The 136,156-nt window shown below is 37.3% G+C and overlaps 2 protein-coding genes across 5 annotated transcripts; one reads left to right on the top strand and one right to left on the bottom strand.

Annotated features, from left to right (window-relative positions):
• The first annotated feature begins 15,158 nt into the window (after positions 1-15,158).
• RALGPS2 (Ral GEF with PH domain and SH3 binding motif 2) lies at positions 15,159-134,788 on the top strand. Of its 4 annotated transcripts, none has more exons than XM_080622874.1 (20): positions 15,159-15,378; positions 38,491-38,622; positions 42,526-42,633; positions 52,885-52,935; positions 60,158-60,241; positions 67,156-67,245; positions 70,143-70,235; positions 74,290-74,416; positions 99,970-100,107; positions 100,993-101,083; positions 103,246-103,313; positions 103,973-104,108; positions 104,933-105,084; positions 114,187-114,241; positions 117,813-117,890; positions 119,410-119,515; positions 120,245-120,337; positions 129,130-129,235; positions 130,711-130,802; positions 133,082-134,788. In XM_080622874.1, the coding sequence occupies exons 2-20, from the start codon at positions 38,566-38,568 to the stop codon at positions 133,109-133,111; spliced, it is 1,755 nt and encodes a 584-aa protein (XP_080479000.1). In that variant the 5' UTR covers positions 15,159-15,378; positions 38,491-38,565; the 3' UTR covers positions 133,112-134,788. The 4 variants fall into 4 exon arrangements, with proteins under 4 accessions (XP_080479000.1, XP_080479001.1, XP_080478998.1 ...); XM_080622875.1 differs by lacking the exon at positions 15,159-15,378 and adding an exon at positions 15,559-15,756; XM_080622872.1 differs by lacking the exon at positions 15,159-15,378 and adding an exon at positions 37,861-37,914.
• Positions 80,621-90,273, bottom strand: ANGPTL1 (angiopoietin like 1; the record flags this gene model as incomplete). Its single annotated transcript, XM_080622877.1, has 4 exons — positions 89,439-90,273; positions 84,429-84,622; positions 81,838-82,108; positions 80,621-80,808 (listed from the first exon to the last, which is right to left on the bottom strand). Exons 1-4 carry the CDS (start codon positions 90,262-90,264, stop codon positions 80,621-80,623), a joined length of 1,479 nt encoding a protein of 492 aa, XP_080479003.1. The 5' UTR covers positions 90,265-90,273.
• Positions 134,789-136,156: the final 1,368 nt, after the last annotated feature.

Genomic DNA, 136,156 nt, shown 5'->3' with positions numbered 1-136,156 from the left:
TTGCTGTATTAACACAAAAGTTATACTTACCAATAACAAATTTTACCATGAAAAATCTATTTGTGCACATGGCAATCATCAGAATAATTGTATTAAAGACAGCTTATTGAGAAAATTAGTAAGAATTAATGTACATATTTGGGTAATTCCAAAAGAATTAAAGGAGAAGAAGACTTCTTTTAATGATGATTCTATCAATATTGGCTTCCTAAAAAATTATCTAGCTTTCCATGTCCCACTGAAGTATATATTATGTTAGCTACAATGGAGGATCTTATTTCAGGCAGTCTTCTGCTCTTATGTGCAAGATAAGTCTCCTGATCAGAGATACTTCATGTTCTGATGACTACTAATACCACTCCTGATGCACAAAGTAGCAGAAAACTGAAAATGGTTTAATCTGTTCTTTGGGAGGAGTTCTAATTTTTTATTGAAGAGAAGCTATTAACCTATCTGAAGGTCCTGTACAGAACTTTGCAGGTATTAATTAAATCAGTTTGCCTCTTTTGTCTACTATGTGTGTGGAGCCTGTTGTGCCCTAACAGCAAAACCACTGTGCTTGTGACTGAACTGAACAGCAGAGAGGTGTTGGGCTCTTTGGCTGTGAATGGACTCACTTTCTGTGTGTTAGGACTACTCTACCTCCATAATCATTTATCATTTTTAACTCTTTGTGATGCTTTTTTCCATCAGACTCATTTAACAATAGCTTTTGTTTCCCATTTTTTGTATGCAGTACTAGCCCTAAGTACAGTCTGCATTAACACTTGCATTTTCAAAAGGTTCTGTATTTTTGTCTGTTTCCCATACAGTTGTATAGAAATGCATAGTCCATTAAAAACATACATGCACTAAGACAACTTCAAGTTGTATACATATACAAAATTCACAGGCTTATATTCTTGATTTTTATGTTTGGTGAAAAAGGCAGTTGAGAAAAGACCTCTATTTTACTTAGTACACTTTTAACTAAAGAAATCTCTTCAGTAGTATATTAAAGCCAGTGTTTCAAAGCTCTTGACCTAAGTAAAAAAGCATTAGCTGTTTATTACAGTTACAAATCTCACTGAGATGATTGTATTTTGGGAATAAAAGGCCCTAACACAGCTGTGTTGAAAACAGCACAGTAGGTTTTTCGAAGACCTTCACCTGCAAAATCAGCATTCTTGTGATCTCTGAGATCTGGCTGGTATTTATTGAGTTCAAGTCAAGGTTTTCTTATGTGTTCTCAAAGGTTTTTAATAATATAGGATTCTGATCCTCAGTTTTGCTTTTTTTATTCCACTGTATTACAACAGAGGTTCTGGAGAACAGAATGCTCTGGGAGGGACAAGCCATGACCTGCAAGATGCAATCAATAGCAGCTGACAGTCATTTGAGGCCCCAAATCCCCTATGTGACTTGCTATCACTGATGAGGCTGGAACTTCAGATTTCCTACCCAGGAGCTCTTAAGTCTGAATGTTACCTCATTTAATTACCAAAGCATACTCTCAAGCTGCTGTTGTGCAGGTAAAGCAAAAGGTTTTTATTTATATGCCTGGGCTGTTGGGGTTTTTTTTCTAGTTTAAAGACTATAGTTTTCTTTCACAGGGAATCACTCCCTCATTTTGAAAAATAAATTTTAAAATGCCTACTGATATTTCGAGGAGCCTGATATTCATGCTACATTGATGCCAAGTTCCTACTTAGCATGAAGTTCTGTGTAAATACATTGTGACTTCTGTCGTACAGGAAATCTGGAGTCATTAGGTACCTGAGCTCAGTGGGTTGGATGACACAGAAGGCCAGCTCAGTATTTCCCAAGTGAGGAACCTGATGTAACATGCTGTTGGTGAGTGAGGCAGCATCAAGGCAAGTGTTAAGACAATGAGACGTGACAGCATGTGTAATGGCAGGATATCCCTATGCAGTGTGAGTGAGTTGCTAGGCACTGAGCTGATGGTGCACTATTGCAAACACCTGACAAATGGTGTGGTTCTTAATGTGCTTTCTTAGGATGAAAAAAAAAAGCAAGCTTCACTGTAAATAGGAGCAGAGCTTTTTCAAAAAGTTAGTCTCCCAAATCTCGTTTCATTTGAATGATTTTGGGGTTTTTTTCAAAACTTCCCTTGCACTTCAGTAAGTTCCAGGGCTGATTTTTCTTTTGACCAAACAGAATAGACAAGAGAGCAAAAAATAATAATTAAAAATCCTGTGTCAAATACCTTGGCATTGTAAGTGGGGAGGAAAGGTGGTTGCAAACTGTCTCTCATTTCTAAGACTCTCCAGAAAACTCTTTCTTTGCAAATTCAGGATGCAGATGTTGCAAGTAATGGGGAAGAAAACAGCAATACCTTTTAGTGTATGTCTTTTACACCTTTTAATTGCCAGTCATAATCTGGATATCAGACACTGCTGCTCAGTGAAGCATATGTTCCACATCTATAGTTTCTCCCCTCTTTGCATGAAAGCGTGTGGGAGGGGGGATTAGTGCATAGCTATATGGGAGGGAGCTAAGGGCAGAACAGTTTCTTAGTGAGCCCTGCCGCAGGAGTGGTAGAGACAGCAAAGGCAGCAGGAAATGATGGAGAAGGAGGGAGAGAACTCTAAGCATTTAATGGAAGTGATGCAGAATTCCCCCAAGGACCTGAGGGGCTAAGGACATTAAGGCTGTGACCCTTCCACATGCGTCGCAGATCCAACTGGAGAGGCACTCCAGTTGGGAGTAATTTATCAATGCAAATTCCAGAATGTATTCTTTCCTACTTCATGGGATTTTCTAGTGGATGAGAAGGAGAAGGATGTGCATTACTTAATGGGAAACTGAAATGAAGTTTGTTTGATGTTTCTTCTGTAAATTAGCAGGATGCATCATAACTTTATATTCATAATATATTAAAGCAGACAAACAGCTACTTTTAAAGACATCGTTCCTCCTCCCTGGTTACCAAAAGACTGGAAACTCCTAAAATGAAAGGTAGGGGATGGGTAAGTGGTAGGGGAGGGAGTGGGTTGTGTGGGAGCAAGCCAGGACTTACACTGTCTCTGTTTCCTTTCTCCAAGTCTAAATCCTCTTCTACAATATTTCTGAGGCAGCTGCAGACTTTATGACCTAGCATTCAATCAGTGACCCATCAGTACTGTTCAGTTTAAGAACACTGTCATTGTATCAGCAATCATCTTTCTGCCTAGAGCCTTCACAGTATTGAAAGACCCTGACACCCAAATCAGCCCCTGCTTTTCATCTGTAGAAGGAAATCTCAGTGACAGCATTCTTCAGATTGTCTCAGATCAACAAGAAAGAGATGTCCCACTGAAATCTGTCATTTCCTCTGGGATCTGTGGGAGTCAAGGACAGTTTTCCCCCGGCAGGCAGCTCTTTCAGCCAGCTCCCTAGCTGCATAGGCTTTCTCTGAGACACTACATGGGAACTATGCAAAGAGATAATATGGTCCTCTCCCAATTAATTTTTCCTGGCATATTTCCATGGGCCTGAAGAACAGAAACATATGAAGCAGTAGGAGGAAAGCCAGCTCTATTCCACACAGCTGCTGGTGGTCTCTCCCTCTATATTTTTCCTAATAAAACCAGAAGTATAAAGTTAATAATTTTTTTTCCTAAGGATGTTTCTTGAGCTATTATGCAAATTCTGTTATTGCTTTGCAAATGTTGCTTGCTTTATCACACACTGGCATTTTTACTCCCTTTATTCCCACAGGTCAGTAAACCAGCTAGTAAGTCTAATTGCCCTCATTCTGTTCTGCTGCTTTCGACAGATAAGAGCTGTAAACTGGGTAATACCTTGTCAGTATACTTCAAACCTTCTGCCTTATAAGCATCTCTCCAGCCTGCTGCCTTTTCTTGTGGCTCATGGTGCAGCAATTCGTTTAAAAACCTGTCTCCAGTTACTTAATAGAAAGAAACCAACAGAATAAATCTATTAAATTGAAAAGGAAAAGTCTCAAAAGATGTTTCCTATCTGTATGAATCCAAACCATAACCACTTAACTCAAATGGGATTAGAGGATACAAGGGAGAAAAAGAAGACTTTTTTTTTTAAGATCCTTTCTTTATGTTCTTTTTTTGAAATACACAGCAAAATAAATTTCACATATACACTTGCTTATTCCCTCTGCTTCAAAACAAAATTGTGACAGTTTGGCTTTTTAATAATATATTATAAACAACTGATAATAACACCCCCCCCCCCCAAATAATAGAACCATGGACCATTAGTCTTGAGGATCTTCTCTGCCTCCAACAGCAGCCTATATCAAAGGCAACAGCTAAAGGCATAATGTACCTGAACATTATGCAAAATAGATAAAGGAGAGAAATTTCTCCAGTCAGTGATTAGTTTAGGCTGTGAAACAACACCAACACTAATGCTTGCAGTTGTTCTCCCTGTCAGCATGTTGCTATTATTCATGTACATGTCTAATCCTTCAAAAAGTCTTCTAAGCTATTTGTTCCATTTGCTGAACTATTTGTTCTCTAGCACAGAGTTCCAGAGCCAAAGTAGTACATTCCATTAATATGCATCTAAAGAGAGTTAATGAAAGCTTCTATTATCATTTGACAAGGTGTTTTCACTTTCTCATAGTATGTGACAGGGTGTAAGTTGTGCTTCATTCACTTCCCAGCTTCCTTTAAGCCTCCCTGCTGCGTAAAGACGTAGTTTCCTTACAGTTTGTGTGGTCTGGCCCTTCCCCTCCCAAGAGGCAGGACACAAGTGTAAGTCTGGCCCTGCTGCTGCTCTCAGGCACAGTCAAGCTGGGAAGCTGCCACAGAAGCCCAGGTCGTTCTGGGAGCTCATCTCCCATGCTTTACCTGCAGAGAGCAGAGCGAAGCTGGAGCCAGGGAAACATGGCCATGACTGGGGATTGCTATGGTATGCCAGGCTGGGGGATAAATTCTGCCTGAAGGCCTTGGTGCCCTCTTTTTCCTCAGCAAGCCCACCATGCTGCTACAGGAGATCTATAATATTGCGTGCTGTTGAAAACATTGTACACTTTCTATCTCTGGAGTAGAAACTGTCACTGTCTATAAATTTATGTACCTATGAGTGCACTGGCCTACTAGTTTCAACTGGATGATGATGATGCAGGGGACTGGCGCACCTCCCGTATGAAGACAGGTTGAGAAAGTTGGGGCTGTTCAGCCTGGAGACCTCATGGAGACCTCATAGCAGCCTTCCAGTATCTGAAGGGGGCCTATAAGGATGCTGGGGAGAGACTCTTCATTGGGGACTGTAGTAACAGGACAAGGGGTAACAGGTTCAAACTTAAACAGGGGAAGTTTAGACTGGACATAAGGAAGAATAGCTTTACTGTAAGGGTGGTGAGGCACTGGAATGGATTGCCCAGGGAAGTTGTGAATGCTCCATCTCCAGTGGTGTTCAAGGCCAGGTTGGATGAGGCCTTGGGTGACATGGTTTAGTATGAGGTGTCCCTGCCCATGGCAGCGGGATTGGAACTAGATGATCTTAAGGTCCCTTGCAACCCTAACTATTCTATAATGAAGCTAAGAAATTTGTCTCTTCTCATCTGTTGATCAAGGTGTTTACACTGTTTTTAGTTTCCTTACTCTTCTCATGTGGCTTTTTTAGGTTCTTCTTCCTAATCCCCTTTTATTTTTATATACATTCTTAAGCCAGAAGCCCAAATGCAAAATACCATTTAAGGCAGCAATCTATTGCTGAAAATACTATCGTATTTTCTGTGTTTTCCATATATAGTTCTAGTGTCCTAATCCTTTTTTTTTTTTAATATGCCCATAATTGTTTGATTTTTAAGTCCACCTTCTAAAATCTGCTCCTACCACCAATTCTGCATTTCATCATATTTCTCTTATCTCCATAAAATCCACCTGAGCTGCTCTTGATTTAGACAGAGCTTCCCAAATTCAGTTTGCCTGTACGGTGTGCAGAAGTCGTGATTGTCCTGCTGAGAGCAACTGTAGTAGTTTCCATGCAGATGAAGGCATTTCCCATTCCTTTGCTTTTATTCCCCTATTGTTATACAAACACATACAGCAAAGTAGTATCCCTCTCTTGGCTTTTGTGCTGTTTTCTGGTACCTCTTTTTGTCCTCAGCGTTATGCTTTGACCTTCAGCGACAGTCCCAAAACTCATCTCTTTACCCAAGTATTTCCAGCCCCACTGGCTAAATGGTATCCAGATGCTATCCAGGGTTCACAAATTATCATATGTGTATAACCATTTGGGAATCCCAAGTATAACATGTGTTCTATTCTGATAGACTTCTTCCTGAAAAGGAGATTTGAACTTTATCTTGTAAGTTATCAGGCTGAGAGAATGACAACTGTCACTTATGACAAGCAACATTGTAATGAATAGTGACTCTTAAATGCCAACTGTTAAAAAAAAAAAAAAGATGTGACATGGGTGAAGTCAAACATCAAACTTCCTCTGTGTTTCCTTTCGGCAGAGTATTACATCATGCTCAGCGTTAGTCCTTAAGCTGAGGTTACTCAGTCATCTAAACTCAGTATTTCCATATGAGAACCTTAGACCTGGAAGCAAAATATACCACATTTGTTAGACACAAAGGAGCTTTCTGCTATATAGATTCTGCTATATACATTTCATCTATGCAGGAGACAGAGGCAGCCACGGTGAGACCTTAGAAAGGATCCCTGTAAGAATTAAAGACCATTGGGAAATTCTCTAATTTCTGACTCAAGTTCAGTGTGTACCTCTTCAATTGTGTCTTCTCTAGTGAAAACTAGAAGTATCTGTAGACATATCGAAAACACAAAGTGTAGCAAAACAATACAGCTTATTTACACTTCTCCTTCAGGGGGAGAAAAAGGTAATAAATCTGTCCAATTTTAGTTGCTGTTTGTAATGTGCTGAGAAGCATTCAGATAGCATGTAGGCAAAAGCGACGTCATAAACTGTAGTATAGAATAAAATACTCCATTTCTACATTATGTCAGAATAATCCATGGCAAAGTATTTCCTCACGCAACTCTCAAAGGATAACCTATAACAGATGTGTAATTTTTCACTGTATAATACTCCTCTGAGTCTTGGGTATGTGTTTTTTCCTGGTATTATGTGGTATACAGCAGCAGCTGGTAAGACACTGTAAAGTCAGAAACTTTTAGATTTTAGCAGTGTTGAATGTTTACTTCTAAGGTTTTTACCTTTTTAGAATTTACATATCTACAGACTGCATTAACCACAAATATAAACCTAACAGCCAGAAGCTCTCTGTATAGGGTTCCTTGTCATGGCTCCTCTTTTGAAAAATAAAACTCTGGAAACAGAGATTTAATCCTCTCATGTATTTATGCATCTGGTTTAGATCTGTAAGACTCACATTTCAATCTTTAAATGACAACTTCCCAAGAATATCAGTGGGAAAGGATGATATGCAAATGAAAATTAGCTTATAGATTGTCAGTTTTGGCCACAGAATCAATCAGACAGCAATAAAAGTTTAGGTGAACACTGGCTAAAATGCACCCATTGTATTTTTGGAATTTGCTTGCTGAGCGTACTTTGAAGCCTCTCCAGAGTATACAGGAAAAATCTCTTCAAAATTTCAGTTCAGCAGCCATCTCCAGCTGAGACACATTTATAAACACTAGACCTTTCAGTTCAAGCTCTCCATATCTGATGATTTTTCTCAAGAAACAGGCCTTGCCTCCATGTAGACTGACTTCTTATTTACTTTCAAAATTTAATTATTTGTTGTTTGGTTTTGTCTGTCTTTTTTTTTTCCCCTTCCTTTTTCATGTAAAATAAACTATTCTGATGAAAGCTAAAGTGATTTTTCAGCATGGATATTGTAAGGCTATGGAAATGTCATGGTTATCTTTTCTCTTTAAAATGAAATTTTGAAAAGCCTTCATATTCTCCATAGTATTTATATCAATATGAAAACTCTCATCTTAAGAGAGAATTTGGGTCTAGAAACCCATATTAATTTCATACATGCATTTCTCAGTTCTAGTAGAGAATACTGAAACCTTGTGTAGATATTTTTCTAAATATTGCTTTGCTTTTTGTTTTAATGTAAATGATCTTGAATATTGTTTGCTAAGTCCTAACGTTGTGCATATTCTAGATGTCCTGACTTTTACTGAACTCAATCATCCTGGTAATGCCTGAGATACAGAGGAAACTATGGAGCACCTGAGGCACTACTTGTCTTTCTGTTCACTTGAAAATAAGTAAGTAAAATTATATTATAACTTGGCTTCCTAATTTTCATTTAATCAGGACTGCAGCATAACATCAGAGTACTTATTCCATCTAACTCCAGCTCCCAACAAGCCACTTTACATGCAGTAGTATGATACCAAAGACATTACCAGCAGATAAGACTTACAGAGCAGGACATATAAACTACTGCAGGTGATGGCTTGCTGCTCTGCTTATCCTAAAAGTATTCCCAAGACATTTATATAAATAATTCTGAAAATACTGGCTGTAGACCAATGTATAAACCAACTATTTTAGTAATTTAAGCAATCGTATTTATTAAATCTAAAGCTGAACTGTCTTGACTACCCATGTAGATCAGCAATGGATCGAAAGGCCTTCAATGGAGCTGCACCTATTTATACTAGTAGACATTATACTCTCAGATTTTCAGACAAGGATTATTAGCTATAGATAAAAAAAGACATCATAGATTTGCATCGTTCTGCATTATTTCTGAAAATACTTCACAGTGTTATAAACAGTGCAAAAAATTCTGTTTTCCCTTCTTTGCAAGTAGTAGCAATTAAAATTGCAGGGAAGAGAAGCATAGTAAATCAGCCAAAAGAGCAAAGACTAAAAAGTGTAAGCACCAAATCCAGTCACTTCCTATGAAGCTCAGGAATGATAAAGTGAAATCCATACTTTCTTCTACATAGGAGGAAGAAAAAGTCTAAAAAAAAAGAAAAAAAAATTAGGAAACCATTAGAGAAAGAATGAGGTAATTTTTTAGTATGTTTATGACAGTATTATTATTGCATTGTGCCTCTAGTGCAACAAGTAACAAGATGCTTAGTACATCTCTAATACCTTTTAAGGATTTAAAGGTTCTCAATAAGCGCTAAGAGATGGATTGTGACCAACCATTCTGTGAGTATGGTGGATGATGGGTGCAGAGTAAAGTGCTTCCCTAACTAATGTGACCCACAGGAGGACCAGGCAGGCTATAGCCTTGCCCAGAAGGCAGGACCACAGGATCTGTCAAATTTCTCTTCTTTGGTTCTTCTCAGGAGAAAAGAGAGAGATGGCTATGCCTCTATCCTTCCCCCTTCTCCATATGTGGACATAGAGAGCTAAGTACACAACACATCTCAAAGGCATGTACCTTGCAAGGCGTCCCATGGTGCAACTGAAGAATTGCAGGAAGTTTCCTTCTTTTTAAAGCAGAATGCTTCCTGATTTGGCCATATAATGTTACCTCTTAATAACAATTTGACTGATTAACTAAATGGTATTAACTTAATGTGTTCATGATTTATCACACTCTATAATGAAGCTACGTTGACTCTGTGGGTGCAATGTTTCCTGTTGCATGGTCAAATGTAAAAATTACTGGAAACTGAAGTTGAGCACCTCATTCATAACATTTAGTAGTATCACAGGAACTACAGAGAGCCAAGCAGGTGTGGTTTTAGTTGTTTAACATTTTTTCCAGTTGCCAACTCAAAAAAACAAAAGCTCAAAAATTGAAAAAAGACTTTTTTAATTCTCCAAATAGCTGCTTAATTACTGCTTGATGTTGGAAAAAAAGTGTGTTGGAGCAGATGGCAAGAACATAGGATTTAAGCAGGAGACAGATGTAACCACATTAGGGAGTCTAGAAGATAAATCTCTTGAAGTCTTGTGGTCGACGTAATCATTACTTTGTTTACATAGATGAAATATTACTAGTTTCAATTAACAGTTGCTGTTGTCCATATTTGGGATCTTTCTCCTTCAGAGAGTCATTAAAACCTGTTGAAAACCATCATGTTTGTGCTACTTCCATACTGTGCATAAATCACTTAGGCATCCCAGAATCTTTCATGGAAAATGTGTAGATAGATATTTATACAATATAATAAATGGTGTTGGCTTTCTATTAAGCAGCTTACAAGTACTGTCTCTAGTTATGTACTGTCTCCTGTGATATACAGGGGTACTATGAAAGCAGAAAAAGGACAGTTGTACTCAGCCTCTGTGCTGCCAATCCGTTCTTTGCCTTTAGCTCCCTTTCCAGTACTATCAGCATTGTCCCTGCTGCAAATGGCTCCTCTCAGGGCTCTAATATAAAGCATGTTTCTGACTTTCATACATCTGGAGCATAGAGAGGCAACACAGCAAAGAACAGTGTTCTCTTCCTATGGGAAAATCTGTAGCTTGTGTGAGAGACAGTGAGGAAATAACGTTGTCTGTGTGTGGCTTCCTTGCTGCTGAGACATGTGGATAAACCTTTGTTGACCTTAGTAAAACAATGCTTTGCAGATATAAAAAGGAAGTCCTTTTGACGTGTGTGTGTATACACACACACATTCTTTATTTTTATATGCGTATATATATATATAAGTATTTACATGTATGTTTGGGTGAATTCAGAAACTGCTGCTTGGATACACTCTTCAAAAAGTTGTGATCTTAGAAATATTAAGAAAAACCCAGAACCAGCTCAGACTGCTATTATGCTGTTGTAATTCCAACTTATCCCTTCATTATTGCTGGAACTGAGAAACAAGTAGATGTGCATACCTAAGGAGGTGTTCTAGCATTGATCACGATACCTTTAGGAGCAAGTGTTAGCACATCAGTTGAGCATCTTGAATTTGAGCAGCTGTGAAGCATGCATCCATTCTTCATTACAGCATTCCTGGTAAATTTTTCTTTCTCCAAATGTAAACTCTGAACATTTAGGGTGTCTAGTGTTTAGCTGAACCAGATTTCTCTTGTATGGACATTTTTATCCATTAGAATTTTTTTTTTTATGCTTAGTTTCAAGTTTAACTGAACCAACTAAAAATTCCATTTTGTTACAGCTGAAGCAGGAAGCTCTTTGTTGTTATTAAAGGGTAGAAGATATATGTGTATATCATGTATTAAATGTAAACATCCTCCAAAAGGAAAGAGGAAGATGGTAATAGTTACAGAAATGTTATATTTATCCAGTTCTGACTGCTATTTTACCTAGAACAAACGCAAGGACACCACAGAGTATCATAGATCAAAAAAGTAGGAATATGTAGGTGTACATTGTTACAGACTATCTACCTTTCTAGAAGTCAGAACTGCATAGGTAAACATTCCAAAATCAGGAAATAACAAAATTAAGGTGGCAGGTACTGCAACCATTCTTCAGCACTGTGAAGCAGTCTTAAGATACGATTACACAGTTTCAAAAGAAAATGATATCATTTTATTCTCATAAATTAACAATTAAATTTAGCAATATTCTACATTTCCTTAGCATTTCCTGATGTACTGTGTGAATTAAGTGCAGCCACAGAATAACTTAGTCAAAGAGTAAGAATAGAGCATAGCACTTACAGTTTATAGAAATAAAATATTTTCTACTGTATTTTCATTCCTTAGGGAATTATATGCTTTAGCAGTTATCTGGTTTGGACATCTCCTATCAAATTGATTTTAACTAATGACTTTTTATGATAATAACTGTTTCTAGATCCAGGCCATGTAAGAAGAACTTTATTTAGCAAGCAATTAGTAATTAATGCAGTGCTAACTATATGCCAAAATGTAAGCTATACTCTTTCAAATCATTAGTTACCAAAACAAGATTAAGAAGTATCTTTTCTGCAGTGTACATGAAGCTTGGCTGAAAGGCAACAAAATTAATCAGATTTTATATTAATGTATGGTTTTAATTCCAGAGCTTTGTATGCAGAATTATATATTTACTCATAATCAAATACCACTTGTCTTTTTTTCCTTAAAGTGTTTAGAATAATTTGTTTTGTAATCTATGCAAGCAAAGCTGGTTACATTAAAGTAACTTATATTTTTTTTAATCTAAAATGCTTAAGATATTCTCTATTAATGAAAGTATAAGAAATAGGGACTGTACTCTGCTGACATTTTTACAGCCTTAGATTTTACAATAGCAAGTGCTTTGGACTGTAGTCTCAACATTTCATCATAGCTGCTGTTGCAAACATATTGCACTTCGTGTATGGAAGCACACACATTTTATGTTGCCTAATGGAAAAATGTTTTTGGCCCATGAAATTAGAATTATACATAAATTTTCATTCTCTCAGTTGGAGGATCATGTCAAAGACACAAGCTGTTGCCTTCAAAAGGAAACGTTATGCCCTAGATGGTTTCAAGGGTTTCTATGTACAGTGAAGCTAGTTACCCTCTAGCTTCTTTGTTGATCAGTGAATTATATAAATAATTGTTGCTAATAAAATCTGGGATAAGTATGCCTAAAAATAACTTCTGCAAAACATAGTAAATAATTGTCCAGAAGAATACTTATCTGCAGAGTGGCTGACAAATACCATTTCTAAATTTGTTCTCTCAGGTAAAAGTGCTGATGGCAACAGTGATGTCCTGTGGGCTGTAACATTTTTGGCCATGTTCATCTGGATTGATTTATGTAGCCATGTTTGCTTGGGTTTGTCCCTCTGCACCCATGCCCTCACAGTCTGCCAGTCACAAGCGACAGAGGTTTCCTGTTACTTTTGACAGCAGTTTTCTGCATGATAACCGTTTTGCCACGTATTTTCATCTAGTAATTTCCTCTATTTTTGATGCTTCCTGTGATTTGAATATTTAATGGCACAGCTGCAGTATTCAACTAATAATGAATTTAAAATTGAATACTTAGTATAATGGGTAAAAACTGTTCCTATAAAATAATGAGGAACATCAGCTACGTGTATAGAGGGGCCAACTGAATATTGGAAGGTGGTATCTTGGAAAAGATTTCAGAATAATAGGTGAAGAGCAACTAAACATGGGGCTCTAGTGTAAAAATGGCATTTCAGCACGTAAGTGGAATCGAGCATTTCAGTTTCACAGCCTACCATACATTTTTCCATTCATTCTTTAAAACCCTTCTGGATATGAAATGATGACAGCCAACCATCTCTGGTTTTCTCTGTGTTATACCTTGACATGCTGCGTGCATGACTGAGTTCATATAATGAGATTTCCACTGAACTATTGCCTAGGATGCCTGTGTATTTCTTACACTATAACTTTTGGTTTAGACCCCTCCATAATGTATTAACAGATTTCTTTCCTCCAGTATGTATTATGTTGCATTGACGACTATTTATCAATACTGAATGGGACGCCAAGCCCTTTTCTAGATTATTTTTAAGGGCATTTACAACAAAACCTTAAAAACATCTTACCCTTTTAGGCTTTTCGCAATGATTATGAAGATTATGCATCCTCCTGTTTCATCTCTCTCAGGTTTTGGTCCATGACATCACTTCTTCCTCACAACCCATTATGCAGTTTTTCTGGAGACATTTAATGAAAGAACTGTAAATCATCTTTCAAAATTTGTCATCTAACCCTATATCCACCACTGAGTGCTGAGAAATGTTGAGAAGCTTTTTTTATTACTTTGTCTCCTGCTTTAAGTGAAGGAGAATATCTTCCAAAAAAATTACCTTTGCTTCCCCCTTCAGCAGCATGTTTACTGCCTTTTTTTTTTTCTTTTCATCTTCCTATATTATTTTCTTATTTCTGTGTTAAAAGTTGTTATGGTTCCAAATATGGTGAAACATTCTTTCCCTTCAGTGATTCACCTTCTCCTGTGGAAAACCTTGCAGAAGGATGGCATTGTGCATTTTATTTTCCTTTAATTTGTCCTGTTTCAGAATGATGTTGACACTATGCCAGATTAGCATGGTAAAAAACCCCACAAAACCCAAACAAAAACAAAAAAAACCAACCCCTCCCAAAACAGTGAGAAGAATGCTCTTTCTAGGCGCAAACCTTAATTAAAATTAGGAAATAGGTAATGCATTTCTGCTTTACTGTCAAACTTGTGCCTACAGTTTCTCAAATCCTTCTTGCCTCATTTCCCTGCCAGTTTTAAAAAGGAGTACCATCTTTCCAGCATGCAGTACTCATTTAATCTGAGCCTTTCAAATAGGCTCTGGATCCTGGTACTTGTATGAGCAAGAGTACCTGTACCTGTGTTTTAGCGAGAGGCTACATACTGCATTAAAAATGCATAGCAGGTGGCTTTATGTTGGGCGGCACAATGGGTTATCTACTATATGAACAACTTACTTGCTGACTCTTGTCTCCCAAATATGGGAAGCAAAAATCACAAGTTAAGGACACCATGCATTGTTCACAGATCCTTCTGCATACGTATAAACATAAGCCATTAATTACTGTAATGACCCTGGCAGGGTGTAAGTGGGCTATGTCTCCACCACAGCAGCATGGCCAGCATTGGCGACTTCATTGCAATTCTTGCAAAACTTGATGGTTTTCTGTGGACTTTCACTCCTGGAATGATGCAAACACCTTGAGGGCCTTGCTTTCCTCTAGTAATCACCAAACAATTGTGAGAGCACGGAGAAGTCTAGGAAGTCCTTGCACCGTGTTACTTCTGAACGAATGGATTTCTTAGCAATGTAATGTTGTTTGGATGGGGGTTGTTATTTTATTTGGGCTTGTTTTGTTTGGTTGTTTTTGGTTTGGGTTTGTTTTGAGCCAGTCCCTTCCCCTGCCCCCGCCGTCTTTCCTAACGACGGGAGCGGCGCATCCCGCTGAGCTGTTTGTCCTCCAGTGCCTGCGGTACCCTTGGTTTCACCGGCGGTGGCAGTGCACCGGCCGGCCCGCACCGCTCGGGCTGACTGCGGGCAGGCAGAATCGGCAAAGGGCAGCGAACCGTGGGGAGGGGCGACAGGGTCGCCCAAGCCCCAGAGGCCTCGTGAGGGGACATACCGCGGAACCACCTCCCACTGGGAGGCAGCGCGTAGCGGAGGTAGCGAGGGCCGCTGCTCAAAGAGAGGCTGCCCCGCGCGCCCCCTCATCGCTACGATAACCCGCGCGGGCACGCCCCCCTCCGCAGCGCGCTCAGCGGCCATTGGGAGCCTGGTATCCGTTCGGGGCGGCGCGTGCGCAGTCCGCGCCCGGCGCTGGCTCTCCGCCACAAGGGAGGAGGCGGGCCACCGGGGCTTGACGAGCATGCGCGGGTAGCGCCGGGTGCCCCCTTCTCTCCCCGACCCCCCTTCCCGAGTGTGTGTGTATGTGTGAGTGTGTGAGGGAGCGAGTGCATGCGGGTGTGTGTGGTGGCGTTGCCAGCTCCCGCCCTGCACCGGCGAAGCCCGCGGGCGGATCGCAGCCCGCAGCCCCTCCAGCAGCCGGAGCAGCTTCCCTATCCTCGCCCGCCCCCTCTCATCCTTCCTCCTCTCGCAGGTGAGCAGGGCTGTCGCGGGGAGGAGGAAGAGGAAGGAGAGCCGCGCGGCCGGCACCCGCCTCCGCGGGAGCTGCGGTGGGAGTTATTGTCCGGCTCTTCGGGGGAGGAGAGAAAAGGAGGTTTAGCCCCGGCAAGCACGCCGGGCCCTGAAGGGCTGCCGACCGGGGATTGGAGGCGCACGGTCCCCTCCCAGATCCGGGGAGGGTCCCGGCCCCCACCTGCCACCCAGCCGCCGGCCGGCTACTCGCTGAGCCGCGCGGTGTGCTGCCCACCTGTCGGCCGCCGCCTCACACGGGGGGCGGCGGGGAGCGGGCCGCTGACCCCGCGGACCGGGCCGGCGGCTCTACAGCGCCCTCTCCCCCGGCAGCGTGTTTGGGGTGCGTGTCGCGTGACGGCGTTGCCCGGGCCCCACGGCCGTGCTGCAGGATGGAGCGGTGCGTGGCTGTGGGGCGAGCCCGGAGCGCGCCTCCAGCCATTTATCCTCTCCCTTCGACGTTACCTGCATGAGGGGCCAGAGAGCGGGATGGGGGGAAGCTGCTCCCTTCGCTCTGTAGAGAGGCCTCGGGGTGTGGAGCGGTAGCTGCGCACCGGCGAAGGAGGTGTGGGGCGGGTGTGAAGGGGTAGAGCCGTCTTCTCGCGTGGGTCACCGGGCTGTGCTGCGGTGGAGCGTGAGAGGGTCCCTGAGAGACGCCAGGGCGGAGGAGAGTGGGTGTAGCTGAGAGATAGCGCTATCCAGTCAGCCTTTCCCCGGGGGGCTGGGACACCTTCCTATTAAGTGAGGCCGAGTTAACGTGATAGGAAGTGCAGGGCAGCAAGACCCAGGGCTGAGTCAGAGCACACGGGTGGGGTTGAGAGGGGTACTCACGGTGTCCACACCACATAGTGTTTCTTTTATATAAAATGGGTAAGTTCAGAGCGCCAGGAATGCATTGCCTTGCTGTAGACAGAGATCTGCTTTAGAGGGTGGACAAATAGGTGCTATTTATTTGACATCGGGAGTGCTTGGTGTATTTCTTTCCTGTCAGCAGATGCTGGAAAAGCAATTAGATAAATTTAAACCAGGATAAGTGGTGATGATAGGCAATAGTTTGAAGTCACTTGTCCCCATGTGTTTAATAGTAGTTACTGGCTTGGTGAAATTCTGTGGGTATGTTTATCTATTTGAGAGATCTTTGTACTGACAAAAGGTGTCTTTGCACACAGGTGTTATTCCTGTGCTCCCCTTCTGTTCCTATGCTAAACTATGGGGTTTTGTAATCATAGATAGAGGAGATGGGGGGCTGTTTCTTATCAAATAGGATAAGGCAATCACATATTTTGTAGGCCTACAGTTTTTGAGTTTCTTGACTGGAACATGTCATGGGATGCACAATGATTATTTTATTTTCTTATCACTGCCTGCCTCTGCAGCTGACTTGCTTTTAGTAGTATTGTGGTGATGTTTTGTTTGTAAGTGAAATGGGCTTTCTCTTCGTGTCAAACAGTGGTTTGCAACATTTTTGGTATACAGACTTACTGTGTTTTTAGTGGTTGTGCACATTTTTGTTTAATGAACTTCAACTTACCAGCTTTTTTTTTTTTTTTAATCTTTATTTGGTCTCAGCAGACCATTAGAAATAATATATGGAGCAAAGGTTGAAAACTGCTCACCCTGCTGATACTTTTGTATTACCTTTATGCAAATAGTTTAATTTTTGACCCTCTTAAACAACATCATATGTGGAAAAATGCATTGTTTCTCAGAGACTTCTTTTGACAATGTAGATGTATTTTTTTTCATGTATTATTGTAAGGTTTAGTATCTCTGATAATATTACCAGAGGACTTCCACAGGCACCTCTACATGAGCTGTACTGGCTTGGGCCCTACTTCTGTACATTTGGGTGCCAAAACTGCTTGAGTCAATTGGTGCCATCAAGTACTACAGTGTAATAATACAGAAGTTGATACTTGCTTGTGACCTTTACGAGCAGTGTCTCAAGTTACTTTGAAAAATAATTCAAGTTTCTGGGATAAATAATTAAATTGCATTTATGTTTGGTGGTTTTGCTGTTTGTGGGGTTTTGTTGTTTTGTTTTTTTTTTCCTAAGAGTAATCTTTGAGGCCCTTAGTGACATGGTTTAGTGGTGAACTTGGCAGTCCTGTGTTGGACATGGTTGGACATAATGATCTTGGAGGTCTTTTCCAACTTAGTTGATTCTATGATCTCTTGCAGAAGCAAAACTATTACTGTTTTGTGCCGCCTCTGCGCATCCCTGCTTATGGGTTGACCAGTCTTTCTCAGAAAGTTTGCTAAAGCTAGGTCACTTTAGTTGAAAGAATGCCCTCTGGTGACATCTGTGGAGAAGCACTCCTGCTACTTTGAAATTCAATATTCCTCCCAGCAAGGCTGGAGATGTATTCTGCTCTGAAATGCTAGTGTGCCATGGCGGGGATGAGGAGTTGCTTGCAAATATATGTGGAAGATGTACAGCAGTCACTTGGAGTCTGTTAGCCCCCTTGTGAAATACTCTACCTTATAATTTATTTTACTGGATTTTGATGAGAAATGTTTGATTCCTTAGTCTAATGGAGAAAGAAAAACCACCAGCCCACAACCCAACAACAGAATAAAACCCTCTTCATGAGGCTGAGTGGTTTACTGTCAGGTGTTTTTCTTCCTCTGAAACCTGCCTTTGTACAGATTTTATTGAGAGATCCCTTCCCTTTCACACTTGTATCTTGCTGATGACTGTGAAGATTAAAAATCCCAGTCTTTAGATACATTCTTAATCTTGATGCTGCTCAGCAACAGTGAACAGAATGAAGATACAGAGCTAACTCTAATTTCAGTTACTTGTGTAAACTGTGATTTTTAAAATTGTCTGTATTCATAATAAGCATTTTCAAGACTTCAGGAGGCTAATGAAGTCTTAATATACTAATGGTCTCCTTGACATGTCTTCGAACATTAAAAGATTTGAATTTATAAGGACACACCTCCACCTTATACAGTTTCTTCTTCTGGTTTGTTTTTTTTTTTTTTCCTTCTTCGAGATTAGGGATTAATCTTTTCCTTTATGTTTGCTTGGAGCTGAGTCATGTGGGCTCCTCCTTTCATTCAATAAAGTGAATTGAAAACTTCCTTTAGGGGTGGGAAGTGTAATTTGTTGTATTTTATTAAAGGATGAGGCATCAAAGGCATGGTGTATTTCTGATCTGAGTGTTGTTTATAGCCCTTGTTAGAAAAGATACTTAAAAATGCGTTTTCAGAATAATGAGAAAACATTACTGTTAATACCCTTTACATTTAAATACCTGACACTGCTGCAGTAGAAATAATCTTTTAATATTCATGCATGCATAGTATTTATTGCTTGAACAGAAGCTTTGTGGGCTGCATGTTTTGCCTCTGTATGAACTAATTACCTTGAAAGACTGCTGAAGCAAGAGAGTCTTGATGTTACAGTTGGGTGTTTTTAAGTAGATGCGCTGTATGCTTAGTCTTTAGAATGTGTGGATGTGTGACTGCAACTCTTATTCCTTTACTCTTTACTCCTTAAAGGCCTCATAGGACTCCAGGGAAAATGGCATTGCAAGCCTTCTTGTGGGCAAGCTGGTACGACCCAGTATTCTGCCAAGCAGAAAGGGGACATCTGAAGTAAGAGTTAGAGCAAGGCAGTTGTGAGGTGCCAGAAAGCTTGCAACTCTTGCTGCTACAGTGGCAGTCCAGTCTCTAGGCTAAGCTGGTGACAGCTGCTTTACGCAGTCGCGTGGAGCCACGTGAAGCGGAGAAGGTAGGATGAAAAAGGAGAGGGTGGCCTGGAGTCACAAAAGGGGAGGATGTGTTCAGCAGCATGGCATGTACTGAACATCGGGGCTTTTTGCTGTGCCTTGGAAAAGTTAACATGGTGTAAGTGATGGTCATTGGACCTGCTTGTTGGATGAGGAAGAGGGAGACTTTCCTGTCTGCGTTCCAGTTATAGGAGAGTTGGTTTAGAAAAACTGACTTGTTCATTGAATCTTAGAGCATAGCAAAATAAAGTACTGGGAATTCTGGTGGGGTAGCACGAAGGATTTTAAAATACAATGTTTGTGATGACCATGCAAGGTTAATGTTTGCTCTTTTGGGCTTGCTGTTTTGAGGTGTGCCACTCTCTAGTACATTTTCAGCTGCTCTTCTCAAATCTCCTTAGAGGCTTCCAGACTGTCATATGGCACAAATGGTGTCTTCCCTCAACCACCCAAGGACATGCCTTGACAATGCTCTCGGATTACTTACTATCCCAGCTTTATTGTTGGTGTAATTTTTTACATGGCTGTAACTTAAGTGCAGAGAAATGAGTTTCCATGCTTGTTGTGTGCCTTTCTGTAAGTAAGGATAGGATTCACTTTTCCTTCCTCTGCCTGTGTTGTCTTACGGTCCTGACAAGAACGGCCATTTAGGTAGAACTGTGGGGCAGTAATGCTGGGGGAAAAAAGGAGCTGTGTAACTCGTAGGTCCCAGAAGCTTTGCCTTTATTTCCGTAGGGCCGCACCAGTCAGGCTGTTTTTCTGGCTCTTTGTGGCAGCGTCAAGTGCATCAACAAGTCAAGGTTTCCTGCCCCAGAAGATCTCTGGCTTTGCTGCAGTGCGTTTTTCTGCCTGACACAGAGAAGCTCAGCAGCTGCTTAGTCAGAATATCAATAAACATGCTTGTGAGCCCCTCATATGCATTATATTTGTGATTTAAGAACCTGCTTATTACTCAGTGGTAAAGAGCAGCCTCTTTTTGTTCAGATTAAGCATGTAACAGTTGATCTCATGCCAAATCTGGGGTGTGAGCAATGATTTGTTTCTGCTCGATGGTTAAATGGAAGCCCTCCCCTTTTCCCTAGCTAAGGCAGATTTGCTTGTAGTCCCCCATGGTAGGATTCACCCTCGTGCAAACTCATAAGAATAGTTATTTATTGTGTTACTTTGAGGTATCAGGCTTGTGACTTGTTCTCCATGGCTGTTTCAGAATTTCATTTATATGTATGCGTATGGATTCATTTCATAGGAAATGTAAGCTTTAGATTGCAAGTGAACTGGGAGAGGCATATGCCTGCCCTATTTTCTCTGGTCTAACTGGGGAGACTTTAAGTCTCCCGCATATGTTGAAGGTGTGACCACAAGAGTTATGTAGCTCAGTGCCACATCAGCATGTAGTTGAGATTTGAACATGGATTAGAACAAGCTGGCTGAAGTTCAATCAAGATAAAATATAAATGATGATGTGGATGTAATTATCAGCCTTCGTAACTGGAGGAGTGCATCTGCCATTAGTTAGAAGTGTTAGTGCCCTCTGGTGACTTTGAGTTTATTAGTTATTGTTCTTAGCAGTTATATTGAAGCAGCAAAATCAGGGATGGTTTGGGGTTTTATTTATTTAATTTTTTTTTTAATTTTTGACTGAAAGATTGAGAACTCCTAACCTGATTAGAACTGCCTAGAATTTGAAGTAGTTTCCTCCCCTCCTCTCATTGATTTTAGATTGTTATAGCAGTTCCTAGTGCAAGTAATGAAGTGTAACTTGGGGAGAACCTGAGTCAGTTAAGGAAGAAAGAAGAGCATGCCCAAGAATAACCAGAAATGCCAGAGGAGGAGACTCATTATTAAGCTTGGTATGGGGTCCTCTGCTAAAAAGTGGTCAGCCCAATTTAGTGATTTCTTGAAGCTCATGAATCTTTTCACTTATACTGCTTGTACTGTATGTCTCTTGGCTGACTGAGGGCTGAAGCGCTCAAAATGGAAGAGAAGAAATGTGTAATGGGGGATTGTAGGGAAGAAGTTTGATATGTGAAACTCCAAAGAGATTTGGAGACAAAATGTGATGCAGAAGGCTTTGCTGTCTTTGGCGCCATCTCAGTAGGAGCTGGGCGCTGATACTTCGGGATATATATGTTTCACCTCTTTTTCTCTTACGGAGCTGTGGTATTGACAGCATCAATTATGCCTGAAGTGATCCAGGACTGGCTATCAACTCTTTGGCCATTGTTGTAGTAGTGTGACATTAAAAGCTGTTTAATTTGTGCATCCCTCATTATTCATTAAGGGACAGCTCTGAAACTATGGATTTGGCTCTCCTCATTGAGATTAGTTCAGATCATGCTTTTGAAGTTGATCTTTAAAAAAAATTTGATCTTTTTTAAGTTGAAGATGTATTTCTTAGATAATGGTGGCTAGATAAAACTGGCAGAGGTCCTGAAAAAGTGATCTGAATGCACTTTACAAGTTGAATTGCTTTTATCATGTTATTCAGGTGCCCAGGGTTTGGAATAACTGTCTAAACTACAGTATTATGTTTTCATTTAGATTCAGAATAAGTGGTGTAATCTCACAGAGTGACTGGAGTTGGACCAATAAGTGAATAAACAGGACTAGTAAAAAGCACATTTTCTGCTGTGATACAGCCTTTTCAGATTAATGTGTTGGTAGGCAGAAGCCTTCATTGAAAAGCTGAAAGTCCCAATTTACTAAGCTTTTCTATGTAAGCTTCATGTCTAAATCTGCACCAGAAGAGGCATGGAAGCACAGGTTGACTTGTGACTTTTTAGTTTCATGTAGAACTTGAATTTATAAACTCTTTTAACAGGTTGTGTTTCTAGTCCACTTGTTTTATTGCCAAGTTTTTTGTTTAATCTTCCAATTGTTCTTAAGTTCTGTTACTTGCTTGATAATGTTGGGGTCCTACGCAGTTCTAACTAATTTAAATTGGTTTGTAATTTAGTTAGGTAGTGACCCTGCATGCAGTGTGGCAGCTTATTTGTTGATGGCTCACTTCTCTCACTGCTATGGCAGAAATACTAGTAAACTTAACTGCATGAGAGAACTTACCGAGCTAGGGATTTTTCCCCTCTTGCCTTGTTTTTCAGTTTGATAGTTTCCCCAAACTGTTTATTCTTCAGCCATACAAGATCTGGCTCTGATGTCATGGCAGAGAAAAGGAATGAAAAAAAAAAAGCAATTAAAAAAGCAGAGATGACTGGCAGGTATAAAATCAGAGTTCCCATAAAGCAACTGAAATCAATTAACTGAATTTGTTGTCCCTTTGTGTGATTTTTTTGAGTGCTGATTTCTGGTATTAGAGCCCAAGCTCATCTCTATCCTGAATCTCTAGCTGGGTTTCCAAGTCTGGGAGCTTGTGGGAAAAACTCCTGAGTTTCAGATTTCATGCAGAACTATTTGAGGCATGATAGGATCCTTGTGATGTTTCTGAAAACTTTTGCAGAAAGTTAAACTTAACAGTCACTGCATCTCTTACAGTAGGCTGATTTGGGAATAATGTTTTTGCTACTGGGAACTTGATAATACAGCCTTTTTTATGATCAAGCAAAAAGTAATCCAGAAGCCTGTAAAGTATTTGGGGGATTCCAGAAGCATTTGCAATATGATACAACACTTACTCGTGTGAGGTGTCAGAATGCTGCTGGAATCACCTAGTTCCTTAGGTGTACGTCTTGGTTTTCGAAATGTACATAAATTGTTTGAAGTGCTAAATCAGTAAAACAAAAAAAAAAAAAGCAGCATTTGGGTTACTGTCTCCCCTGTTAATGCATCACTGTTTTGTGCTGTCACTAATTGGTAATTCTAAGATAATCAGGTGTATTGATAAAGCATATGGTTAAGTAGATGACTCATAGTCATTTTATTTCCTCCCCTGCTCTGTCACATAATTAACTTTCTCTGTGTGGTTAAAGGGCATCTGAACTGTGCTGCCATTGCTAGCAAGTCAAGACCGCTTTGCCAATAGCCTTGTCTTTGTGCACAAGCCAGTTTTCCCATGTGCTTTATCGTATTGGTAAGTATACCTGAGTAGTGGCAGCTATCTCATCTATTTTTAGCATAATAGTCACACACTTTTAGACTAACCAGTGTGTTTGGGCTTTAGTTCTCAGGCTTGTCTGTTAAGTGCCTTTAAATAATTTTTATATTCTTATCGATCAAACTTTTATGGAAATATGCCAACATGCATTTTGGAAAGGAGTAATGTATGAGAAGAATAGAATCTATTGATTTCAGTCCTTCCTTGCAGTTGGGATGATCTTCAAACATCTTTTGGAGCTCAGAGCGCAAAATTACTGGAGGCTTAGCAACATTTCTTCTTAGCTGGACTCTAACCTGAGAACCATGGTTCTGAGAAGCATGAAAGTGGTGAAGAGTGAGCAGCCTGAAACTTAAGATGTTTGTTAGGACAGATGAAACCTGGGCCTTGTAGGTCTGCCTTAATATTGGATAAGAGTAAACATTACTTAAGTATAAGGCTTTTATTACTTTTTAATATGCCATACATGGATAGTATCAGGTGTGCAGTTTCTAATGAAGCTGGTTTCTAATGTCCCTCCATAGCAGAAATGGTTTTGCTACTTTCTGTTTGAAAAGTGCTTGACTAGCCACTGTTTGTTTGCTGGTTGAGTACCCTACTGGTTATACATAATTTCTTTTGATCCTCCTTTGTTGTGGTGGTTTTGCTGTTGTTTTTTTATTCCTCCTCCTCCGCCCCCCGATCTGGGCCTATTTTGGATTGATTTTGAACTTATTTTGCCAGTTAAGTCTTTCATAATAGATTTTGGTATTCTTAGTCATGTGCCTTGCTAAAGGTGCTTTTCTCCTTACTAGTGAACAAAAACTTTCTTTCTGATCCAGCCATGGTAATAGATAATTTATAATAGTACTTTGAACAAGTTTGCATTGTGTTACATTGGACAAAGTCTTTATTACAAATGTGCCAAAGGTAGTAGTACCAAATCTTAATCTCATTATGAAACTGTGATTCTTCAGTTATTTTTTTAATACCTTTTAGCTCTGCTAGATCTACACAAAAAAATTATTTTATATGTGGAAGTTGTTCAGCTCTACAGGTAATACCTGTTTAAGTGTTCAAAGTGTCCACCCAGAATACTTCTAAGAGAATTTGGAGAGGAAAAAAATGTTAATAAAACTGTAGTCAGGAGATCAAACAAAAAGGCAAGCTTGATACTATTTTCACGTGAGGTGGCTGCCAGATGTACAATGTTTTATAAAATTGAAGGCATATTAAAGTGATATTAAAGAAGTGGAAAAACTAGTTTTGAGGTACAGTGTTTATTTACCTTTGAAGAACAACAGCTATTCCTAAGCAGATAGTGTGCTTTAGGACCTGCTTGCAGGTAGTGCTTTCTCAGTGTCTGCATGTAATGGCTTGCCCTTGCACTTAATTAACTTGCTGACTTTTTTTTTTTTTTTTTTTTTTTTTTTAATGTGGATAGGGCCTGTGTGATGACAACTCAAACTGTATTTCATGTTGTGACTTGTGTTTGATACTTCTGCAAAGTCAATCTTGGCTCTTACCTGAAACTGTCTAGTTGTGGAAGGTCTTCTTCGCTAGGATCTAGTTCATGTTTCAGGAAAAGTAATTTAACTTTTTTAAAAGAAGTATTCATACAAGTCTCTGTGTAAGCTAGCATTCGGGGACTTTAGTTTGTTAAAGAGGGTTGCCTAAAAATGGTCTTTTAGAGATCAGCAGTCAGACTTGCTTTAGTTTCTTCTCTCTTCGGTAATGAATGCTGCTGTATCACTAGGAAAGGGGAAAGGAGTATCTTCATATTTGTTATTACATGATCCCATATATATTTTTTTTATATACAATGGAAAGTGTTAAAGTATTTAAGGTAACATAATGCTGGGGCATCTAGAAACTTACAGAAAATCTTGTGGTTTTGGTTTTGTCCTGTGAAATTGAGTGCCTTCGCTGCTCAATTTGATTAGCTTATGGGAGAAAACACCCACAGATGTGAAAGCAGAGTTATACAGTTGCATCATGTGCTTGTTGTAAGTCCAAAGTGAACATATGCAAAATGGGTATGAATTCTTAAACAAGTTTACACTTAGAGTAACAGAGGTATATGTGCTAATGATTTGAGGTTAACATAGTTTTGTTGAGGAATAATTCTTAATCTAATTTTTATAACTTAGTTATAAGACATGAAAGAGATTAATTGAAAGGGTATTGCTGAGGCCAAAAAGCCTTTTATAAAGGATAGCTTAGTGAAATCTGTTAGGCAGATAATTCAGGGGTGTGTTGTATTTGTTATGCTAAGTTTGATAGACACAGAAATCTAGTTAGCCTATGTTAAGTGATACTGTTAAAAAGGGAAGCTTGTTTGATAACTAATGCAAGTAGCTAACATGAAAGATGTCTTGCTAAGGTATTCTGCCCACAAAACTTTTGTTAAATCCTCTATTTATTTGTAAACAGAAGTATATTGTAGAAAAGTTCAGGGCTTTGATTATTTCAGCTGTACCTATTAAAAAAAAAAATAAAAAAAAAATAACAAAACCAAAACTATCTCTTTCATGACTTAAAAAAAAATTCCATGGTTTTACATGTTTACCCTTATTCTATGAAGTCATAGTCTTAAGTGGAAAATGGAATTAGGCAGTAACAGAGGTAAAGGATATGGACAGAAGTGAGATTTCTCCAGTGAACAGGAAAAAAAGACTTCCTGTGCTGTCTTGGGATATGCTGGAGTTTGTGTTGCTTTTACGTGTCATATTTCTGTGTGGACTGGTACAGAGTGTCAAGAGTATCTTCTTGATTTTACTTGTTGAAGTGAGGAAGGGGAGATGGGGAGAAGTGATGGGCTTTGGGAATGGAATTTTTTGTTGCAGGTCTCTTTCTCTGGTGTCATCTTTCCCTGTTACATTCCTGGTCATTAATGGAATTGGATATCGTCCCCTTCCCCTCATCCTCCCCTCCCTGGGCCACAGGGCATGTTTCTATTGTCTTATCATCAGACTGGCTCCTTGGTATTTCTTTGCAGCTTTTTCTGTGTTTTTGATTCTCCTAATGTTGGTAGAAGTGGTTTGCTTACAGGAAGAAAACTACAATCTTTTGGTAAAGAAGGCCAACATTCTTTGATGTAACAGTCCTCAAAATTGGAAAACACATTTCGGAAGAGAAAAAGAGGTCTTGCCTAGGTTGGAGATAACATTTACATATTGTGTTCTTTAGGGGGATGGGGCTGGGTTAAGCATGCAATTAGGTCCCAGAGCATATTGATGTTGTATTTGCTCTGTTCCTCAGTGAGGGAGCTGGCTGATGTGTCAGTGTCTGTGGCAGAGCAGCTCCACTGCCTGCTATGTGATAGCTGTGTCAGATTTATGATGCTTAATAGCCACACACAAGTCAGGTGGAAAATCCCACTCTTTGTAGGAAAAACTAGATTCTTAGATTGGAAAGATCTGTGAATCACTGTATGAATATTGCATTTAAATTAGTGGCTGTTTGCTGTGTTTGCTGAGGTTGTTTTTCACTGTCTTGGAGGTAGTAGAAGATAAATTTGTGCAGCTCATTAAAATATTTTAGCTTTTAAGTATTTAAAGTGTTTTGTGTGTTTTGTTGTGGGTTTTGTGGGGTTTTTTTGTTTATTTTTTAAGTGTTGGGTTTTTTTTTTTTTTTTTTATATCTGTTTCTAAGGTACATACCAGTTGCCAAAAACACACTGACCATGTTGTGTCTAGTGACTTCAGTGGTATTTGAGCTGTAAGTAATCTTATTTGTGATGTGACTGACTCTCCTGTATGTTTAAAGAACATTAATGACCAAAATGAACCTCCCCAACCTAGCAAGCTGAATATGAAACCAACTAAAACATTACAGTATTTTCGGAGCGCAGCCAAGGTATTGGTGTTATGAGCCATTCTTTTCACCTCACTTCCTGGTAGTATAGAATGGGAGAACTGATTTAATTTTGACTTAAAGCTCTTCAGGCAGCAATACAGGGCATGACAGGGTCTCAAAGAAGTGTTGTATTTTCATTTAGATATGGTAAAGAATTAGCTTTTGTTGGTTTGTCCAGAATGGCTTATCTCTCTTGCTCAAGAGTAAGCCAGTGCTGTTAATTAGTTTGGGCCAAAAGATTCCCTGGACAGAAGTCCAGCAAGCTTTCCTGCCAGAAGTTGCCAGAAGAGCTTACCTGGTAGGAGTTTTAGGATCTGAGGATCTTTGCTTTTGTTCTAACTGTGATTTCCTCAAGATTTGTACTTGTTTGTTTTAGCACTGTGGTGGTTTTGGTGATCCTAGAAAAGAAAGCAAAGCATTTTCTAATCAGTGTGCTAAGATTAGAGATTGCAGCTCTTTGTACTAACTGAAGTTATAGTTTATTGCTGTAAAACAATGAATTTACATTCAAAATATCTTTCGCCTCCAAATCTCTATTAAAACTACGTTGTGTCGTTCTTCTTTGACCCAAGTTTTCAGCTTGCATGTCATTCATCTGCACTTAAATAAATTTTTAATGCATGCATCCATTGATTTGACAGAAATGGACACAGCTGCATTTCATAAACTGAAGGATATGTTTAAGTAATAATTATCCAGTCATCCACTGAATGTCTCAAATATCCAAGTAGAATTTGGATAGGATATTGCTTGTGAATTTAATATGCTGAGTTCATAGTGCTGGAATAATCTTAAAAATCCTTTATTATTAACCATTACCCTGAATTTGTTTTTCTGTTTTGTAACAAGAATTTGAGGCTTGACTTTACTACCATTAGAGATATATAAATGTTTTGGCATAGTTGGTTCTTGTGCTTTGCCAGCTGTGCTCTTCAAATTAATGCTTGTCTTATGTCTCAGTGTCTTTTTGATGCCTTCTGGAAAACATTGTATTCTACATCAGTTATACAAGTTCTACGAACTCTAGATATTTATTATGTCATTCCTTCCTTAGAGCAGATTCTTTCATTAATCATGTAGATAGATGACTAAGAAATAGCTCCAGCAGGACTCTAATTTATACTGTCCATTTACCTGAAAACACATTTAGTTTTTCTGGTGATTCAACTGTTGATGTTAGTGCACAAGAAGTACAGTGGATATACCAGAATTTCAATCCTGTCTCCTTTGAGTATCTAAAGAGACAAGAGTTCCCTGTAATCTACTCTGTTTTGAAAACAAGAAAGTCTGATACAATCTTAAAAATACACTACCCCATTCATGAAAATATTTACTCCAAATTATTTCTGTTGAAGTGAATATATGCTTGGTCTCTAATTTGAGGCACTTTGGCTAGGTCATAGACATCTGGTTGGGCCAGCTGACAAATTCTCCCTGGATTTATTTGGACATTCTTGAACATGTGAAACAAATTTCCAACATCCATTTGGTTTGTTTAAGGCCTGGATTTGTATGAATTAACTTGAATTTACTTGATTTCTGTATCATGTTTTATTTAGGCAGATGCTTTGCTTGTCAGCAGTTACTGACTGGTCTTGGGTGAAGAAAAATATTTGGTATTAAACTATTGGTATTTGGCTCTTTACCTGCTCTCATTAGTTTCCTGATTTACTGAGGTTCTCCTGAAGGGAGTTAGAAACATGGGAAAGATGTGGATGCTTGGATAGATAAATAACTGGCTTGTGTCTCGCTGGCTTGTGGAAGTCGGATACTCTGAGCTTGACACACTTTCTTAAACAACTGCAGCAGGTAGTGGCACAGCAGAAAATCCAGCTTTCTTCCCCAGATGTCTGTTGTGGTTCTACAGGATACTTGTCATACTGAATACAGGCAATTCATATGCTGTTAGATAATTTTTTTTTTTCTTTCCTGTTGGAACCATTTCTATAGCAACCGTGCAAACTTCCATATCAGTGCATGATATTAAAAAAGGAATAATTGTAGAGAATATTGTTGAAATGTTGTCACCAGACGTCTTAATGATAAAGACTATACTCATCTGTCTGAAAGCTGAATTTTAAAACAGACAAAGTACTGTGTGTCTTCTTCAAGAAAGATCCTCATTGTCTATTAATGGCTTTACAAAAAATACAGTAGAATGTTCTGTCAGCAGTCATTTTCCTGAATGAGAAAGTCAGGCATTCAGTGGGGGAGGAGTTTTGCCTTCTTTTTCCTAAATGTAAATCTGTTTCGTCTTACTGCACAAAAAAAGTGTGCCATTGAGGCAGGTGGATGTAGTGAGTCTTTAATTCTGTGGATTTGGAGGCTGTTATTCAGCCACAGTTGGTACTTCATCATCTCTTGCTTGTTAAAAAGTCATCTTAGGATGGTTTGATCATCTTGGTTTTGATTTGGCTGTTCACAATTTTAGCTCTAGCACTTAATGCCTACAGAAGATTATGCAATGAGTGCATGGGTATGCGGGTTTTCTTTACATCTACGTGTGATGTGTATGTTTATGCAGAATATTCATCATTGTTTTTTCTTTTATGTGCTTTTGGCATGTGAGTTATGATTGTTGGTGGCAGAGTTCCTGTAGCCTCTTGACGGTAACAAAGCTCATGCCATCAGTTGTCATCTCTGTTTCACAACTGGTAATTGTGCAGTTGCACATAAAATTATTTAAATATTTTTCCAAAATCTTTTTCCTGTGAAGTATTCTTCCTGTTCTAAGAGAAGGTATGCCACCCATATGGGTCCACTTGTAGATTTTTATACTGATTTTCTTTGAGTTTGTCTTCTGTTGGAATTAACTAAAAGTTCCATCAGAATTTACTAAATTTACAAGAAGTAAAAAAAATACGACTGAAAATAAAAAAGACAGCTTCTGGAGACTTTTGTTTGTATTACTTTGCTGTGGTATTTTTGCTGATGCACTGTCTATAGTAGTTCTTTCCTGTTTGTTATTTGCGTTACCCAAAAACAAAGCAAAACTGTGGATCTGAGTACCTGTGAAGAGAATATTTGGATGCTGGAGTCTGTGCTAGCAGCATTCAATGCTCCACTGCTGCATGCTCTTAAGCATGACTTCTCAGTTCAGAATGTTGTCCACAGATACATTCTTCCTTTGATAGTTCTGCTGATACCATGCCTGCACATTTAACCTGTAACAAAAATATTCTGCAAACTAAGTATGAGGTAATTGACAAGACATTAACCTGCTCTTGTTTTCTAACAAAACTAGCTGCATGCCCGTGTGGAGGGGGTCTTGGAAAAACCAGTTGTGGAAAGGTTATCATCTTACAGAGCTACCTGATTAGAAGTAGTGCTTCTAGTTTAAATAACCTATTTATGTTTTTTGGTTTTTTACTTCTCATTCATGGAAATAAATATCAGTAGTTCCTAGCTTTCAGAAATGTCTCTAGGTTATGATTTCTCTTGTTTTGTGTGTTTGGGGTGAGGAGGAATCCTTCCTCTGGTTAGCGACTGAGCATGCCTGTACTTATTTGGATATTTGAAGAATGTTTCTCAAACAGTATAAACTGTCAGCAGGCTTGAATTCTGGAGAGGGAGACTGAGGAGGGCAAAACTTTGTTATTGTACTTTCTGTGCTAAAATAATTTGGCTCCCTAATGCTTACCCATTTGGTATATGGAAGGAAAAACAAGCCATGGATCATAACTTGAGATGTTCAATGTGTTCTGACAGCAGTTTTAAAATAATAACCAGAAAAAGAGGAATAAAAAATTCTTACGTGCAATATCCTTTCTAAAGAACTATAAAATGGAACAAAGGCTTGTAGGTGATCTCTGAAGATTTGTAAGCAGTTTGTGAGCAAAAACTTGATCAGCTCTTGTGCAGTTCAGTTGTTTTCTTGGTGAACCTGCATTTTTAACACTCAAGCTCTGCTGAAGAGATCTTTTGTTAGAAAAAGGCAAACCTCTTACAACCCCAGGCTAAACTTAAATAGCATTTACACATGTTCACATTTTTGGCTTACTCCATTTGTTGCCTGCAATGATTCTTTCCTTCTGCTTGATTCATGCCTGTATTATATGAGGGCCAGGATCTGCTACTGCTTGCAGCTGTGTACCAGTGCTGATGCTAAAATTTGTTCCCATGTGCTGCAGCATCTACCACTTAACTCTTGGCTGTGAGTCAGCTGACAGAGTAGAGCTGGCTTTCGAATGGTGGAAGTCAGAATGGTAAGGATCTCCTTCCTATTTGTGTGTGACTAAAAGTCTTCCGTACTGAGCGGAACTTCTTTGTTGTTGCTATAAGTTGATTAGCAAACTTGGCTAATAGTTTGATTTTTTTTTTTTTTAACAGGATTTCATTAATTTTTGTAATAGTATTTGTTTAATTTTTGCTATAGGGTTTGGTAAACAAGTAGCTTGTGCCCTGGAGAAGGATATTCTCCTGGATTTTTGAAGTTTTTTATTCATCTGAGGAGATGGAAGCTACTTGTTATATCGGTTCTTGAGATTAAAAAAGGAGAGCCCTAAATACTGGAGCACGATGTACCAAGAAGAACTTTTAACACGTGAAGACTTAACATTAAGGCTCCATCTCATTTATATCTTATTTCTCTCTCCCTTTAGTCGTGCCTCCATGTCAGGGACACACACCCCCCTGCCACATTCTCCCTCCTCAAAGTTAGAGAATAAGGTGCATAAAAGAAGCCATAGTATGATTTTGTTGTTCGCATTGTAAGCACACACATGATAGTGAAAGTGCTCTGTGGATAGTATCTTAAAGAATAATAATTTCACTTAATTGCGTGTCCAGGTAAGGCATCTTCTAGGGTAAGAGAGGAAGATCTAAGTTAAGGATCATAGCTAAATGAAGCTTGCTTGCTTCCCCCCCCCCCCCCCCAACTTCATTGTCTAACTTAATAAAACTGTTTGGGTTTTTTTGTATTTATTTTTTATTTTTTTCCTGCTTGTTATCCTGCAGATTCTAATTTCAGCTGTCTTGGAGCTTAAACAGCTGATACTGCTTGTGACTGTTGTGCAACAGATGTTTAGAGAAAGAGTGGTTGTGTGACAACTGAGTGGTTGAGTTGGATGGACGTAGAAGTGCTTTGACTTTGCAGCAGGACTAATCAAAGCAATGAAGAAAAGAGTCTTGTGGTTTACTGGATTAGTTATGTTGCTGATACAGATGCCATATGACACTATTTCCTTCAAGGAGTCTAGTATCAGCTTCATATATAGCTTTTGCTTTTAGTTTTTTTGTTTTCTGGAGATTGTTCAAGAATCCAATTGCTATATTTTGATTTGAGCTGAAATTTACATTTTATTCATACTCCGGGTATGTCCTTCCAATACTTAAATATGGTTTCCATTTCTTGCAATGGAGTCTTCAGAGAACCTGGAAGCCCTTCTCTGCATATATGTCCTTCAGAAAATCTGTTTGAAGCCAGGTGTCCAGACCTGCACTGGGTACCACATCAGTGTCTTGAGATGTTTTGGAGGTAGCATTTGGATGTAACTAATGCAAACACCTTGATCTCATGTGGCTACTTCATGCTTACAGCATTGGTGCCAAGTCATTTCCAACTGATGTGCTGAAATTCATAGCAGAAATTTTGCTGAGGTCAACCCAAATGAGCCTTTCATGATTGACTTCAGTTTTTCATTCTTCTGTCCATCAGATGACGTAATTTGTCCTGTAGTACATTGCTTTCTTGTATTTCTAAATGTTTTATTATTCTAATATTTATACTGGTGTTGCATACTTAATAACTACTAGTAATCTCTTTGTATGCTAATATTATGCTCCTCTATCTCAGTTACCGTCATGTCTCTGCGCCATGCATATTGTCTTCTAGTGTCTCTGTCTTCACTAGTAGCAGCTGATGCTTTGACAAGATTCATGTGGCTGACTGGAGATTTTGTAGCATGTGAAATTTTAGGCCTAGGATTTGATTCTCTTCAATGATAAATTTATTGCAGGAGGATGAGGTTATATTGAGTTGCGTAAGTTACTTTCACTTTTGTTTCATCTCTATTGTGGAAGTTTATTTTCTTATCAGTTTTGCTATCTTTATATTACCTCTTAATGTTGTCATGACTACTAAAAACTGAATTAAAGCATGTGTTTAGGTGACTTTCATTTTTCTTTTGTAATGCTGTATACATGCTACCTTTATTCATACAGCTCGACTTAACATTTTTACGTTTTACGTTTAATGAATAACTTAGTTTTTTGTTTTGATGGGTTGAGTGTAAACCTAAAGAATAGAGTTTGGAAGGTACAATTTGGTTTTGACTTGACAAAATCTTCTTTCGTAGTTGAATGAACATTCTTTGCCCAGTCTCCTATTTCTTGCTGACTTTCTGTTTAATTGTAAGCTTTCCTGTGTGGTGTTTTCTGTTTTGGTGTGGGTGGTTTGCATTTTTTTTTTTTTTTTTTTTTTTTAATAAGTTCTGGGGTTTTTTAGATTTTCTCTTTTGTTTTAGCAGTTCTCTGCCTTTTAGGCAATGGGCTTTTTTCCCTCTTTAGATATATTTCTAGCTTTACCTATCTGTACGTAGCTCCTATAGACTTTGAGAGATTCCAGTGGGAAGCAACACAGAACAGTGGCTTCTGTGATGAGGAGGAGGCCGTGCTTTTCTCTTTGGCAGGAGCATTAAAAGTGGTGGTCTGCTCAGACTATCTTGGATTTTTTCCCCCTGCAGTACCTGTAATGGCTCTTGTTATCGTGGTGCAGCCTTGTGCTGATTCCTGAATCTTGCCTGCTGCAGAACAGACAGCACCAGCCTGGCAAATGAGTTACATTTCTTTGGTGTTGGCTAGTATGTGCCTTAGCTAACATTGTTATTATGTACACAAGTCTTCTAGGCATACTGAGGTGCTTGCACGTGTACCAAACTGCAGGGAAGAACTGCGAGTGTGATCAGCCCCTTGACCTGATGGCAGGTGGTATGAATACTGGTACATGGTGCTGGGTGTAGTACCTGTATGCCCCTGGGTCACCTTCAGTGATAATTCAGACAGTGCCACGCAATGCTGGAAAAAACACACTTCCAATTAAGAATCAAAGAGCTTGAATCCAGAATGAGAATTCAGTCAGTGGCTCCAAGATTTCATTGAAGCGTCTTGAGGTCCTGGTATGGAATAGTTAAACCTAGCTAGGCTGTATTATGCATGGGGGAGTGAAGATTCCTTGTTTAGAAAGAAATAGCTTTTTCTGTACTGTTTGTTAAAATACCAGTGAGAGTTTCCAAAAGATCAGGAGCTCAGGTTTGATTGTCTTTAGAACCAATGTTTTGGCTCCTACTGTTCTTTGGACCCCGGAGTCTTTGGTGGCAACTCTGCAAAGGGATCTGTGATCAAAAGAAATGACATTTAGTACTGACATTATCAATAAGAATGAAGAGGATATTGGTCATCATGACTCTTAAGCTATTCATAAAATGGCACTGTGGCTATGTTTCCTCAAAGCTTTTGTACTGTTCTGGACAGGCAGTTTTTAATGTAATTTTAGAGTAATCTTTTAAATGCCACTTGTACAGTATATTTTTGGGATAGTGCTTTACCCAAGCTGAGACAAGAAGAATATCCCTGAATTCTGCTGTAGAAGGGAGTCAGGCTTAGGTGTCCTGTTAGGCACCTATCAGAGTCCAATACACTGTGGCCAGAGTGTAATGTTTAATATTAAATTTATTATTTGAAGATAGTTGATATTACAGAGGATTTCTAATTCAGCAGTGTTACAAAAGGTACTAAATCACAATATAAATGCAGGTTAAACTAAGCAAAATCAATTACAATATAAAGTTCACAATGCCAAAATGTGATCCCCATTACTAGAATATGCTCGCTGTCACAACGTTGGGCAACCCCAGTCACCAGGAAGGAATGCATGTGTTGAAGCTAGCTTAAGCGTTTTGTTCTCTTTGCAATTCCTTTATTAATTACTTGGGTTTTCCACTCAGTTGGGCTGAACTACTTTTTCAGTCCCCTCCATGTGGTCTAGCTAACTCAGGGAGACATTCAGGTTTTTTAATGAACTTGGGGAGAAATGTTTACACCACTAGTTGATTCACTCAACTAATATAGTCAGTTGATCCACTCAACTGACAGCGGTTCATCTAAAACAAAGGCCACCCTCTTGTCCTCTTTGTGCTAAGGTCAGCTTCTTTGCAACAGCTGTGCTCAGTCACACCCTGCATTGTTCTCTGAGCATCAGCAATGTGACCATCTTCATAGAGCTGCCTTCCATTTTGGGGTTTATAGGTCAGTCACTACAATGGAATGACCATCAAGTCATCAAAACCTTGGATGAATTTGCAGGAAAAACTCAGGCTCATTGAAGATAGCCAACCCTGCTTAGTTGTGCTGGTTTGGCTGGGGTAAAGTTCATTTTCTTCATAATAGTATGGGGCAATGTTTTTGGTTTTGTGCTAGAACCAGTATTGATAACACAGCAATGTTTTAGTTACTGTTGAGCAGTGCTTACACAGAGTCAAGGCCTTTTTTGTTTCTCACACAGCCCCAGCAGCGAGTTAGCCGGGGATGCACAAGTTGTTGAGAGGGGACACAGCCAGGATAGCTGACCCCAGCTGATCAAAGGAATATGTCATGTTCAGCATGTAAAGCTGGGAGAGGAAGGGAGGGACATTTGGAGTGACGGGATTTATCTTCCCAAGTAACCTTTTCATGTGATGTAGCCCTGCTGTCCTGGGGATGGCTGAAGACTTGCCTGCTGAAGGGAAGTAGTGGATGAATTCCTTATTTTGCTTTGCTTGCACATGTGGCTTTTGCTTTACATATTAAATTGTCTTTATTTCACCCCATGAGTTTTTTCCCTTTTAGGCTTCTCTTTCTCCCTGTCCCATCCAGGGGGAGTAAGTGAGCAGCTGTGTGGTGCTCAGTTGCTGTCTGAGGTTAAACCACAATGTTAGTCCAGACATTTTAGTTCTTTGGGTATAATGAATCTTTTTCAGTATTTTTAGTTATTTTTTTTACTGTACAGTACTCATGGCATGGAGAGGTAGGAAGATACCACATAGCATGTCTAGGCTTCAGGTTGGCATAAATGCATGTGTAAGTATTTTATGTGTTGTATAAAGCACTTTCAATTCCACTTGAATGCATTTCTGAGCACAAAGGCATTTATTAAATTGAAGAGGAGAAACAGACTGGAAGTTAAAATTACCCCATGTAATTCAGTTTTTGTAATTGGATATACAGGGTATGCAGTGAAAACTGTGACTCGCTGCTGTAGTTCGGCAGCATTCATTTTGTATATCCAGATGTGTTGCTCTGAACAGGTCTGCTGTTGATCACTTTCTGATATTGCTGTTTACTGCTTATTTTAATGTTGAGCAGAATGGTAGTATAGCAAGCAAATTTTTTATTTATTCCAGTGTTAGGGCGTGGGGTTTTTTTTTCAGTATTTGTTTTAAACGATACATTGGCCAAAATCGTTGCTGTGACTTTTCATTGTTATGGGAGTTCTGATATTCTCATGTCTAATGCAGCATTGAGAAGTACATTTTAAATGCTGCAAATTCTGGAACTTTTAAGTTGATAAATGCTGGCTTATAGCAGTTCGGAATTAATTCTGCCTCTTACTGTCTCCATGAAGTGGGAAAAAGTAAAAATGTATTCAGACATACTGTTGTAATGTACCAGTGGGTGCCAAATTAATAGTGCATGGACAGCTTTGTTATGAGACAGCCTGACTGCCAGATGTTCTATTTTGTAATCTCTCTTTCCTTTGCACGTAGGCTTTTCCAAGTGACTTCCTGTCATTTTTAAAATATGTAAAAAAAATTTTAAAAAAATCCCTATTTTATGTGCCTCATAGGAGTCTCTTCTCTGCATGTTGACCAGTTTCAGCCATGCTTGACTAAGGGACAGAGATCACAATCAGTAACTGGGTAGAAAAGGAAAACCTGAATCAGTGTGTGCCACTACTGTATCTCCAGGAACAGTTCTCTGAGATGGAAAGTCTATCACACAGTTGCTAGGCTTACTGATCCCATTTAGCTCTGTATGGCCTGTTAGTATAATACCAGCTAAAATGTAAGTGCAGTTAAGTGTATTTTTAGTGGTGGAAACACAATCTTAATTCTAGCCTGTGGGCTAGGAGTATAATGTTAAAGAGAAATGTAGTATCTTTTGTCCTGTGAATGAGACAGTTACATCATTTAAAAAAAAAAAAAACAACAAAACCAGAAAGTGTAGAATGTGCGATGGCTGTTCTGAACTGCAGAAGTACAGCTCAACATAGTTCAGATGGGGACTCTTATTACCCCAAAATATCTAGAACCTGTAGTGTTTGACTGAACTTTGCAATGTGGCTTGCTTTCATTTGCCCTCCTTTCTGCATTGCATTCCTATGATGACACTTTAAAGTTACTGATTCTTTTGAGGCTATTATTTTTTCAGTATTGCAGTTTCTCACCTTCCAGGCTTGTTTATCTGACGTAAGTGTTTTAGATCACTTGGAGATAGAGCTTTTTGGAATTCATTTCGTTATATAGAGGGCTTAAGTATGAGTTGCTGTAATGCTGATTTGTTATGTGATATTTGTTACCTGTTACTTATTTTCTCCATTTATTTGCGAATGTGTTAATAGTTCTGAGTTAAACTACAGACCTAAAGTGATTTTCATAAATAATGACGTCAGGAGCAGTTGCACTTGTTATAAACATAGACCTGTGAAAACCGATTTATAATCGTTTTCACACTAGAGGGCACTAACATCTCATGAAATGTTAAGCCCAAACCGATTTTTACTCTCTCTGTAACACGTAAGTATTGAGTAGTCTTCGTGGTTTTGTAGTGGATGCAAAGTTTTCTATTTCTTTGTAGCCTTTTCTCTGTAGAAATGAAAAGCAACAGTGTTCTTGCCAGGGTACATTAAAAATTAGTGTGTGGAGTTTTCCTTTGTATAGAGTTTGTTTGTTTGCTTTTACTAAACAATTTGAGTAATTTGTGGGGAAAAGTGTAAATTCCGCTTGTATCTTAAATTGCTTTTAATGAGGGAATTTTAACTTAAAGCTGGTGAATAGACATAGGATTGGAAATTATTGGATAACTTCTTATGAAAGTTATCTAATAGGTTACAGCTGGAGTATACTTTTTAAAGTTGGTAATCAAAGGAAAAGAATCACATGTGAACTGATGTTGCAGGCTAACTTTAAGTTAAAGTTAATGCATACATTTACATATCGAAAGTAGTAGGAAAAAGAACATGAAAGTCTATGCTTCCAGTAACCAATGTTATTGGATGTTATAATGCAACCTGCAGTTATGTCATCTTAAAGCAGGTAATTTCAGAATATATGTTTGAATGTAAAGTTTGGATCTCAAAGTGGTTTATTCATTTTGGAAGTACTTTTTTTTTTTTTTTTTTTCAGATTTTTACATGCTGAATCTTGTTTAAAACACATGAATAAAACAGTTTCTGATTACTTTTTGCTCTTTGTAGGAATGGTTACTCAGTTGCCTTGGAGATGATCCTGATGCTGTAAATGTAGGGCTGAAGATTAATGGTGTGGGCAGGATGGACCTAATGAACGGACAGTCAAGCAGTGTTAATATTGCGGCTACCGCTTCAGAGGTAAGGATTACAAAACTTAGTTATTGGACACCTAAGACCATAAGTACTTTTTTTTTTTTTTTTTTTGAATGCACCAAAATGTAGGTTTTTCTTTAAACAAATCTGGTGCGATAGGCTCTTTGTTTTCTGTGTTGGTTTCATATGCCCCAGTTTAGATGTGAATAACTTAGTTCTGACCTTTATATACCAAAATAAAGCATGAGCTAGCATTTACAGCCTTGCCACAGCCAAAGCTGCCTTTGTTTTATGTTTTCTTCCATCACATCTAGACAAGGAAGCTTTCCTTTTCAAGTTTTAACAATACTAGATGTTCTTGCTGCAATAAGCTGACAAGGCCCCTGGGAAATGTTCCCTTCTTTGGCAGGTACTTGTGTGTATCAGGGCAGTCTGATACAGTAGCACTGGAATAAGGATTTTGCCTTTGTCTGTTGGGCTGCATTCAGACCTTGGTATGATTTCCCGCCTGCCCACTAAAGATTCTGCCCTTTACAAGGCAGAAGCAACGGAAATTGGCCTTCTATGCTGATGCCTTATTTTGAAGTTACACAGTTTTTCCATTTGTCATCTACTTGTTAAGGAAAACAAGGGGATGGGAGAAGTTAGTACCAGAATAGTTTGAATTCTTTTTTGTTAGGATCGTGTAAGAACATGTTGAGAGTTGTGACTGATTCCTAAATTCTTAGGAATGTTTGAGGGTTTGCAAGACCTGGTTGGTTTTGATTTGATCTCCAAAACTCTTGCAGATCTTCCTGTTAAAGATTTTTTTTTTGTTGTTGTTGTTGGTTGGTTGGTTTTGGTGTGGGTTTGTGTGGTGGGGTTTTTTTGTTTTGTTTTGTGGTGATTTTTTTGGTGGTTGTTTTGTAGTGGGTTTTTTGATGGTTTTGTGGTGGGTGTTGTTGTTGTTGTTTGTTTCATGCTTAGTAGTAGTGGGATGGAGGGAACCAAGATCTGCCTTTGATGTATACAGAGTGATCTTTCCAAATGCCTTGTTTGTCTGACTGCTTTAGGGTGATTGAATATAAGCTTTGGTTTGTACTGTTGTACAATACTAAGTTAAGCTTTCTGGGGGAGACAGTTACTTTATTGCTGATGCATATTATTTGCATTGCTTTTTGTCACAGTGTGAAATGTTTTTACCCTAGTGGGTTTCAGTTTTGGTTTTGTTTTTGTAAAAGAAGGATTAAAAGAAACAAACCAAACCAAACCCCAACCTTTTGTTTAAAGGACAAAGTATTCAAGCAGGCTATAGAGTCAGTAATGATTACAGCCACGAAGTCCTGAAAACATTTGCCTCCTTGAATGAGTTCTTGGACCTTACAGGAGATGTTTACTTAATTTATATATTTACACATGTGTTTTGATAGCAGAGCTGCATGTGTACTATGCATTTGCATGTGCATAGGGAATATGGAAAGTACCACAAACAAGGCAAAAGGAAAATTGGAGTGTTGTGTTATCAAAAGAAATGAAATAATCTCCAGCACAATTTCACAATTATTGTCAAGATTTGAACAAGAAAACTGTCATCAGTCTTCAAGGCCGTTGTTTGTTTTTGTGCCGATTCTTGTACTTAACATTGTGTTAAGAATCATTGATCGACTATTTGTTGGCATGCAACTGAAATTTTCTTGGAGGAAAGCTCTTTTTCTCTTCAACAAGATAGCCTTGAGTGTTTACATGATGTGTGATAAAATTGAGTAAAATTATTTTGGCCAAGTAAAATGAATCTGCTTTCTGAAAGTCTATTTCCTCCCCCCCCCCATCTTGACTAACTGGGAGGAGGGAGAACTTATAACTGCAATGTTTCTGTACGCATGTTGGTTACTGAAAATACCTATCTGGTGTGGAGTTTTTTGTGTTTTCAAAGTCAGGTTTTTCAGGGAGATGGTACTATTAGAATAACCTACCTGAAACTGGACATGATTACTAAATATAAGTGCTTTTAACAAACATGCTTAAAAATGGACAGGAGTTTATTTCAGCTGGCTGAAGTCTCAAGGAGTTCAAATGTCCTTGTTTCTGTGAGTGGGAAGCCCAAGTCAAAATATAGGTGGTGTAGCCCTAAAATACTGTCTTGTTAGATTTTCAGGAGAAGACAGTAGAACTACCACAGTAGAACTATTTACCAGCGTCAGTGACCATGTGGTACCTTCCCTTCTGCCTTGGCATCAGCAGACATGGTGTAGGTGTTACTGAATGTGTAGTGTACCAGTGCTGAAATTTGACTTCCGCCAGAAGTTATTTGGTGAAGTGGTCATTCATACACACACGTTGTGAATATGACCCATAGCCATGGTCTGGAAAACTTCCAGTATTAGCATACACAAACTGTCAGAAAGTGCCTTCATTATGTGGGCTGAACTATTAATGTTTTCAGCTTTCTAGGAGGTATGCCTCTGTGATGGTGGCTAGGATAGAGTGCTTAAGGATGCATTAGTGACCACCTTAAGACTAGGCAGGCCTTGATACCTGCTGAGTGGTTTTTGCCACAGCTGAGCTAGAGCTCCCAGCAATGGTGAGGTTAAGTTCTGTGCATTGATACTAGTTTTCTTTCTCTTGAATATCTCCAAACAATGTATTAGCAAAGCTGTTGTGGAGCTGTGTTAGTGTTTACATCAAGGTTGTGCTATTGCTGAAGCATGCAGGTGCCATACAGTACTCCAGGCAAGCATACTGTTTGCTGAGGAAGTGTTAAATTCAATACAGGTATTGACTGTAGTAACTGTGGTCTTTCATGATGGTTTTGTCCACTTGTCATTGTAGTTCTTATTTTGTAGTTGAGAGATTGCTTTATACCAGGTTTCTGAAAGGGAGAAGAAACTAAGAAGCAAGAAACGTACATGCATAGCCTTTCCGAGGAGAGTGTGGGGCAGCAAAGTGATTGCATGTCGTATACTTACTTCTGAAATTGGCATACCTGAGGTTCAGTTGTCACATCGAGATGTATGCTTCACATCTCAATTTCCATGCCCTTCTTTCCTGTAATGACCAAACAGAATCTAGGTTTGTGTCTGTATACTAGAGGAAGTGATTACTTGTATGAAAATAATACATGAAGCATATGAAGTGTGTTAATTTCATACAAAGAGTTTATTTTTTTTGTATAGGATCATAGAATCAAATCAAAGTTGGAAAGGACATTAAGATCATCTGGTTCCAACCACACACTAAACCATGTCACTCAAGACTCCATCCAGCCTGGCCTTGAACACTGCCAGGGATGGGGCGTTTACCACTTCACCACCCTCACAGTAAAGAACTTCTTCTTCCTTATATCTAACCTAAACTTTTTGGACCGTATTTGTGTTCTGCAAGGAAGCAAAATCTTTATATTGTAGATGAAGAGTCATAGAACAATATTCTAGGATGTGGTATTTTTTGTAAATGTTAATTTACTCACATTAAAAAACCCAAACAACTTCAAAGCTGAAATTGTTTATACTAAGTGCCTTCAACAGGAACACACATGTAATTTTTTTAAGTTTTAATGCTTCTAAGAGAATCAGGAAGAGATTCATAATGTTCTTTGATGTTAACTGTTCCTTTTGGATGGGCTTTGTCTTTTTCCTCACCATAGTGGTATTTTTTTCTGTTTGCAATTCAGTGTGACTGTATTATTGCTGCTATTAACTTTCCTGTGAGCGAAACTGGAATTTAAATATGCATTGAAAAATAACTGTTTTGTTTTGAGGAACACCTTTGAAATGCATTGAAGTCTGGTTGAGTGTCTCTGATTTAGCAATCTTGGTCAGCAGAAAGTGTATCCTGTGACTGACTTTTAGTTGATTATTTGCCCAGTAGAAAAATTCTGTGAACAGTGATGTTTAAGCAGAAATTTTGCTTTTGGGTATGTAAAAAAGAAGAGAAGCAAAATCTCATCAGTGGTTTTATTTGTTTCTGCAGAAGAGTAGCAGCTCAGAATCCTTGAGTGACAAAGGATCAGCTGAGCTGAAGAAGAGCTTTGATGCAGTGGTATTTGATGTTCTAAAGGTTACACCAGAAGAATATGCGGTAAGCAATTAAAGTAATTTTTGTTACCTTGTGTGTGAATCTTCTTGGCAGCTTTTCCTCTGATTCTCTGTTTCTGGTTTTTTGCCTGACTTCTGTTGTCCATGGGTTTCAAAACTGGATCCTGCACTATAGTTCTTCATTGTCTATATTCTGTTTAATGTTAAATGATCTTTTTTGGGCTTTGATGTCTGTGTGGGTTTTTATTTGTTTGTTTTGTTGTGAGGGTTTTTTGTGTTGTTTTTTTTTTTTTGTTCCCCCACCCCACCCCCCTCCAATCTTACGTGTAGTGTAGACCAAAGATTCTTAAATCTGTATGGTGCAGCTTAATTCTGAGTATTTCAATTGCAAGAATATACTTGGCCTGTACATGGTTTTTCTGGCAATTTTAAAAATATTTTTTAATTCTGGCAATTCTTATGTCTAGGGAGTGTTTTCTTCTTTTGGGTGCACAGGTGTAGGATAATGAGTTGGTATCCTGCAGGACCAAGAGCAATGAGAATAATGTTTACTGAAACATTGTGTGACTTTTTTGTTTCTAATTTTAATCCTACTTGTAAAGGTTAAGATGACACATGGTCCATCTAAATGACTCAAGTATGTTACTTAGAAAGATTGCTAACAAACTATTGCTCCTACTGCATTTAGAATTCGAGTGAAGAGGTTCCTGATGACTTGTCCTGGGGAGATTATCAATGGTAGTAGTATGTATACACCACTATATATATATACACCACTACAGTATACACCACTACAATGTGGTAGTATGTATCACAAAGTATTCTCATTATATTTGTTCTATTTTTTAATTGTTAATAACTGTTCCAGTTAATTATTAAGGGCTAAATTGATTTTAATGAGTATACTGAATATCTAAAGCATCTGGATTATGAAGTGGTACTTACACATTAGATTCTTCTCAGTATGATTTATTCCTGACTGAGGTTCAAGTCATGTGGTTCAGACCTCTTCCTTGCTCTGGTGTCAGGAACAGCTGGGTAATGAATCACCTACTTTTCAGAAGATGTTTTTGGTGCTGGCTGTCAATTCAATTTATCTTGAGTTCTCTACATAAAGGAAATCTACGTACTTTGGGAATTTGGGGCTAGGGGCATGAATTCAGGTGGAATTATGCATTCAGGCCAGAATAAGTTCTTTTGAATGGCTCTGCTATGTAGCCAGTGGTGGATGCTGTTGAGCAGCAGAGTAGATCACCTAGTCTCTGTGGAGTTCCTGTCACTCACTTGGACAGCAGAAAATACAAATGTTTTGTCTTGTATCCCATTTCATAATTGTTTTGCTCTACTGTCCTCTACTGTCTAATCCTTCATCTCTCGAGCAGGAACCTTTTACTTTCATGGGTGTTCTAAATGTTACCTATTTAGTAAGTCTTGGTTAGCTAAAAATATTTCTTACAATCCAGTGTTCCTACTGTTTTCATATTAGGAAAACTGGGTAGAGTTCCACTCACAAACAGGAATCTTTTAATGCGGCATTTCCCATTACAATTACAAACCTGTGTTTTGTATTTTGTATTTACACTATCTGGTATAATATCGCTGTTTTCTCAGTTCCCCAAAAGAAAACATCTTTACTCTCAGTCTTTTCCCTTTTAAACTATCTAGATCTTCATATCAGGTTTCAGTTACTGTAAATGGATCTGAAATGTCCTATAGATAGAATTCTGGACAATTGAGCAAAATTGCCATTAGTCAGTGTTCAGCCCTTTGGCAAGGTAGTAATTAATTCAACTTCTTTATATGTTTCTGTACACAGCTGCACGTCTTTGATAATGTTTGTTTCCCCAGGCAAGTTTATCTGCTTTTTCAGTAGGGCTTGCTTGCTTTGCCTTTTTCTGATGATTCTTACTGAATGTTGTAGAAATAAGTAAATTAGGCAAAAATTTAGGCACTTGGAGGAAAAGTACCTTTCACCGTTACCCTTGTTTCCATTTTATTGGACTTTTTCTTATTCTTCCTGATTTTAGTCCTGCTGTAACAGAGAAGTGCAAAATCTTCATCTGGATTTCAGTTTTGGTATGAGACTGCCAGAATGATGCAGTATGGCCAAGCTCTTGAGGATACCAGCACTAATGATAATGCAAAACTGTGTTAGTAACATTTATGTTATAATATATGCTACCAATTGCTTTTTCAAAGTATGAGGAAACTTCTAGTTTAATGATGGCTCATCTAAAAACAGATGCAGTGCAGACTACTGACATCTGTGACTTAGTGAGGGCTGAATGAATGAATACTGTTTAAAAAGAATATTTTCATGTAAAGTGGTAAACTGAGGAAATAATATGTGGGCTGTGTAAATATCTTTTACATGGTGAGAAAAGGTAATGTGATAAAGCCAGCAAATGGCAGTAAAAGGAAGGTGTTGCATCAGAGCTAGTTAGTTGTCTAATGGTCAGGAAATCTTGGCTTGAATGAAAAAATTCCAGTGCAAAGATGAGTTACTGATAAAGTCAACATCAACATTGGGAAGTCTTGTCCCATACCTTCTATATATTGCATTTTGATCAAAATGGGTCACACTGCACAGATGGGACAATTACTATTATGCTGGAGAAAGAAGAGCAGAAATCTGAAAGATAATTAAGTTTGAGAGTTTCTGGAAATAAGATTCATACTAGTGGTTTCAGTACCGATATGAGAGGGACAGATGTCTTTTCAGTTCCCACTCTGTTAGAGACATCATTGTTACTTCAAAACATGATCTGTTTAGTCAGTTAGTGGGTAAGAGACAAACTGGACTATAAAAGCTATTGCTTGTAATCATGTATTTTCAAGAAGCTGCTTCCCAAGCCAAAGAGAAGCCCAACGGTAAATACTTTTGATTTTATTTCCATATTCTTCCCTTTGGCATCCCTGAATGCACAGTCGGTGTGCTGTTTCATGTAGTAGTCTTTTGTTCAGTGTTGTGGTAACTTTTTAGCAGAAGTACACCAGCGCTGCAAGGGGTCTAATTTGATCAGTAACAGAAATCACTATTGTCGTGTATTTATAATAGACCAGTTATATTGTTGTAACCAACCCGGTGGTTTAAGTTCTTTGTAAGGTTGAAGGCCACTTTAGAAACAGGTGAGATCTTCAGGCGTAGCTGCTGCTGTTGCAAATTTATAGTGTGCATTATCCCCATGCAGCTTACAAAACCAGTTTCCAGGGGATGTTTCATGACTTTTGGGAAAAAAGAATCCCATTCAGTGAGTATTGAAGTAGGACACGTTTGTTTTCTGCACAGACAGCTTTCTAGCTGTAACTAATAAGGAGACTGTCTCTGTTCTAAATACCTGCTTTTATGCTGATCACTGCTCACTTCTTTATAAAACAGCTAAAAGCCACGAAACAAATTGGTGCCAGGATTACCCACTGGTGTCTGGCCCTGCTGATGGAGTCGTTGTGTGTGTACAAGGTGGACACAGTTGCAGTGAATACTGTCCATTTTCGCTGAAGGGAGAAGTGTGGTTTTGAGTGTACAGGGCACAATTTGTGGGGGAGGGATATGTTAATGGTGCAGTGGCAGTAGAAAGCAGGGCCTGGTGTGAGTGAAAGTATAAAGGAAAACGCTTGGGGACATGAGCTCCAAATTAAGATGCTGGCGAACCTCAGGTTGAAGAAATATTTATTTTTTGCTTTACAGTAAATTCTTATTCCTTAGACTGCTACTGTTTAATTATTTGACTGTTTATTACTTTTTGACTCACTTTACCATTTTATACTTCAACTTAGCCACGGTGGTGTAAATATTTGAGGTAGAGTTAAGGGAAGCGCAGCTGTATAAATCCATTGCTTTTTTTTCCACCTAGTTATCTAAGAAGGATTCTTTATTCTTTACCCTAATTTCTGAAAGTGCTATGAAGTAAGCTCACACTAAGATGTACGTGTATTTCTCCGTTTTTAAGTCCAGTTAAGCTGTGTCAGATGGATGTTGGAAAAAAGAATATTGCTTATTTTGGAAATAATATATAAATAAAGTTTATTTTAAAAATGCTTATGTGAAACAGGGCACAAAGGTGTTCTTATGACAGTTAAGTACCAAGTTATCTATATCTGAAGAAAGAGCCTGAGGGGGTGTTTTGTAAAGGAAGCGGGTCCCAAGAGTTCTGAAACCGCATTGTTTGTGTAACAGAAGTAGAGAAATACATTTTGAGGTGTATGGGCTTCAACAAATTCATTTTTTGCCCCTTCAAACAGAACAAAATAGCTTCAACTGGCCCCAGGTTCCCTTCAAGAGAACTTTGTCTTGTGCGGGACTCTGGCAGATTCAGTGTCTCTTCTGCGAGTTCCTGCGCAGCTACTGGTGTGAGTTGTGCTACGCGATTCCTGGCAGTAATGTTGGTTTTGGCCTTTCCTGAGGCTGGTTGTCAGTGGATTAGGGAGTTTGAGACAAGTTTGTCTACTGTATCTGAGAGCAGTTTGAATAAAGTGAAGTACTGGGTCCTGAGAGCTTTTGATGAAAAGAACTTTTTCTTGTATGTGTTCCTGTTAGCTATATTTTACAGAAGAATACGAAAGAGTAAGTATGTTCCAAATGAGAGGAAGAAGAAGCAACTTTATTATTGCATGTGGAGGAACTATTAATGATAAAAGTTTTGGAGTTGACTTTGAGAAAACAAGTAGAGTTTCAACACAGGAACTTTAATCCCCAGCATTCATTTTGGACAGCAGAATTACTCTCCTACTGATGCAGTGCTTAACAGAGGGTTAGCTATTTTTTTCGGTGAGGAAAAGTATTCTGGCAGCCTGGAGAGACAGTGCTAAGCCAAGTTGGAAGGCTTAAATATAATTCCTTCTAAAAATTCAGATTAAGGAACAATTTATGAAGTGCTACTTGAACCAACATGGCTTCAAGGAAACTCGTATTATGGCAATATTCTTCAGTAACCAAAATGTAGATACTTGATTATTTCTTTTTTTTTTTCTTTTTTTTTTTTTCTTTCCATCTCAGACAGAAACTTAGTTTTTCTTTTCACACTGAAGGTCTCTGTCCAGGAGCTCTGTGGAAAGTGCACTGTCCTTACAGTAGGTACACGGCAGGAAAGCTTGTAGTACAACAAATAACCTGATTGAAAGTTTATGCTTGAGAAGGTCTAGGGACCAGGAAAGTGGGTTTATAGCCCAGGCCAAAAAGGGGTTGTGAATGATTCTTCCCTGGCAGTGTTCATGGCCAGGTCGGATGGGGCTTGGAGCGGCCCAGTCTGGTGGGGGGTGTCCCTGCCCATGGCAGGGGGTTGGAACTGGGTGATCTTGGGGTCCTTTCCAACTCAAACCATTCTGTATAGTAGCATGGAGAGGAGCTCAGTGTGATGGTGTTAACTGCAGCTGTAAGTTCTTAAGTTACAGGTTTTTATGAAAGGAGGGTAATTCATATGTATTCACACAAAAGAGAAGGAGTTGGAGAATATCTTAAAATTTCATTTCATTGAACTTCTCCATTTCCTTCAAAGAAGCAGCATACTGAAATGTATTTCTTGATTACGTGGATGTAAAATCTGTGGCCTGACACATCTTCCTGAGAGAGGTAAATCTCTTTATACGTATCTGAAGCTCTGTGGTAATAGTTTTATTATTTTGAATTGTTAACAAGTTAATTGTTAATTGTTAATAAGTCCGGCATCTCAGCACCTAGGAGAGCTAAAATATTTTTTAACTTGACTGTTGCAGACTGTCTCCAGGCAAAGTCTATTACATGCAAAAGTTCTTAGGGCTGTGCGGGGGAAAAAGAGGGGAGAGAATTATCTTCCAACTGCCATTCCAGTGTGTTATCATTCGCTGTTGTTAAGATGGTTTTCTCTTGTCAGGTTCTTCAAGTGGTTGAGAATTGGGAAATGTATTAGCTGTACATTAAAAACATACCTCTCCTAATCAAATCCTGGAGTTGTTATCTAGGATCTAAGGCAAGCATAAACACAAACTTCCATTCAGTGCTTGCATTGCCTGAGCAGTGAAGAAGTACTTTCATATATAAATGAACTTGATAGACATACCACTTCTGGAAAGGCAAAAAATATCAAGTTCTGTGATCTTTGTGTAATCAGAATGCTTATTTAAACAGTAAGTAAGATGAAGTTCACAGGTTTATATTGCACATGTAATTCTATATTTATTTATTTTTTTAAATCTGTGCAGCTGACAACTCAAAAACCGGAGAGGTTGTGGTTGGCTTGTCTCATGTAACAAATAGACATGAACACTTAGAATTTTTGGTTTGAATATTAAAACATGAAACCACATTTAGAAGAGGGAGCTATCCAGGAATTTGTATTGGCTGGGTTAAGGAGCTGAAGGAGAGAAGTTAGTACATTGTATCTCTTTCATTGCAGAAACCAAACTAGTGCCTTTGTTTATTGGGGTTTAGATTTCCCCTGAGTTGGCCAAGGTAGACCAACTTCAAGATAAGGTTTTTTGTTACTGTTAGAGTTAAGCATATAACATAAATATTATATTTTTGAAATTTTGTCACTTCATGTACTGTTAATTACAATGCCAGCCTTTCAGTTTGCTTTATTTTTGACTTTGTAGTGAGCAAGTGTCTGTAAAAGGGTAAAAATTCAGTTAAGTGTTAGACTTCTAAATATGAATAAGCTAATGTTTAAAAAATTCTGTTTTGTCAAAGGTATTTGTAAGCTCTTTCGTCAGGTATGCTGTCATATCTGCAGACTGCTATGGCTTTCCTGTCCATCAGCTTAGGCATTCAGGTATTAGTTGCTGGGCTCTTTTGAAGTTTGAACAATTTCTGGGAGCTTGACACTTTCAATGGAAACTGCAATTTCTCCAAGAAAGGAACCTCAGTAATGGATGTTTCAAGTGGTAATGTGATACAGTGTTACTGAAGATTTTAGTGGAAGCAGCAAGCTGCGTAAACTAAACAAGAAAAAAACCCCAACAAATCAGTCTAATACCAGTGTGATAGTAGAAGAAAGAAGTTTCTCTGTTAAAACTTACTGAGTTTTTTTAAGTCTCAGACATGCTTTTTTTAATATTGTAATGTAAATAGCAATTCAAAGCTTTTTAGTAATGAACGTTAGTCTTAAGCTTTGGCCTTTTTTTGTTTTCTTTCAATGTTAATATACCCATTTAATATGGTCATTTAAATGTATGTGTTTATTTTAATGTATGAATTTATAGCAATAGTCTTTGTTTCATAATTATTGAGTACTAATACTGTCTCAAGGTAAATTTGTTTAGGAATCACTCATGAAGGAAGTAATTTATATAAGGGAGTTTAGGTTGATTATGAGTATGAATTCCAGAAGGCTGGGAGGAAAGACAACACTTACTTTTAAGCATTCTCTCTTCTATATGAAAAATGAATTGGTTTCCTGGCTTATTGTTTGTTGTACTATTGTTGTAGTCTTGTTCTAGAGAGGAGGATTTGCAGTTAAGTGTTAATAACCATTGAAATGTCTGGGTCCGTTGTAAGCATGTTTTAATATACCCTCTATACAAATTTTAACGAAGTGCCCATTCTGTCGGTTTCATCTTCCCCACCTTGCCCAAACCAATTTTGTAATTAATTTTCTTTATTGAGAAGCATGGCATTACATTCAATTAGCCGCATAATTACCCATAATAATACATTTCTGAGGAAGCTTGAGATACTTGAGCAGACAAATGGGAGACTAGAGAATGAGTTTTAGAACTGGTTTCAGGACTGGGTTCTTCACCTTGAAAATCAGAAGAAAGAGTTAACTCTGGCTGCTCTATGGATAGGATTGGACTAGGTGAGAGAAATGAATCCATGCTTTCCTTCTGTGTCTTTGTCTCTTGATGTTCTCTGCATGTAAGAAAGTATAATTCCTTGGTGCTTGGGCTTGCACAGCCATAGGTGTGCGGTTAGATGATTTACAGAACTGAGATTTGCTCTTTTCTAGTGAGTGGGAAGTTTAGAAATAGCACATGCTCCCAGGTATCAGGCAAGTTTGTCTTACGCAGTGGTACAGACTTTCTGTGCAGTATTTAGGTAAGTGCTGCCCTCATAGGGAAGCCCTTTTCTTAGGTATTCTCAATTTATCATATTAATTTCTAAATATTGCTTAACAGTTTAATATATAAACTTGGGCCTCATTTTCTTTTAGGATGTGTTCAGAGAACACTGAACTGACTATTAGCTTTGAGTCCATTTTAATTCTAGAAATGAGTTAGCCAGATTTGCCCTGCTTTGTTCCCCCTATTGGTCAGATGTCTTTCGTTTGCCCATTTACCTTGCCTATTTCTTTCCTCGAAAGAGCCTTAAACTTCAATATATCAAATAAGAGGGCGTACTGTTAAATTGTCAGGTGAAGCCATATTTGCATACTCAGGTGCAGTGTAACTGTCACTGTCCAATGGTCCTAGTTGTTTCCCAGATAACTTGCTAGGAAAAGGTGGGAAATAGCACAAAAAATTACCAGCATTGTCTGCACACACGTTCAGAGTCCTTCAAAAGCAGAGTCTCATTAACCACTGTTGGAATAGTTTATGTTGTCTGGGTGCTCCTTCACAAATTATCTGCTTCTCTTGCCAGGAATGACTTGTTGCTGTCAGTACTTCTTGTTGCAAGATAACCCAATCCCTTTTGAAAAAAGACTTTGTGTGATGATATCTGTGTTTCTGATTTTGACAGTCTGAAAAAATAATGCTGAAAGAGTCTTTAATTTTAGGAAAACAAACAATTTTTATTCCTTCAAGAGTAAGTCACTTTAGGCATCAAAAGAATAGAATGGTTCCAGGTAGCAAGATTGTTTTCAGTTTCAAAGGCATCTTTTGTTTTTGGCTAAAGTTTATCATACATTTTCACTGTAGTTGCTGTGGGTGCAAGGGAAGAGAGAAGCTATGTTGAAGGCAAAGAGTATTTTGGCCCACTATATTCTGAATTCCCGTTCTTATTAATTGCTGCTGTTTAAAAAAAACTTGGAAGAGGCATGTTTGATGTGCTTGATTTCATTTAAACTTTTAAGATACAGTATAATTTGTGCTGTCAAGACATGGTGCAGTTGATCCATTGATCGTTAAACTACATTTAAAAATGGTAGCTTGGGGATTGTTTTAAAAAAACAGCTTAAAAGCTGACATTTAAGTAGTATATAGACATTAATGAATGATAGGTACAAATCATATGTCTAATACTACATGTGAGTGTTGGTTACAGTACCAAAAATGTTTGTTTATACAGAAGTTTGTACAGGGCTTACTGCAACAAAGATGTGGAGACATGCTTATTTGTGCACCTGTTTTCTTGTCTGTAGCTGAGTATGTGGATTCAGTTAAATAGGTCTGATTCAATCTCAGTATTGCCCAAGACTAGAAAAATCTTAATATGTCATTATTAAAATTATAGAAATTTTTTTAGGTTAGAAAAGACCCCTAAGTTAATTGAGCACCATTAACCTGGTGCTGCCAGTTCCACCACTAAACTGTGTCCGTAAATGCCATGCCTACATGTTTTTTAAAGGCCTCCAGGGATGTCTGCATCACTTCCCTGGGCAGCATGTTCCAGTGCTTGAAAACCCTTTCAGTGAAGAATTTCTTTCCTGATGCCCAGTCTAAACCTCCGCTGGTGCAAACATATTTCTGGGCTACCCACGTACTTTGTGAAAGAGATGGTCTCTTTCTTTCACATTCATAGGTAGACAGCAGTCTTAAGTTGTATGCTTAAAATGAGGATCTGTGACTGTTTCAAAATGTAAAACCTGATTTTTGACTCTGCACGTTCCCCTTTGCCCTTTTCAAAGCTAAACAGACATCCCAGAATGAAAAAGTACTTATTGGTTCTGACTTGCTCAAAGTGAGATGACTAAATTCGATTTTAACTCTTGCTGTGCAACTGAACAATTTCTTAGCTTAGTTATTCAAAATAGGGTTCAAGTACTGATTGAAAAATTGCAGGGATGTTTCAACAGAATTGTGTAACATCTAGAGTGAGGCTCAGTTTGAAGAGAAACTGCCCTTGAGCAACTGAAGTTAGTTCCTTGTATAGCTTCTTAAGTAGTGTTTCTGAGATCAAGCTCTGACTTGCATATGTAACTACAGGATTATTCTCCTGAGAATAATTTGTCATAATTTATTTATTAAACGTAAAGTTTGGCACACTATTTTTTTTTCAGGACAGCTCTGTGGTAGAGCGGAAGCCTCTGAAATTAGCTACAAAATAAAAGTCAAATAATAAAGGAAACAGAACAAACACAGGTTTTGTGCAGCACAACAATGTAATTGAATGTGAAGTTAATTTTTAGCTTATGTTTTATTTTATTTTATTTTATTTCAGGGTCAGATAACTTTAATGGATGTTCCTGTATTTAAAGCAATTCAGCCAGAGGTAAGTAGTTCATTGTTCAGTTGTTTGGTTGGGTTTTTTTTTTTTTTTTTGGTTTTGTTTTTTTTTTTTTTAATTTAGATGTGAAGAAGTTGTGCCAGTGTATAAGTCCTGGAATTGCAAAGTCGAAGTATGTCAATCTTTTTTTTTTTCCCATTTCATATGGCTCTGAAGCAGGTGGTTTTATAACACACAAATATCTGGAACTGTTAGTTTGGGGAATGAAGTGTTGGTATTTAAATACTTCACCTCTAGCACTAGCTGAACATATCTGGTTTTTTATGTTTCTGAACCACAAACATCTTGATCCGACTATTCTGATAATGTTTTAGGTTTCAGCTCCTTATACCTTGTGCCATACCTAATCCTGTCCTCTGTTTTCTCTAACTGGTTTATATATTTTTGGGAAAAAGAAAAAAGGCTGTAATGGCATCTTGTGTTCAAGATTGGTTTGATCTGTGGATGTATATTGGGATAATTTATTGATGATTTTTATTCTCTGTTTTGTTTTTATATAATGCTATATTCCTTTCTGATTGCAACCTAACTTGAACTGATGTTTTCAGAATTTTCACTGTCTGTAATAAGTGATGAATTTGTTTATCCTTATTTCTGTACAATAAGCATTTTCTGGTGGGCATTGTTTTGCACTTTTGAAAGTTATTTTTCACTTTACTATCCACTTTGTCAGTAGTGTGGAAGCCTTTCAGATGATTAGTCACCTTTAGACTATCATGAGCTATTTTATTGGTAGCAGGCTTTGTCGTGTCACTCTTATATTTTGCTTGAAGTAGAGAAACCTGCTGAACCTCCTGGTTCTGATAATTGATTTCATCGTTTGTGTACCCACAATTTTTTTAGAAGGCTTTCTTTTGATCTGTACTTGAAAATGTTGTCATAATTTAGCTGTCATGATTTCAGCAAGCTGTTTCCCAATCCATGTGGATTTATATGGGTTTTTTTTTTGTTCTTTGGTTTGTTTTAAACCTTTCAAAAAGGCCCCTCATTTGATCTCTTATTTACTGTCTTATGTGATTCTTAGAAATATTTTCCTCATGCATTTGTTTGTGTACTATTTTTTTCTAATGTTAAGCATTCCTGCTGTGCAGGATTCTGCCCCCTCCCCAGTGCTGATGTTGAACAAGCTCTGGGTGCTTTTACAGAGTGTCTCATCTCTAGTTACACTGAGCTTCAAAGTACTGAATATCGAAAAATCGAAACACCAATTTAGCTGCTTAGGACTTTACCTAAAAAAATTCCACTGCTTGAGCTTGATGGTAGTTTACTGTTTGCAGTCTGCTTCTGGCTCTGCACAGAATAGTCAGCTGTGTAACAACCACAAGGAATCCAGTTAGATATAGTGGCAGTGATCCAGTATTCCATACCTCATAATTTGTTGCTCTTTTAATGCTACCTCTTGTATCTCAGATAATGTTGTGTGAACAGGCCTACGGAAAGTCTGTGGGAGATGAGAAGATATGACAAGAAAGTACATTTAAATTTGTTGGCTGTTCTAACTCATTGTAAACCATAAAAGGGAAAAGCTGAATGAGTGAAACTTAACAGAAAGAAACTGTGAGAGAGTAGATATCTAGAAAGCAACTCCTTTTGGAAATCCGTACATATTGCATCAGAGGAATTCATGTGATGCCTTCACTGAAAAATATGCATATGTGGAAGGATAGCTGTTTTGACACTTCTCAAGTGTTTGCAAAAAAGGAGTTGAAGGCACTGACAGTGTGCAAGTATTATCAAGTGCTCTTTCACTTCCTTGCAAGTATTATGCAAGTCTGTCAGTGCTCCTTCACAGGCAGAGAGGTCTGTTGTCTTGTATCTTTATGTGCCTCTAAATTGTGTTAATCCCCTATGAAAAAGTGGTATACAGTTAATTCTCAAGTCAGAATAAGATAGACACAAGTAAAACTGTTTTCTCCTGTTTTGCAGAAGGGGGAAACAGGCATGGAACATGTTGTTTGCCTGAAGGTGTCTTGGTGGCAGATTTCTGAGCTTCTTTGAAGTACCTATACCAGACTGTCTGCTATGTTCATATCTTGATTCAGCTTGTAAATCTTCACACATAACTTGACGTGCACTGAAATGTTGAATTTGTTTGCATGTATGGTGGGAGATGATGATCAATATCTTTCCCAAGTTTTAAATCAAAAAATTTAAAATCTGGGTGTCTATTGCAGATTGTAGTAATTCACTGACAAAACTGTTATATAGGCTGTGAGTCTCCATCTGCTTCCCAAACTCTATAGCATGGTGCATGAATGAATATTTTTAGCCTTTAATGTGTTTCCATTTATTTTCCCAAATAAGGGCTCTGAAAGATTTATTCCAAGATGCTTAATTTCTAAGATAACTGCAGTGAATTTTTACCATCTTTAGGGTGTGTGAGCAGTATTCTTTACCTGTCATTGTTTTTCTTGACTGTATCAATTACTGTGTTGCATCATCTTCATTGTGGTAAAATCTTCAAGTATTGTGGGTTTGTGTTTTGTTTTGTTTGGTGTGGGTTTGTTTTTTTTTTGTTTTTTTTTTCTGTTGTTTTCAGAACATCACCTTGGTTATTTTACCAAACCCAAGAGCTGAATAACACTATTTGCATGATACATAGTAATTTTTCTTTTAGCATCAAAGTCAGTGAACATACTCATAGCAGGCACTTACATACTTCTACAGTCTTTTGACTCTCTCTATAGCAAATAAATATAATTCTCTCTGCCTATATTAAAATTTCCTGCAGATACTGTAGGTTCACATGTGTGCTTGAGTTCCTACATATCACCCACTACAACTTCCTGTTTCATGCTCTTAGGAAGAAATGGAAAGAGAGCTTAGTTTAGCCCGTATAACTCCTGCCTCTCTACTCTGCTCTTGTGAGACCTCACTTGGAGTATTGTGTGCAGTTCTGGTGTCCTCAACATAAAAAGGACATGGAACTGTTGGAACAAGTCCAGCGGAGGGCCATGAGGATGATCAGGGGACTGGAGCACCTCCCGTATGGAGACAGGCTGAGAAAGTTGGGGCTGTTCAGCGTGGAGAAGAGAAGGCTGCGTGGAGACCTCAGAGCAGCCTTCCAGTATCTGAAGGGGGCCTACAAAGATGCTGGGGATGGACTGTTCATCAGGGACTGTAGTGACAGGACAAGAGGTAATGGGTTAAAACTTAAACAGGGGAAGTTTAGATTGGATCTAAGGAGGAAGTTCTTTACTGTAAGGGTGGTGAGGCACTGGAATGGGTTGCCCAGGGAAGTTGTAAATGCTCCACCCTTGACAGTGTTCAAGGCCAGGTTGGATGAGGCCTTGGGTGACATGGTTTAGTGTGGGGTGTCCCTGCCCATGGCAGGGGGGTTGGAGCTAGATGATCTTAAGGTCCTTTCCAACCCTAACTATTCTATGATTCTATGATTAAGGTACAGTGAACCACTTTACATTTTGGGTGAGCCAGAAGCATGGACTTGAACTTTTACCATGGCTTAGTATATAGTGACATGATTGACATGATCCTCTGCCTGAGCCCTGAGCAGACTGTATCAATCCAACTGGTATTGGAAACCGCCTTTCTTCATCATTTTGAAATGCCTGCAAGTTATTTCTGAGATTAGAAAGCTGAAGGAATTACTGTTGCTTTGTTAATTAATAATTAGTGGGCTCCAGAATAAGAAATTAAGGTAATAAGAACGCTCCTCTGCTACATAAACCTCTTTCTGAATGAAAGCAGCTGATTTGCATTTTCATTTGTGGAAAACAATAGAAGATGGAGTTCCAAAAGTCAATCGGATAACTCCTGTCTATTCCCTGTAAGTGAAAGTAGTGTGCTGGGTTTTTTTGTTGTTGTAGCGGTTGTGACTTTCTAGAGAGCAGTAGCTACACAAAGGTAGTCATAGAGCTGCTGAGCTGTGCTGCTGATAGCTATGTTAACATTACGTAACTACCAGCTGTCTCCTTGTAGAACACATTAGCTTACTTTTCTTGGAAAATCTGATTACCTGTTGCACATACTTTAATAATATATCCTCCAGAATTATTTACCCACATGTAGTCTGTCACATTGAAGATCTCCACCTTGTTATTGTCTTTGACTTCTTTATCCCCTTTGCTTTACTAAGCTAGGCAGTGAAAAAAGTTTTCTTATTGAATATTCATCTCTACTTGTTCTGAAGTTGTATAATGGTTCCATTGTTAATCCTTGCTTTTTATTTCTCCTCTATTTTTTAAACTTTCACTTTGACCAATATATAAAGACTTTTATGAGAAGTACAGTCTTTCTGCCATGCAGTACAGGTTATAATTTAAGTGTTACTGTAGTATTTTGTTAAGGAAAAGAAAATTCTATAGATTCAAAAGGAATCAAGACCAAAATGAGTTACGAAGAAAGTCCAGCTTTTGTATTCTTGATCTTAAATCTTTCAGTCTTCCAAACAAAATTATACAATTATACAAAACAAAAAATTGGTAGTGGTAATGATGTAGCTCCTGTGCTTGAGTTCACTGGCAGACTGAGGAAATTATCCTTGTGAATACTTCTTGTTTGAAACTTGTAGTGGAAAAAGTGAAATTTAGAAGAAAGATCCAAGAAACGTGCCTGCGTTGGAGTAATGGAATAGGCAGCAGAGTCTTTAGTGAAGAAATTGAATATTTTGATAGAACTATAAGAATGGTTTCTGATTACAGTCAGCCTTGGTGTATTCTGTATTTTTGACTGAACTAGAATTTAAGGGTTTTAAACAGTATGTGATATGGTAAATAATGCATAACAAAGCCTTTACCTTTTTGTGAGACCACATAAAAACACATTTCAACCCAAGATACAGATGCTAATGTACAACTTTCTGTACAATCTTATAGCCAGCCTCAGGCCCAGGAATACAGAAATGGTCACAGGATAATCTGCTAGGAATGTGTTCCAGGAGCTGTTTCTGCTATGCCTTGTTGTTTAGTTTTCAGTCTTACCTACCAAAACATTTACTCTCTGCCAGTCACTGGTTTCTCTTTCCATTCAGACAGGGCAAATCTCAAGAGGATTTTTCTGGAGCAGAATCTTCAGTTGTTTGAGTCTTCTGTCAAAATAGGGAGACCTCTACTTTGAAATAACAATGATAAATATATATACATATACTGTTTGCAGTCTGAGAGTCAGATCTGCATCTATGTCCAACTGATATTAGACCTCTGATTTTTAATACACGACTTCAGTGTTAATACTGTTATGTACTGTCTAAAGATTCTTGGTAAAGTTTTCTACTTAATCAACACTTCTGTTGCTAATCACATCAGTGCCATAAACCTCAGTGCTAGGTCTGCTTCTAATGGCTGGACCATGTAAGCCCTTAAGATACACAGTGCCAGGGCAATGGGTCACTTGTGCTTAAAATAATAATTTGGTTTTTTACTTGGTGATGAGAATTGAAATAGTACACAAGATGTCCTGAATTAATAAGAAATTGCCATGCTTTTCTCTGAAGTTGGGATGGCAACTGTTTTGGTTCTTTGGTTTTTTTGGTTGGTTTTTTTTCCTGCTGTTAAGGAAATGTGATCGTCAGATGCTAGGAAGGATGAATCACCTTGTATTCTCCCAAGTGCAGAAATTTGTTTGTAACTGCTGCACTGGGAGATACTGAGGAACAGAGAATGCAAACAAGAGTCTCTTGAATGGTTGCTTCTCCAATAGTCCACTCTCCTTTGCCACAGGAGCAGTTCAGGGCTGCATAGTTGTGCATAGTCATTAAAATGCAATATAAGGAGTTGGGCATGTGCATTCCTGTGCCAAACATGCTGACATTTTCCAGGACAGGTTTTGGTGACAGAACTTTCTAATGAAATTTGAAGGAAAATACAAAGCCGGATTTTCTGCATGCTTCTTAGTGCTGTGTAAAGGAGCACCTCAGTCTTCTCTAACAAATACCAGCATGCCACAGACTTCAACAAGTGGAAGAATTCAAGGTGTCTCTTAAGTGGCATGAGACTATTTAGTAGTTTTGGGGTGTTAGTTGAAAAGATGTTAAGTTCCTGATTAGAAACAAACAAACAAAAAAACCCAGCAAACAAACAAACCAACAAATCCTTCCCACCTGGCCACCACAACTTCATAGCTTAGAATATCCAGATACCAAATTCTTTTAAAACTATGACTTAAATGTGACAGTTTTTGGTTACCTGTTAAGTCATCTTACCCACATTATATGATAGCTGGACGTACAGTGTGATACTGGTTTCGGTAAGTAGTTTTCAGTGTGGTGATAAAATTAAGGGCACTTCAGAGTGGGAGATGTGGAAAGAAAGCATTAATAAATAAAAATGAAAGGCTGCACTTTGCTATTATGACACTTTAATAATTTAGCTGTCTCTGTAGTGATTATTTTTTCTTGGTAGCACTGGAATAGGTTGCATGCTGTATATATTTGCATTTATTCTGTATGCTTTTGTATGTTAATAGAGCTCATTTTGATACATTTAGTTTTTTATTATTTTAATCAAAATTGCTTTATTTAAACTAAGTGGTAGCAAATAAAAAGAAAGATATAGTTGCCCGAGTGCTGACTTAGATTTACAGACAAGAGGCATTGTAAGTTTGTATGTAACTGTGTGAGGTTTTTTTAAGCAGGTCCTTTTGCTCTGTTTTACTCCACAAAACTATTTGCTTAAGTGCTGAGTATTGTTCAGCTTTAAATTAAATTGGTTTCTTTTGGAAAGAAAAACTGGAAATAGCGTTTCTTTTATTGTAGCTGCAAAAGATTACAATTTTGGTATTTTTTTAATGCAACTTAAAATAATGGGAAATGTTTTATTTTGAGTTAACAAGGTGTATCTTCTCAGTAGACTCTAAATATCTTCAGAAAGCAATTAAAAAGAAAAGAACATGCTGCTCTCCCTAGCTCAGATTCACACTTTTAAAGCAGGATTTTCTATAGGAGCAAAATGGATCCTGAATTACTTCACTGGTTTCTAATAAGCCCTGAATAAAAAAACCCCAAGTCTTAATTCAACAAAAGATTAATTTAAAAAATACAATAATTCAAAATAATTCAGAAATGACAGTTGTGAAATCTCGATTTATAGAAGAAATCAGAAGTGTAACTATATTTTATTTCAATGTATCATGTTCTGTTAAGTAATTTTGAAACTTTTTTAAGATTTGTCTTTCTCTTGTTTTTCTTGATTCTGAACATGTGTTATGCGCTAATTTAAAAATAATAATAATTTTATCCTTGTTCTCCCAGGAGCTGGCAAGTTGTGGCTGGAATAAAAAAGAGAAATACAGTTCTGCACCAAATGCTGTTGCTTTCACCAGAAGATTCAATCACGTGAGTTACTTTTTGTCCAGTGTTATTCCATGTACAAATTTAAGAAGTGTGGGGGATTAAGTGTTCTGGCACATCATTTTTATTGCTGGTCACAGCTGGTTACTTGAACACTCAAAAGTATTTGCTAGAAGGAGTTCCTTCAAGATATACAGAAACAGTACCGAAGAAATTGCTGTGTTTTAAATAGCAGTTATTCATGTAACAAAAGTGTCGTGGTTTCTGTACACCACACTCCCCCCCCATACGCCTCCCCACAACCCAAATAAATACTGGTTGTTCCTTATATAAAGAAATAATCGTAATTACAGGTTTAAAGGCTTCCTAAACAGGATTTCTGGAGTAGTAATTAGATGGAACTTCTTTCTGTGTTATTTGAGTGTCTTTTGCTCAACATTTATTTCTAGAGACTAAAACATTTAAGACACTTATCAGCATTGTTACCTTTTTAAGCTGATTCTGGGAAAACTTAAAAAGTTCCAAAATATTTTGCTGTACAGAACTCGTGATTTAACTCTGGCATATTTTTTCAGGTAGTGTATTTGAGATGTACAGCTTTCTTACTTAAAAATTTCCTGGTGTAAAATCAACTTTTAAAATCGGAATTTTAGCTTTCTCCCCAGTTAAAACTGTAGGACTCTAACTCTGTAGTTAGCCAACCAAGTCTCAAAACTGTGCTTTTTTTTTTTTTAATGTATTGCCATATTTTGTATTTCAGATGAAGTAATGCTATTATTACCCTCACTTCTCCTCTTGTAAATGTTTAATAATGTCTCAAACTTGTAAGTCCTGTTCCAGACCTATCTTCTGTACCCAGTCTCACATCTACAGACAACTTTGTTAATAGTCTGAAACTTAGATCAGTCCTCTGACTTTTTCAGAGTTGTGGTTTTTTGGTTTGGGTTTGTTTTTTTTTTTTTAATCATCTGTTGTGTACTTTCTTGTTTTTCATTATCGCTCACATTCAGGATATGACCAAATCCTAAAATCTTAAACTTGTAATGACTGAAACACTTGTTTGGGTATGAACACTCACCTGATTCTCCTCTTGACTGAAGAGAAAATGTTACACCACAAAGTTATTGTGACCATACCATCTACTGAAATCTAAGGGAATCTAGGAATTTTCTTGAAATTTTCCTTTTGAAGTTGCTCCTTTATTGAACTATATATATGCAGCGTGAGACTGGTGTAAAAACACCAGTGCTTTTTACACTAATTTCATTGATACACCAGTGATTCCAACATTTGCTGTCTTATGTAAGTTATCTTTTCAAAGGAACATTTTGTTTTGCTAAATACTATGAAATGCCTGTGTTGTAAGGGCCATGTTAGGCAGCGTACCTTATCAAGGACCTCACTTCTCATTTGTTACTATATAATAGCGTATATAATACAGAGAACTCACCATGGGAATAAGCAATCAGCTGTCTGCAAACTGACCATCAATGGTTTCATTGCAGAGGACTCATTCATTCCAATAGTAATGTCGTATTTATATTCACCATGGTGTTGGGAGCAGTGAAACCCTGGAATTCCTATGGGGTAGACCGCAGCAGCTGGGAATAAGAAAACATGGTAGAATAAGCAATTTTTATCTTGTCTGGTTTGCCTTTTCAACATTCAGTTTCTCGCCCCCAGTGCTTGCTCAGCCTGTTGGGCACCTGCCCCACTGACTTGGGTGTCTCTAATGCTTAGACCTAAAATAAGTTATCAGGAAAATCATTGCAACTTTTGACTTTATCAGCCATTAATGCATTACATCAAACTTCTTTTAACCTTTGAAATTTTCCTGGGTTTAAATTATGCATTATGCATCATGCATCTGTCTCTTTCCTTTTTCCACCAACTTACTAAAAGAAAACCATGAACAGCTCTCACTTTGTAAATAAAGAGAATATTAAATCACTAACAGCTGCTTCACAGCAAATTGGTTGACTGATAGCATTTTGGAAACAGTAATGATTATGTGCAGTTGATTGCAGTCCACTGAGAATGAAGTAGTGTATTTCCAGCATTAGTTATGTGATAATTATACGTGGTGCCTGTAAAAACAGATCGAGTTCAGGGAAGAGAAACCAATTGAATCATTCCATGCCAGGACTCTTTGTCTTGAAGAACACATTGCTATGTGGTACTCCATAAATCTACACATCTACTACTAGGTATTCTTTTTAAATATATAATTTCTTTACAGTATTGTTTTTAAATTCTGATCTCTGTCTTTTTCAGCAGAAAGCTGAAAGTTAGTTGTATACTTGCATTCTACTGTTGCTGGCAAATCTGTCAGTGCAAAATTAGAATCATAGAATTTGGCAAGTTTGCCTACTTCCTAAGCCATTGTTCTCTACCTTTTGAAAATAAGTGTTTATCATAAATGTCAGATTAACAAAAAGTGTGGGTTTTTTGGTTGGTTTTTTTTTTTTTTTTTTGAGATTGCTTTTAGGAATTGGTATAAAAACATTTCATAGTTTATGTAAAGGTAATTGGCTCTCCTGGTTGTAAGATTAGCTGTATTGAAATTCTCTTTCTTGAGGTTTTTATTTAAATGGGAGTGGAACTGTGTTGCCACAGAGTTAAAAATATTAGAGAAACCTCTCAACTAGATTCAATGCTTTGGAAAAAATTAAAGGAAAAGTCCCCAGTTGAAAATGGCAAATGTTCTGTTTTACAAACTGTGTAACTGTGGTTGATTTGGGTTGTTTTTCTATTTTGGTGGTGGGATTTTTTTGTGGTTTTTTTGTTTGGTTGGTTTGGTTTGGTTTTTTTTGGTGGTTGTTGGGTTTTTTATTTGTTTGGGCTATTTTAACCAAATGCAAACCTCATGTAGGAGAAGCTTGTCTTGAATATTGTAGCGTTGCTGAGTTGCAGTGAAGTGTGATAGTGAAATTTCACTGGGGTTACCAAATTAAAAAATGGAGTGGGAAGAGGTCAGTGTGCTTCCTTTGGAAACAGAACAGACAGGGATTTTAACTTAGCTGTAGTGATGCAAGGTCATTACTGTTTGGTTTACATTACATGCTTTTTATATAGCGTATCAGATTGTTTTTAACAGGTACTTGGAAGAATGATCCAGAAGGTGTAATAAGGAGTATCTTGAATTTGTCTATCTATTAATTAGCACAGAAAGCACAATTAGTTTTGGAACCAGCAACTAACTATGAGCTTAAAAGCACCAGTATAATAAAATTAGTATGTCAGATAAGGCAAACATGGGATAATTTAAAAAGCTTAAGCTCTGATTTAAGAAAAATTATGTTCAAAAGTTAAGCATATTTTTCTAGGTTGACCTTAAGAGGGAAGAGTATAAATACACAGGTCTGTCAGGGGTTAAATGCTGTCTTGATCTGGTATCAAAGGTATTGATGGCCAAAGGCTGTGGGCCGTTTAATTTATAAATATTGTTAGGACAGCGTGAGAAATAATAACATTTAAATGCAGTGATAGAGGACTTGAAGCAAAATAACCACAAAATATGTATGGACAAGTGTATTCTTTATTTAAAGAACTAACCTGGATAAAATAAAAAAGTGGCCTGTTGAAACAAAAGGGCTTATTTACATTGCTAATTTTTCAGTATTTGGAATCAAAATTAGATTATAGTGCTGTCTAAAGGTACAAATGAATAGACAAGACCAGCCAAAAACCAATGTCAATGCCAGTAAAAACTCATCAAAAAAGAGTAGAGGTGGCTGGAGTGGAAATTAGAAAGTGCTTTTAATTCTTTTGTCTCCTGCTTACTCTGTCACTGAAGGGACTGGATAGCTCTAAGCTTCGAAAAAAGTTTTACATTTTGGTCTGGTTTGTCTTTCCTGCAAAGAGCTTGAAAGTATTGAGGCTGGGATTGAGATGTTTACTCAGGAAGCCTGGTTTCCAAGAGTACTTGCGTGGCACGGCACTTATGTCACTGCAGTACTAATAAACTTTCATAGAAGTCAAGGCCAACATAATACATTGGGTTTTTTATCCTTATGAAACTGACTGAGCATTGTTCTGTGTTTTGAGCAAGTCTCCTATTACATTGACAATCTGCTAAGTTGAGACCAAAGAGATCTGTGATTTTAAGGCACAGCAGTACATGTGTTTCTCTACCTGATTCTTTATGATATGGAGTTCTGTGTTAAAAATTTAAATTCCCTTGATCTTCAAAGGGAAAGCATCTCTTTAGAAACTCATTCATCACTCAAGGGGAAAGTTGGTTTTATCAAGCTGTGTAACTACAGCAGAACATCAGACTGAGGCTTAACTTTTTTTTGGCAATATTTGGAAGTACTGTCATACTTAAGTATTTATGTATTCAGTGCTTACGTATACTTGTGTATTTAAAAAGGCAAAAAAAGAGAAAGGAAGAAAACTGAGCTCTGTGGTTAATTCTTTCCTGTCTAATACAGCCTCAGACAAACAGACGAAAGGAAAGCAATTGTTATGCAAGATGTTTCTGGGATTTTCCTGTTTGTTTTGGTTGGGTTTTTTTTGGGGGGGGGGGGGTTGGGGCTTTTTGGGTTGTTTTTTTTGTTTGCTTGTTTGTCTGTTTGTTTTGGTTTTGTTTTGCAATTCTTCCATTTTTTTGGAACAACAGTTCCAAAGAGCTGTTGTGTTTTGACCTGCCAGTTCTTATCAGATCACTGTACCTTCAATGAAAATATAGTAAGTTTGGAGATGTGGGTCTTCTTATGCTCTTCTGTATAAAGAGCTGTCATACTGCACAAATTGAAACAGGATAAACAGGATATTTCATTTTTTTAATTGAAATTTTGGGCAGGAACCTGAATACATACACAGTGTTAGTTTACAAGGAGTAGTTTAGCATCACTCTTGAAAAATCAAAGCAGCATGACAGGTTGGAAGATGCTTATATATGACAGACTAAGTCTTTAATGGTGGATAAAGAACTGACTGGATGGCTGCGTGCAAAGAGTTGTGGTCAATGGCTCAATGTCCAGCTGGAGACCAGTAACGAGTGGTGTCCCTCAGGAATTGGTGTTGGTACAGATCTTGTTCAACATCTTCGTCGATGACATGGACAGTGGGATTGAGTGCGCCCTCAGCAAGTTTGCCGATGACACCAAGCTGTGTGGTTCGGCTGATACGCCGGAGGGAAGGGATGCCATCCAGAGGGACCTTGACACGCTTGTGAGGTGGGCTGATGCCAACCTTATGAAGTTTAACCATGACAAGTGCAAAGTGCTACACCTGGGTTGGAGCAATCCCAGGCACAGCGGCAGGTTGGGCAAAGAAGAGATTCAGAGCAACCCTGCAGAGAAGGACTTGGGGGTGTTGGTTGATGAGAAACTGAACATGAGCCGGCTGCAGTGTGCGCGCGCAGCCCAGAAAGCCAACCATATCCTGGGCTGCATCAAAAGGAGTGTGACCAGCAGGTCGAAGGAGGTGATCCTGCCCCTCTACTCTGCTCTCATGAGACCTCACTTGCAGTATTGTGTGCAGTTCTGGTGTCCTCAACATAAAAAGGACATGGAACTGTTGGAACAAGTCCAGAGGAGGGCCACGAGGATGATCAGGGGACTGGAGCACCTCCCGTATGGAGACAGGCTGAGAAAGTTGGGGCTGTTCAGCGTGGAGAAGAGAAGGCTGCGTGGAGACCTCATAGCAGCCTTCCAGTATCTGAAGGGGGCCTATAAGGATGCTGAAGAGGGACTCTTCATCAGGGACTGTAGTGACAGGACAAGGGGTAACAGCTTAAAACTTAAACAGGGAAAGTTTAGATTGGATCTAAGGAGGAAGTTCTTTACTGTAAGGGTGGTGAGGCACTGGAATGGGTTGCCCAAGAAGTTGTGAATGCTCCATCCCTGGCAGTGTTCAAGGCCAGGTTGGATGAGGCCTTGGGTGGCATGGTTTAGTGTGGGGTGTCCCTGCCCATGGCAGGGGGATTGAAACTAGATGATTTTTAAGGTCCTTTCCAACCCTAACTATTCTATGATTCTGTAGTTTTGAGTCATTCATGTAACCGCACAATGCAGCAAGTATCCTTTGTACCATACTGAATGTACCAGTGATTTTTGTACAGCAGCAAAGTTAGTCCTATAAAACTTAAAAACTGGTATGGTGGCATGCTATTTGATAGCAGGTAATTGGCTTAGCCAGCAGTAAGAGTACAAACTATAAATTCTAAGTTATATCAGAAGCTATCTACCTTATGTTTCAATTTTGTTCAGGTGATACTGGCTTGATTAGGGGTTTTTTAGAGGTGTTCAGAATTTGAAAGTGTTTAGGGAACTGTACTTGAAGGTATTCAGCTCATCTGAGAGTTGGATAGTGCAGCTTTGAAGTTGTGAAAAGGAAAGCCAAAGGATGTAACTCCATTTTAGTGGTTTGGGGTTTTGGGGGGTTTGTGGTTTTTTTGGTTTTTTGTTTTTTGTTTTTTTTAAATATGCTGATGACAAGGGTTTTCCTCATTAAAAAAAATAGATCCAAATGTTTTTTGTATGCAAGTGACTGATGTGACAGATTTTACAAAGACAAGTTCCAGCCACTCATGCGCTTAGGGAGAAAGGCGGGCACTATCTAACAAAATACTGGAGTGAGTGGCTACCAGTTGTGAAATGGGGAAGGTGAAGAGAGTAACAAGATTCAATACATTTAGAATTCAGTGTTTTCTAAATGTAAGTTGGATTTATGAATTTAAGCAAGTGCTCCACCATGTAATGCTAGAAGGTACCTTGGGTAAGAATGAGTAGAGTGACATAGCAAAACACTCTGAAGAAAGTTTTTTATTAATATCTGGGTTATATTGCTTGGGATTTTATGGTATAATGATTTGCATCTTCTAGTATGAATTCAGCACTATAGGTAGAAGTTGAGTGCTGAGGTACTTTTAATATTTTTATTTCCTGAGTAATACATTAAAAGAATAATGTCAAAGCTCTGTATTTTAAAAAGGCAAATTTTTTTCTTTTTAGGTAAGCTTCTGGGTTGTTAGAGAGATTCTACATGCACAGACTTTAAAAATAAGAGCTGAGGTTTTGAGCCACTATATTAAAACTGCAAAGGTAAGAATTTGTGTTGAGGGGTGGCTGTGGGATTCACCGTGATAGTTCTTGTACTTAAGGTGGTCAGTTCAAAAATACACATGGGTAAATATTTATCGGATACCTGATTTAGCTGTGGTTGTATCTACTGACATGAATAGCTGTTTGGTTTCTGCATTTAACAAAGTTTTCAGAAATAGCGACAGACCCAAGTCCTGAAATAGAAGCCTTTGTTTACAACAAAAACCCACCAAATAGCTTAACTGTTGAAAAGTGAAGATGTCTTGTTTCAAATATTGCTTATTAGGTAATTTGCTGGATGTGTTTTCTAATGTTGATTGAACCAAAAAGCTGTGTAAATCTTTTCAAACTGTAAAACCAGTTCAAACATCACTAGTCAGAACAGAAATAGTTTGTTTGCTTTTACTATTGGAAGTAAATGATCTTTTATGTCTCATTCAAATTGTCATAAGTAGTATCAGCTTAATAAATTCTCTTTCAAAAATATACCTGATATACCTGATCTCTGAAAACATTTTAGAGCTTTCATTCTGTGATATCTTACTGAAAGCCTTTAGGACTGACATTCATAAGAAAAGGGTCAGCAAATCTTGGCTTATGTATAGATGAACCAAAGTCCTGGCCCTTCAAACAGATTTAAACTTCATTGTAGTGTGAAGAGAGGGATGTTTCTCAAGTTTTTGCTGTCAAATGGTGGCTGACTTACTACAGCTAACTTTCGTGACCACCTCAGGTTACCTGCAAAAAAAAAAAGTAAAATTTTTGTAATTACCTTTATTTATTTTGTAAATGCATTCTTTGTCTTTGTATGCACAGTTTTAATAGCGTAGTATTTTACTTCTGTGGGATTTGACTATAAAATTTGGGCAAAGCAGGCTAATTCTGTAGGATTCCACGGGCTTTGCTAATCATGCTGTGGTCATAAACTGTTAAGGATCTCTCAAATATCTTTTGATATCTGGTAAGTTAATGTATTTCCATCTAATGTATTTTTAAAAATCAGTTCTTGTTTTTTGTTTGAAATACAAACATACAAAATTTTGCTTAATGATCCGTGTCCTTCCTTAGAAGGGGGGAGGTTCACTTGTATTGTTATAGTTCAGAACCAGTTTTGGAAGCCAGGTGGGGTCAGGTTAGTTACTGCTTGGATGGATCTTGCCAGTGCTGCGTGTTGTAGGCTCTGCTAAGGGCATAGCACCCTGAATATGCCTTATCAGTGGACTGCAGACAGCAATGTCTGCTGAAATGCTGTTAGTTTTGATACAGTTATGTGCTCTAATAATTAGTTGGTTGAGCTTTGCTTGCCTACAAGTTCTAAAAATGACAATTACAAAAAGCAAGAAACTGTATATGGGTGGGGTTTTATATCTGTTAATTTATTTACTGTATGTTACCTTGGCTTTGCTTACATACGGCTGCTAACATGAAGTTACTTCAGTTAGTGCCATTTGAAGGATTTTCTGTTTACACCAAAGCTATTATCAAAGCAGGTTGGTGCCAGAGGTCACACTAATTAGCTTTTCTTCAGAGCAATAAATTCCTTCCACAGTACTGACAGCTATCTGTAGTGTAGCTAGCAGTTCTTTAATGGTATCTCACACTGTATTGCTTTATGCATTAACTAATTAGCTTTAATAGTTGCATTCCTCTGAAGTTCTCAATATCCTGATTAGTTATGACTTCTGTTTCAATGCTGATAGTCAGCATGTAGTGTAGCCTTTTTGTCCTGTTATCTCATGAAAGGTGTTCTAATCAATGAAAATTGTGCAAGCTGGGTTTCAAGGAGGTAAAAAAAAGACTTCCATTTCTTGAATAGCCAGGGTTCCTTATATTATTGTATCGTTTCTAGCTGGAATCCTAACCTACATTGGTGAATTTTCCAAACAGGCTAAAGAGGATTTGCTGTATTGTGATTGAGTATCCATTTCTCTTTGTATCCATTTCTCTTTATCAAAGTCTTATTTGGGGTAATACCTCAGTTTGTGTGTGTGCTTCACCAAAAATGCCTGAATGTAGTCCATATCTCTGGGTGCTTGTAGCTATTTGAATAATTGATATTGCAGAAAATTTTGAGAAACAGTATTTTCTTTCAGACCATTTTTAAGCTTTCCTGATGGTAGTACCAGTAGGTAATTGGCCAAGGCAGATTGATGGGTTTGGAGACGAGGGAAAGAAAAAGAGGGGAGTGAAATTCCAAATATATCAGAAAATGCACTTATGTTCTTTGTTTATAGACATTTTTTAAGAAAATTCTTTTACAGTGATGTTTTCTGTGTTCAATTTTGGTTTCATTGTTCCATTCTACTAGTTAGCTGTAGTTGTCATGTCCTAAAAATTGTACTTCAGTGTCGGAAGTACTCAAACTACATGGCTTTTGAAATTTACCTGCTTGATTTTAACCTGCAACAGTATTTTCTTGGCCTCTTTGGTGCGGCATTGGTAGCTACATAAACCTGCAGTATCAAATGCATTTACAGCATTAAGTACTGCCATGATTACATCATTCACAACTGGGTTATCCTTTTTGGCATGTTAACCTTTAAAATACTGTTGAATGCTATGAAAGGAATTCGTTGGGTTTGAAGGTCAGAAAAATTCTGGCACTTCTGACGTATGTCCCAGGATGGATACCTGTATGGAATTTTTCTTTTTTTTTTTTTTTTTTTAAGTGTTCTTAATGGCCCATGAAGCAGCTAATGCAGTCTAATCCAAACCTGTATAGATGCAGTGAGGAAAAATTAGGAGGTGCTGTGAAAGTGGTATGGGTGCATAGCAGTTCACTGTAACTTCATTTTAGAACATGCAAGATTTCCTCATTTTAGGTTATTTATTCTGTATTCATTATTGGAAGCACTTGGAATGTTGCTTATTGTTATTGTATATGGTTTTATCCTCAGAAACTGTATGAGCTGAATAATCTGCATGCTCTTATGGCAGTTGTGTCAGGCCTACAGAGTGCTCCAATCTTCAGGCTGACTAAAACATGGGCGGTAAGTGAGAGGCAGGACAATGGAGGGGTTTTAATTTGGTTTTAGGAAAACACAACGTTATGTGGCTTATTTTCAAGGATGCAATACTTATTACAGGTACTTTTAATATAATAATTTTTCTAGTGCCTCTTACATAATATTTCTAGTGCCTCTTAAGTCTAAGGTTTCCTGTTGCATTTTTTTTCCATTCTGGCACAGAAATATTTTCCTTTGAAAAATAGCTCCCTGCGGATTCTGCTAAATGCAGAGGCTTCTAATTTGGCCAGAAGCTATTTCGTATTTAGTTGCTGGAAAATTATGAATGCCAAAGTGGGTCATACTTTAATCATTTAGGGTTTACACTGTTGGAATTTTTTTTGCTATGGAGAGCAGATGTCCAGAAACTCTTGATTCAGTTTCCATAAAGAGATTTGTAGTTTCTCTGAGTGATAACTAAATCTAGCAATTTTCCTCAGTTTTCAGAAGTGTTTTCATAGTTACTGCAACCGTATTGCGCAGTATATTTGTAGGTCTACTTTTGTATGTTTTTGAAAGATTGTTGTTCTTTGGAAACACTTTTATGTGAGATCTGTTTTTTGAACTGGAATTAATATTATTTTTGTGTAGTTGTATCTTTGATCAGAAGAACATTGGAAATTACTTTTGTTCATAGATACCTCAGATCTGGGAACACTGTGCTTGATTCAGCCACAAATTGTGTAGTCATCCAGCTGTATAAACAGATGAACTGTGACATTTTCAACTGTGATAGAAATAATCAGGTGACTGAGATACTGCTATGCGAAAGATCCATATAAAATGGATCATTAAAAAGAGCTAAAAACTTGCACTAAAGACATGTCACCATATCCTCGCATGTTACAAAAAGTATTTCTTTGTCTGAAAACTGAATGGTAGTGTTGTTCAGTTGATAAATGTTACCAAAATCGAATATAACTTGCTCCTCCTGAGGTTACCAGTCTAGAATTCTGGGCACATTTTGTAAATACGTAATCAAATGAGGTATCATTTCAAAATACCAAAAATGTCTCTAAAGAGATCTAAAAGAATGTAATGCTTCAAAATGATCTTAAGGAGAGCTTCTGTTCTGGTTTTGTCATGTTGATGAATTAATGCCTCAACAATTTTACGCAACTGTGAAACCAAATTGATTTGGGTTTGTTTTGTGAAAAAAGAAATGTCAACTACAAGCATATATTAATATAACCATATTAGCTACTACCATGATTATGCCATTCAGAATTGGGAGCCCCTATTTCTTTTCCTGATTGGTCAATTAGGATTCCTAGTTTGTACTGATGACGATGATATGTACTGTTGGAATATGTATCATTTTTTAAAGTATGGTCCTCTTCCAACCTCTGAAATGCCACATAACTTCTCCTGCATTTCTGCAGGTGTTTAGTTTCTCATACAATACCAAGCAAGTCTCTGGTTTTTTGTCATTTTATATAAGCCTTTGCAAATTTAAGTTGCAGGATAGTTCCTAGCAGCGTGTATTGCAAACCGATTCAGTTGTCTTTCTCTTGGAAATTTAGTTTATAAATTCTTGATGTAATTCTAAGTCTTTGGCTTTCTTATATTAAAAGCAAGAAAAGATATGAAAAGGCAAACCAAGCCATTATTTGACTCATCACCAAGTCATTTGAGTAAGTTATACAATAACCTTCTGAAACCTTCAATATGGAAGGATTTTTTTCTCCATTTCTGAGATAGTTTGTAGCAGCCCACAATCAACTCGAAGTTGGGAAAATAGCTACAAGTATATTCACTTCCTAAAAAAAAAAAATTAAATCGTTTTACATGGCTGGAATCCAGAGTTGAAAGGAACCATGGAACCATTAAATATTTGTGTGGTAATCTAATGTTTCTAAAAAAGATAAGTCTTGTCTTCTGACGATGTGTCTGAAAGTTGTCTCACTCATTGCAAGCACACCCTCTGAACTCTGGAGAATAATAAATGCTTCTGATGCGTGATTTGCCCTGATCAAAACTTGAAAAGAATTACAAATCTTTCCAAGAAACTTCATAGCATATTCTATTTCATTGAATGTAAAGGAAGTCTAAATGACTAGCTAAGACTCGGGCAATGAAAGCGAATATCTGATGTTAGGTGTGTGAATCCCGCCCACTCCACCAGTACCCTGAAACCTCATCACTGTTCCTGCATTTCAAAAGGTTGTCTTCAGTGCTGGCACTCTATAATGAGAAAGCAAAGAACAGTCTGGAAGGCTCCAAATCCTTCCCTGCTACTGTAAGCTATCAGCTTTAGCTTTTATTGTTTCTGCATATGTACATCTCTACTGTTCTTTGCATCCTTTGAGCCCTAGAAACAGAAGAAGAAAAATTACTTAGAAAAAGAAGCAGCTTCAAAACTGAATAATAGCTGGGTCATTACTTGCCCTGACAGAAACCCTTTAAATATTGTCAGCTTCCCTGTACTTTTCTATATTAATGCAGAAAGTGGAGGCATGATGTGAATTGCTTCATGAGCACATGGGAAAGTCATACAGGGTCAACTTGTTTAGAGATTATTCAAAGACCCTGAAATGATGTATCAGACTTGAACAAGATTGTGCAAATCATCATGTTTTAAGGAAAATAAAATTAATTTCTGTCAAGCCTGAATTTAGGCCATTACTGTATCTGTTAGTCTTGTCTAACCTTCCAGTCTGAAAAATACAAAAGTGTTCCAGACACCAAATGGCGGTAGAATGTTTTAGAGTATTATTAAATGGAAGCTAATCTAGGCTGATGAAACTGGAACCATCTTTGAGGAGATAAACTTCAAAAGATAAATGTTGTGTTCCAGTGGCTGGAAAGAATTCATGCCTGTCTACTGTTTCCTTGTACTGGAATTGGCAGATGTCTGCAGTTTTAATGAACAGGGGATGCTGTTCATCTGAATATTGGAACCAAAGCGAAGGATGTAAATTATGCTGCAATGTCAGAGATCAGCATGTCTTGGGAAACAGTTCACTTTTTTTAGAAGTGACTTTCTTCTGAAAGCCAGCGTTTAGTTTTTTAGCTATCCTCATGAAGATGAGGTAGGAAATGTAAGAAAGAAGAATTCACTAGTGAATTTGCAGAAGGAACACTTCTAGCATGTTCACATATGTTCTTTAACTGAAGGAGAAAAGGGAATATGTGTGAAGAATTTGGTGATCAGACCCTTGTAAGTTTTGCACTATTGGATATCATATACGGGAAAAATCGTGACTGGGACTAGAACACTGAGACTTCCGCCAAAATATTCAGCAGGAACATCTTACACCCTTCTTTATATTTTGACTATGAATTGAAATGAAGCCTTTCAGGTGATTTTGCAGCAGTAGTTCTGATAGATGTTTTAAAAATAATTTTTCACAATTTCTTTTTCCAGACATTCAAGTACATGGATCTGTACATCTGCATGCATTGTTTTTAAAATTTTTGTTAAAAGATATTTATCATATATTAATGCTATTGTTTTGTTCTTTGGAAAATTATTTGTTGAGAGAGCTCTCAAAACAGGAGTAAGAACAAATTTTGGAATTTGGGGGTTTGCTTGGGTTTGTTTTGTTTGGTTTTTTTTTTCTTTTGAAGCAGGGTTAGTATAAATATCTTAGTCTTTCTGACAAAGAAATGTTAACTTATGTCGTGGTTTACCCCAGCCGAGGGATGCCATGAGGAGCAGAAAAGGCATTAACTCTAAGTTAATAGTCTTTTGAGAACTTGTATTATTTCAGAAGGATCCTCCAGGACACCAAAGTTTTACCTGTCTAGGTTTGCTTTTTTTTTGTTTTTGTTTTTTTTTTCAAAAAGATAGTTTAAATTTAACAACCAAGTAGCAACTTTTCTTTGTAAACTCTCCAAGTACTCATCATTAAGGAATAAATGCTGTAATTTTAAAGCAGTTGTTATGGGTTTGATTTTTAAATACAACAGTGGGGGAGTAGAGATGGGAATCCATGCTTATAAGGGTAGAAGAGAAATCATAATGATCAAACTTAAGCTCATCTGGTTTTGCTTTTTGTGTGTGTTTTGGTTTTGTTTTGGTTTTTTTTTCCCCTAGTTATTGAGTCGGAAGGATAAAGCCACCTTTGAAAAGTTGGAGTATGTTATGAGTAAAGAAGATAATTACAAACGGCTTAGAGACTATATCAGCAGCTTGAAGATGACTCCTTGTATTCCCTATTTAGGTAAGTTGTAGTGTTGCTAGTGGGAAACACTAATGACAAAATGACAAACATACTTCTCCAGTAATTACATGAACTAAACACCATCTTTTAAGCATTCATGAAACTATTTGAACACTTCAGTAAAGAATCTATAACCACTAGTTGATTATGGATGCTCTGTGTTTGACAAGAGCTAACTTCACTAGCTTCAGAAAGAAAACACCTTTTAAACCTCACAAACACTTCAGGTTTTACATACAGTATCAGTTTTCTGGAAAATTATTTTCCCATATGCTTTATAGATACATGAACAGACTTCTGGAGAAGTACTTAAATTGTTATGCCTGCTGGCACTCTTAGTGATAAATACTTGACTGTTATAGTAATGATGGCTTTTAATTTATGAGAAGGTGCTAAATCGCCAACCTCTGAGATAAATATATGTAGATCTTGGTCTGGAACATGATAAAATTGCTGCATTTAATTATGCTGAGGTGACAAGAGAAACTGACTTGTTATGGCTCACTCAGCTTTATAGAATAATTATGAGTAAATGATATTTCTCTGTATCTGAAAGCTAGATAAGTGTGTTTAATATGTGTTGTGTTTGTTGCCAAGATAATCTAGTTTTACTTAATATCTCCGCTTTGTTTGGTTGAAGTGGTCAGTGTGCCTTTTTTTTTTTTTTTTAAATGTAGCTTTTCTTTGGTATCATAAGATGTTGATAAAATTAAGGAAATGTTTACCCAATTTTTTCCTTTTTGAGGAAAAAAAATAGTTGATATTTTTTCAGATGTAAGTTGCTCTTACACCTAAATTCAGGATGACCTTTTTGTGGTCACTAAGGCTTAGTAAGCTGTAATCAACTGGTTCCTGAAGTTTGATACTTCCTTTATTCAGCTTCCTCAAGCTTAATAACTTGATAGTCATCTTTATGCTGTGAGTTTTGTGTCCATCGCAATACTATTTCGGTAGCTTCATTGCTTGATATGAATGACAATACCATCATTGATGTTAGAATCTAGAATGATGCCTCTAAAATGCATATATTCAGGTTTTGTGAAATTGGTTCAATTTTACATGCTTTATACTTAGGAAAAAAAAAAAAAAGATTTCTGTGGAGAACCAATAATAATTTTAGTGACAGGTAGTCCTATAGAATTCCTCATTCTGTCTTCAGTTTTTACTTCCTTGTTACATCCCTCCCAGAAACATCCATCAGTTTCAACATGATCTTAACAGCTATTAATTTCCTGTAATTTCAAATATTCAGATGTTGGTAATTATTTGTGCCTAGAATGGTAGAAACATCACGAGCATATTTTGTCTGAAGGTCAGGTTTGAAAATTGCTTGTGTGGTATACTATCATATGCTACCCTGTTTGTTGACATAGCTATTAAAATCAGACCCGAATTAAAAGGGGCAAAAAAGTCAAGCATGTGATGTGATTAAGTGTGTAATTTTGTAGCTTTCTCATCATGTGTACGCATATAGCATATATGCACTGTATATGGTTCTGGAATGCGGTTTCTAGCTTTCCAGATATTTTTTACCTATGTGCCATGATTTTTGAAATTTGAAGCCAGACTCAAATTGTTTTCTTGCTGATTATAAAAGTTCCAAGCCAATCTGCTGTAAGATTTTTTGAAATCTCATGATACTCTGACCCTTGCCATTATGGTCTTCTGGTACTTTCTGTTGTACAGAGAAATCCTTATGCTTTGGTGTATTTGTCTGTTACTTTAAAAATCCTGCATTACTGTGTGCAAATGTGTATTAAAAAAAAAAAAGTGAAATGTTGGAAAACAATTTTTCAAGTTTTGTTCTCTTACAGATGTTTTCCTCAATATATTAGGAACTTCTTGCCTAGCTTTTGTATTAGAATAGGCTTTGACTTCTGATAGTTTGTTGAAGTGAAATGTGTATTTCTTTTTTAGTTAAAAAGAAAGAAATGCTTTTTGCTGTAACCTGCTGTGGTTAAAGAATGTGTTGTGACCTGGTTTCAAATTATAGCAGTTTTTACTGATGATACGAAGAATATATTCAAGCCTTTTTTAAAACTCCAAGGGAATAGCATACCTACTGGTGCATTCCCACTAAAATTAACATTGTAATGTTTAAATAATTGGAAAAAGAGCAAAATTGCCTTGAAACTACACTTATGATAAATCTGGATCTATCTTGGAGGATTGGCTGTTGAGTCCAGTTATTCTCATTTGATTTCAAGCTTTACTGTCCAGTAAGACCTGAGTAGATCTGCGCGAGTATTATTCCTAAAAGTTCCTTCCAAAGGCATTTTTACTAATGCAGGAGTCATATGGAACAGAAGTAACTTAATTTGCTTGTATTACTATTTTAAGGTTACCAGGTTATAATTTCTGAAAGGCTCTTTTTCTGCTGTTGCTGGTATAAAATCATAGTGCTATTCCTGGTTTAAAAGGTGTAGAAAATATACTGGTTAAAGTCTGCAGTTCAAGATTGTGACTGTGGTGTATGCGAGGCGGGGGGATTAATCATAAGGTCCATTTCCTCTCAGAGCTAAAAAAGGAGTGTGGTGGGGCTTTCTTCACTGTAGATGTAGAGATCCTGAAGTTGTGCTCCTCTAAAATGCTTTTTAGAAGAGTGCGGAGAATCAAGCCTGCCACACGGTTGTATTTGCCATTGCAAATCCCCTCTGGAGAAGTACCGGCATTCGTTGTGAAGAACTGTGTTTGGAAGGTGATAGGGAAAATGAGCATATAAGGGAATTTCAGCTGTGGTTTCAAGGATGAATGCTTTACCATTTAGAGGTTACTAGGTTTACCCTTAATGCAGCCAAATATCAAATGTGGGTGTGGAATTTTTTCACGGCCATCTTAACATTCTAAGATAAAACTTAAATAAGGTGGTGGGGTTTTTGTGTGTAGTCTTTGCAATGGGAATAGAGATGCAGAATTATAAATTGTTTTCTTATTACCACAGCTCACTCACTGTGGTCAAGGTAAAGATGTCCTTCCACATTTAACTAGGGAGAGAAATAAAAATATTTTTAAGTTCGTTGCAGTAGAGGTGTGATGTGCTTTCAGAGTTCTAGAAATGCAAGTGAGAGCAGCGCACTGTCAGCGTGCAAGGGCTAAGAGCTGTGCAACACCAATAAAAATGTTCAGCATTTGGTCCTCATTTACACAGTGTGGGATACGTTGTCAATGTTTCATCACTGGGTCAGCTAAAGTAGCCAAACAAATGCTATTTTTTGCCTTAGAATAAAACCCCATTCTTACAGGGAGTCTAATCATGGAGTTCTGATTATTTGAGATTACACAATGAAACAATTGAGCCACTTCTTGAGAAGTAAGATTTTTATTTAACTAAGCAGTACTACCTTGTGAAATATGTTCTTCTAGCTGTTTTTCAGGAGTTATATCCAGAAACAGAAAAGCTGAAAACAGGTTACTGAAGTATTCATATGATGAATATTCAGCTATTTCAGTGGTAATGGTTACAACAGACTTTGGAAATATATGTGAAAACTGTGTTTCAGATTTAGTAGAGGTTAAACTTTTTCAGGGTTTGTTTGGTTAAATTTGGACTAATAGTACAAGAATGGTGAAAGTTATATCCTTCCCAGACAGACTGCTGTTGAGTGTTCAGTGCAGTAAGCTTGATGCTACAGAATATGCTTCTAAAAAAAGTGTGAGTGAAAACATTTAACTTTTAAAGTCATTTACCCTGCTTAGGAAATGCAACCTGAAAGTTAAGAACTGGTAGAGTTGTAAGCCTTTTAAAGTAGTAAATTATTGCACAGAGGATGAACCAACCTGAAAAAGAGATACTATGCTTTCCCTTCTTGTGATCTTAAATCAGCAACATACAATTAAGTCTTCTCTTTCCATAGCACAGCATGCGTACAGTCTGAGCTTTCTGGATTTATTTTGTAATAATGTTTAGTTAATGTCAATCCTACAGCTTTAAATTGGGGAAGACTCAACTTTTTACATGTCTAATATATAAGATTTAATTTGAAGGCTGAGTGCAAGCTAATTTTACTTTTGGGTTTCTGCAAATTACACCTTTCACTGACTGTGCTGAATAAACAACCACTGGTTTTGTAGCAGGCAAGAGATCCTTGTGGTAAACTAAGATCTCTTCCAAGGAGAGGAAATCTGTTGGTTGAATGAACTAAAGCTGTGAGAAGTGTTCATTAAAGGAATGTTTTGGAGGGCATTTTCAGCTTCTAAATTTACCTGAACTACTTTTCTGCCCAGCTACCATAGGAAAAAAAAGAACAGATTATAGATAGTCTGAATTTTAAGCATTTGCAATTAAAAAGCATTTGTATAGAACACTCAATGAGGTCTGTACGATATTTGTAACAAACAAATATTCCTTATATGAATAGCAATTTCATAATTATCATCTTAAATATTTATGTCATATAAAATTCTTGGTATTTGGGAATGGAATATAGTGGGACTAATTCCCCACCTACCCAACCACTGCTGCAGCCCCAGTTAAATATTGGTGAGAATTGTCGGCTTTGATCTCCGACCAAAGATTTAACTACAACCCTTGCAGCCCTATATTATCAATGAAGCTTTATCTACTCCAGGAAATGTGTTTTGAAAGCAGAATGCTATTTTCTCTCCTCTGAATTACAAATGAGATTTTGCATTGCGATTGATATCAACTAATTTACTATCACAGTAATATTATTCTTTCAGCTTTTAGGATTTCTTATGTTAAATAGGGCCAAGTTCTTTAAAATCCTGAAGGCACATGCGAGGTGCCAAGCAAGTACATTGGTTAAAGTTCAGAATAGCATATTTAGGTTTTGTGTAATATCAAATTAAATGAGGTAAGCTGTATGGCTAAGTACAATTATTAAATTTTATATACTAGAAAGAAAGCTTTAGTTTTGGAGACTGGTACCTGAAGTGAACATTTCGTTTCTGGTTTTGGAAGTATCTTGTTTTGGTGCAGTGTGGTATGACTTTTGTTGGAAAAAGGTTGGAAAGCATTTTCTAATTAATTTCTTAAATTACATATCAATTTCAGTGGAAATTTGATATATAGAAGGTAGAAAATTTAATATAGACAATATCAAAAGTTTTATATACATACAGAGGAAGGGAAATGTGTGTGTCATAAGAGCAGCCCAAGTTTGGGTGTCAGGAAGAATACACTTGGAGCTGATTTCTAACCTTTGTTTTATTATGTCAGCAGAAAGCTGTGTTGGAGGGAAACTGCTAGTGTTCAGTGATTTGGACCTTCTCTAAATTAGTATGTGTGAACACTTGTTCAGACATCAGTCACTCTGAATTGGAGCAGGGGAGGGGTGGTCTCCCAAGTGTCAAGTCATGATTTTAATATCAGGACTTTTAGTTTTGCTATTTAAGTTCAAAGTATCAAGAAATATTTTTGTTTAATTAAGTTCTTTGAATGTTGAGGTTGAAAGTAAAAAAAAAAAAAAAATCCAAGCAATTTGGTTGTCTTAAGCTGATCAGTAATTATATACAATTAATTTTTCTTATGTTAGGAGCAATTTGCATAAGTATTTTACAGAAGGTAGGATATGCAGATCCCTAAGGAATTCTCTACATGACTAAGAAATCTTATGTTTTATATTTAATTCACTGCTTCATATTGAAATGATTATTTGTTGCAAAAATCCCTCTGCTGCCAAAGCTAGAATATTTTCAATTTTTGTGTAGCTTCTTGGAGTAAATCTTAAATCTTAGACCAGTAATATGAAGTCAGATTTTCATTGAAAGTAATACCAACTTTTTTAAATAAATTGTTAAATAACTAATCAATTTTCACATTAAAGCAAGACAATGTCATTTCACATATTTACATTTAAGGGTTGAGTTAACCTGAAAAAAGGATAAGCTTTTTAAATGAAAAAGCTTATATCTTGTCATATATCTGGATTTTTTTAACCAGCTCTAATGACTGTTTGCATAAAGTATGCTGGACTTGAACAAAGATAAATATGCTTTGCAAGCACAAACATCTGCTTTTGTGAATGTGTGTTTGAAAAAAACACCATCTGTCACAGTAGAAAAGCTTTCTAAAATAGGAGAGGGGAACACAACAGGGAAAAAAAAGACAGGAAAACTGTAGACCTGCTTTTTGCAGGAGCAGATTGTGCAAAATAATGATTAAAAAGTAATATTTTATTTTTCTGGAACTCAAGCACTGAGAAGTTTATACATGATCACTTGAGCACTGTGGGATATTCTTCCTCAGTCTATAGGTCTGATCATCATCTGAACTGCTTTCAAGGAGTAGGAACCTCCTCGGTACTCAGCCCAAAACACTCCATCCTGATACTTGCTCCTATAGTGGCCTCCTCTGTACCACACCCCATTAAGGTTGGAGTGGGCACACGCGTTGTACCACCAGCCACCTTTGTGAAAATGAGCACAATTGCCTGTGGGACAAAAAGAGATGGGTGAACTTTAAAGAGGAGAAATGGAGATTAGCAAATGCTTTCACATTCTGGCTTATTCTTAGAGGGAACTTTGAAGTACTTTACACCTGTTGTGGTCATAGCCATTGCTGCTTCTACCTGGACTATAAATTCTGTTGCAACAACAACCATTGCCTGGAGAGAGGATTATTGACATCTTATTTAATGTGTCAGCTGAAAACTAAAGAGATCAACTGTAAACTACCAGCAGTGCTTATCCATGAGCTAACATTCAAGGAACTTGGAATATGTACTGTTTAGAAATACTTCAGTGGAAGCTATGTGAGTTGATAGTCCCAAGCAACATGCAGGGCCACAGTTCCACAAAGAGTTGCTTGTAACTTGTATATTTACTGTTACAGGCTTGTTTAAGAGTTTGCAAGAATTGTCCAGCTTTATGGTTATTGACGGCTGAAAAAAACAAAAAAAAGGCAGCTTGAAGTACTACACTTCCCAACCTTTCTTTTACTGCTAGGGTTTTAAGAGGAAGGCTGGAGTAAGAGAATTGAAATGAACAAAAACCTGTCCTTCAGGGAGAATGAAACAAAGTGGTATGCCCATTTCTCAAGTATTGGTACGTAACTAAGCCAGTGCACAATTGCACCTCCTTTTGTGCTACTCAGAGGCTTTAGTTCGTGGTGATAAAATAATTCCATTATTATGTGGCCACAGCGCTGCTCTCAGAGATCACCTGGACAGATATTCAGACTACAGAGTCACATGCAAGTGATAAGGATGTGTCATTGATCTAAATAGAAAGCTGGCTCAAGCATCCTTGCAATGGGGGTGATAGAAATTGAATTTTTGAATGGCGCAGAGGCTTGCAGGGGCCCTGTCAATGCGATTTCTATCATAATCGATTTGAAGCATCTTTCAATAAAGTTGTTTTATCAGAATTTACATACTTTTTTTTGTACTTCATTTTTTAAAGGTGGTATCACAAATGTAATCTGTTGTATTCTCTTTTTACGTATGTACCAGTTTCCTTACCTGAATACATATCCCTGTCTCTGTCCAGTGTTGTAAATTGCTTTCCGTTGTGCCATATCATGGAATCGCCTGCGTTTCCTTGATATGTGCCTAAGCGTAGCCTGTAGAATTCACTTTCAGGTTCCAGGCGGAAGCTGCTGTATTCTGCATAAACCTTCTTGTTGCTCCAGTCCTCTAATTCAATCAGTAGTCTGTAATTATCCTGATTGGTAAGCATGTAAATATTTTCTAGTCCCAGCCAGTACTCTCCATCAATGTTTCCAAATCCTTTCTGTGCAAAAAAAGATCAGAAGTGGTGTTAGTTTGGTTTTTCTTGTTTGTCAAACACTCATCAGCAGGAGTATTCCAAACCAGGGGAACTAGGGTATTGAAAGCCTTTTAAGCTTCTGAATGTCTGCTCAACCCATGCATTTAAATGCTTTGTTTTGCTGCACTTGGCCATTTATTCAGTTGGACTGCTAGCTGCCTGAGGTGTACTGCCAGAATCAGTAAAGGGTGGCACAACTTTTTTTTCTGTGATGCCCTCTTTTTAAGGTAAAGGGAGAGAGAATAGGGAAGCTGAAACAACAAAAACTCCTTGATAAAGCTAAGAGGATCTGTAAGAATATATGAATAATGAAATTTAAGGGGATATATTTCCAGGCTGGAAAGGGTATTGTGATACCAGCAGTTTCAATGTTCAAGGTAAATGACTTTCTGATGCCTTTTAATACAGCTACTGTTAGGTTTTTTTACTGTAAATTTAATCATGCAATGTGTCTATGATCTTTACTAGATTTGGAAATATAAAGATGTCTTTCTTTTTAAATCATAAGCTACCAGTACGGTAGCTGTGAAGTGATATTTCATATCTGCTGTTTCTTGTCCCTGAGTAAACAAGTGTTGTTAGTGTTTGGTGTTGCAGCTAAAGTAGATACATTATCCACCACAGCAATCTGTTACGCGTCCTAGTCTGTGACGTCTTCCTACTCTTGTTCCCAGGCCATTGATTATGTAGGACCTACAGTTGATTTCCTGCTTTGAATCACTTTCTGAAGAAGTCTCTGTCTAGTAGATATAAACAGTCTAGGCTCCTAATTCAAGCTGCAGTTTCACGAGTGGCTTGAGCTGATCTAGCGGCATGCTGCTGCCAAAAATGGTAGCAGTGCTTTTGGCCTGGCTCATGGCCACATTTGTAATACTTCCCTTGGGTCAACATTGTAGCTGCGCAGCCACACAGAGGTCAGAAAAGAAGCTGAAATGTGGGCATGGGAGACATTTCTGTTGTCAGTGTTGCAGGCCTTAGTTTAAAGCCAGTCACAGAGGCGCACCTTCAGGTACTTGAAATTAGGTGAGTCTTTGGCCACTGGAATTTAATGAGAAATCTCTTGGGGGCAAATGTGCCCAAGCTTGAGCAATTATCACCAGTTACACACTCTTTTACATTTTCTTTGCGTTTTGTTGAAAATATTCATGGTTAATTTATAAGGCACTCTGTAACTGCCTCATAACATTAAAACAAAACAACCCAAAACCAACCCAAACAAAGAACCAACCCAAAACGCAACCACCTACTTTTCTGAGAAGTAGACTGAATAACTGCTGCTAAATGATTAACATTTGAATCATTACATTCCAAGAATGCAAGAAGTGAAAATCCTTATTGTAGTTTTTTGTCAGTTCCTTTGTATATATTATACTGTTTTAAGATTACCAGTTGAGTTAAAGGTGGCTCAGTTCTCTCTTCAGATAAAATGCACATGGCAATTGCAGATCCACTACAAAGCATAGTAAGCACAACATCATAGGGAAAAACTATCTTATATGTATGAAATTAGTAGGTTTCATACCAACCAAACCCAAGTAGGTTTCAGATCCAACCAAATGGACTTCTAGATTTCCTGTCTAGCATGTAATTACTCCAAAGCAGCATGTGTTTGTCATCCTAGGCATTAGGCCTGCTAGAGCATAATATCCCAGTAACAAATAAGAATGTATTCCCCTTCACCAGCCCTACATCTTCAGATTTCTAACCTAATTTTACAGGTAGAAAGTATTTCCATTAATGCATTATTAGGAACTTTTTCAAGTTGAGGACCTGATCGTGCAAATCTATTAATGTGCTTAAATGAGTAATTCCACTGGCTGGGACTGCTTATTCATAAGGGAGATAATTAAGCTTTTAAAGTACTTGCTTTAGGTCTCAGTGTGTTAATAAAAATAATGTGTTTAGTTAGGTCTCTGTAATAAACTACTTCCTGGTCACTGTCTAGAATAACATGTCTCCCCAGTTGTTGTGTTGTGCATTACAAATGCAGACTATTTAAGACAGTAAGTTTATACAGAGTTCAATAGTGCATTGAGTGAAAAGGGTCATTCCCACTGAAACATGTTTGCCTCTGAGGGATGATGATTCTTTTTAGTTACCTTTGTTGATAAAATTGATTTTACTGTCTAACTTAAGCAGCTATCTATTTGCAGTTCCTCGGTGTTTATTGTTCAGTGCAACAGTTTGCAGTGAAGACTTGCGTTTGAAAAGTTTGCATCATCTTGACTGCTATAGATAATGTCAGTGAAACGAAGTATCTGATTTTCTGCATTCCAGAAGTTACCTTGTAACTGTCCCAGTTCCTGAAGAAGTTGACAGATCCGTCTGTCCTCTTCTGAATAACTGCCCATCCTCCAGGGTCCAGGCTGTTCTCGCACCATAGTTGCATTGGCTCATTGCTGTTTTCAGGTTTGATCATATAAATCCCGCTGTTGGAATGCCCAGCTTCCTTGGCTTGTTGGCAATCTTTGAATGGACCTTTTTGAAAGAAATACTGTAAGCATTCGAGCTTGGCTGTGCAGTGGACATTGTTCAAGCATATTTTGTAATGGTAATGGAAAGTCAGTAATTAAAGTGAAACTACCATGGAAAACAGTGTTAAAAGTTACTGTCTTAGATAAATTGTATATATATAAATAAACATGTCAATATTCCATATATATTTAAACAAAGACTTGATTTTGCTACACAGATAATTACTTTGGTTACCAACACCTATTATTTAACTTCATCTATGGTGTTCTATTTTGATCTATACACTGACTTTGATACTTAAGAAGTGCATTATGATTTTCACTATTTTCTCCTTCACCTTTCTTCTTCTTTACCTTTTGTAAAAGGTAAATCTCAATTTACTTCATTGTGCTCTCATCTGAATAAATGTACATGACTATTAGTGTATCCATTTGAAACTAGTGGAAGTTTAAAATAAACCCAAAACATGGACGACACACATGCACCCTCCTAGTACATAAATAGTTTTAAGAGCTGCTGTAAGAAGTATTTACTGCCAAGGTCTACAGATGTGGACTTTAGTGTAAGAGTATTCTTATGCTGTATAAATTTTTTGTCTTTAGGTGCTTACCCAGTTATAGGATCAGCCTGTTAACTGGGGACAGGAATCTTTTAAAAGTTTCGTGTGTCATCCTGGTGTGATATATGTATGTCGATACCAATCAAGCAAATATGCAAGCAATGGAGAAGGACTTTTGAGCAGCTAAAAGGGCTCACATCCTTTTTTTCAGGGCTGTGATTCTACAAAAATGCTATTGCTGTTAACAGTACTGCTTGAAAGCTCTATTTTAGGCCATGTGAGTAGTGGTTTTACAAATACTACTTACAGAAGAGCATCTGGTTATTTTGCAAGAAGCTTGCAGCCTACATATTTCTGAAAATTTTGCTCGGTTTGCCTTCCAATTTTTGGCAGTATTTTCATTTTCTACCTTTTAGAAAAGGATTTATGTTCATGTATCATTACTTCAGTTGATTTAGAGACTGGTTATTTACTAATGAAAAGCAGGGTATGTTCTGATTGCTAGTTAGTGGTCAGTGCCCTAAGTGCTTTGAAAACTCATACTCGGTAAATCTGAACTTGAATTACCTAGAGCTTTCCTCTCATTTTAGGAGGTTTTCTCGAATCTACTTGGAAGTTCAGAGAAAACTCATCAGTCAGAAACAAAGCTAATGTGCAAAGAAGCATAGAAGACAGTTACTGAATTTATTCTTTAATCCAAAGTAGAGGTTGAGTGAAAGTGATCTTCACTGCAGATTGAGATTGAAAATCATGAAAGTTGCCGTTTGGATAAGTGTGTAATTAGCAGAAATCCAGAAAGTACTCCATATTGGGGTGCGAAAGGCTTGTATATCTAATGAAGGTGACTACTAGGAGATTCTGGCTGAGACAGTGCTACCAGGAACGTTGCAGGCATTAAGCCATCCCAAGTACTGCTGCTTACATAAACTGTACTGTTAGTATTTATCAATGTTTTGTCGTTCTTGCAGTGCATGCAGTAGTAGCTTAGGAAAGAAATAGTGTAGCTTTGGTATATGAGGGATTTTTCTCTTGCTCACAATTAAAATTTACATGTAGATTGTGCGCATTGCAAAGCTTGTCCAGTGGATAGAGAATTTCCTTGGCTGAGTTGGTTCTCACTCCCTTTCTTTGAACTATGTAAAGTAAATTTGGATGCTGTATAAATGAACAGGGAGGTGGTTCTAGAAGTACTGTTGTAAGCAATTGCTGCATTGGAAAAAGTGTAAGCAGGAAAGTAGTGATCTTTGTAATGTTCATTGAATAGTAAGAATAGTTCAGTTAGATCTGCTGTATATTATTTCACATGATTTCTACTGAGGAGGAATTGGGGGTTCATTTTAACATGAGACACCGAAATAGATGTTTGGAGTGATTTTAAGTAGCTTTTAAGGCAGAGAGAATTGTGCTAGCCTGGTTATATAATACACTTTGAACACTTCTGAATTTCAGCTGGCATTGAGGTCTCAGGATGCATCTCATGTGCTTTTTGATGCTCAGATTTGAGTATGTGCTTATCACAAGTTAATGTTGGACTAGAGGTAACAGACTTCTGCTCTCAGTGTAAGGAGATCCAAGAAATAAGTGACTTTCGGTGTATAGCTGCGGATCACTTTTGAGAAGTTCTTTTGTTATATGTAATTATTTTTAAGTTCATGGTGTAAGAACTGATCCATTTCTTGTTCAGTGGAAATACTGAGATTTGTGAAGCAATGTAACGTTCTCCACAATGCTGGTCTGAGTGGACACTCTGGCTAATGAAAACATAATTTTTCTGTTTAAAATATTGTTACCTATGCAAGGAATAAGTATCTCATGCATATCTAGTCTTTTCTAACAGTCTGTGTAAACTCTTTAAGTTGCTGAGACAGAAATTGGGGATTCTCTGAGAAGATCTGTTAAATATTACGTTTTTAAAATTGTGGTTTTGACTTATGATTTAGTACAGATGATATTCTATTGTAAATTAGATGTAGTAGAGAAGGAAAGTGATTAAATATTTTAAGTTGGAAGCTTAATAAAATGATGACTGAATCTTCTTTAAGATGCCAAATGTTACCTTGAGCAGATGATATAGAAGCTATGCTTATTTTATTTATTTATATTTCTATTTTAAATAGAATTTTTCTAATTTAAATTATTTATTATTCTTATACAGAAAATTTTTTGGGCAATAATAGAGGAAAATTCCAAAATAAAATGAGGCACATATTCAAAAAAAGAAAAAAACCAACACGTTGTTAACAGAGAGGTATTAGCAACAGGGGGCTGTGTGTAACTTCCGAGTAATTTGTCTACTTAAAGCTACTTTTTGCAATGTAGTGGCAGTAAAATTTGGGGACAATGGCTATTGTTCGAAGGACTAAGAATTGTGAAAATTATAATTCACAGGAACATTATTCTTCTTCAGTTTCTAGAGCCAGCTGTTTATCCTGTCATAACCAAGCCTGACAGATCTATTTCTAAATAGGGCTGTTTGGTTTTCATTGGTCTTATTTGACATCTGTATGCATTATAAATAGTCCCCATCTTTTAACTGGAAAATTATTTTTTCTATGACATAGAAAATTTTGCTTCTGTGCACCATTAAATGTGCTTACCTTAATTTAAAAAAATCAAGGATAATAATGGGGCTTTGTGTTGCATTTTAGAAGTTTTGGTTTTGATGACTGATGCTGTATCAGCTGTAGCAATTCTGAACCCTCATTTCCCCAGAGCATTGCAAGAAACAGTTAAACTTCTAACTTGGGAATCTAGTCTTAAATAAAGGAAGTTGAATAATGTTAAAAGAAATTGCCTAATATTTCTTCATGTTCCTTTACAAAAACTGTTTCAAACTCTGAACTTTTGCAGGTAAAGGAGATAGTGAAAACCGTGGTAGACAATTTGGAGGAAAATAGTGCTATTGCTTCATTTTGTATGTACAGCAGATGTATATTGAGGAAGAAAAAGATGCATTTATACAAAACCTTGAAGCATGGTTTTATGGGAAACAGGAAGTTGCTGGGTTTTTAAAGATTACAGTTTTGCTGTTTGACCAGACATTAACATAATGCCTTTATATTAGCTGTTTCCTTTATGTCGTGATATGCGATTTAAATTCTCGTGACATCTGGCATGTTACTTGGGTTTGTGCCGGAATTTTCTGTAGACCCTGAATAAAAATAGTTGTTCTTTGCATCAGCAGCTAGTTATTTGTAATGCTGTAGAACAGTCCCAAGTAAACGTTTGTAGTAATTTTAAGAACCAAGCTGAACTTCCAGCTGTGACTAAAAGCAATTTGAAAGAAAAAAAAGCCAACCCAAACCCAACACACATACACACACACCCCCCAAACCCTTTTGCTGTTCAAGCTAACAAAAGCCAAAAGAAAGCACTTGAACAGATGTCTGAGAAAAACTTATTTTTTCTGGATCTTTAATTTTTTTAATTGCAATTGTGTCGAAATTTTAATAGAGTAAGAATCATGATAGATTTAAGGGCAGCTCAGAGGTAGTTAATTTTCTTGTCACTAGTTTTGTTTCCTTTCTTAACCTGAAGAATGACACGTAAAGATGGGACACAGCCTCCTGAATGTATTTTCATAATATTTATGGTGTTAGTGGAACTTGCCATCCTCTACTGACATCAAATCAATGTAGTTACTATTTACATTTTCAAAGTTGAGTGCAGTTATCCTTTCAGACTTATCTAAGAGACCTATTGCACAGCTGTGTTGGTAGAATTAGATGTTAATTTCAAACAGCTCAGAATAGGAGGAGTAAAATCCTTCTAGCAAGACTAACTTCTGACGAATGTATATGTGTAAGTATAAAGGACAACTACTTAAAATTACTTCCTTTATTTAAGATGAGTATTCACCATTGCCAGTTACTTTATCATGTAGCTAATAGGCATCTTCAAAGAAACAGACCTAAATACTAGAAAGTGTGAAAGTATATGCTAATATAGAATTGTCAATTCCCATAATTAAAACCCAGTTGAAGACAGAAACACCAATACTTTGTGACTCAGAGGCGTAAATTTTTCAGATTGAATTTGTGAGTATCAGCTGTTTCAACAAATTCATCTTATGCAGCTATATCCTAACGAGTAGACTGTCTGTCAAACTAAAGCTTTCCTTGAGGCAGGGGGAGAAAATCAGAAGCAAAGGCTAGCTGTATCAGGTACTTTTTAAATTCTGTATTCCATTTCTATAGCCAGGACAGTTTGCCTCTGAAACAGAGAGATCTTAGGTTACGTAAATAGTGATAGGTAACTCACCCTCATTTATTAAAGCCAGTGGTGGGACTCTGAAAGGACTCTTTGTAGGAGAAGTAGCTGGATCAGGCGGTGGTCTTACATCTCTGTCTCTAGGGTAACCTGGGTCTCGCTGTATCTCATTGCCTCCCAGAAGAATGGGAGTGTATGGCTGGCTGTTAGGAATGTGCTGTGGCACAACTTGAACAAGAGGTGGAGACCCATGGGTGTCCTGTCGCGAGAAGATTCGCAAGCACTGCTCCTCTAGCAGGGAGATGATCACAGACTGATTATTTACAAGATCAGTCAATGCTGCGTATTTTACTTCAAGCTCCTTGTATTTTGTCGCCATCTTCAACATTTCTGTTGTAACATTAAGGACTTTGTTTTCCAGTTGGGAAAGCTCAAGTGAGTTATCACGTTTTCGAATAATCTCATGCAAGAGTTGCATATACAGTTGGGTGACCCGAGAGTTCATGTTACGACTTTCCTTCCTCAGTAATTTTACTTCATTCACAATGTTTCCATCCACATCCACTACCAATTGCAAAATGTCAATCTCCCGCTTTTGCTTGGACAGCACATCCTTCAAGTTCTCTATGTCCATTTTTGTGACTTCATCTTTTCTGTTACCAGTACCTGGTCCATTAGTATTCACACAAATAGGCCCTGTGATTTTTTGTTCGGGGACCAAGAATGTGTAACCACATTTCTTCCCTTCCTCTCCACTGTCTGCTGAACGAGGGTGCCTCCGCTGAGATGTTTTATTTGGGGTAGATTGTTCTGTACAGCGCCCAATAGACAACAGCAGGAACAGTAGTACACCCAAAGTCCATTTAAATATCTTCATTTTAAAGCAAGTATGATGACTGTCAGAAGAGACTATTGAACAGACAAAACCAAAATGATTAAATAACTAAGGTTCCTGTACTGCTTAAGCTGCCTAAACTGATGAGTTTGCCATGCTTACATGTATGTAGACAGGTCTTTGCAATCTGTTACTTGGAGTTAGAGTCCATTAGATTAGCTTCAAAGAACAGCGCTCTGTTTTTGAGCAGCAAACCCTAAAATTTTGGTACTGGATTTAGCAGAGAAGTTGTTGCAATGGATAAATTTTCAGAAACAATGTTCTGCTTATAGTCAGTATTATGCTTTCATTATAAATTCAACTGCAGTTAAATGCACAAGGTTATAGAACATATAAAGTGTTTTCAGAATATCTTCGTGAAAGGGAAGTAGAAAGACAGTGATAGTATTTTCAAAAATATATAAATATGGGAATTTATATAAATCTTTCTGGTCCTCTTTTAACTTTATATATGCATATAGATATATAATTTGTTAAATACTATCTACATACCTATTCATACATACACACACATATTTTTCAAATTTATACATGGACTTAGTAGACATGAAAATACACACATATGTAGTGCTACTTTTGGACATTAATGTTAGGCAGGAGATTAGTGTAAAATAATTGTCTTTAAATGGTGAAAAATTACGTATTCAAGTAAATTCAAATTTGTATGGAAAGCCTATAACACTGTTTGCTCTGCATGTATCCCTACTTAGTTACCTTCTGAGATGAATACTTAAAATTCTTGTCACACTATTTTTGTATCTGTGAAAGTATTTTTATCCAAATAACACTGAAGTATCAGGTCTGTTACCACTATAAATATGATACCGAAGTGTTTTTAAGAAAATAATGCATTTCTTTTAACTATGTGTAAAAAATTAAAATGCAGTGATAAAGATCCAAGAATGATTTTAGAGACCTGTTTTTTAGCTTTATTTGCTAAATATTTCATATGATGACCAAAGTACCTAAGGAAAAAAAAAAAACCCACCAAAAAAACCACCAAACAAAAACCATCCAACCAGCCAAAAAAGCACAGACTCTCATTTTGCATGTTTTATTTGCTTTGTCCAGCAGATTTTTGCTCTCATCTCAGCCATTGATCTTGCTTTCCTTTCCAGACTACTGTTAGCAGTCCTAGGAGACCTTGTACAGTGGCCTTTGTATAGTTACAAAAAGAAAAAAAGTAAAACCAGAGAAAGTTCATTTTCATGTTGTTCCTGCAAAGTTCAAGTGCATTTGGCAATCCTGAAATAGTCACCCTGAAAGAGAAGCAGAACTATAACACTTCCTTTACGTTCACATTTATAAATGATATGGTGACTTTTGTGTCAAGTCACTTCTCCCACTTACTGGCTTTAATGTTACTGCTTCTAATGATGTCTTCTCAACCTTAAGAGTCTTTATTTTTGGCTTCACTAAAGGCAGTGGTTACAAACTTCAAACCATACTGTGCATGCAGTCAGGAATTATATCTAGTGATCTTGATCAAATGTTGCCTAAAAGATAACTTTTTGGCTGTTGTATCACAAACCCTACTTCTGGGAAGGTAAGAAAACACTTGCTTTTAACACAGACTGAAAATCATTTCTCACCCTATATAAGTAAAGAGGATACATAAAAATGTTGATAGAGTTTGTATTTCTACAGTCACTTCTGTGTGGTTTTGTTTTATTGTTAGCATGTACTAGTAAGTATTTTGGTGTCTACTAGTAATTTTTGAAAAAAAAAATTTTTTTTTAATTGTTCCAGAAATAGAGCTTGGTTAAAAGTTTTGTTACTATTTCTTGGCTGAAAGTGGAACTCTTGGCTTGTTTGGTTTGGGGTTTTTTGGATTTTGGGTTTTTTTGGGGTTTTTTTTTTAAGTAGGAAAAAGTATCACTTTTCTCCAAAACTGTGTATTTTTCTTTTGTAATTTCATATATTTAAAATACTAATCACTTGAACTGTGTTCACAGTAGGAAGTTCATTAGGTTAGATTTCAACATGAATTGTTGTAAATACATGGAAACAGGTCTATGTGATTTCTAACTTGATAAGGATGAGCTGAACTGATTGTTTGAAGTTGATACTTCTTCACCTAAATTATTTTTCAGTATTCTTATATTCAGTGTTTACAAATGCAGGAAAGTGACTTCATGGCATATGGTTAAGTTTGGAGCTTAATACAAGTCCAGTATTTTACTATTTTCACAGTACATAGCAGCTACTTCGTAGTCCAAAAAGGTGAATAACACTCTAGTTTTTGATAGTTTTTAAGGACCCTACACAGTTACTTAAATAATGAATGGCTGGGGTTTTCCCACAGCAGCACATTTTTCCCCTGAAATACATTAAAACTAAATGAAACATTTTGCAGTGCTGCCCACTTTCTGGCCATGTGTTCTGCTGCAATCTGCTTTCTGGATTTTTTAAAATATTTTATGTGTTGATTTTGAACTTTTACACTTATGTATTAAAGTTAGAAGTTCTGTATCTATATATATGCCATAAAATTAATAAGAAGGTTCAACATAGCATAACCAAATGCAACAGCTGCATAAGAACATGCCGTAGAACTTTGAAATAATTTAAATGTTTTAAACTGAGACATTCAGATAAGCAGGGATGGGTTCCTTCTGAGTGTCTACCTGGTAAGGGAACATGTATGCTACCATGGAAATTTTGATGTTAAAAGAATTAAACGTCTTATGATGTTTTTTGGTATGTTTGAGCAGCTTACTGCCTAACTTGTTATACAAGAATAGGTTCTGAGGAAGATATTTACCTGGAGTTTTAATCAGCTTAAAAGGAAATGAAAATACTGTTCAGAAAATTTCCTGATGTTCTGGGCAAGCAGCTTAGAAAAATATAAACTGTTTATCCAAAATATTACAGAATGATAGCCTAATACGTGAGACCAAAAAGTGACAAATATTTGAGTTGGGGAATAGCATAAGGTGTTTTAATCCATTGCATTATGTCACATATGGCCAGGTTTATATGTTTAGGTAGTGTCATAACTGTAACAAGCTAAAGTGATTGAGACTCAAGGATCAGTTTAAACAGAACCACAGTCTCAAACCCTTCCTGCAAATCTAGAGTTGCTTGTAGTGAGTGGGGCTGCTGAAATGCCTGAATGCAGAACTGGGAAAATAAACAAGGGAGATTGTGATTATAGATACTATAGCTTTAAAATAATTATTTAACTCTTTATGAACTGTCATGGGTTTAAAATTAGAATAGACTGTCACTGCACTTGGTTCTGTTGTGTTTCTGTTACCCAGTTTTAGGTCTCAGATTTCTGTAGAAGTTGCATTATGTCTGTTCTGGCATGCTGATCTTTTATTGCTTGTGCAGGAGGAAATGCGCAACTAGTCATAGCTATGCAAACTTCAGCATCTTGTCAGAAGTACGCAGAGCTGTAGATAGGGCTTCAATACCATTTTACATTTAATACCATTCCTTTTCTTCTGGTTTCTTTCTTCTTCCAGAAGAAAACACAAAAAAATAAACCCAAAACAAAACAAACAAAAAAGAGGGAAAAAACCCCCAACCCAACCTTGTTTCCAAAATTAGTCTTTATTACTTCTGAAAGTGTTTAAAGGAACAAAATTCCAATTTAAAATAGCAAAATAAACTAATAACTTCTAGTTTTATCTTTCACCAAAAACTGCTATAACTTGGGCTGTGTTATCTCCAAACATATTGTATCATTTAATTATTTTGGTTGCAGGGATGAGGAAGTGTGGAAGCTATTATATATTTGGAAGTTTTGTATTTTCTACACAGCAAATTTTTTGTTCTTTATTGTACGACTGTGACTCTCGCAATCAGGAAAATGTAGAATTTGGAGACCCACAACACATATTAGAATCTGTTCTTTCAGAGCTGACAAAGATGGAGCAGTATAGGTTGTTGTAACTGAATATAATGGAAGTGCTGCAAGTAAATGTGAATCCCTTTGTATGGAAAGCATATCTTTGTATATATTTATGTATCTTTATTCAGGACATTTACTCAAAGAATATAGTCAAATGATAAATACCAACAGTGCCTTCTATTATAAACCTCTATTTATGAACATGTAAAGCAGGAGGAGAAGCAAACAGGTTTTTTTAAGAAAGTAGACTAATACTGGGAAAGATCCTCTGAACATGATACCAGTTAATCTGAAAGCTCTGTTATTGATATTGGGCATACTTCATTTTCTGTTAAGTGTGTCTAAACAGCTAAAAATCAATAGAATCGTCTATGTTTCCCTATCTCCATACAGAATAAGTGGAGATTTTTGTAGGCTTAGCTTAAAACTGGGTCCTTAATGTTAGAAGTAACACTGATGTGGGGAAAACATTCTTATTGTAGGAGAAACGTTCACGTGGATTTTTGATACACAATGCACTTCAGTAAGTTACTTTTCCCTATATAATCAAGTGTTTTTTCCCAGCAAGTCACTCTACCTTTGCTGAAATAAGGGGGTTACTTCTATTGTATTGACTGGGATCCAGGAATAATATGTTCTTGGTTTTTGTTAGATACATGATATATTGAGTCACAGAATTCTGCTTCTTTGAGATGAACAAGAATCTGATCCCTTCTAGGAAAGGCAATCTAAACATCTTCAGGGGCTTTTGAAGTAGCCATTAAAAATATGTCCCATTTTAAAATTAGGTGTGCTTAGAAATTCCCTGTAGAAAAGATTTGTGAATCTTACCATACTAGATACTCTGAAAACACAGAAAAATACCATAGCATTCCCAGCTTTTTGGGGAAGGCTTTTTATTTGAGCATTCCTTTATATTTGTTTGCAGCCATTGTATATATTTGCACCATTTTAACAGGCAGGTACAGTGCAGTGTTGCATTTTGCATCCAGAAATGTGTTATTTAGGGGCTTCAGAAATCTCTGTAAATCATACTGAGGACATTAACCATCTAGTGATGTTTGTTATAGGAAATTGTTACTTAATTCATTCGTAAATAAATTTTAAGGACCAGACTGTTATGGCATGTTACGAAAAACAAACGAAACCCAGTAAAACAATAATTAAGACCTGATAAAGCAATGTAGTTACTGGCAAAAGTTTAAAAGTTCAGAATTTCCATTCTTTGAAGTAGATTCCTGTAAAACTTGGCATAGAAAATGGCATATTTTTACATCGTACTTTAGGTCATTCTTATGGCAACAGCATAATATTAGTATTCTGTTACTTGTTTTAAGATAAGCATTCCAAAATTCAAACATAGAAGACAGGAAAGGAGAGAGAGTTAAATCTTTGCACACAGACAGTTTATTGCTTTAAAATTGACTCAGCTGTTTTCATTTGTGAAAGATTTGGGAATTGTTCTGAGCAGCATAAATCAAAACCTTGGCTAATCATGAATGGAGACTGGTGTCCAAGGCATACTATGTAGGCTTCAGATTGGATTTTTGTTGTTGTTGTTGTTTAGATTGTTCTTTTTAATATGTAAAGAAGCACAAAAAGATACTAAGAAAAAGTGCTCCAGAACTTGGAAAGGATACGTCTTTCTTGTTTGTCAAGACTGTTGCAGGCTTAGCTACTAAATCTTAATTAAGTCTGCTTTCTGTAACACTTTGCCTCTTCTTTTAGTACCACCCTTTCATTGTCACTTAATGTGTCAGACGTTTCTGAGAGTTTGTTAATACAAATTTGTAACTTTAGTTCTTTTCCATTGTTCTGGATTATTTACCATGTTTTAATTTCCAAGTCAGCATGAATAAAGACAAAAAGTAGGAGATTAAGTATTAGCAGTTCTGGGGGTTTTTTGTCTGCGCTTTTGTCTTCTGTTTGTAAACAATATTTTTATTTTAATCCTTGATGAGCCACTGCATCCTTTCCCTTTTCTCCCTCCATACCCTAAAGAACTGTAACAAAACCCTCTATTTTCCACTTAATATAGTGTTGCCTTTTATGTTGCATTTCATGTTTAAGAAATGAATCTTTATTTAGAAACAAACTGCTGTTCAAGTGAGGTATAATTAACTTCACCATAGTTCCACAAAATGTTAAAGGGAGGGATTAGTGCCTGTGCCTGTTGCAGCAGTGTTTTTTGATTTTCAGCTGCATGATTGTTTCTGCTACAAACTTGATTATATTCTGAATCAACATATGACTGCTTTCTTGATTGGTTGTACAACTCAGACTACTTCTACTGCTCAGAAGTATCATAAGTTAAAATTTAGTGGAAATAATATGCAATGATTGCTACTTACAGATGTGCATTGATTTACTTGAGGCTTTTTACAGTGGTTTTATTGAGGTATCCATTTTCTAGTTCTAGTAATGCTAGGTCTGTGCTCTGGTGTTGGGTGAAATCCAGCTTCCCTGAAATCGATAGGATTTTTTGCTTTACTTTCTGGTAGGATTAGAATTTCACATTAATATGTTCACAATACCCAGATTACATGCTTAGCAAAGAATATGGTAGTATTAATTTTCTGTTACATTAGATATCAAAATCTGTGGAAGGTTTACAGCTAAACAGCTGCAATTTGTTTGTTCTTACAACTGGAGTGATTTAGTCTCTGCTGTTATGCAGAGTCCTTTTTAATTCTTTCCAAGTTTCCAAAGTCTACCAAATGCCACGAAAGTGAGTTTTGTATTTTAGTTGTCAGACTTTTCTCAGGCTCAGAGAGATTTGTTTCTTCACATAGTTGTATGTTGAAGGAGACGTAGGTAGAATTCACAAACAGCTCAAAATTAAACTTGCAAGTAAGAAAAATTTTAAAACTTACCAAGAAAAAAAGGCTTCCAGCTGTTTTGCTTCTGTGGTAGATGGAAAATCCAGAGGCCAAGTTGCTTTTTCTTCCTGTATTACCCGGTGCTGTGGATTGTTAATCTGCAGTTGGAGTTGAAAACTGCTTTTGTCTTCCTCTGTTAAATCCAAGCTGTACTGAGGAATTGAGTTTCTCCATACAGTAACCACGCTAACTAATCATTAAAAAAAAAAAAAAAAAAAAAGAAAAGAAAAAAAAGGAAAAAGTAATGTTCCAGTATGTGTTATTCCAGATGAGAGAAAGAAATTACTTTTGAAACTGCAGTGTTCTACTCTCACATGCAGGAGTGCGCTAACCAGCTACAGCTGACCCAGATTCCATATACATCACTTCTGGACAGTGTTTTTTTTAAACAAGCACACACTCAACTTAGACGTTCAGCCCACGTATGATGTCACCGCCAACACACTAAGAGCAGGAGAAACTCCTCCTTCGGATTTCCTATCCATACCCTCCAGAAGAGGAGGGGGTAGGGAGACTGAGAAGCTAGGAACAAGGAAAGATTGTTTGCCGGTAGAAGGGAGGGTACCATATGGCAACAGACTGTGCAAGAGTTCAGCAGGCAATTACAAATCAAACATTTTTACTACACTGCCTAAAGATGCCTTTCAAGTTATTACAGTACTGGGCTTCATTTAGAAGAAAGATTCTTTCAGGCTGATGAAACTCTATTTGTGTTGCTGGGAATAAAAGGGGCAGCCTGGCTGGATACAACAGGAAAAATGAACCATTTATAGTCTAGAAGAATGTTCAACAGAATGTCGCATTCAATTCTTGATGTTCACTTAATAAGAAACAGTTCCAGTTGTATAGAGACTTCATGCATTTAACATGTGGAAAATGTTAAAACTCTGTGTGATGATTTTGAGTGGGTATCAGAATATTTGATAACATCTGACTGGTGTTAGAAGTAGCAAAAGCCACAGAGATTAGGCTCTGTGAGGAATGCTGAGTTCTGTCAGTAGTCAGCCAGCACTTAAGTGTGTTTTTGTTTGGTTTGACTGATATTTTTGCTTTCTTTACAAAAGAGAATTATCCTAATATGCTTTCAAAATTACTTTGGACTTCACAGAAATGCATCAAATAAATATAGACAACGGCTTTCTACAAAAGAGTTCTTGATGTAGCTAAAAGAACAAAAATCAGGGCTTAATTGAGCAAGTTATTCAGAAAGATAATCCTACAAATACATTGGCTTATAAAATCCTGCATAATATTATAGGTGCCTCCTCACAATGAATTTCCTTAATTACAATTAGTAAGCATGATTTACTTTCTGTGGGAATTTGAGTAGGTTTGGGTTTTTTGAGGTCTGTTTGGACATGAAAATTAGGTTTGGGACAGCTTATGCAGTCTAGGTAGCATAGCAATGGAATGTGACTATCTGATGTGTCTGATTATTCTCTCTGTTTTTTAAATAAACTGATTCTAGCAGAACAGAAAAATGAGAAATGTAGTTCTGTATCAGATCATGTGTAATACCTTTTTATTCACTTTTTTTTGTATGTCACCTTTCAACCACAAGTATTTTAATTTGTTTCTCTGTGTGTGCACACGCGTGTGTATGTGTTGATTTTGGAGCGATGCCCAGAGTTTGCCAGCTCACATTTGAGAACTGTACTGGTTAGGTGCTATACAAACACAACTGCAGTTCTTGTGAGGTTGTATTAATAGTCTTCCACCTGTAAAGCTAAACTTCTTGTTATGACTTTGGTTATACAAGGCTGAGAGGTGAAGCAGAATATAATTTTAGAAATTCCCTGTTATTGAAATTAGTTTCTTAAAATTCTTGAAGTTTGCTTTGTTGTTGTTGGGGGTTTTTTATTATTTTTTTAATATCTTGTGGAAGATGCAGGGGATGAAGAGCAATTCCTTTTAATAGCAGAGTTGGTCAGGATATGTTTCGTTTAGCTGAGACAAAAATGATTGGTCTTTCACTGAATTTCAAGAAATTGAGTTGCATTTGGATTTGAAATAAACAATTTAACTACAGCATTAGTATGTAAGGAGGAGGAGTTTCCTTTCAACATGATCAAAGGATTGAAGGAGTAGTATGGTTACAATGGTGGTAGGGAAGAAAGCAGATAGAAGACTTGAAGAGGCTTATCTATAAGGCGGTTGGATCTTTAGAGCTGCAGGATTTGTACTGCATCTCGATGAGCACTTTTTGCCTAGTTAATTTTTCACATGTTGCTGCAAGTTGAGTTTAAGTTTCTATTCAGCTTGAAGGATTATTGATAATACGAATTTTCCTGCTGTTATTGATTGAATTGGAGGAATGAAATAGTAGAGTTCCTAAAATCTTTAGCAATTTTGATGATGTATTTTAGCATTGTGTGTTTAGTATGCTTCATATTTTTCAAAGTAATAATTAATTGGTTATATAGCAGAAGATCTGCTTCATGAATAGCTGATTATGGCCTTGCAATTACTGTTAAATTTAGAAATAATGACACTTAGAGACAAAGTCAGCTAGCACATGCCGAGTATGATGCAGGAAGAAAGGATCCTCTCTGCCTCCCACTGTGATTAGTCATGCAGAGAATGAAAGCTTGCATACAGAAACCTAGCTGTACTTTACACCCTCAGTATCTGCAAATACAGCTGAGACAAGTCTGAAAAAACTAAGGACTAAGTGATTGAGGAGAATGCAAATTCAATCCCAAACATGGGTGGCAAGGTGATGCACTTTCCTGTATGTCCAAGCATTATTACTGTTTCAGGTCTGAAGGCTCTCAGAGATCTTATCAAAATGATTTTTCAGGTAAATAACGAACACTGTTCTGAAGCAATGCTGTTGTCAAACTGCATGAGCATTCGTCAGTGAAAGCAACAGTTCTTCAAAATATTGTCTGTGAGGCTTTTTTCTGCTAAATGTGAGACACTAAAGCTTTTCATTTTAATCTTATTCAGGTATTTACCTATCAGACTTGACATATATTGACTCTGCCTACCCATCAACAGGGAGCATTCTGGAAAGCGAACAAAGAACAAATTTAATGAACAACATTCTTCGAATTATTTCAGACTTACAGCAGTCGTGTGAATATGGTAAGTTAGTATGTAAATATTGCAGTATTAAAGAGAACAAATTCAAAAGCTTTAATACTTGTTTTCTGTAATGCAGTGTAAGTAAGGCCAAACCCATTTGAATGCCATCAATGCTCTCCCTCACTCTCTCAGCCCAAAAGTCTTAAATTTGTTCTGGTATTACTGGTTATGACAGAGCATCAGTGTGAGGGGACGGAATAAAATTACCCTTATGTTACATCACACACATATTTTCTGATGAAAATGTCGAATATGTTGTTCTTAACAGTAGTTTTACAAGTACGTCATTAACTTGTATCCCTGTGTTTCATGATTTTATGACTCTGAATTCTAGAAATAGTAGGATTGCTTTTGGAGTAGTACTTTTACTGGAGATAATAAAATATGTTCAGCTTGTCTTTTGGACATTTATAGTTTTGTTCATAGATCAGATAATGTATTTTTCCTTCAAAGGTGATCCCCTCACAATCGTTTTTTAGTAAGCCTGTATTTGTGGTGGTGGAATGTGAATTAGCACAGGACTGTGGATTCACTAAAAGCTCAATATAATGATTATGCGGACCGTGAAAGAGTCCTCAGATACAACCCTTCAGGTTCCAGGTTTGGGCCTTTAGTTTGGCCAAAGGCATGCTCTCACTTTTCCCTTACATATGCTGTCTTAAGTAGAGCAGCTCAGGGGAGATACATACCTGGCTTTATGGATGCCAGCTCTATGCATGAGGATTGATGTGAAAGACAAAAATTGCAACATCAGTGGGGACTGTAGTTTGTATCTCCATCTCACATAAAAAGACAAGAGATTTGATTCTGTTTAAATAATTTCTGGAAAATAACTGTGCTTACCAATGAATGGGACAGTGATAATGAATGTCATATGTTCTCCAGATATTCCTCTGTTGCCTCATGTCCAAAAATATTTGAACTCAGTTCAGTACATAGAAGAACTACAAAAGTTTGTAGAAGATGACAATTACAAGTAAGTATGAAATGCTGTAACTGGCTGTAGCTCATCATAAAGTAACTTTTATAACACAAAGGCTGTCATTTTTAAGATTGCACTTGTAGCAGGGGATTATGTGTCTCAGATGCACCAGTTGCAAGTAGAGAGGTTACAGCAGGATCTGTGCTCAGGGCAGTTTTTCAGCATGCTGGATGGCATATCTCCTTCCTTTCCTATGCCTGACTGCATCAAGCCCTGGCTTTCAGGTCTGTTTGCTCTGTTGATTTGATCTGCAGATCTCTTTCAGTGTTCGCTAATGAAGACTGCATACTTCCAGCTCACATGTAACACTTTTCAGTCAGTAAGATGGATCCCATGATTGGAGATAGCTTGGGTCATTTCTCATCATAATAAAGTCATCTGTGTGTTGCAGTCCCAAGTTGTTAGTGAGGGTGACTTAAGGCTTTCACTTTCATACGTATTTCACTTTCATTTTTTGTTTTTTCTCCTTGATTGGGTTATACAATGTTAGTAAAATGTAAGCACTTGATTTTTGAGAGGGGAATTACCGTCCTTCTGTGTCCCCACCCCATTCCTTCCAGCATACCACCCAAAAAAGAGGTTTCTACTTCCTTAATTAGAAGATTATTACTGCATTAAGTGATTTGGCATCCAGCAAAACTGGGAGATGTAAATCTCTGGCAAGAGACAGGAACAAGCCCTGAGGATAAGAAAAAACCTAAAGCAAATCTGTTGCATATGAAGAAAGTTCTTATTCATTGGCTGATCTGCTTGAGGAGGTTCCCCACCCATTCCCATCCTGCCTGCCTGGGAAGTTTGTCACCTCACTTGTGTTGAATTGGTTGCTTGTGTAGCTACATTCAAATGGTGGGAGGGCTGTGCACACTAGAGGAACAGATATGCTTTACCATTTAATAGCCCTACCTTGAATTTACAAAAAGCCGGCAAATGGGGACCTTTTAGTTTCTGTCAAAGAACAGTTAACGAGGGCTCAGACACTTAGCTTCCCTTCTAAGATTTGTAAATTTTTCTCTGCATGTACATATGCAAGCATCCAGCTTTGCCTTTTTGCTAAAATGTTCTGTACCCTGATTTTTGGGAGGGAGAGGAGCTGTCAGATTTCAAACTTTTTCTCCCCAGAATTAAGTAGATGGTTTTCCCAACTCACTGATTTCAAAGATTCTAGTTGTGTGAATTGTGTGGACAAGATGTGCTTGATCTTCTGGGAGTTCTCTGCTCCTGGACTCTGTCCTCTTTGTGGTGCTGTTGGAAATGGTATTAAAAGTGCCTGTTTAAGAAAAAGCTTAAATTATGGATGCAGTCAAGTTAATGGATTTTTCAAAATGCAGGAGAAGGATTTTGGCTTTTAGACTGGTAAAGACAAAAGGCTTGGCCCAGCACTCTAGAGTGCTTACTGCACTTTGATTTTTTTCTATTAGCTAAATAAATACTGCAGTCAGGTGGGGGGAGCAGTTGTATACTTTGTATTATTCCCAGTTCTTATGCTAGAGTAGTGATATAATCACTAATTTTCACATGTCTGCTAGAGGTTCCAGGGCCGTGTAGGTCCTAGCTTGTGTGTCTGCGTTTTCCTTGGAAGCTGGTGCCAATGCAATGCAATGGCCTCTTCCCCTGCTCCTCCCATAGTGTGACTTTGCCACACCTTTTTAACAGCTCAAATAGAGTTTTGTTCACAGAGGGTGAAGATGGCAACTGATGGCTGTTTGGCCGGTTGTGCCAGCTGTGTCAGGCTCCTTGATGCAGATGACTGGGCTTTGTCAGCTGTGCTGTAGCCAACATTTTGTTCTTGAGTCCAGTCCTCATTCAGCATGATATTACAAGCGTGTCCTAGTCTATATGAACCAAAGTAATAGACACATTTACTACATTATGCCCTTGCATGTCTGTCTGGTTTGGTTTGTTTTGTTGCTTTTTTTTTTTTTTAATCCTTGGCCCTGTTGCAGTTACTGTTTGGTTTTTTCTACCAAAATAAAGAGCATTTGGAAATAGTGTGTGCTGAAGATAGCCATGCAAAGTTTGTATTAACTTTATAATGTTTCTTGCAATTACAGACAGGCAGCTTTCAACTGTAAATTAAAACCCCTAATTTTTCAAAAATTTACTTTTATTTGCTTTTATTTCCTGATAAAGTAATTTTTAATGCTTCTTTAATGCAGACTTTCATTAAAGATAGAACCAGGGACCAGCACCCCACACTCTGCTGCTTCCAGAGAAGATTTAGTAGGTAAATGCTTAATAAACGTGAGAAGACTTGAGGTTGTCGAATGCATTATTTGAGTTGCGAATGTGGGAGATATTTGCCTGAGGCTAATAAAGAAGTGTGACATATAAACACTATATATTTGTAATAAAAAGCCTAAAGGTGATCTGTCAAGAAATTCTTTCAAGGAACTGAGTCAGTTTTTTAGATTCTTTTATATATTGTGCCACTAACTTGTTAGTGTATTTGGAGTGAAGAGCTGTTAAATACTCATTCTTCATTGTATCTAGACAGAAAGGCCTTCATCTAAACTTCTCATGGTGTAATATGCTTCCAAAATGTACATTATTTTTTATCAATACTGAAAGTGGTTGAAGGCAGGAGTTTCAAAACATAGAGTCAGTGGGACCTGTTTAATGTCAACATAGCTAATGCAGCAACCTTTAGGACTTACAAAATACTTGTAACTAGATGGTCTATTTGAAATAAGTGTGTTTATTTTTAATCCTGTGCAAAAAATGTGAGGTACAGGGCTTTTAATTATCAATATGCCAATAAGTTTTATTACAGGCTATCTCTTACCAATTGAGTTTAGGAAGTTTTTCTCTTCCACAATGTTCTGAGAAGTAATCCTGACAGTAATTCTCAAGTTACTTCAGAGTAATGTCTTCTTTTGTTTCCAGGCTCTGAAGTTGGAGCATCTCCACAAAGTAGACGGAAAAATGTTGCAGCTGAAGGAGCTTTGCTACCACCAACACCCCCTTCACCCAGGAACCTGATACCACATGGACATAGGAAATGTCACAGTTTGGGATACAAGTCAGCATTTCATTTAACCTGAAAACCCTAAGTTTTGTGATTTAGCATGTCAATACAAAAGCAGCACTTTTTAAAAGTAGCATGATTTGTACGCAGTACTTCACTTAAAGACCAGTTTGTGGCAAGAGAGCAAGCTCAGAACTATAATGGTAGTATCCCAGCCAAGGAGAATTAGTCAAAATAAGACTGCAGCTGTTATGATGATAAGAATAGCCAATGAGTTAGCCAAAATAGGCTCTTTATGAATGCCAAAACTGTCAGTTGTAACAACTCAATGCCAGTATAATTTCTTTCGAATTCAAACTGACATGATTGCTTTAATAGTATTTTTGAGGTGAGACCTCTCTTGTAGACCTCATATAACTTCGTGCAGCAATGGCTTCAGGGTTTTTTTTCAATATAGGTGTACTTCTAATTGATACCTTGATCATTAAATCACTCATCCTCTTTACAAAATACAAGGTTGTAGCTATTTAGTAATTTATGTCTTAACTATACTGTACTGTGTAAGTTTACCTTTAATGAGCTAGAATGAGCTAAATTTCAATTATGTATGTGTTATACAAGGACAAAAATATCTTAGGATGTTGAAAGTAATTTTTAAAATACTCCTGACTTTCTCTTATCTCCAAGAGTGCTGTGCAATTTTAAGCTTAGCAATCGCTATAGATAATGGAATTTATGCACTTTTATCTATGACTTGAGTGATGATTTAGATTGGTATTTGGAACACACTGTATGCAACCCTTCAGGATCTTAAAACAACAACTTGTGAAATGTATCAAAGATAACGCTGTAACAATTTTATTCCTTTTCATTTCTAGTTTCATACACAAAATGAATACAGCTGAATTTAAAAGCGCAACATTCCCCAACGCAGGGCCAAGGCATCTGCTGGATGACAGTGTCATGGAGCCTCATGTCCCATCTCGAGGGCAGGCAGAAAGCTCCACCCTTTCTAGTGGAATTTCAATAGGTAGGAACTGTAAACATACCTGCATAATACATGGTCTTTTAAAAGGCTTTAGCATAAGTAGTTGGTGATTGTACAAGAGAAGTACTATTCTGGAATACAAATTCTATTTCAGAACAAATTTGAGAAATGTAGCTGAAAGGGCAGCATAATTTATACCACATGAACTGACAAATTATAAAGAAGCAGATTTTTTTTTTTTTTTCTTTTTTTTTTTTTTTTTTTCTTTTTGTATCCTCCTTAATGATACAATTTCTGATACTCCTCCTCTTCCTTGCTGGAGGTGGAGGTAAGTGCAGGGCACCTATTCTCTCTGTGTGTCTGTCTTTCCTCCTTCCCCCTCCCCCAGTCAATGCAAATTAAAAATGTCTCGTGGTAGAATTTCTATTTAAAATGCCGTACCCAGTTGACAGAATTGTAAAATGCTGACAGTCTTCAAGAGCATGATTTCTAAATACTCCTGACTCCTATCAGGAGTAGATAGCAGTGTAACTTTCAGATACTTAAAAATGTCAGAATCTACTTCATTTTGGTAAGTTATTTTCAAATATTTAGAATATTATTATTTTGAGAAATTCTGCTTCTTGAGTTTCTTATGTGATGGCTGTTGCTCTTATTTCCTGTTCTGCACAGATCCTCAAAGTGGACAGAGGGCAGGCAAGTGCTTCTTGGAGCCACCTAATTATGCCAGGGTTGAGAAATGGAGCTATCACAGTCCTTTTTCTCAAAATTAGTTTAATAGGGTCAGAGTGTCTGTTCACATCAGATAGCTTTCACTATTAAATGTGCAGTGCCAGTCTCTGCTTTATATAGGCTTTCTGCTGTGGCAAAGTTTGCCATTTCAAAATCAACTAGCAGATATGGTAGTTCTCACTGGCATACTGACAGCTTGCATTCTCAGAGGTTGCACAGTACAGGAGAACTGAACTTTTATCACCCTTGTGGAGGTGCAGCAATGTCCTTTTCTCAGTGCAGTTTTTTACTGAGGTTTTCTGTCTAAAGATCTAAGCAACTGGTCTCCAGTTGATCTTTTTTTTCCAGGGTAAATAATTTACCTCCATTAGAGCCTAGCACGGAAGGTTTGCAGAGCTCACAAGTGGTTTTTTGTGAGGGGCAATTAAGAACCAGTTGTCATCTAGACATTTTGGAGAATAGAGTGTTTTCCTACTTTGTCTCATCTCTGAAATTTTTCAAGTCTGTTCTCTTGCTCAGCTCAGGCATGACCCTGTCAACTTGATGTAATCACTCTTGGTGGTTGGAAGTCTTACAGAGAGAATTTTATAAATCATCTGTAAAGTGGCTACCTTATGTATTTTATGTAAGATCAGCATTTGTGGTTAGAAATTTCACTTTCATTCTTGTCCACCTCCAGCCTCCCCATACTTAGATACTTCAGTTTTATCACTCTTTTGATAGTTTAGCTTCATAGTTACTTTTGCTGCTTCTTGATTATGAAAATTTCAATGACACAGAAGATTAGCAGAGGTGCTAGAAATACATATGGAGGAAGAGAGTAAATTCTGGAGGCTTGTAGTATCTACTACTGATGAATTCTTGGAAGTGTAAGTTGTCTGGCATTCTGTACTGCTGCTTCAGCAGGATTTAAGGAAGTTGATCGAAGCTGTTAAGTTCCTCCACCATGTTTGAAGTAGTCTGTTTAATCAGTACTAGGAAATAGTACAGTCACTGCATCAGAGAGGAGGTTTACAGTATTCTACAGCACAACCTCAAAAGGCAATCAAGAAAACTTCTTCTGAATGTGTGTACTGAAAAGAGGGTTATTTCTCACCTTGCCTATAAATGTAGATTTAAAGCTGTTGCTCTAGAAACAGGACTACCTTTTCTTATATATGAGCCTACATGGGACTTAAGTTTGGATAAATGGTCCCTTTTCAAAACACAGACAATGTTTCTGATATGCCAGCACCTTGAATGTGACGTTAAAGACAACTGTGATACTACTTTAGATCACTTCTGTGTTTTGAGGGCTCAGGGGTATTCAGACCTTTCCAGTCCTTTCATGTTGGAGGATGTGGTGTAATCTGCTACTGCATCAAATATCAAAAAAGCAGCAGTGTTGCAGCAGTGACTATAGGATGTATGCAGGACTGTATCGTTACAATGCTTTGTCTAAATCATTCGAGCATGTGAGTTAATGCATTTTTTTCCAGGCCTCATGTTTTGAGTTGCCTTTGCTGTTAACAGATTACTGTAGCTCATTTTCAGTTCAGTAAAACAATTTGTAGGCATGTTATGAAGATTCATTAGAGTATTGTTTCTTTTCCGCTGGTGAACACACCAACTTCTTCAGATACGTCAGAACTCTTCCACTTGGATTTCTTCAATTATTCATGTGATAGAAGCTTTCAGTCTGTGATAGAAGCTTTCAGTCTGTGATAGAAGCTTTCAGTCTGTGATAGAAGCTTTCAGTCTGTGATAGAAGCTTTCAGTCTGTGATAGAAGCTTTCAGTCTGTGATAGAAGCTTTCAGTCTGTGATAGAAGCTTTCAGTCTGTGATAGAAGCTTTCAGTCTGTGATAGAAGCTTTCAGTCTGTGATAGAAGCTTTCAGTCTGTGATGGAGATCAGTCAGAGCTTAGGTTTGAGATTCATGGCTGGATGAAGTTTTGTTCTGTGTCTCTAAATTCAAGTGATGATGGACAATTTTGATTTTATTCTGGGAAAGACTGGTGATTCATACTGGGAATGGTGCACAGCATGCAAATTTTTTACACCTGTGTAATTAATCTTTAAGATGTGAAGGATATGCTAAGTGTGTGTTTTTCTTTATGATGATTGATTCCTACAGCAGCAGCAGTGCCGAAAGTGAGCCAGGTATGGGATTTCCTGAAAACAGGCCAATCTGTAACATGGCAGCCATGATCAGAGATCTGTATCAGATTATTTTCTTAATTTCAGGGTCTGGAGCCTGATTGTGTGCATCCAGCACGTGCTGCAAGAACATAGAACTCAAAATAAATATATTGTCCCTGTTATATTAATTTTCTGTGCTTGAGTCAGAACAGTTCTTGTTCCTAGAACAATGAGAAGGTGTTCAACAGATGGTCATTTATTTTGCTAGAGGGAGGACGATGTATACCTGGTTCTGTTGCCATTTTACCTTATAACATAGGTGCTTGTTATCTAAACAAAAGTGAGAAATCTGCCAGCAATGCCAAAGCTATCCTAATTCGAGGGAAGAAACACTTGACCAGTTGTATATACAATATCAGATAGGAAATGTTCTCTAATTCAAGAATGTAATAGGAGGAAATAGTCTCTTCTAAGTTCTAGATTTCCATAATTTAGACAGCTGTACTTGAGCTCTTTATAATCCCATAGAGATTTTGATATCTTCAAAAATATGATTCATCTCATTCTTAGGTGGGTAGCTAAAAAGAGGTTATATGACTTGGATCTTAAATTCCCACTTTATTTTGTCTCAGAAGAGACTTTTGACAAATAACACATGAAAATACATACAGATGAATACTGCTGAAGATATATCTGGTTTTGTGCAGACAATCCAGAATACCTGCTTTTAGTAAATTGGGATGGATGCTTTTACTTTGCAGTGAAAATTCATGGAGAACCCCCCCTACTTGCTATAAGGCTTAAACCTACAAGATAGTTCTGTTTTGTGATCCCTCCATTTTGGTGAGGTCACTATATACACTCTTTCAAAAAAGCAAGCTTGCCCTTCTGAGGTCTTAACATTGCTCTTGGCTGGGTTGAGGGAACCACCTACACCTGCATTCTTCTGGATGTATTAGTCTGCTGTCACCTTCTCGCCTAAAAGTAGGATAAATAAAGATGCTTTTACTAGATCATGGTTCCACTCAGAAATAGTTTTAAACTTTCTTTTATTCACATTTTTCTTCAGAATACGTTTTTCTAATGCCCTCTGTTTCTTCATACATTTTTTTAAGTGTTCTTGTTTAAGTGTACTGTCATGTATATTTGCAGCAATGTTCAGCTCAATTAATTTTCTCAGAAGTTTTGTATTTCCACCATTTCTAACAATTTGGTTTAGCTGCGTTACTGAATTTCTTTTCTGAATGTGAATTTGTTTACAATGACTACTCGTCCAAATAAAGCTGTAGAGGTAAAGGGACAATGTAAAATAGACCCCTCTTTTCATATCTTGCTTCTGTGTGACTTTTCTCTTACAGCACCTAATATATGGGTTGGAAATTAATTTTGTTTAGAAGGTGTTGGGGTTTTTTTAAAGGGTGTTCTAACTTTGAAGTGTTTTCTTACTCAAACTATTTCTTGTCTACCACTTATTTTTCCTAATCTACAATGATATGGATGAAAGCTCTGGAGAAACTAAGGCTCTTGAGCATTTGCTTTCATTTGTGTGTTCCAACCACTTAAGAATAACTTCAGTCTTTATTCTAATGCAATCAAAGAAATTCTACAGAGTCAAAGAAAGGTATTTTAAATTGGTGTGAGTTAATGTAAGAAAGTGCCTTTGTACAAACATTTTCAAACCTAAGCTGGCATAAAATGCATACAAGAATATCAGCATTTTAATGAATTCCTCTATTAAGTCACCATCTTGAAGTACTTGAATTCTACAAGGGATCATATTCCTCTTTAAATAAAGAGAATATAGGTGTAGGTATACACTATTTGCGTTTACTTTCAGGTTTTTGGCAGCCTATTCAGTAAGGAAGAGCTCTACACAGCCAATGTTTGTTTGATTCCTTACCCTGTAGTGTACTGTTAAGGTGTTTAGGACTGATTCATCAACAGTCTGTGTCAGAAGAGCAAAGTTTGGGTAGGGTTTCAGGCAGAAGAAATGTGTTTGAGGGTTTTACGTTCCATTTAAATGAGTATATAGATATCTGCCTCTTGGCCTGAATGCGGATACCCTGCTTTGCTATTGTGTACTACTGCCCTATTAGTGATAGGGTAAATATAAAAGCTGAATAATACTTTAGGTTAAAACTGCACGTGTAAGTGCTTGGATTTGAGAGAAGAAGAGGGATATACAGTTCTAGCACCCTATTGCTTCCCCAATCCTTATTAGTGTTGTTTGGTCCAAAGCATGTGCTCTGAGTGTTTTGCAATTAAAGTAGTTGGAGCAACCCTCTGTTTCTGCCCCATCTTTATCCATTTGGTTATTTGCTCTTGTTTGTTTTTCACAATGAAACTCGTTATCAGTGATGGTATTAAAAGTTTGTGTTGATCCTCTAACATTATCTTGCTTGGGTCGTTTGCAGGTCTTCACACCATTCTTAGTTAACTAGCAAGCCAAAGTTGAGCTATTTAAACTTTACTGTAATAGCTAAATGGTAACTAACTAACAGAATATAATGGGGATTTTTGGTATGGTCATAGACTCAACAAGGCAGAACTTAACTTTTAGGTCATGGAGTCCATCTCTGTGATGTTAGCTTGGCTATATTGTGCTATGGCAATTCATGTTCAGGTCTCTTGGCCAATTTTTTGTGATTACACATTTAAATTTCAAGCTTTACCAGGTCAGTCACCAGCTATAGTTGCTAGTGGTCTGGAAATGCTGTGTAACTGGAGCCAAGAGAGTGTCAGTTGCAGATTTGAGAAGGGGGAAAGAATTTTTAGTCTGAATACTTTTTAAACTCTTTGGGTTGGTTTGTTTATATTAACACCTGTTTAACTTTGGGGACCAACTTCTGGATAAAGGAAGCCTGTGTTAAATGTTCAGCATCCTCAGACTTTCAGCAATGCATGGATACCATGACTAGGGGTATGTAATGGTATAGGCATTCCCTATCACATAACTAGGAACCTAGTAGCATGCTGTTTGTGTGGCTGTAGCATAGATACATTTATATGCATCTACAGTGCAAACAGAAAATTTGTGTCTGTATTCAGCTGCGGTACTAGGGCTCTGTGTAAACAATCCTGAAACTTCTCAGACATCATCATTTTTGTTATTCCTAAGGTAGGAAAAAGCCTTCATGTTAAGTAATAAGCACAACACTGATACAGTTTTTAAAATCCTGAACAAGAAATCTAAAATTTTATTAGCAATAGAGAAAAGTAGCAACATAGTGGTTTGTCACATGGCTTTTTACATAAGGCCAAAATTTGTGTAGAACATTATTTAATAGAAGGGACTTATGCTACATAGGATTTGTTAGAAAGTTTAACTTGAAGACCAACTTGAGGTTGTTGGAAAAACTCAAATATTGAGTACATACTTGAGAAGAATTTAAGAAGGTGATATATTTTTAAAGCACTAAATGAATGAAATATTTCCAGATGAAATGATAGTCAAATAGTGCACTTAATGTTTAAACAGAATTTGGCTAGACATCTAACTTTTACGAAGTTCAAAACAGCTCTTTTCACCTCTGGTTTTGAAGGGAGGGATGTAATGTATATTCTTTTTGGGAAAGGGATTTTTTTTAGTATGAGAACTTTTGTTGTGGAAAAAATTCCTCTTGAGTTTTTTAGAATCTAAAATCTCCTGTTAAAGGTGGTCTATATAGATGTTAGAAGACTAGTCAAACACTAAAATTTAACATTTTCTAGGTTTGTATTACAATTTTTTAAAACCTGTGTAGGCATCAACGTAAGTATTAAATCAATAACTGATGTTTGGCCCACTTTTTTCCAAATTAACATTGTTTTCTAAAGTATAATTGGCAAATTCTGTATATATTAAACTTTTTAAATTAAACTTTTTGTTATGAATCCCCCAAATTAGTTGAACTTTTATAAGTATACTGATATTCTAACAAGGAGATGGTGTCAGCACTTTTGCTCTAGATCGTTTTGCAATTTTAGAAAGGAACACAGGCTTTTAAATCTTCTGATTTAGAGTACTTTGTACAGTGTTGTATCCCTGTTAATATAAAACTAAGTCTATGCAGTGTTAAGGAAATAAAGAAGATTCTAAGTGTCCCTAATAACTTCAGCATTGGCTGGATGACTAGGGAAACAGGAATTATTGCATCATTTTGCAGGACTGACTGCTTCAAGTATCAACAAGGAAAATTTCATTACCTGTAAGGAAAACTTTTTTTACAACCAGGTTGTGAAACTCGGTAACAGGTTACTCAGAGAAACTGTAGACTCTGCCTCCCTGAAGAACATCACTAGATGAGGCCCTCAGCGATATGATCAATATATAGGTTTTTTTGCACCAGAATGTTGGATCAGATGACCTCTCAAGGTCCCTTTGAGCCTGAATTATTACAAAATACAGGAGTAGTTGTGCTGGTTTTCCCTAGGATAGAGTTACTTTTCTTAATAGTAGCTAGTATGGGGTTATGTTTTCGATTTGTGCTGAGAGCAGCGTGGAGAATTCAGGGATGTTTTAGCGTTGCTGAGTAGTGCTTATGTAGAGTCAAGGCCTTTTCTGCTTCTCACACAACCCCACCAGTGAGTTGGCTGGAGGGTGCTCAAGGACTTGGGAGGGAACACAGCTGGGACAGCTGACCCCAACTGACCCAAGGGGTATTCCATACCATATGATGCTATGCTCAGTATAAAACTGGGGGAAGAAAGAGAAAAGTGGGGGATGTTCAGAGTGAGAGTGTTTGTCTTCCCAACTAACCATTGTATGTGATGTAACCTGCTTTCCTGGGGATGGCTGAACACCTGCCTGCTGAAGGGAAGTAGTGAATGAATTCCTTGTTTCACTTGCACACATGGCTTTTGCTTTACCTATTAAACTGTCTTTATCTCTACCCAGGAGTCTTTTCGCTTTTACTCTTGTTTGGGGAAGTAAGCGAGTGGCTATGTGGTGCGTAGTTGCCAACTGGGGTTAAACTATGACAGTAGGCAAGTACAGTACAGAAACAACCAAGACAGTGTAGAAACAAACAGGAGCGCCTCTCCATTTCAGCAGGTGTGGATCAGGCCTTGTTACAAACAGTCAAGGCCATGCTGTACTGGAGTACTACATTTGTTTAGAATAATGCAGTCTGTGCCGTAGTTTGATGCAAGTGCACGAGATAGTAGGATCAGTTACTTCCTGATCATGCCATTCTCTCATTTCTACTCCTTGGTGTTCAGATGGCTCAAGAAACTCATTCATGTCTTTGCAACAGACCAGGGTGCTGGATTCTCTTTCTTAAGAAATCATCATACTTGGAACTTACCTTCCTAATTGTCATTCCACCTCTTAAAAGTATCATAGTATAAAATACTCTTTCAATCAATCTTCCTCAAAACCAGTCAGCTCAGAGGTCTTAACCAAAATACCTGCTTAAAGTTGTGCCTGGATTCTCTCACATGATTCTCTCTTTTTGTTCCCAAATGATCTTAATTGTTTGAAGAGACCGTGTTGCTGGTCAGATGTAAACTGCGCTGAACAGAACTTGTGATTATTTTTATAGTCAGTTTTTACTCACCTGCCTTGTTGCGCTAGAATGGCTGCTGATAAATTTATACAGTCAGTGGAGTAAGAACACTTACAGATAGCTGCCTTGTGTCTGTATTTAAATACTAATTTTCAGGCTGTTAGAATTTATTATACTTGCAAAGTTAGCATGTTATTTATGGGCCTGCCGTGAGTGGCTACATCAGATACTTGGATTTTGTGGGTTTCGTCCACTTTTTTAAAATAAAAAATACTTGCAGAAACACTGAATTACTTTGTGAAGCACAGAAGGAAAAAACACTGTCGTGATCTGATATAGTAAGTGGGAGAGGGCTTTAAAAAATTGTTCAGAGCTTCTAAATCAGGAAAGCCTTCTAATGTATTGAAGAGTCAGCAATGAGTTTGCATTACTATGAATTTGCACTTCCGTCATGACAATATTTGTCTTCCTAAAGAATTATTAAAATATGTGGCCTTTCTTTTTAAATGCTTTTTGTATTAATCAGTCAAATGTGCATTTAGGATGTTCTTTAAATTTTAAAAGTGCCTTTCCCATTTATTAGCACTCCTTTTCTTCAACATCCTAATGTGCACCTGTCCCTTCAAATCACTACCTCAGTTTATGTGAAATTCCTGAAGCAACTCACAGAATATTTTCATTGAACTATTTTAGTGAAGTGTTTTTTATAAATTTGATCTTAAATAAAATGAGTAGAAACAGACATAAGTGAAATAGATGGATCGTAGATGTTGAAATAAACTATCATTCATTCTTATCTTTTTCAAGGTAGTAGTGATGGTTCTGAACTCAGTGAAGAGACCTCCTGGCCTGCGTTTGAAAGGTAAGAAAAACTGCTGAAAGAAATCCTGCATTTCTCTAGTTAGACCTTACTTACAATCTTTCGCTCAGTCCTGAAAATGATGCTTTATTTTAGTGATCTAGAGATTTTCTATATGTAAGAATATTAATAACTGTAGTAACGTCACTGGATCTGGTAAAGCAGTAGACATGTACCTTTTGCTCACTAGTAGTTAATAGGGATTTTGTCTAATTGAGTGCTTACTCATTGCATAAATTCTTCTAAAAAGCTCAACCAGAGTACCATTAACTCCCAAATGATTTTTCTGGTTTTATATATTTGTGTATCTTGTGTATTATTCATATGACCTATTTCATTTTCATTTTCCCCAAGTTTACTTCATCTGTTCTTTGTCCCTCTGTTCTTGTCATTGATGCTGTCACCTGTTTTCTCTCTCTCACCTGCTCTTCACTTCATTGTTACTTGCCCTTGTGTTACATGGGAATACACAAAAATGCCCCTTGCATTAAAACCTTGTCTGGTTTTGTGGTCTAGAATTAACATTTTGCTCCTTATCCAATACCTGCAAATGCTAAGGTGACACTGACTGCTTCAATCCTTTCCCATGTTGAATTTGAGAATGTGGAAAAAGGCTAACAGCTGTAGTTTTATATAGTAACAGTTGGAAATTTCATCTTCCCACAGCTGAGTTAAGATGCACAATACAGTGCATAGTTTCCCTGTATAATTCAATTTCAGGTAATCCATCAGCTTCAGAGTTGCCATGGATGAATTTTTTCTACTGTGCTTTGATGACATATTTTGTAGAAATTTTTTGTCAAAGAACATTCTCTATATGGTTGGGAACTCTTACCACAAAGCTTATATTCTGCTTGAATTCATTGAAGCAGTTGAAGTTCTGTGTTACTTTTTGGGATAAAATCTTTGAAAATCTCTCTGTGCCAGAGGTGCACTCTTTGATATTTCATGACATAAATATAATTACATACATGAAGAATGCCCTTATGATTCCGCTAGGTAAGCAATAAGAACATTCCATATGGGCATAGAAAGAAAATTGGATCAGAAAGAAAATTTCTAACTTCTGTGATGCAACCTGCAGCATTCAGAAGGTTTTCTTGCCTTTTCCTTCCCTGCTGCCTTATGGAATTAATCAAGTTCAATCATTTCTCAAAGCTGAAAAGTTATGTGGAAAAACCTTAGACAAAATGGTGAATTGAAGTACTTTTACCTCAGTAGCGTAAGAAACTTAAAAATCTCAGTAAGCCTTAGGCTTCAGCTCCAGAATTTTTTGAGTGGACTTCTGAGACAAAGCAGAGGTTTTCATCCTTGTCCTAATGAGAACTGGGTGGCCCAGACTCTCTCTAGTTAAAAGGTTTGCTCTATCTCAGACAATTATGTCAGAAGATTCCTCCTCCAAATCCCACTTAATCTTCAGTACTTTCTTCTGAGAGATCTCTTTGAGAACTCAGTTTGAAGTTGTGTGTTTTTCAAGGTGAGTTTTCTTGCCTGCTTCCAGGAAAAGGGTTTGGGTTCCTCACAGACATTCAGAACATCATGTGTGAAATTCCTAGACACAGCAACCTTGTGTCTGTTCCTTGATGAAGCACATTTTGGAATTTAATAGTTAATACACTGACATGCAAATGTTAAAATTCAAGTTAACTCAAGAGGGTGTCTAGTCTTGATTTATACAGTGGATTTCCATTGTTGTAAAAGAGTCTAAGTGAGAGAAAAGCATTCGTTATCTGGAATGAACAGGTACTGGCAAAATTGGAATACATCTAGTGTTACTAATGACTACTTCCTTTGCAGTGTCAGTGGGAATTCAATATTTCCCAGTGATTTAGGAACAGCATCTTTGGGTAGGAGGACTTAAGAGAAAGAAATAAGATACTGCACATGCAAATTCCCCATGTAACAGAAGGAATTGTAACAAATATTCTTGATTTTTCCTGGCCCTCTTGTTGTTTGTAACTGGGAAGCGCAGAAGGGGTGAGAAGCAGGGTCACTGATTCTTTAAGTGCAACAGAAACTTAGTTTGAAACTTGAGAGTTTTCAGCATTGGCGTGTCCCCTTAGGCTAATCAAAGTTACTTAAAGAACTTTTAATTCCAAGTCTTGACAGTTATATCGTGTTAAGGGCAGTATACTAAGTGGCACTTCGGTTTCACTGGTTGTCATCCTGTGTGTCCCTGAATAGATTTCCTTGAAATAGCATGAATGCAAGAGTGATAGCCTTCTTGTTATGCAAACAAACAAACAAACAAAAACCCAAAAAAACCTTAAAGATAAGAAATATATATGTGCACACAAATACAGCTCATACTACCTTTTTTCCTTCAACTGAATTACTGTTTTATTAGTCTACATCTTGAATGTATTCTTAAAAATATTGATCAATTTGAAGGTACAGTTATGTTGAAAAACAAATGATGGCAAATTCTGGGCTAGATTAGAAGATCATAATTCATTAGTATCTTTTAGATAATTCTTCCTGCAACAAAGGCAATAGTTTGAGCTGGTTTAAAAAAAAAAAAAAAAAATTAAAAAAATGACAAAACCAAACAGAAATACCCCTCATTCTTGTTTAATGCTACTGACCTTTACTGTATCCCTTCTTTAAGGCTGTTTGGTCTGCTGTATGCTATTCTGAGTTCAGACTGAAACATGAAAATTCTGCTTGTTTAGGTTTCCCATTCTGAGAAATACTGCCCTATTTCCAACTAATGCAAAGCCTCTCTTACAGGTGACAGATTGTTAGATTTATACTATGTAGGAGATTTTGCCTGCAAAATTGTCTTAGGCTTGTACATAACTGCCTTAACTTGTACTTAACGTGCCTGCTTCTGCAGATTTAGAGCTGATTTTAAGTCTTCCACATAATATAAGCAACTGGAAAAACAGAATAAATAGATCAGGACAAAGTGCTTGTGCTTCTGTTAACTTAAATTAAACTCAGTTGTCAAAGGGATCTGATCCCAAATAATAGGATTCAGTAAAGTGAAGCAGAATTCAAAATGCAGGTCTAGAATACAATTCTTGGCTAGGGATAACAGTGTAGATCAGGATAAGGATGAAAAGGTGAATCTTACAGGTAAAGTTTAAAGCTTATATGAATTGGAGAACTGAAATATTGCTTAGCTTATTTCAGTGTTACTTAATGCAACAGTATTTTAAACAGGCATATTTTGACAGTGCTTTTGATTCCTTTCAGCCCAACATCTTGTGTTTGTGCATACTAATAGAAGTTGAAACCATTATTTTTTTTGTAGCGACATCCAAAGTCAGAATGGTTACTTTACATTGAGTTAATCTCTACAAACTAGATACAGATTTTGCTTTCAAAATTCTCTCTGCCAGTAACAGTTCAATATTACGAGTTCTGACAAAGAGAACATCTGATGAAATAAAAAACCAACATAGTATCTGCCTCTGCATGCATTTTTCTAAATAAAATTATCCTGTTTCTTAAATGGATGAAGTGGCTTTGTGATGTGCACACACAAAAATACTATGCTGTTTTAGCAGTCGTGCTGTTTGTGTGAATGAAAGTATATGTAATACGTACAATTTATAATGGAATCCAACAGGAAGAGGTTGTACCATTCTCTCGGTCCGGGGACAAGAGTGTCACGAAATGGCTATCGAGGCCACATGAAGGCCAGCAGGTACAATCTCCACTGCAGACAGAGGTGTCAAACTTTCCCTCTGGTGTTGGTGATTTGGTTTGGTTTAATAATTAAGTGGGTGTTTTTTGATGTTATGTTTCTAACTTACATGTCAAAATAAAGGTAGGGACCTTCTTCAGACTTGAAACTTTTCTCTTCTGTGACTTAATCTATATCACCATATGGGCTTTTGTTCATTCCAGTCTGCAAATCCAAATTCTGAACCATTGGATCTTTATATCAACGCTTAAAGATGTTTTACCAGAGGTAGCTTTCTAACTGCATGCCACTGCATCGCAGTGTTGGTAGTTCTGACATGGACGACAAAGCTGATTCTTGTGCTAATGGATGGCGTTCAAGATGTTTTCTTTGCTGGCAGTTCTGTATTGAATTTCTTTTCCCCTCTTCCCTGAAATCAGAGATTTGTTATATATTGCATTAATCGCAAGCTGATAAAATAATGTAACTGATTATTCTGGTTAGTTAAAATACAAATTCTGTCTCCAGTTATGTGGCACTGTAGTTGGGAAAGAGATGACCGTTAACTATGAAACATTTTTCATGTTAAGAAGCCAGCATTGTCTCTCACTGAATTAAACTCATGTTCATATATACCAGTGTCCAAAAATGTCTCCATATCATCATCCTCAGTAGGTACTGCAATGAAAATGTTTGCTAAACTTCCAGTTTATTGTGAATGTTCATGAATATTAGGATCAATGAAACAGCAAATCCTGGCTTACTTCAAAATGAGTTTCAGGCAGCTCAATTTCTTGGCTTTTCTAGAAAGCTGCTGCTGCTGGTTTTAGCAGTTTAGTTCTATGCTCCGACTGACATTTCATGTTGTAATTTTTTTTTCTTTTGATTGAAAATGTTTTGTCAGTCAGCTTCATAATTTTAATAAAGCTCAGGTTTATTTTCACAGTGCTGTACCTGGCATTTGTTTTGGCCCATTGCTCTTAGATCCTATGTAGGGTATATGTTCAGTAGATCACCAGATGCATTAAAACACCTTAAAGCTGTGGTTTGGGTTTCTACTCTTTATTACTGCTTCTGCCCACTCTTCTTGCTTTCAGATATTTTAAAGATTGTGCATGTTTGAGCTACTCTTCGATTTCAATGTGCTAATGATGCCAGTGTTCCTAACAAAAAAATACTCAATCTTTCTTGCAAGGGCTGAAGGAGAGGTTTTAACACATATGGCAACTGTATGAATGTACTTTAAATGTTTGCTTTTTAAATTTAATTGTTCTTCTGTTTCAGTTGTCTTCAGTTTTCCTTTTTTTAATTCAGGATTACCTGCTTCACTGATTAATTTTTCTGATCACTTTGCTTGTTAGTGTAAATTCCACAACACCAATTCATTGTAACAGAAAAAGTCTTTTTCCACAATGAAGTCCAATAAGTAGTTGTCATTTCTAAATTAAAATGCAGGTACTTGCATTAGTTTGTGGTAATGATTGGAAAACTACTTAAGGAAGAATGTTTTTTCACGCAAATCTTCACATGTTCCTTTCAGCTCCCTAGAATCTGAAGATTTGGCTGTTCATTTGTATCCAGGAGCAGTTACTATTCAAGGTGTTCTTAGGAGGAAGACTTTATTGAAAGAAGGCAAAAAACCTACAGTAAGATTTTTGATTCATTTTCTCACCTTATTCATTTGCCCAGTTACAAATACAGTAAAATGGCCACTGTGCAACAAATTCCAGTGTCTGAGATCATCTCTGCCTTGCTAATCAAGGTTTAGGCTTCTGTGGTGGATTATTCAGTTTATAAGGCTATAACCATAATCAAGGGAGTAGAATAGAAGTGTAATGCTACATAAAATTTCTTAAAATTACCGGTAACCCTAAAAGAGAGGAGCACGTTTTGTCTTCCTGAATGGTAGGTGGATCCTAGCAATTTATCAATATACAGTAACTCTTAGCATTTCCATTACAAGTGCTTGATTATCAATTATAAATAAAAATATATATTCATGACAATGGGAGGTGCTTTATGACAGTACACAAAGTAAAAAAGTGACAGATGTGCTGTAACTCAGTGATACGTTCAATAAGGGTATAAAGTATAAGAAAAAAGAAAAAAAAAAGAAAAGAAAGTATAGAGTGAGTTGCAGAAATCTTTTCTCAGATTAGTGAGAAAAGCACATGTTCTTTCTGCTTTCTAGATTTTTAATGCATTCAGAGGCCTACACAACTAGAAACAGCAGTTTTGAAAACATGGCTGAGAGTTTGGCTGGGCAGTTAGTGCTGTCATGTTCTTGCAGGATGATGCCTGATATTTTACAGCTCAATATTATGAAATATTTCACTCATCTATTGCACTTTCGGTTTTTATTCTTTTCTCTCTAGGTAGCATCTTGGACAAAATACTGGGTAGCACTGTGTGGAACCCAGCTCTTTTACTACGCTGCAAAATCTCTGAAGGCTACAGAGAGAAAACATGTATGTAAACCAGACATATTCCGGTATCATCTGCCAAAATTAAAATGTTATTTCCTGATGTAAACACTGAAAGTAGTTCAGGACTTGCATGAATTCTAGTCTGCACTATCTTGTCTTCCAATCAGTCACCTCCTATGGATATGCCCTAATGGAAATACCATGTTTGGTTTATATGCTACACCAAGAACATCTGCTTTGCATATGCCATGTGTCTCTTTGAATTTGTTGTTCTATAAGGGAAGGAACTATATCATTGGGTCTGTCTCCTTTTCTAAGATAGAAGTTGTATCTTTTGATTATCTGAGTCTTGCCACAGTTTGTTGCTACTTGAAATCCAAACAAACATTGATGTGGAAAGACTGAGAAGTCACACGTATGACATTAAGCATGTACTGATTTCATATCTGTGGTAAAATTAGACTGTTTTTTTTTTTTTCCTGTGTAATCTATGAACTACAACAGAGTACAGAACACTTCATGTTAAGCAGAAAGCTAGCATATCATATGATGCTGGCTTTCCATGTATTTGCTGCAGCTTTATTTGAAAGAAGCTAAGAAGACTCTGCTTATGTGGGGAAATAGTAAAAAGATTTTCTGTAGATGTTCCAGGGATGTTACAGTGTGTGTAGTTCCTGGTTTTGCTGGTTAATTACAATGAAAGGGGATACCACCAGAGATTCTTTTAAGAAAGTTTGTAAAATCTGAGATACGTGGATTTTTTTCCAAATTCATTCACTACTCGGAACCGCTACTTAGAGTTGCCTTGGCCAGTGTTTCAGATTAATTTATGGCAATGCTCACTGAAAAATGCTTTGCATAAAGCCTGTGTAATTTTATAAACTGAGATATGCTTCTAGAGTCCTTGTAAATGGCCTTTTTCTTTTTCTTTCTCTTTTTTCTTTTTTCTTTATTCTTTTTTTCTTTTTTTCTTTTTTCTTTCTTTTTTCTTTTTTTCTTTTTTTCTTTTTTCTTTTTTCTTTTTTTTCTTTTTTCTTTTTTCTTTTTTCTTTTTTTTCTTTTTTCTTTTTTTTTTTTCTTTTTTTCTTTTTTTTTTCTTTTTTCTTTTTTTTCTTTTTTCTTTTTTTCTTTTTTCTTTTTTCTTTTTTTCTTTTTTTTTTCTTTTTTTTTCCCTACAAAATTCTGGTTTTTATCTTAACATTTTTCTGGTGAGAGGGTAGAGATCTGAAGCCTAAGATTTCTGACTAGTATATTCCTGGATATTTGAATTTTCTGTGTAGAAAGCTTGTGTGTAATGTTGTCTTAATCTACAAAAACCCAGAGTATTTTCCACTTCTATTGAAAGTAGCTTATTAGGAAACAGTATCCTGATACTCAAAGTAGTTTAATGAGCTAATTACTTGTAGAAATATTTACATAGTTTCTTTGCCATCATCCTCTTCAGAAGTCCAGCCCCTACTGGCTCTGATTTCTTAGGTGAGATCGAAACTGATCCTACTCAATTTGCCTTCCAAATTAAGACAATACTAGCCCAGAGCAAAGGCCTGTTAGCCAAGCATCCTGTCTCCTGGGTGTCTTTAGAGAACTGTATGTGTTTGGATGTATTTGCCTCTGGTATCAGTGAAAACTTTATGGAAGGAGTCTGTCTCATTAAAAGTAAAGGTAGTTGGAAAGAGCAGACTTGTAAACTATTATGGGCAGAAATACAAAGTATTAAAGCAAATGAAGAAGAAAAAACCAAGAGGGAACTTGTGCTGGCATTATGTCTCTAACAGTTGGTTGCTTGTTTTTTCTGGAAACGTTGAGAAATGGAAAATAAATTTTTTTGTAATGTTAGACTTCATGGTCCTGTTATGATGTGATGCCTTTAGGCTTTATACCAAAATTGCATTTTGTTTTCTTTTAAGAATAGAATATGTATTTGTAAGTCTCTCTTGTCCACTGCCTGTCAAAGTACTGTATGATGGCAGACTTTATCATAGTTGTACCTATTAAATAATAAGCTTTTTCAGTATTTTGCATAAATATTTTAAAACAATCTAAGTAACATATGGGTTTAAAGAACTTGGAAAAAGTGCATAGCTAGTAATTTTATTGTTTGGAAATTAAGTATATTGAATTTTTGTGTTCCGTTTGCATACATGTTTCCTTCACAATAACATTTTAATCATTTAAATGGTCCTGCCATTCCTTTAGGAAAAGTGAATGAAGTAAAAAAGTAATAAATGTAAGCATTCAAGACTGGTATCTGATCCTCTTGAGTCTCTGACTGCAAAAGCCTTTGTCTTGAAATAGGAGCTTTTGTCGTGAAATGCAGTCATACCCATTTAGAATGCTCTTTCAAAAATTATTTTCTGAACTGATGGAACTATTAATATTCCCCAGGTCACTGATGTGTGGTGATACAACCAAACTACTAGTGAATAGAGACTAGTCCCTAGGAAGCTGTAATCTGTCTCGCATCCTTACGTTCTGTTTGTTTGTCCAAGAATGTGCCAGACCAATAGTGAAGTTTGCAGATGGAGACTAGGAGACATTCAAGTCCATAATGCTGGCAGAGTTAGAAGTTTGCCAGCCTTATGGCTTACAAATACAGAGCTGAGTTTGAGCAATGCATTTCCCAGTAAGGAGATGGAGGAGCAGTATTAAAAAGCAACAATGGCTACAGCAGATGCATTTTTTTCTTTTACAGTTGGCTCTGTGAGACTGTACTGAACTATCCAGTGCAACCTGGGTGCTGTCTGTACACAGCTGAAGAATTGCTTTTAGCTTTTTAGGGCAGCAAACATATTTTGTTCTGTTTGTGTTTTCAAAGTATGTTACAAAGCTCATATCTTCTGTGTGTTTTCCCAAGTTCAGTCATAGTTAAAATAATGTAATACCTCTTAGCTACAGTTTGGATTGTCTTTCATTGAAATAAATAGTTCACAGTGCATACACACATACTTCTGCTCCAAAGATCATTATAACACAGAGCATGATCTTTAGGCTGAAGTTAAAGTGGAAAATAACCTGGTAACTGCTGTGACTGAGGTTGGTGGATTAGGGAGAGAGGCTCTAGTTTAATAGACAGCCTAGTAACAGCTGGTCAGTAACTTTGTTCAGGTAGTCTATCTGTGTCCTAATTTTAGCCTAGATATTGATGACTTATTTTTCCATACATTTCACTACAGGGTTATAGCCCAAAACCTCAGTTTTTGTTCTGCAGTCTGTGAAGATGGCTTGTCAAATGTCATGCTTCAATTCACATTTGGTTGCATTTTCAAAAAAAAGTTCATCAAGAGAGAATAAACTGTAGGTGGTCAACCATCCATAGCTAGCTAGTGCATGGGTATAAGGTCACTGAACAAATTCACTGTTATTCCCAAGAGGTACATTCTGAAAAGAAAAAAATATATGTATTTGAGGCTAGATCTGTTTTGTTTTGTTACTGTCCACGTTAAATGGATAAAAAGGATGATGCTGTCTACTTTGAATCATGTTTGTTTTTCAGATTGATACATTTGAGATTTACAGAGGTAAAATATTCCAAGCATCTTCTGGAGCCATGTAAACATCTGTCTTTTCAGCTTCCTTTCTCAAGGCCTCTGTGACATGGAAAGGAACGCTGGCAACAAAAAAGTCAGTCTGCTATATAAAGTTTCCTGGCTTAGAACTGTCATGGTGAATGTGTCTTGATTACAGGCATGCTTTTGGCCGTTCTGCTGCTGCTATTGCTTAAGGCAGCTGAGACTGAGAACTTGGAATGCACTGACACTAAAAGCTCTTCCAAGCTTATAATAGCCAACCTCTTTGGAAAATTACTTCATAAAAATCTCAGTGTAATCCAGCAAAAAGTGCAAGAAATCCCCTCCCTTGTAGACATGGGCAAGTGAGCTCTTCTCATGCCTATGCTCAAAGACAAAGGAGTGCATCCAGTATAGTGTGTGTTCTAGATGTGAATCTAGTAGTCAAGAGAAAGAGGATGCTGTAGATACCTGAATGTGACAAACTTTCTTGTGCTGTCTACTAAGAAATACTACTGATTATAATGAGCTTTGCATTTTAAGTCTTGATGAGGTTTCAGTTATTACTACAGTACTGTAACATTGTCTGTAATGAGCATGTGAACTTGAGAGCCCAGAGATGTGGTACAGGAGAACCGGGGAGGAGGGTGTCTCGAATGCTTAAGGTTTTCTCTCATATGCTGAAACGATAGCCACAAATCAGCTTCTGTGCACCTTCAGAAAAGGACAGTAGTAAAAAATAGCCAACTTAGAATTAGTCTTACATAAAGCATTCACCCTGGAAAATGTGAATATGCCCATAAAAAAAATCCATCTGTTTATAGTGATTGAGCTGGAAGAATCTCACCAGTTTCTGTGACAGCATAGCATGTATGAGAGATTTTTCCATGTTTGTAAGTACTTGGAAAAGCAACAGAGGTTTTTTGAGGCTTCATGCTTGGGCATGAGCCCTTGTTCATTCCAAGCCTTCAACTGTGTTCAGAATTAGACCCGTTTATTGGCACTCCAGACGACTTGATAGTTGTTGTTCAGGCACTTTCACTGAAATACCCTGATATAGAATGCTGTCATCCTAGGAAGTATGTTCAGCCACCAAGCCTTTTATGAGGAAATAACATTGTGGATGGATGATGGCAGAGCGGTGGATGTGGTCTACCTTGACTTCAGCAAAGCATTTGACACAGTCTCCCACAGCATCCTCATAGCTAAATTGAGGAAGTGTGGCCTGGATGATCAGGTAGTGAGGTGGACTGCGAACTGGCTGAAGGACAGAAGCCAGAGAGTTGTAGTCTATGGGGCGGAGTCTAGTTGGAGGCCTGTATCTAGTGGAGTGCCTCAAGGGTCAGTATTAGGACCAGTATTATTTAATATATTCATCAATGATTTAGATGAGGGAATTGAGTGTACTGTCAGCAAGTTTGCTGATGACACTAAGCTGGGAGGAGTGGCTGACACGCCAGAAGGCTGTGCTGCCATCCAGCGGGACCTGGACAGGCTGGAGAGTTGGGCAGGGAGAAACTTGATGAAATATAACAAGGGAAAGTGTAGAGTCCTGCATCTGGGCAGGAACAACCCCAGGTTCCAATATAGGTTGGGGAACGACCTGTTAGAGAGTAGTGTAGGGGAAAGGGACCTGGGGGTCCTAGTGGATGGCAGGATGACCATGAGCCAACACTGTGCCCTTGTGGCCAAGAAGGCCAATGGCATCCTGGGGTGTATTAGAAGGGGGGTGGTCAGTAGGTCGAGAGAGGTCCTCCTTCCCCTCTACTCTGCCCTGGTGAGACCGCATCTGGAATATTGTGTCCAGTTCTGGGCCCCTCAGTTCAAGAAGGACAGGGACCTGCTGGAGAGAGTCCAGCGCAGGGCGACAAAGATGATTAAGGGAGTGGAGCATCTCCCTTATGAGGAAAGGCTGAGGGAGCTGGGTCTCTATAGTTTGGAGAAGAGGAGACTGCGGGGGGACCTTATTAGTGTATATAAATATATAAAGGGGGAATGTCATGAGGATGGAGCCAGGCTCTTCTCAGTGGCAAACAATGATAGGACAAGGGGTAATGGGTATAAACTGGAACACAAGAGGTTCCACTTAAACTTGAGAAGAAACTTCTTCTCAGTGAGGGTGACAGAACACTGGAACAGGCTGCCCAGGGAGGTTGTGGAGTCTCCTTCTCTGGAGACATTCAAAACCCGCCTGGACTCATTCCTGTGTAACCTTATCTAGGTGTTCCTGCTCTGGCAGGGGGATTGGACTGGATGATCTTTTGAGGTCCCTTCCAATCTCTAACATACTGTGATACTGTGTGATACTGTGATCTCAGCAGGAGAAGAGGAGGGATCTGTAGGTGCCAAAAGGTTGGAGTGAAAACTGTTCACAGATGAATTCAGAGGTTTTGATTCAAAGATGTATAAAAGCCTTTGAGCTCAGGACAACAACAAGAAATCAGTTATGTGGAGCCTAGCAGCAGAGCTGTGTAGTTTTATATGTGTATTATAAGAAGGTCATTCCAGTGGCCTATATAAAAAAAAAAAAAAAAAAGTGAAGAGGAACGAGGAACATTAAATTACAATGAAGCTTTCATTCCCTTCATGTTAACAAAGAAGACTTGCTGTTAGCAAGGCTTGCGTGTCAGTAGAGAATGAACTGCCCTGGGGGACTATGTAAACATGGCATGTAAATTCAGCCTTGCACAGGGATGGAAAACTGACATGTGTTTTAAGTGACGATGGATTGATGCTGGCGGGAAACGCTTTGCTTGTGTGGAGCTTTTTACTTTTTTTGGAGAAGTACCATGATTAGATAATTGTTTTGAATAAAGTGCAAAACCAAGCAAGCTCTAGCAATTTTGATTGCATGGCACTTTTGTATATTGTATACCTACTGTTATGACATATAGCCAACATAGGAAAGTGCAAATGTTTTCATGAAACTCTAGAAAGGACTGCAGTTTAAGAGGTACGTTGTTGATCTGTAGCCTGTTAAAACCACTTGTGAATCAAATTTCAGCCTCTGGGAAAATGATCTATTAATGCTTTGTAGGACTACTTGAAAGTTTGTGTTTTGCAGATCCCTTGTAAGTTTAAGCTGTGCCATCTTTATTTTTCGAGGCAATGTCTTCAGTGGGTCCACAGCAAGTCCTTTAAGAACTCATAAGCTATATCCTTTTTTTTATTATTATTCCCTTTCCCTGTCTTTATTCCTTCTTTCAGATAAAATTCCTTAATGTTTTTCATCATTGACTGGAATTTTCAAAGAAATTTTAGTTTCCATTTGGAAAGATATAATATTGTCTGATAGAGCTTTACAATTTACTTTTCTTAAGAGGTGTTAACAAATCTGTCTACCTTCCAAAGGCAGGAGAGTTACTTTAATATATATAGTTCTATGGGTTTTATGAGGATTAGTCTTTTCCCAGTTTTAGCCTTAGTTACAGCAAAAAAAGGGCATCCATTTTGAAATTTGGCAGGCAGGTCTTTCCTAAGAACAATCATCATCACTCTTATGCTTAAGCTATCTGTACAAGCATCCTTTCAAAATTTCCAAGCTTTTATGTTTCCACTAACATTAGATAAAGGTCAGCTAAACTTGACTGGTAGGAACTTGTGATGAAATGGTTCCTCCTGGTGTAACTATAGCAGCATATAGAGGGCAGTACAGAGATGATGCATTCAGATGTTTATAGCATGCAGAGAGACTGGACTCTTAAATTATTTTGAACTTGCTTAAAATATTTTTTGTTTAAAATGTTGGTCTTAATATTTGTTCATTTAAAGTTCTAACGCAGCCTGTTGCACAAGCCCCAAACTGATAAACTTATCTGGATATTCAAGGTCTCCAGTTAATCTGTGGCATAGATTAGAATAACTGACATTAGACTCACAGTGGAATTTTACTTATAAAGTAATTATATTCCCATATAGAGAATATTCTTACAAACTCTCACATTACTTGTTGTACTCTCAAGCTTATTAGCAGTAATGGGTTTTTTGCTGTACCAGAGTTCTAGATTCGTAATAGTAAAGCAGTATCTCTAAAATGAAACAAAAGACATTTTATATTTAATGATGTAAATCTGCTTGTGGCGTTAATATGGAGAATTAAAGTATTCTAGAAGTATACATTATTTTAATGACTTTAAAGGTCCCTGTGATTGTTTTTAGCTTTATCATTTCTAACAATGTAATTAAAGACAGGTCAAAATTACTGTAGTAAGAGGTTAGAATAGAGATTTCACAAGACAGGAGGAAGACACATCTGATGAGGACCTATAGTAGAGTTAGACCTCCTGGGCAGAGAAGTAAGGTAAAGCACTGCAGAGGGTAAGAGTGCTAGGACTGATGAAAAATCTGTGTCAGATCCATGAATGGAGGAAGAAGAGATCAGATCTGGCAACCAGAGAGTTGGGAGAAACTGAATGAATTAGGTATTGGGGAGTGAATGGCAGCACCCTGAGCAAGTACTGAGAGGTGATTTGTGAGGATCTACTAATAGATAAACAAGGAGACCGGGGAGAAAGAGCCTTGTGGTTTGGAAATGGGTTGGATTTAATGGGCAAGTAGCCTGTAACTGAGAGGAGAAGCCTGACAACTAGAAAATAATACTAACCAGGTGAATGAAGAGGAGAGTGGGACTAAGAGAGGCTAGTGTAGCAGAGACAGATACTGTGCTTGTAAGAGGCCTAAGTTGTAAGTGTGTGAGTAGCACTTTGAACAGGAAGAACCCATCATTTTGAACATCTTGTTGATAAATGAGCACATTGTATTCTGTGCACTTGTTTATTGAATCTACACCCCCATTTGATCCATTTCATTCATCAGGTCATAATATTTAATTGAACAGTTATGTTATCTTGTTCACAGGGCTCATCTAATTACAGTCTATTATAATATTTAACGCATGTTAACTTTAAATAATTATGGCACGGACAAGTTTAGTTCTGCTGTTTGTTAACAGTAAGGGGATTAGCTTTGCTTTGTTAATGCCCTTTTTTTGCACTAGAGTGTAGTACACACGTGCAATAACATCAGGAATGCTATTGTTTTCATACAGTACAGTTTAGATGTCTGTTGGTACATTTGGGAGGATTTTGGTACTGCTTTTCATTTGTTTTGAATATCATTCATTGTACTAAGCTCTGTTTTCACCAATTCTATGTAAAATTCGTAACATTCTTAATTTTATGAAGTGTTGTGCTTCCTTTGAAGTTATTCTGTGTTTTGAAACAGTTGCACTGAGAAGAACTGCCCTTTTGTGTGCTTGTTCTGTGCAGTGCAGTCTGTCTGGCTAAAGCTTCTTGTTTTACTTCAGTTGGTCTCTGCTTGTATTTGCAGTTCAAATCCACACCAAGTAAGAATGTGTCAGTGGTGGGCTGGATGGTGATGATGGCAGATGACCCTGAGCATCCAGATCTCTTCTTATTGACTGATTCTGAGAAGGGTAAGCAATGCTAGCACCAAGAGTGCAGGGATTCTCAGAATAAACACTTGCTTTTCTGAGGCATTCATAAGCAACTAAAAGAAATTGGAAGGATGTTATTTTTAATCTGTTCAGCTGCTCTGAAACATGTCATGTGTGCCTTTAGAATGCTATGGGAACAATTGTCTGTGGAGAATCCTTAGAGTCTACATTGAGTTTTAAGAACTCTCCAAACTAGTAACTCCAGTTGTGCTTCTGTTGCAAGTATTCATCTGCATTCTTTTAAGCTATGTTTACACACTCAGTTGCATTTTCACATATGTGAAAATGTAAGTAACAATGAAAGCAAGAAGTTCAATATTTAGCTAACAGTAGGTACTTGACCAGTCCCCTCTCCTCTCCAAATGAAAAATAAAACCCAAACCATCTGTTCAAATGTAGTGTTCTTACCAGGAGGAAAACTCCTAGGAGATCTTGACAGTTTTGCAAAGAAGCCTTGATTTCCATTACTCCAATGTAGCATCCTGGTTTCAGTTTAAACAGTGACTCATAGAATGGTTTGGATTGGAAAAGACCTTAAAATCATCCAGTTCCAATCCCCTGCCATAGGCAGGGACACCTTCCACTAGACCAGGTTTCTCAAGGCCCTGTCTAACCTGGTCTTGAACACTGCCAGAGATGGAACATTCACAACTTCCCTGGGCAACCCATTCCAGTGCCTCACCACTCTCACAGTAAAGAACTTCTTCCTTATATCTAACCTAAATCTCCCCTGTTTAAGTTTGAACCCATTACCCCTTGTTCTGTCACTACAGACCTTGACCATGGCCCTTCAAGCTATGCAGAAAGAAAATAATTGCTTAATGTTTTGACTGCCTTGTCTACTTCAAGAATTAGTATATTTTATTTCCAAGCATCTATTCTAGCACCAATATGTGGTGTAAATTATGAATATTGGTCCACTTAAGCTCAGTAATAACAACATGAAATGTTTTTGTCATATCTGGTCTTTCTGAGCCTAAGCAAGCATTGTATAACACCAGACACTGAAAATAATAGTCTGAAATGTATTGATATTTTAGGAACAGTCTTCAAATATTTTCAAATCCAACTTTCTAGAGGGTATTTCAGTGCTATCTTGCACTTCCTTAAAAAATTATGAAATCGTATTATAAGCAAATTGCAATACTGGCATTAAACAAAAACATTTTTGTTGTAAGGATCTGAGAATGTTTTGTTCTTTCCTCATTCTCACTGGTGTTAGTTGAAATTTAGAATGTTGGAAAAGAAGGCAGGTGAGCTGAAACTTCATTCACACTAGGCCAAACAATTAAGTTGCACCTATGCCAGACAAAGTGTGAACTTACGTGACCCTTCTGCTAGTAAGTTTTTACATAATGTTTTAGTTCAGAGGTATTTGAATATGGGTAGGATTTTAAATATATAGGATTGCTTATGTTTCTTTATCAGTTTTTTTCTGTACCTTTCTCATTTAGGAAATTCATACAAATTTCAAGCTGGAAACAGAATGAATGCAATGCTCTGGTTTAAACACCTGAGTGCTGCCTGCCAAAGCAACAGACAACAGGTGAGAGCAAGGTGTTGAAAAGGAATATGAGCTATTAAAACCTCAAAACAGATGAGTCTTCAAGATGACAAAGCTGTAACTGATAGTTTTGTATGAAGAGCAATCTACTCTGAGCAACATGTACATTGATTTCACATGCCTGTTGTTTTGCCTTAGCTTTCCTGTTTGTCCCTTTGCAAACAAGTCCTCAAAAGTTTCTGTGGTAATGAAGAAAGATTTGGGGCTATCTTGAGGCTACTTTAAAGCAATTGGAGAAATGGAAGGAATGCTCTAAAATATCTTTCTGAGCAGCAATATCTTTGTCGTTGCCCATTTTAAAAAGTCTGTTGTACAGTTATATAAAAAGCAGTAAACCTTAGCATTCGAAAGTATAAGAGACAGTGTGAAGGAGAGGAAGTTCCTCTGTGTTCCTGGCTGGAGAATGTGGGAATAGTGGCAAAGAGTTTGCAAGCAAGCGGTGACTTCCAGGCAAGCCTGAAAACTGCCCTCTGAGGACAGCTTTTATTCAGTAAGGCTTAACAATACTATTTAATGCAAACTTATTTAAAGCATTCAGCCCCTAGCTTGTGCAAACACAGCAGGCTTAAGGATCTTGGTGAAGCTTCCTGTGGAAAATATGACAGCAAAGTGAAGATAAGTGAAGGAGATTTTAAAATTAAAAAAGCAGGGGAGAATTAGTTAAAGGAAAAAAAAAAAAACAACACACCAAAAACCAAAACAAACAAAAAAACACAACTTCCACTGAAAGGCAAAAACCCTGCTACCATAATTTGTTGCATATTTTCTGTTTCCTGGCATGTTGTATAGTTGTACTATATGGGTTCCTGCAGCATAGTTACTCCCATGGAAGAAGCAGTGCTCACAGACATTAGGGTACAAAGGCTGGTTTACCAAATGGCGGGGGGGGGGGGGGCGGAATCCTGTAAAAGTTTATCTCTTGATTGTGATTTGACTCCTGAGCAGTGCTTTCCCTAGAGAGATGCCTTATGGTGCTATTTACAATGAAAGCTCTTGTTTGCTTGTTAATGGTATGACTGCCTAAGAAAGTTTAGATGTTTAAGTGTGCTTTTGATAAGAGTATAGAAACCTACCCAGTTTTGAATAATATTGGGAACTATTTTAATAGATACTATTTTTAATTTTAATGGTGGAACTTTAGCCCAGTTGATATTCTTGGTTCTACAGGTAAGTGGTGAATCATAGAATGGTTAGAATTGGAAAGGATCTTATGATCATTTAGTTCCAACTTCCTGCCGTGGACAGGGATCCCTCACACTAGACCATGTCACCCAAGGCTCTGTCCAACCTGGCCTTGAGCACTGCGAGTTATGGAGCATTTACCACTTCTTTGGGCAACCTGTTCCAGTGCCTCACCACCCTCACAGTAAAGAATTTCTTCCTTATATCAAACATGAACTTCCCCTGTTTAATTTTAAACCCATTCCCCCTTGTCCTATCACTACAGTCCCTCTCTGGCATGCTCTCAGGCCTCTTCAGATACTGGAAGGCTGCTATGAGGTCTCCCCGCGGCCTTCTGTTCTCCAGGCTGAACAGCCCCAACTTTCTCAGCCTGTCTTCATACAGGAGGTACTCAAGAAAAATACATGCAAAATAGGAAATTCATGCTTCAAATCTGACCAAACTGGGTATTTATTGAAAGTCATCTGGAATTTGGTGGCTCTTTAATAACCTGAGTAAACAAGAGATGTTGCTGTCAGGCAAATTCCCAATGGGAAGAAGATGGGGATATAAACTAATGTAATGCAAACTAGCTTTAATCTTCATGAAAGGGGGTGATGTCTACAGCAGGCATTCAGGTTTCCTATGGGAAAAGCCCAGGCAAGTGTTTATGCCTTGTTTTTTTTAAATTAGTCTTAAAAATACTAGAAGGCCTACATCAGTCACTGACCTGTGTGCCAAGATTTCTGTAGGTGGGACTCAAGTGAGAAGGTTCTGCTTGTGTAGTTTGGTGCTGAGATTTATCATGCTAAGGTTATTTTGCTGACAACTTTAATCTTAAATGTCATCAAAATTAATAAGATCTGTGGCCATATATATAAAATTATAAACCACACAGCAGCTGAATATTTTGGTTATACCTTGGTTTTCTTCAGCCCTAAGTATATTTGTACTGCTGAATGATAGTTGTGTTCTTCCTCCCATTGTTTGGAGACAGTACAAGCATTAATGATGTGCATTTAAACAGGTGACTAGTCTGTGAAATGGTGGGGTGTAGTTAGCTGCTACCCAAACTAAATCTGCTATATTTTTGTTTTCAGGTTCCTGCCAACTTGATGACCTTTGAATAATAGCTTAATTCAAAACAAAAAAGAACAATTTAAATCATCTCAAAATTGAGAACGAGGTCCTGATGACAATGTGCCAGCTGTATTCTGTGCCAGAACAGAGCCTGTCAACTCGATCTCTGAACTCTGGAGCCCTGAACAAAACCACTGATGGTTGGGGAGTAGAGTCCCCCAAATTAAAAATGGAGTTACAACAAGACTTGCCATGGACCATGCTTCATTATGTTCTCTGAACTGACCTGTGGAAACCACTGCCTTAAAGAGTGAAAGGAGAAACAACATGAAACACCAAATAGTGTGTGTGAAGCTTCTGGCGGTGCTGTGCTTGAGTTAAATAGATAATAGATTGTAGCTAGTTTGAATTTCTTTTAACTTTATACTAATTTTGAAAATAACACCTTTTTAGGCATTCTTAAGAAAACAAGTAAACTGGTATTTAAGACTTGTATCAAAAGCTATGTATGAACCAGGTAAAAGAGGTACTACACGTTCTAGATATGTTGTTTATACCAGGAGTTGTTGATGAGAGCTTGTCCCAGGCACACTTAGCCTGGAGCAGTGTTATTTCTCTCAGACCTACAAGTATAAGAAATGTTAACCACTGCAAGCTTAAGTAGCAGTAAGCTTGCAAACCTTAGTACTGTATGGGAGCCATATTTCCTACAAGCAGCACAAAGGCTGAGCACTTACACACCAAAATTTTTTGGTACGTTGTTACCTAATTCCGTGTTAAAAATGTAGTTCACGTGTTTTGGGTGGTCAAGGTGTGTGTGTGTGGAAGAGACAAACCTGAAAGCACTGTGGGGTCAGAACTGAGCGTTTTCTTCCGATTTGTTTCTATACCTGTCTCTACATGCAAAGGTTGAATAACAAAAGAACCAAACACCTGGGTATAGCTCACCGAGACATTTTACTTCTCTGGGTATCTGTTAATTATCAGTTAGGTACCACTGTTAGCATATGGTGTTTTATAGTATCACTTAAGATCTCAGTTTTAAAAAGATAGAGGCACAATTTCAAGCTTTTATGTTCTCATTTGGCAATAACTGGTTTTTAATATCTGTCTTGGTCAAAATAGTTGATGTTGTGTGGTGCTGATAACATGGCCTAAAGCAGACCTTACATACAGAAACTCTTCTGATCTCCAGACAAATAATTAATATATTAGAAGGTAGGTAACCTAAGGAGAGAAAAGATGTGGGACTGAAAATTCCACCCTTGACAGGCGTAATTCTTAGTCACTGAAATTACTCTCAGAGAAAAACATTATGGTTGTAAAAAGGGAGCTATGCTTTATGTGTGTTTTATGCTTAAGACTGATTCTTGCTTTATTTGGGTTTCCTTGACGTCACCTAGATATAGTTTTCTGAATGATTAGTCTTTCTTTGATCTTCAAAAATGCGATCTTTGTAAAGCAAGGAGACGTTGTCCAAAATATGACTCTGATGTCAGAACTCTGAAGTCTGAAAAAGTAGTAACTGTTCCATTGACATTGTGGTTTAGTGGCCGTAAATACGCCTGCAGATTCCACCATGAATACTCCTTTTTAAAAAGTAATAAGCTACCTACTAGTCTGTGGCAGAGTTCTCTAACTATCTAATAAAGGTTTCTACTAGGAGTTATTATTTTGAAAATGCATGGTTTGTTTATTGCATTTGAGTAGAAGCCTGTAAATTAACTTTTGGGGTTTTTTTTCCAGAGTCAGATTAATCTGTTAATGGAAATTATTGGTTTTGGGGGGGAAGAAGAGAGGAGGGGGAAGTGGGGCAAAAAAGGATAATTAAATCTCATTATAAAACAAACAAAACCACAACAAACTTCAACTACTTAGTGATGTAGAATAAAGAGTAATAGGCTGATTTGTTTCCAATAACCATTCTTATGAATTGGCTGTTGGTAGAAAGGATGCTTCTGTCAGAATTACACCACAAGCACCACGGGAATTTGAGCCCCTTTGCAATTCGTTGTTGTTTTGATGGGGAATGAATAGTCTGTTCTGATCCTGAAGTCATTCATTTTTGGAAGGGGTTGCTTGTGCTGTCCCTCTGTAATTCACACATCTCCCAAGCTTACCCATGTTGGGTGTATAGTAAAGACATCACCTTCATAGACAGCAGTGTTACAGTAACAGACTTTGAACAACTTTAATTTAGGGGTTTTTTCTGTTTTAAAAAATACTTAATGTGTGTTCTTCTCAACAACTGTTTCTTTAACAATGTGCGTACTTCTTTAAGCATTGTGGAAAATAGCCTGTGGATTTTGAATTTTTAAATAAGCTATTATAGGTTCATCGCTGCATAACTGTATCTGTTTTTCTGTTAGTGAGAGGGAGCTGGGAGCCACAGCCTGACATCACACAGCTTTGCTAAAGACAGAGCCAGGTCAGAAGGTGTTGTTTCATTTTTTTTTATTTTATTTTTCCAGCTGTTTTGAGTTTTATGGCAACAAGATTCACAAATCATTATTTAGTGAATTGTTGCTGTTACCAGCTTCCACTGTTCTTGGCCCTCCTACTTTTCTGTGCTTTTCTACCCTCAGATATGCTCAGTTTTGTGGGAGTTATTGAATATTGTAGGAGTAGTTACTTAAAACATGTAGCCAAAGTAACTGGAGTGAATAATGACAACATGGAAAACATTATTGGCACTTATTACAATGAGTAGTTCAGTACTTTCCTATTGTTTATCTCATATTTAGCCAAGTAGTCCTACAGGGCAACACAGAAATACTGAGGTGTTACATATTTTGAGATAAATGGTGCTCAGGAGGTGGTATTGTTGTTCCCTGAAGAAGAGCTGCCTCAGCTAAGCTTCAGAAAGATTCAAACCGGTCAAATACACTGTAAAGAATGTAGTAACACCCTTTTTAAAAAAAGGGTTAAAAATATAAATAGTTAAAACCAGTGCTGAGAAAACAAGGACAGCAACAAGCTTATGGTATTCAGGTAAGACTGTCACCCAGACTACTTCAGGTAGTTGGTAGTTTCTCTTCGACTTTTTTTTTTTTTAATGTATTGCTCTAATTGATTATTTTGTTAACTGCTGAAGT

This window comes from Psittacula echo (assembly GCF_963264785.1).
Source record: "Psittacula echo genome assembly, chromosome: 7".
Lineage (NCBI taxonomy): Eukaryota > Metazoa > Chordata > Aves > Psittaciformes > Psittacidae > Psittacula > Psittacula echo.
Note: the sequence above shows the minus strand (reverse complement) of the source record. Positions and strands in the feature narration are given on the sequence as shown.

Excerpts from the sequence above, each read along its gene's own strand:
- RALGPS2 (XM_080622872.1), top strand. The coding sequence starts at position 37,888 with ATGAAAAGCAACAGTGTTCTTGCCAGG. Across the intron at positions 42,634-52,884 it reads TTACACCAGAAGAATATGCG|GGTCAGATAACTTTAATGGA; the intron begins GTAAGCAATTAA and ends ATTTTATTTCAG. Across the intron at positions 129,236-130,710 it reads ATTGACTGATTCTGAGAAGG|GAAATTCATACAAATTTCAA; the intron begins GTAAGCAATGCT and ends TTTCTCATTTAG.